The sequence below is a fragment of the Sarcophilus harrisii genome, chromosome 3 (genome assembly GCF_902635505.1).
Source record: "Sarcophilus harrisii chromosome 3, mSarHar1.11, whole genome shotgun sequence".
Taxonomy (NCBI): domain Eukaryota; kingdom Metazoa; phylum Chordata; class Mammalia; order Dasyuromorphia; family Dasyuridae; genus Sarcophilus; species Sarcophilus harrisii.
The window spans coordinates 258,571,877-258,716,055 of record NC_045428.1 but is presented as its reverse complement, the minus strand read 5'-3'; positions in this window follow the sequence as shown (position 1 = coordinate 258,716,055).

Sequence of the window (144,179 nt, the reverse complement as noted above, 5' to 3'; positions counted from 1 at the left end):
TGGGAGAACTTAGTTTAAACCATAGAAAAGAGATGTTAGTTTACCAAGGTACAGGATGAAATGGTAATATCACTTCCATAATTCCATATTAGCTATTGCTGCTGAGAGGCAAGAAAGGGTAAAAGTTGAATATTATGAATGAATGTTTCAAGTCTACATCATCGTTCAATCTTAGGGGAGGCAAAATATGTAGCCCATAGAATATTGGAAATGAAAAGATTTTAGAAATCAATTATTCCTTCCTACTAATTTTTTAGATTGATGATCTGAATCAAACTGAGATGAAAGAACTTGCCCAGTGACAGAGCAATAGCTAGAATCCATATCCCCTGAGTTCATATTTTTTTTTTTCTCCACAAGAAATGTTGAATACTTACTATGTAAGGGACATTTACAATGCATATGAAACAGTTCCTCTCCTCCAGAAGTAATAATAACAAAACAGCCAATATGAGAATATTTTAAGGTTGTGAAACATTTATTATCCATTTCATCTTTTAAACTTTACAACAAACATGTGAAACATGTATACTTAACTGAGACTTTGTAAAGTGAACTTCCAATGGAACTATAAAAAATACTTCAAATCAGTAAATATTTACTATCTACTAAATTAAAGTCATTAAAAAAGATACAAAGGTTGATAGGATAGAGATCTTATTGTCAGAAAGATGCACAGTGAAGATATTTATACAGTTATCCTACAATGTCCTCCTCAAAATACTGTCTATCAAAGGCAGTGTTAAACTGGTGCTGATACTAAATCAGAATGAGCAAAAACAGAGAAAGATAATTATAAACCAATTTCATTAATAAATATTAATGTAAAAATCCTAAATAAAACACTAGCTAGAAGAATCAAGCAATATATTATAAAAATTATACATTGTGATCAAATGGATTTTTTAATACCAGAAAGGCAAGGACGCTTTTACATAAGGAAAACTAATAACATAATTGATTACATCAATATCAAAGGCAATTAAAAATCACATGAATATATAAAAAGATGCATAAAAAGCTTCTGACAAAACTCATTCCTATTAAAAGTACTTGAAAGCATAGGAATTTTTTCCCCCTTCAAATGAAAAAAAGCAACTACCTGAAGTCATCAGCAAGTATTATTTGTAAAAGGCATGTGCTAAAAGCCTTCCCAATAAGATCCAGAATGAAATCAAGGATGATTGTTGTCTCCAATAATAGTCAACATTCCATTAAAAAAAAAAATACCAGCCAATAGCAATAAGAGAAAAAAAGAAAGTAAAGAATCAGAATAGGCAATGAAGTAATAAAAAATATCCCCTTTTGTGCAGATAATATAATAGTATACTTGGAAAATCCTAAATATGCAACTAAAAGCTAATGAAAACGATAATATTGGTGAAGTAGCAGAAATACAACAAACTCATAAATCATCAGCATTTCTATTTTTACTAATAAAACACTACGAAAAGAGATTGTAAGACATTCTATTTAAAATAACTATAGACAGAATCCCTGAAATGCCTGGAAATATGTCTACCAAAACAAAAGCAGGAACTGGATGAATATAATTATTAAACATTTTTATACAAATAAATTCAGATTTAAATATTTTGAGAAATACTGATTGTTCATAATTAGAGCCAATAAAATAAATGAAATAAAATGACAATGAAAACGAAAATTTCATCTACATTAATCCATCAAGTCTTCTGAAATAAATTATCAATAATATTTTATTGAGCAAGAAAAAGAACAATAAAATTCATCTGTGTGGAGGGCGGGAACTTTGGAGAAGTATACTTGAAATATGATGTTAACTCAGGGGAATTGATGAGATAATGGTTCTCTAGTTCACATATAATTAGATGATATAATCACTTTAGTTTGATATAATGATATAATCACTCTAGATTGACTTATACTCAGTATACTGTAATGATGTAATTGTAATAGGGCATTTAAGGGCTTAGAGAACTGGGGACAAAGTCAGACTTAGACTGAGAATAGTTGAGACTAGCAGACTGGCAGACTGCTGGAGTAGACTTTGTCAGATTATGACAGACACAGACTGTAAAGGAGACAGACTGTGAAGGAGACAATAAAGACTTTGGACTCTATTATTAGAATCCAAATTATTATTATTGTCCATCCTCATGTGACTATCCTCCTGAGACTAAGGCCCTTCTGGAGGACCTCCAGAAAGCTAGCTCAGACAGTAGACATCTAGAAGAACAAAATTCAAGAATATGAAGGAATTGATGAAAAAATATAAAGGAAGAAGGATTACTGACTAAGAAATAGAAAAGGGAACATAATAGACAAACAATACACAGTAGCAGATGGTTTTCATTTTTTTTCGTATTTAAATTCAAAATTCTTTTTTAAAGGAAGAGATGGAGATATATAGAAATATATATTCTTTAATGTCTGTGCATATTTATGTGTGTATATATATATATTACGTATATATATGTATATATATGTATATATCACTTAGCCCACATCACATTGAAATAAATTGATAAATATAGTTTACTAACAAATTATTTCAAAATATACATGATGTGTATTAAAGGAGGCATGTGTGTTTCCATTGACATGTTTACTCTTTGCCATTGAGAGGTGTATAGGGAAGTGTGTGTGTGTGTATGTGTGTGTGTGTGTGTGTGTGTGTGTATGTTTATGCTTTCCCCTAATGCTTGTAAGAGGCCTCACTCTGTCTTTTTCCTCAAATAAAACAGAATTTAATCAGCCCCATTTCCAAAACTCTGTAGGAGTCTGTCAAGAATGAAGATCAGAACCAAGTTCAGCATAACTATTCTTAAAGTTTGCTAAATTCTGCAAATGTCAGGGATTTTTTTTAATATTTAAGCATAAATTAGATTCTTTTTGAAGTTTATAATTCATCATTAAAAAAACCTGTTATATCTCTTATGTAAAATTAAATAAGATTATAAATTTGATTTAGAAAACATACATAAATATTTTATAGATAAATGTTATTAATAGATTGATTTTTTTTTTAATAAGAATCTGGATCATTTCCCATCTTAAAACACATCTCTGAATCTGTTTTATAGAATGTCATTGTTGATTCAGGCCATCTTAGATTTTTTTCAACCAGTGTGATCTTATCAGATATATTGTAGTTTCTATGATTGGAACTCTTCTCTGACACCTTCACTTAACTTGACTCTACAACATTCATTATTTCAAATATAAGACATGGAAGGATAATTTTAGTTTTACTTACAATACAAATGTAGTAGGTCTATTTTATAAAAAGCAACACAAATCATAAATTATCATCTTTATTTGGGCAATAAAGGCCAGAGAAAGTTATTTGCAACTATAGTTTAATCAGTAATAACATCTTTAACATGTCTCAGTATATGTTTATTATTATAAGAATATACCATTACGAAATTCTTTTATTACCCACAAGCAATGCTAGTAGTTTTCCAGGATATAAACTTTTGATTCCTGGAGACTAGAACACATTATGCACATCTTAATAGGACTTCATTTTCTGACTATGGTAATAATGCAGATGTGCAGTACCATTTTTTTCTGCTCCAAGCCATATAACTTTAGAAATTACAGCTGTTTCATTCTAGATAGGCTTTCAACTGACTCAAAAAATAAATTATTCCCAATTTTAATTCAGGTCTTTTTTTATTCCAGAATTTTTAATAGTGGTAATTATGTACTGTGTGAGGTAACATGAGGGAAAATATAGGAAAGAGTCATTAGTAAAAATATATCCCAACAGGCTTCTGCAAAAAAAGACAAAATTATTTTTTATCAGTTTATTTGATCAATTCAAGAAATTTTTATTTACTACTGAGTAACTAAAATTTAAATTGTTTATTAAGGTTTGCAGCACATTTTTTATATTTCTTAATTTGAAACTTATAGTTTGAATAGATTGATTATCCTTATACCCATTTTGAAGAGAAAAAAAAGGAAGGCTGAGACAGATTAAAATAATTGTCCAAGGAAAAAGAATTCCAGATATGATTCAAACTGATGTCTTCCTAATTCCTAGTTTCTCTATCCATTATTTTAAGTGTACAACATACAGGAAATACAAAATCTAATATTATATATACATGCATACATTTGTGTTCATGCATGTGATGTCCCCATTATTACAAATAATAAATCTCTTAATGTGGTCCAATATATTTAAATTCATAGTATTTAAAATTATGATTATGTAAATATATTAATAGGCTTACATTTCATAGAAATATATAGTATAAATTTGAATCATGCAACTACCCCAAAAGATTTAATATTTACACTAATTGGGAACTAGATGTACTCACATCTATAAGATCAAATATATATACACATACATTTGTGTGTATTCATATATATAAATAAATCCACATTATATATGATAAACTCATCTATTTGGAAATATGTGCATGTGTGTGTGTGTGTGTGTGTGTGTGTGTTTTCTGTGTGTGTCTGTATACACACACACATATATATATACATTAGAGTAATTTCTCTCAAGATTTCTTAGATATCAATGAGTTTTTCCCTGGTTACACTCTTCCCACAAAGAGCAGCAGTTTTTGTTTTTTTTTCTCTGCTCACATATTTACTTGATGACCTCTTTTATGTACACTTTTCAATAATTCCTTATTTGTAATGTGTTGCTTGTTTATCCCAGGAATATGACATCCTCAATTCTTATAAAGAAATGTGTATAATTGATGTTAACAAGAACATGAATGAGAAGAAAATGTAAATGCTGTCCTGTGAGGGAACAGAGGGATAAACAATGGACTGTTCATTGATGTCTGAGAAATGTTGAGTAAAATTAAGGCAGGTCAATGTTGGCAAAGTTGAAAGGACACAGATGAGAGGTACCTAAAATTCCCAGGTAGAGATAATATGTGATTTTTATTAGTGGGCTGAATACTTATAGTGATAAAATCATGGATTCAATTGAATAGTCTGATTTTCTCATTCTTACAAAATCATGATCATAGATATAGATTCTTCTAAACAAAAATGATAAGAGAATATTCAGGGTTTTAAATTTAAGTTGTTTTTTCATAGAATGTCAATTTAAAGACACATAATCACATAATTATCCAAAAGTTTATAGTATCATATGATCCTGCTGTTTATATATATATATATATATATATAATTTTTATATATATATATATGTATATATATAATTAGTTTAATGGTATTTAGTTTGATAAGGAAATATATGACTTATTTCCCCTCCTTTGATAAGATATATTCTATGATTATGGCAAAATTGACCAGACTCCTTTAAAAGATAAAAAAAAAAATTGATTATGCTGTGATTGCTAAGACAAGGTTGATGTTTACTCACTTATGATTTTTGCCATGGTGACAGGTGTCTTGATCAAGTGGGAAAAGGAAGAATTTCAAGATGATAAAGTCTTCCAGATGCTATTGTTTATGAATGAAATAAAAACTATTAGAAAGTCCATAATGATACAGAGACTCTTAAATGAGATCCATGAATGTTTAAGAGACCAAATTAACAATGTATTTAGCTTCCCCTTATCTGTGTGTGTGAGTGTGTGTCTATCTGTTTCTCTCAACAGAGTGATGTGCATGTACACATACAAATACACATACCTCCCCCCCCCAAAAAAAAATGTACTGGATGACCATCATATATATATGTATATATATCATTACATATAATTATTACATATATATATATACATACACACATACACATATATATATATACATAGACATAGATATAGACATATATATGTATATATATGAAGTAATCAATTCACACAGGCAATGAGAAAAGCTTCAAATTAGAAGAAAAAGAGTATGAAAGACTGCATTTGAAACATTGTGTTATGCTTTTATTATTGTCCTCACATGCCTAAACAAAACCAAATAACAATAATCAAAAAACCCATTATTATTTGAATATGCATTTACTCCTGGTGTGCAATATGGTAATGCATTTTTGATAAAAAGCAATATGCAAAGAAACAAAGTTTGGCAAGGGAAAGGTCAACGAAGAAATGCAGTGACTTTTAATAATGATTCTATGCAATAAAAAATGCAATGAATATCATCCAAAAATTTGGAATGGAGAGAAAGGAAGATGTGCTGGTTAGATAGAAAGAACAAAAAGTGGAAAGCTCATGGATAGCCAGAGTAATGGTGCTGTCACACATTTCCTAAATGAAGGCCTTCTCCATTTCTACTGTTACCTTTGTGGAAGAATTGTATAAGTTCCTGATGAAGAATTACACAGCATAAAAAAAAAAAAAGTCTGCATTATGATTTATACAGTTGGAAGTGATATAATCAGGTTCTGACTAGTATGAAGAATGAAGACTTTGAACTTGTCCCAAGTATTTGAATTCTCAATATTTGAAATTATAATTATATAAAATACCATCACTGATTCAGCGTAAAGGAAATAGGTAATTACTATTACTACTACTACTACTACTACCACTACCACCACCACCACTTGTACAACATTTATATAGACACTAATTATGTGCCAAATATAGTATATTGAATTCTTTAATTTTTGTCTCACATACCTGGTATATATTATTACAAGATTTGTGGCTGCTGCTAAGTCCTAAAAATTTTTAATTGCAGCTTCAGCATACTTGAATTGTTTATTTTTGTTGTTGATTTTGTTTCTTTATTTCTTTAAAACTTTCTCTTTGATCAAGGTTTTTCAAAACTTGGCAACAATCTTCCAATGTATTTTCTACAAAGGATCTTTTTGAGATGGTAATTGGTGGATTTTTTTCTATGTTTATTTTTCCCTCCGATTTATCACTCCGGGACATTTTTTTTTTGGATTATTTCTTGTATTATTATGTAAAGTTTCTTTTTCTTTTTGGTTACAGCTCTCAGTCTAATTATTCTTATATTTTTTCTCTTTTTGATCTGTTCTTCATATTTTTGTTTATGTTATATGGTGTTTCAAATTCCATTCTATTTTTCATTCTTCATATTTTGTTTTGTTATTTCTTGGTCTCATAGTGCAATTCTAATTTTCTTTCTTTCTTTTTCTTTTTGCTGAGGCAATTGGGGTTTAGTGACTTGCCTAAGGTCAAACAGCTAGGAAGTGTCTGAAATCAGATTAGAACTCAGATCCTCTTGACTTCAGGGGTGGTGCTCTATCCATCTAATTCTAATTTTCAAAGAATTATTTTCTTAGGAGTCTGTATCTCCTTTTCTAGTTGGGTAACTTTTTTCATAATTTTTATTTTTCTTGGATGGCTTTTATTTTTATTTATTTATTTTTTCATTTTTCTTCTATTTCTCTCATTTGATTTTAAAAGGCTTTTTTGAGTTTTTCTATAAATTGTTTCTGGGCAGTTAGTCATTTAATATTACTCTTTGGGGTAGAAGATACTTTTTTTTTTTTTTTACTTCATTGTCATCCTCTGAAGATGGTCCTGTCTTCCCTTTTCCCATAGTAAGTTTCTATGGTTGGGTTCTTTTTTCTTTTTCATTTTTTAAAATAAGAACTATTAATGTAAGCACTTCTAATCCTGGGGTGGGGAGGGATTGTTATCTCTGGCTTCACTTCAGCTCTTCCCTTTGACCTGGAATACTAAATCAAAAGCTCTATACTCCTCCAAGTGCCCACAGCCAACAGCAGCCCTGTCCCACTGTTTCTGCACTCCCTAGGTATACAGGTTCCTTCTTATCCAGGCCTGGGTCTCTGCGGCATAGTTGGGTCTGATGTTTTTTTATCAACAGAGGTTCGTTCAGTCTTTCCGAATTCAGACCTGATACCCTATACTATCCAGAAAGTGAAAGTTCCTGTGGATTGTGCTGAGGCTACCTACCCCAGGATTCTCTACTTGCTGTTTCTATGGTTAGTTTGGAAGTGTTTGCACTTCCCACTGGTTAAACTCTGTCCTGGGATCTTTGTTCTAGGAAGATCTATGTTCTGCCCCAAGTCTCCTTTATGTTTCACCATTCTAAATTCACTAATCTGTTCCATTTGTGTGGGCAATCTGAGGATGTTGGTATTTTTAGATCTACCCTTCCACCTTCCCAGAATCCTACTCCATAGCACTATTAATGAACACACAATTCATTTCTGCTACTTAGAAATATTTCCTTTAATATTTACCTAAAACATTATCTTTTATATAAAGCCTTTGTTGAAGACCCAACTAGCTAGCACATTCCCTCTAAAAATCACCTTTTATTTACTTTGATTATATTTATATTATAAATCTTGCTTCCCCAGTTGAACACAAGATTTTTAAGATTAGAAATTATTGTAGGTTTGTTTGTTTGGTTTTTTGTGTCTCCAGCATAATGTCTGGCACAAAGTAGATGCTTAAAATTTTATTACTTCATGAATAATAGCTCTGCTTTGTGCCAGAGAACTTTATATCGCTTTCCTACTATATTGACTGAGTTTCTAATAGGAAACATTTAATATCTTTAATGTCCAAGGTTAGAAAACTAAGAATAATGATTGAAAAAGGGAAAAAACAAAGAAATGATTACAAGTAATAGGGGATGTGCCAAGATTTAACTACTCCATACAGAAGTATATTTTGAAGGATCTTGTAGTTGAAAGATAGAGATAGGTTAGAGTGTGTATGTACAAACATACATATATGAGTGTATTTTCTATTTTTCTCTAAGAGGTAAAGTAGTAAGGATGAAAAATAAGTGGTTTTATTATCTTTAGAAACATTTTCTGGTATAATTTTCCCAGCCTACTTTTTGAAGATAATCTAACCTGTTTTAATTGGTACATGTGACTTAGGCATTGGATGTAAGTTGGGTTCATTATTCTTGAGTAATATTAGAAAACAACTTTTATCATAATCTGGAATTAATTATAATAAATAGTATTTGATATATAGTGGGTTTCCAAAGTGATCAAGAAGTTTTCAAGTATGATAACTTAAAAACACTAAGGATTTGGAGGCATCAAATAATAGTGATAATTTTCATTTCAATAAATTCCCAAGAATACAAACTACCTGGAAGGAAAATGTTTCCAAACATCTTATAATATCAGAATTTATTACCATAAAGCTGTCAAAAATTCTTACCACATCTGCCTATGTATTGTACTTCTAATTAGAGACTAAAGCCTACAGAAAATCAGAGTATTAATTCATGGGTCAACATCAAGTCTGCACTCTCATAATCTTGACTGTATTACAAAATGTCTCTCCCAAGGATATCCATACCACATTTACTGATCACCAGTTATTTTCAACAATGAGCACTAAACTAGTAACCACAAAAACAAATTACTCAGAATTAGGAAGGAAAGAAAACAATCACCCTCATGTTACATATGAGAGAGTCATCAATTCTAATTGAGTGATATTAAATTACTTAATCCTCAGTTTCACATTACCCTTCTATCCAATGAAAATGGACATAAAGTAACTATTTTAAAAATGTGCTCTGCAAATAATTTAAAATGAGTGACTTTATGTAGTTTTGAAAATTATCTGCTAGACTTCTTGACAGAAAACTAAAATGGCGGAATTGAGCAAGTGATAAACTAAGAGATCCCAACATTCCTCTCCAAACAACTTTAAAATAATCCCTCAAAATGAATTCAGGAGTAGACAAAACAATAAAAAGTCTAAGTGAGATATTATTCCAGTCCAAGACAAGTTAGGAAATTAGAAAGTAAGTTCTGCAATATTAGGAACAATACCAAGAGATCAGGAACTCTTCCTGATTAAGAGTGCAGACTAGAAGAGCAGAGACTACATCTCTCTTCCAAGTATATATCTTGGAAGTATTGAAAACTTCCAAATTTCCAGACTTAATTCTGAAATCAGCAGAATGAAGAAAAATGAAGCTTGAGAATGTGCCATTCTTCCCTAGTTCCCATGTTGGAAACTGAGTTCAATTATAATATCAAGTTTAAAATCAAGACATAAAGTAGAAAAATGAGCAAACAAATAAAACAACAACAATAAAACCTGATCATAAAAATTTACTTTGATTACAGAAAAGATCTAATCAAAACTTAAAGATAATGAAATCAAAACATTTATAAGAAAGACCTCAAAGAAAAATGTAAATTAGACATGTCAACAAAAATTACTGGAATAGCTAAAGTTGGAAGGTATTAAATAAATCAACAAAATCATCAGTATATAAATTGTTACTAGCAAAATCTAGAAGCAAGAGATAAAAAAAAATCCCATTTAAAATAACTGCAGACATTATAAAATATCTGGGAGTATACCTGTCAAAACAAACCAAGGGATAATGTGAATATAATTATAAAATAATTTTCGCATAAATAAAGACAGATTTAAATAATCTGAGAAATATTAATTGCTCATGGGCTGACTGAGCCAATAGAATAAAAATGCAAAGTCTACTTAAGTTAATTTACTAATTCAATTCCATACAAATCAAATTGACAAGAATTACTTTACAAAGTTAGAAAACATGACAAAATCATCTAGAAGAACAAAACATCAAGAATATGAAATAATCAATGAAAAATAAAAATAGAGACAGAGAAAGAAGGCATCCTAGCAGTTCTAGACTTCAAACTAAATTATAAAGTGGGAATTATGAAAACATTATTACACTGGATAAGAAATAGAAGGGTGGGACAGTAGAATAGATTAAGTACATGAAATATAGTAGGCTATATTCTAATTCTAGAGTAAGCTAATTCTAAACAAATCCAAAGATACAAGCTTTTGTAGTAATTTAACTAAAATTAATTAAAATCACAATTTAACAAAGATTGCTAGGAAAACTGGAAAGCAATTTCAAAAAACCCCAACAAACTAAGATATAAACTACCATCTCATACGTTTAACTAGATAAATGCAAAATACATAAATGATTTAGATATATAGTTTGGTATTATTAGTAAATGAGGAGCATGGGAAAATGTACCTACAAGATCTGTAGATTAGGCAAGAGGTTATAACCAAACAAGAGACAGAAAGAGCCACAAAAAATGAAATGTGTAATTTTGTATATGCAAAATTAAATAGTTTTTAAACAAACTAAAAATAGGAAACTGGAAAAAAATTACAGCAATTTTCATAAGGTCTCGAATATATTTTACAGTAATTATGATAAGGCCTAATTTCTCAAATACAAATTTTCAAAGACAAATTATTAAAAATCAGAACCATTCACCCATTGATTTGAAGTCAAAGATTTGAATAGGCAGCTTACAGAAGAATACATCAAAAATTCCAACAGTCACATGAAAAAAATATTCTAAAATATTACTTATTGGAAAAACAAAAATTTAAACAACTAGAATGCACCACCTATCTTTCAGATTGATTAACATTTCAAATAAGGGTAATGACAAATGTTAGAAAATGGAAAAATTGGGACACTAATTCACTGTTGGTAAAGTGAATTAATCCAACCATTCTTAAAAATTATTTGAAAACAAACCCAAAGAGTGATAAAATTGCATATAAAACAGCAATACTACTACTAAATTTGTATCCCAAAAAGATTAAATAAAGGGGAAAGGGATCTATTTGCACAAAAAAAAATATTTATAACAATTCTTCTTGTGGCAAAGAATCAGAAATTGAGAAGATGTTCATCAATTGGTGAATGGCTAAACAAGTAGTAGTGTGTAATTGTGATAGAATACTATTGTGCTATAAGAAATGACAGGCTATAAAAATGACAGTTTTTGAAAAGTTGGAAAGACATATAAAGTTATGGAAAGTGAAATGAGCAGAATCAGGAATTATTCTGTGCACAGTAACAATAATATTGTAAAAATGATCAACCATAAAAGACTTAGGTACTCTGATCTAGAAAATTATCTAAGACAATTCCAAAAGACCATGATGAAAAATGATGCCTATCAAGAGAAAGAGAACTGATGAACTCTGAATGCAGACTGTAACATGCTTTTAAAAAACTTTATTTTTCTTGTTTTTATTTTATTTATGTTTTCTTTTGCTTTGTGGCTAATATGAAAATGTTTTGTATGACTTCACATGTATAACTAATATCAGATTGTTTACTTTTTCAAGGAGCTGAAAGGAATTGGAAATATTAAAAGGAGGAAGGGAATTTGGAATGCAAAATTTTAAAAAAGAATGTTTAAAAATTCTTGCATGTAATTGGGAAATATATGACAATAAAAATCATTAAAGACAAATAAAATATTATCTCCTTATTTGTTTCACTCTAACTTTTTCTATCAGACTATTGGTCAGCCTATTTTTGAGGAACAAAAGAGAAGGCACTAATTTTCAAAATAAATTAAAATTAAAAGGGAAATATGAATTTTACTCAGTAATGTAATAATTTCCTGACTACAGTTTTTATGTCTGTTCTTGTACAGGCTGCTTTTTTTTAAACACATATACAAAGTCTTTATTTGATTAACCTTAACAGGTCCTGTTACAGAAGAGAGAAAATTACTGGGCAGTAAACAAAGAAAAATGAGACACATATTTGCCTAAAACAAATAACATCTCTATAATTATTTATATCATTTACCTACATTTTAGGGAGGGCTTAAGGTCATAACAATCCAGGGAATAAATGATAAGAACATTGCAATAACAATAACAATGTCAACAATAAAAATTCATAACATTTACATAAGATCTATATAAATTTATATAGTCAGGAACAGTGATAAGTACTTTCTAAATATTATCTCATTTGATCCTCACAAATACTCTGAGAGGTAGATGCTATTATTATCCCTATTTTACAATTGAGAAAATTGAGACAAAAAACTGACATGATTTGCCCAACATTGAACAATTAGTAAGTATGTGAGGATATATTTGACCTCAGATCTTCCTGACTACAGTCTTAGTCCATTACTCCACTTAGCTTGCCTCTAAGCTTTCTCTTAGACATAACTAGTCTTATCACCTTTTATTTTTACAATGTTTTATAGAAAAAAAATTTAAGAAATTTTTATTTTCCAAAAATTGCATTCTGGTATGTTCATCTAAAATGTACTTTCAGTATAGTCTACTTGACAAGTATTTTATTAAATAAATTAACCTTTCTTTTCAGAATTGCTCAACCAAGCCAAATCATAAGTCTTGTACATGATTATAGTAGAAGTGTTTTCTGGGTACCACATTTCATTTACCTTGACACATTCTCAAGAATTTGCAAAAAGAATAGTCCACACTATACCAAATTTTAGCAACAATAAAAACTTTCCTTTTTTTATTCTGAAGCCAGATGCCACTTAAATGTAAAAAAGATGATGAAAATAATTGCTTATATACAGTTCTAGAAGTAGAAAATATAATAATTCATAAGACCTAATAGATTATTTTAAAATGTGATGTTTTGCTATATATTTGGTGTTGGAGTTTTTTTTTTTGTTTTTGTTTTTGTTTTTCTTTAAGAGGGAAGTGATAGTTCCACATCTATGGTTTCATCATATTAAAAAACTCCTTTCATTTACATTGGCAATTTCTACCAATTTATAGTTTTAGGTTGTGATTTAGGGCAATGAGAGAGTAAGTGTTTTATCCATGGTCACATAACTTGTACATGTCAGAGATAAGATTTTAATCCACATCTTCCTTCTTCTAAGACCTGCTCTCCATTTACCAGGCAACTTTGTTTTTAGAGATTTTTGTATACATGTAAGTGTAGCAACTACATTTCTTTTCAGTTCCAAAAAAAGTCCATGGTGTCTCATGTTATCAGATAATGAAAAAGTCACTTAAATCTCATTAATTCACTTAATTCTCAAGAACCTCAAGCATTATTGGAGTTACATTGACTTAACCATACCAATATATAAACTATTACTTTTTATTTCAGTCTAAAGTCAATTATCTATTAACATTCCACTTATAACAATAGCCATCCAAATCCGAAAAGTAAGCCAGCTTATAAATGAAATAAAATTGTTTGGTTATTGTCTTAAAAGTGACTCTATCCCATTGAGTATCACTGTACGATCCATTTATTTTCCCTGGCATATCTCTTGTTGGATTGATTACAACTTACCTACATTTGCTTTGCTTTAGTTTTTACTTTTGCCTGACAATCTTCCTCTTCTCACATACATAAATGAATTTCTATTTTCTTCATATAAAACACAAAAATCTGCTTCCTTCAAGAATTCTTGAGTTGATGGGTATTAACACATTATTCTGGTCCAATTTTGCCTATCCAACATTTTGCAGGCTCAAACATACACATCAGGATATGACCATCTTACTAATCTTCAGATTTAGTAATGTCTTTGTTTGTTTGTTTGTTTTGTTTTGTTTTGTTTTGTTTTTGCAAATTGAGGGCAAAGACAATGTTGGGAATGTAAATGTTAAGGAATATATAATTTTGTACTTTGTTATGTAATGACTCTATTTTACAATTGTTTTAATACCTTTATTAGGACCTTAAAGATCTGCATTGAGTTTTTAACAAGGTTTACAACTATATTGACTTTCTTTTAATGATTTATTTGAAAATTTATAAAAGATTTTGTTAAGACTTAGATAAATATATTGATGATCAGGCTAGTGGTACAGAGGGGAGATTGAGACAGATGGGACACTTGAGTTCAGAAATACAAATGTTGTAGGGCTACAGTTGTAATAAGTGCAGGACAAATATTTTGAACCTCTGAGAGTGGAGGATCACCAAGCTATGGCCATACCAGCCCATGTCAGAAAAAAGAAGCAGGTTACAGTTACTGTTGTCAGTACTGGAAATGGCTCATAAGCAACTGATATATTTCCATCCTGGATGAGATAAGGACAGTCAATTTTAGTCAATAATATTTAAAAAAAAAGGAATAAATACATGTATGGCAGGTTATCTACATTAAATAGTTGATACAATCAAATAAATCCTTTGGAAATGAACCTCCAAGAATAATGAAGTTAGTGTTTAATGGCAAAAGCTCTGATGAAATTATGGTGGCAGTTCTAATAAAATTTCTCTTATTGTTTCAATTGCTATTCTTCCTTGAATGGCACTTCTGTCATTGGTTGTTCACATACCTGATGATAAAACTCCATACAGGATTAACATAAGAAATATCAAATGAACACTAAATTCAGCAAAACTTTGTGAAGTCAGATTATAATTCATTGGTTGTAATTTGGCAGAACACAATTCAGTTCCTTCCTCCTTTCCATAATAAGCACTTTTGATCCTTGAAGAAGCTACCTAAATAAATTATAATGGTCCTTTAGTCATTATGTATCAAAATTGCCAATGTACACACAAAGAGAACAAATTACACATACTTCTATGATGAGGAAAAAAAGGGTGCTTTGACATCTACATATTTTACAACTTGAAAAACATATAAATATATATATATATATATATATATATGTGTGTTAGAGGGTAAATGATTTTATTTGTTAATTATTTTATTTGTATATAACTATAATTGTTACTTCAGTAGCACCAAAAATCAAATTCTCACTACCATCACCAAGGTCCTTGGAACCATCAAATGGTGCAAAGTCAGAAATGAAAATGGCTTCATCAACAAAATTACATTTAAAATACATTGTTTATGCTTTGATTCTTTAAGAAATTATAAATTCTTTGTATTATATGGTATTTTTAAACTTCAATGTTTTGCTCACTTAGTAAATGATGAATTAAATACAAAGTACTTCAGTTAGAAAAACAAGTTTTTTTTTTTTAATCAAGAATAGAAAGATAATTTCACTTTGAAATTTTGAAGAGAGTTCCGAATTATTAGACTAGTGGGTCTCTTTTATAAAATTTCTTTCCTGTTAAGCAGGATAATTGGGGGAAAAAAGGATTATTATGATCCATAAATCCAGCTGGCACTGATGTTATTTTTGTTGTTGTTGTTGTTACACTGTGACTCTTTGTTATAAGAATAAACTTGTTTGCCAGTGTTTTTCAGAGAAAAAATATTTTATATATTGGAATTTTATACATATTAATTCTTTAATCAAATCAACTCATCTGTTTTTTAATAAAACTGAAACATAAAACACACATTTAAAATATTCCATTCTCAGCACTCTGTAGCCAGCATCTTATATGTATGTATCAATGTATCAATAGGTATATTCATATTTATATGTGATAGGCACAGGAAATGCTCCACAAGCTCTGTAACAGAAAGTGGGGATGGCAAGTTCTTTGAGATAACATTTTGACTTGACTTTTATGAAGAGAAGTAGGCATCTTTGGGTGAGATAGAGGCATGAAGTTATAAGACAGAATATGATCAACGTCATGAAGGAAGAAAAAAAATCATTAGACACAAAAAAGTCTATTTTATTGGTGAAAAGTCTTTATGAATGTCAGTAATAGAAGGCTGAAAATGTGAAATGATGTCACATTCTGGCTATTTGAAATTCATTTGATAAGGAAAGGAGAGTTAGAGAAGGCATTTGATTAGAAAAACACCAAGATTAACTACTCTTTACACTGTTAGTATTAAACACGCAGCTCATCTGCATCCATTTGCAGTTTCTTTCAAATAAGAATTTGTTCAAAAATAAACAGTCATATTACATGATATTCATAATTGGTACTGGGCTACAAGTGGATTTCCACATGTAGCTTTCTTCCCACTTGTATCCTCATAGATAACTAACTCATTTGGATTAACATTTAAGATAATGAACTACTTAACTTTAAGAAATAACTAGTAATAAGCTTTACACCCCCTAACTACTATTCTATTGTCAGAGGCAAGGACTATCTTTTTAGCCATAAAGTATTTGGAGAGAAGGAGTAGAGAAAACAAGATCCTTCTTCTAGACCAGGCCTCATAACTGTTATTGATAGGAATAAGCATTGCATTAAAGAGGCCCCTTTTTCTTGCCATACAAGCCATTCAATGACTGCTAAGGTTTAAGTCCAGCTATTCTGGGAATGACAGGTATTTCAACCCTACAGCCCCACCATTGGTGATTTTCTCCTGGAGTTTGTTTCAGTTTTATGGAGAGACTGAGGTTGATTTGCCTTCATTCTCTCCATGTCCCCTGGACTTCAAATCACGTCCACTGTATTGGTGGCTAATCCTTGACCTTTCCACAGCACTGTGAATCTCCTCTCATGAAATAGCCTACCATTCTTGAGGGTATCTTCTATAGAGTATTTCTCCCCAAGGTCCATCTCTTTTTCTCTTTAGTGAACTTCTCTTAGAGCCTTCATTTATTTTTTGAGGGACTCAGAACAATCTCCCTTCATTACCTTCCTAGTACAATTTCTAACATTCTAAATTTCAAATAATTAGGTTGCTTCATTTTTCTTCAACCCAGTTCCTATTCCTTTTCAGCTCTTTTTTATGTTATCTTTTCCCATTAGAAAATAAACCCTGCGAGGGACGTGGATTGGCTTTCTTTTTACTTGTATTTTTATACCAAACTCTTAGCACAGTACCTGTCACATATAAATAACTTCTTTCCTCTTTGTTTTTCTTCCTCAACCACAATGCTAGGAAACACATCCCCTAGAGATTCAGCTTGGCACATGTTTCTGTGGGTGCTACAACTACAGCAACTAAAGATGCAAAAATAGTTAATGCCATAAAAATTCTTGGCTCTGTTGAATGATTCAATATCAAAAACCATTATGGTTCTATCAGCAGAAATCACATGAAAGAAGCGCAATTACTATCTATTTTGTGCTGCACCTTAAAAACTATAGGAACTTTCCTTCCGACTTTCAGCTGAAATTATATATATATATATATATATATATATATATATATATATATATATATATATATATGTATAATCTGTCTCTCCTTGTTCCTAAGAGCAGGGACTATCTTAATTTTCAATGTGTACCCCTAAAACCAGCACAATGTTTTGAACATTCTAAGCACTTAAATGTTTTTCATTCACTCATTCCCTAACATAAATTAGTAAAGTATTTCTGTATCACATATCAATGACTTTTGAACTTATTTTCTCTGGAGTCATGTTATATCCCAACTTTAAGCACCAAAACCACCTAAGATGGTCATTCCAGCATTCTTAGACTGAAATTTGGTCCCAAGTATTTCAGCATGATGCACATAATGTACTTGTCTGCTGGCATGCCTCTACTTGTGGCCATCTGTCACAATAAAATTATGCTCATTTAAAATAAAAGTTTTAGAAGACCAATTGGAAGCATCTTTCACTAGATTGTCTAACAAAATGCAAAATGTAAGATGTAGTGACAAATGCCAAGACCTTTTGTTAAACTAGTTATATCTAGTCACCACAGATAACTCATAGTCACCATACCATGAATATACATAAAATGCTTTTTAAAAACTGTGTTAAAAAGGAAAAATAATGTAACTTGTTATAAAATGGCATGAGGCCAACTTTACTCCTGTAGAAGCTAACTGTAGAGTGTCCTTGAGGCAGATTTGGTAATAGATAGTGCTGGGGAGTTCCTGCTACTCTCAGGGTTTGGGGTCTCCAGAGTCTTGGGATATCTAAAGTGAGGTGGTGATGAACTCTTAGAAAAATTTTTTTCTGAAAAATGACTTTTAGGTATTTGGGGATAGTGTTCATTTACACTGTCCCATGATAATAGTTTCTAAAGGTTCATATTATAGTCTAGAAGTCAGGCAAGAGTGTAGTGGAGCTCAAATGTGGTCTTCTCTCTGAGAGAGTCATAACTGTTACTTCAGTAGCACCAAAAATTAAATTCTCACTACCACTACCAAGATCCATCGAACCATCAAATGGTACAAAGTCAGAAATGAAAATTACTTTATCAACAAAATTATATTTTAAAAAAATACATTATTATCTGCTTTACAATTGTCCCCTAATAACTACTAACTCTGTCCATCTGACCTGAAGCACAAATCTCTTATGGATTATATCTTAAAATATCAATTCATTGAAAGCAAAGATTGTCTTGTTTATCTGTTTGTAGCCCCAATGGTGGTGTAGTACTTTGAATATTTTAAATACCTAGTAAATGTTTTTTGCTGTCCTCCATTTATTTCTACCACAACAAAATTTAGTAAAATCAAAGGCATGAAAGGAACAGAGAATGTTTTCCTTTAAGTGTAGCAGTATAAAGGCCCCCTTCAATTGAATTGTTCATGTACTGGGAACTTGACAATTTCCTGAAGATTTTCTGAAAAAGCATTTCTTAATAGTAGTTATTGCTAGAATGCATTAGATGATATCATTACACATCCATTCTTTATTTCATAAGCAATGGAAATAATTGGCAATTTCAGAATAGTTTATTTAGACTACCTTTTCAATATAGTCAACTATCCTCTAATATACTATTAAAGCTTTTCTGGAGACTCCTACAAAGTGAAGTGTCCTTCAGAAGCAATAGGCTATATATATATATATATTTAAATACACTTTAACTTTTTCTGCTGGTGTTTAATAATGTTAGTTGGAAACCTTATGCCAAACATGTTAAATAAAAAGATGACCTTTTTTTTCTTATAAAAGTTAAACTAAATATTATTTTATACACTAAACTATATAGAAGTTTCATTTCACCTGGATCTGCTCAATTATAGTCTTTAATTGGCAACAATCTCTTCATATACTCTTCAAAGAGACTTATGTACTTTACTTGTTAGGAAAAAAAATTAAGAATAGGCTTATCTTAAAAATGAACTAAAATTAAAAAGCAACGAATAACTTGGAAAAATATTCTTGAGGATCAGCTTTTCTTGAGGAAGCTTTCTCTAATATATTAAAGATTAATCATTTGGTGGAGGATAAGGATAGGGAAAACTCAATGATTACTTATGATTCTATTTTTTTTAAATGCTTAAACATACACATAATAAAAAACCCAAGTATTGACTTTTAGAACTGAATTTTTTATTGAATAATTTTGTGTAATTTTTATTTATTCATATATACATACATTTATACATATATACAAAATATTTGCCATGAAATAAAAAGAGTTACCTAATAAAATGTAGAGTATTAAGGAAATACCTGACTAGCTGAAATTATATCTGATTCAAAAATATAATAGAGTTCTTGTTTGTTTGCTTGCTTTTTAGCAATGGTTCCATCTGCTTGTAAAATAAAATGTTACCAAAATAAACATTTAACTTCAATTGGGACTACTTGAATATGTAAAAACAGATCAATGTTTGTTTCTTTGTTTTTCTTAAGACATATTATGATGTTACTAAGAATCAGTTAATAGAAACATTTCTTTTTTAAAGTCAACTTCAGGAGAGTAACAAATTTGCTATGAACATTACTCCATGGAAATCATTCCATAGAGATTTACATAGGTCCCTACCACATAAATCTTCTGAAACAATTGTAAGAGACTAATAAACTTCAGATTCTGTAACTTTAGGCAGAAAAAAAAATCAAAATAATATACAATAAACAATAATTTATATTGGGTTAAGAATCTCCATCATGCATTGATCACCCTATTAAAAGCTCTATGATACAGGTTGATTTGTTTTTATTATGTAAATATATTCTCCAAGTATCATATCTGTACATTATTACATTTTCAAAAATCCTATTAAAATGTCAAAAATAAATTACCCACAATAGCATCACAAAATCTCATTACTTCTCTTTAGGTGAGATTCATTTTCACATCCTAGGAGGCATGTTTGGTAGCAAAAGTTGACATTTTTGTGACTTAACTGACTGGAAAACTATAATATATAAAATCAAAAGAAAGCTAGGAGATAAAACAAGTGCTTATATTTTGCACAGATGTTAGTAGCTTTCCACCTCCTTGGTGTCAATCATATGCATTACTTTTTTAAAAAGTAACTTATGATGATCAATTATCATCAATGATTAATCTTAATAAAAATGTGATTATTCATGTTCACTAATAAACTGGAAAAGTCTCTTAAACATATCTATATAATATGAAAAGCATTAGAATATAAATTCTTACTCTTAAATCTTTAAAGTTTAGAATTAAAAGTCATTTGGGGATTCAGTATCTCAAAATGTAAATTCTAATCCTAGCAAATAATTTAAAACAGATTATTTTGCTAGATTAAAAAATGGTTTCAAACTTTCAATAGATTTTTCTCCCAAATATATCAGAAGTCCAGTATCTACCCATTTTCAGACAAAGCTAAAAAGAGGAACTAAATATTAGTGGTCCAAACTTTATAAAAGTTTATACTTTTTTCTCTGTGTAAAAACTAATTTTCCCCCTCTTCTTGTATTGTATTTTCTTCTTAATTAGAACTTTAATAGTACCATCTATTTCCCTTTTTCTTCCCTTCTCCTCCCAAATCAAAATATTCTTGGTTAATGTAGATCTAATTTCAGCATTAAATTTTTATTCTGACAGATTCCATTTCTAACATAACTGATAAAACAAATAATTCCATTATCTTTTGCTCCTCATACTGTTTATTGAGATTGGAGCTTTTCTGATTCTGACAATATTGCATGTTTTCGTAAGGACAAACAAAACTATAAATTAAGTATATAATTCATATCAAACGCTTGTGAGAATCAGATGCATATATTTGGTTTCTCAATTTCCCTAATATTTTTTAGGGGCTTGAATCCAATAACTTTTTTTAGCTGATGTTTAATTTTTCCGTACTATTAAAATTGAAAGGAAACTATTTCTCTGGTTACACATTTCCAAGAATAAATAAAATACTAGTGAACGGTTATAAATTTATTTGCTATTTATACTTTGGTGCAATTCCAAGGATAAGAATAGAAAATTCAGGCATCTGTGAAACTTTATCCTGTGGGGGAAAACTAGCAGCTGCTTCCATTTACAACTTTAACGACCTACCCACTGATATACAACAATTTGCATGTCTGCCAGATCACCAAACATAGGTTTATGACATGAAACTTACACATACAAAAGAGAGCAGAGAAGGGGGTGTGTGGAAATAATTCAAAATCACATGGCTTATTTTTAAATATCCTCCAACTTGATTACTGCTTCTCAGACGGTACTTTTGTACCTTTCTTTGATACCCTAAATTCCCACGTTTACCACTTCTGACATTTTGGTTATTTTACTGAACACTTGTATATTTAAAGAGTCAAGCATCCTAGCTTTTTCCCTTCCCTTCTACACTCTAACCTTAGCCTCAGCTTACTTGTATTTACCCACACTTTGTCAAGCTTCTTGCCTCAGGATGATTTTACCTTCACAGTGAGAGAAGGGAAAATAAACGCAGTAATATGAACACCTATGTAGAGACTAAAAAAAAATATTCCACAAGCCAATCAAGCTCAAAAACCTTCTCCAAGTGATGTGGCCCTCTCTATCCAACTTTGCACACTGCCTGGAGGCAGGCACACTTGCGTGCCTGTTTTTGCTGGAGGACCTCGCCAACTCACAACCACACCCACATGGGGCTATGTCAACAGCCCTGCCTGGACAGCATCTGTGCGTAACCCAGCAACTTTCCCCAGCACGGTGTCAACTTCCCCGGAAAACCCACAGCAAGGGAGCCCCACGGCGGCCAAGGACATCCCCGACCCCCATACCGACCCCAGTACCTGACTCCATCGACCCCCGCCACCATAAAGGGAGACAGGATCCTACCAGAACGGATCTTGATTATATCGGTGAACTGGTCCCCAGCAGCATCTTCCTGAGACTCCTCTGGCCATCCTCGCCGAGCCATAGCGATTCTCCGACTCCAAGGAAACCTCCCCCGCTACTCCTGGCTCCCCACTGACGCCCCCACCTCCCGAAACTTTGAGATGCTGCTGCTTGGGTTGGGTTTTGTTCAGTCCGAGCTCCTGCAAAAGGCAAACTCGCCAGGGCTGAAGAGAGCCGGCGTGTCCAATGAGCGGATTTACCTCAGCCCGGCCAGGTCCATGGGGCACCGGGTGAGGGGTAGAGGAGAGCACAGAATTAGATAGGCCAGGGTTTATCTTTTTTGGATGGGGTGAATGGGTGGGGGTGGCGGGTGTTGATGTCAAAATGCCTAAACTCTCCCCTAAATGCAAGGAAACAGGTGCCGTGCACCAGACCCGAAAATAGAGCCTTGAGTCCAAGAAGGTGAAGGCGGAGCAGGGGTACAGCGTTCAATAAATCAACTAGCAAGTTGGAGACTCAGGAGACTGGCTGCTCTGTGGGCTCAGGATCAATGCAAAAACAGGAGCAATTAGGGAGCAAATTGCCAAAAGCAGTGCAAGAGATCATGAATGATTTAGATTGCAACTTAAGAGAATAATAGAAAGGACATTGCCTTTAGCCTTACAGATGACTTATTTAAAGTGAACTCACTGACTTTATTCCTTTTGCCTAGAATCCCCGGAAGGGGACTTTGACCCTATGGGAAAAAGATGCAAATTATCTTAAATAATGAGGTGATTTCATTAAGTGAGGAGCCAACCTTTCCTTCCCACCTATTCCCACTACTTAGGCTGGTGCTTCACCTTGGGTTTAAGAACTTTAAAAAAAAAAAAAAAGGAGAAGGAGGAGGAAGAGGAGGAGGAGGAAATAAAGGACAGATATGTTATTCACCATTCCAGTACCATTAGTTTCCTTTATAATCTTATCATTTTATCTATTTTATTATATACACTTTAAAATATCTTGAAGAGTTCATAGCGTTCGCTAAAGAGTTCAGCGTTCCGGTGGTCAGAGGTTTTTGCCAAAAAAAAAAAAAAAAAAAAAAAAAAAAAAAGAAAAGAAAGCAACCCAAGTTGTTTTAGAGCTGTGGTTGGTTAATTTATCTCTCAGATGACAGTCGTCAAGAAAACTTGGGCTATTCAATGCTCTTCCCCCCCAAAAAAAAGTTTAAGTACTGGTCCAGTCTCAACTATTTGTGATTGCATTGCTGCTGAAAGTGAGCATCTTATACCTCCCTCAAGAACAGAATCACCCAACATGCAAACTAGTTTGTGCTACAATTTGGCTTCATAAGAGATATGTGAAGAGCATATTACATCAATGGATAGAATAGATAGAACTGACCACTCTAGCTTGGAAGACCTGGATTAGATTCTTACCTTCAACAATTTAGAGCTGTATGAATTTAGGCAAGTTCCTTAATTTACCCTTCTAGATTAGAGGCATCAACAGAAGACATATAGTATTCTATTTGTGCAGCCAGAAGTAGATTAAAGTGTAATTGAGAAACATTTTATAAATGACAAAAACAATATCACATTTTAAAAATAAGTCAATATGTGGCTTCAGGAATCCTTGTATTAATAGTATTATTAAGGCCATTCTATTTTAGTTTCACATCACTGCTCTCTAATATTGTAAATTGGTTTGGAGTCAACCTGTATGGGTAAAGGGAATTTCCTCATAATTCCAATCCGAAGTCCAGGTCCTTAGCCCTCTATCTGTAACAGACACCTGGAGACTGCTGGCAGAAATATTCATTTATACTAAAAGCTACTTCTTCACCTATCCTCTTAACTTCCTGTCTTACCAAAAGAATAGACTGAGACCATATTCTCTGAGAGTTTTTCCCTAAGGAACAGAAACAAACAAACAAAAAAACCAAACAATTCCCACCCCCACCTCTTTTCCCCGTGGAATCTCCTTTCCACATATAGATTTCTCTTCTAATAGTTAATGTTTAAAGCTATTAATTAAGGAAATAAGTCTATACTTAGCTACATCTTTAATTTTTAATAAAATTTTTATAATTTTATTTTAATTATTTATTTTAATATAGCTAATATTTTTAACATGCAGTAGCCAGATTTTATTGATATAGACATTATTTATCCAGTAATCAAATAAACTAGTATTTATCTAGTATCTAGTATTTAACAACCATTTACAGATGAGGAATGAGATTATTGTACAGGAAACTTCTTTGTCAGGAAATTCCCTCTAACAAAGCAGCTGGCAATTTCTTTTTAACTTAAACTCTTAGAGAACTGCCTATGGTACACTGAGAACATATCTCAGAAAACAGGATTTGAATATACTACCTTGTAGTCTCTCATACCAACTATTTAGAGCTATGAAAATGACATCATATTAATATTTCCTGGCAAAACTTTAAAGTAGGCACAGGTGATTATAACAGTAGAATCGAATCATTTTCTTTCAAAAATGGGTAAAAGACAAAAGCTTTTCTAGAAGTCTTATGGGATTCCGAACTGGTGATGTTTATGTGGTTCCAATAAACAAGTGGGGAAAGTTAGTTATGAAGTGTCATATAAATATTCATGATAATATTTTCAAAATTTTGTTATAGCTTGCAAATATTATGACAGTAACATAACAGGTTTAAGATTTGTTTGAATCAATTCACCAAAATGGAATAGAAAAATTGGGTAAGCAAATTAAAGCTAATGTTTAGAATTTCTAGAGAAAAATAAACAAATTCAACTTTGTGAGCATCTATAATAGAGATTCAACAAGACCCTAAAAGTAACCAAAGATCAAGAAGATTCTCTAAGTGATGCAAACTTCATACACAGATCTGTGCATGATTAGCAAGTAGCTATTTCTTCTGTAAGGACACATTTTGTACACAGCAATACCCAATTCAGATTCTATGTCAACCAAGAGTAGTATAACTTGTGTTCTTTCTAGCAAGCAAAACAGTAGGCCTGTTGGCATCATCTCTTGAAAAAGTTTGAAAACCTAAAATTTAATCTCATCATTTATGCCAATTAAGCAGAGTTTATTCTTTTACTCTTCTGTACCATAGAAATTTCAAAGATAATGTCTACGCTGCTGCATTCTTTCATTAATAAGATAAATTCTGCTGACTTTGTGTTCTCCATTTGGAGATATTTGCAGGTATGAAGCCAAACATCACTGTAAATCATATTATGCTGCATGGTTTCAGATTACTAAGTAGGTTTATTATATGATTTGGCCAACTAGAATATGGAATAAGAGGTATGATCAATAGAAACTATGCCAGTTTATTTGATAAATAGCTCAGTACATCCTAGAATCTCTCTGATACAGTTCAAAGATGTTACATCTAAAAGTCATAAAGTAATCTTTTTTGTACCATTCAGTGTCTTATAGAATATTAGATATATATATATAATATATATAAAACAAACAAACAAAAAAACAACTTTAGTGAGTTCTAATCAAAGGCCCCTTTTCAACAGATGAGAAAACTGAGGACTCATATTGGTTATAACTTTTCCCAAGATTTCCTATAATAAAGGAAAATACTGAAATCCATTTTGGAAATATATTTTATATACTGCCTTTTCATGTAGAGGTCTCCTTTGATATTAGTGGAGAGGATCAATATCATCATGGATCAATGTGTTCATTATGTGTATCTTTCTGTGTCTCTCTGGTCTCTTTTCTTGTCTCTATCTATCTTTCTTTGTCTCTATCTCTCTCAGATGACTGCAAAAATAAAGTTAGAGGCAAATATGTTTGAAGTTTGGAAATGTATTTTCCCATAAGAATGGAATTATGTATAACTTGAAGTTGTCATCTTTCAAATTCCAGTTGCATGTTCTTCAACTTTTCTAATTGCCACATTTAATTTTTCATGAATTTGAACTTTAATGTTTTCCTATCCTCCCACATTCTTAATTTCTTCAGTTCATACTAGGTGTAAACATGTACCATTTTATGAAGAAAAATTACAGAAGATCAAGATCATTTGGGCCATGGTGAATTCATAACTAGTGACTTACAAATCCCATTCCAATTATCAGCAACCATTAAAAAACTCCAGTGGCTTAATTAAGCAAAATACCCTACAGATATTGACATTTTCTGAATGTTTTTGCTTCAGGGGTAGAAAGAAAATACAAAGGAAAGAAATCAGAAAAGTTTTGAGAAAACTGAACCACTATTATCTTTTGGATACAATCCCAATATCTGGAGGTATAAAAAGATAGGTAGATAGATACAAACACACATATGCACATAACAAAATGTTTGTGTATGTATACATATATGCATATATACAATCTCCATTGCTACCTAATTTTTTAAAAAAGAAAAGACAAAGTTAAAAACAAATTTATCTGTCATATAGATAGGCTTAATTTACAGGATTAATTTTATATTCATTATCTATAAATGTGTATGCACTTTGAGTCACTATGAATTTTTTTCCTTTTCAAAGCATTTTTGCTAGCATTCCAAGTAAACATAATTGAAATATAAAAGTAATTGAAAAAATATTCAATAGTTTTAAAATAACTTATTTTAATTCACCATGGGAACTCATCCAGAAAAGATAAAAACACATCTAGTGTATTGATCAATGACTATGTAGCACATGATATTGGCAGGATTGGGGGGCATTGGTGGAGAAACTGAATTCATCGTAAACATATCTTCCTTTCTTCATTTGTAAAAAGAAAAGGTTGGAATAGACTTCTATGATTTCCTTGTATCTCTAAATGTCAGTGGGCCTATGATTCTAAAAAGGCAAAAATAAAAGCAAAATCAACAACAACAACAAAAAACCTCACTTAACCCAGAAGGAGTTTCCTTTTAATTCTAAACTAGTACAATTTTATAAACTTTAAGGAAAGCTAGGAAACATGACAAACAATTTTAGTAATAGATACTATGTGTAAACTGAAATGTTTGGTCCATATTATTTTAGGAAATCCAGAACTAGAGGACAAATTATATGCATTACCGTTCCAATGTTTTTGGATCTCTCATTTTATCTTGGTATGTTCTCTATGATGATGCTGATTGAAAATCATCTTTTTCCTCTTCTGTAACCTTTATCCATGGTCTTTCATAAAGTCAATAAGATTGGGTCCACCCATATGCTGATTTCTTTTCTCTAATTTTTTTTGACATTTCATGCTGACTGGTTAATATCTTGGCCTGTTCTCTATCTGGATACTATTCTTTTCTGTATAAGTATTTAGAGGATCTCCGTTATGCTGCTTCTCTTCCATGATATTTGTTGGTAATATATATGAGCCTACTCCTACTCATCACACACCTCTCCATTGCTCTTTGAATAAGCTCTAACTTTAATTGTTTAGAGTCTACTTTTCCATGAGTCACAGTCATATATCATCACAAAACAATATTGATGGACCTTTACTTTGTACAGAATCTTGGAGCCATTAAAAGCTGCAGTTTTCCAAAGAGAATTCAGCAATCTTTTCTCCTTCTCCTTCTATTAAATTCTGGGACAACTCCCTGCACCCTTGCAGTACCTTTCTGATAACAACAAGGTGTCCCACTTTATAAAGTGAGACCTGGAATTAGGAAGGCAGAGTTCACATTTGGCCTCAGGTACTTAATAGCTGTGAGCTCCAAGCAAAGTACTTAAACTCTTGTCTGCCTCAGTTTCCTCATCTGGAGAACTGGAATAGCAATAGCACCTTTCCATAGTTACTATAGGGATCAAATAAGATAGTAATGGTAAAGCACTTAGTAAGTGTTAAATAAATGCTAAGCATTATTATCATTAACCAATTAGCCACTCACTTGACTTTTTTTTTCTTTTGGCCAGAAAAACAATATTATTTCATTTTTATTTTCTAAGGAGGACATTAGGCTTATCTATTATGATGGCATATGGATCTGACCTTATTTAGTAGGTTCTGACAGGTTCCAGAGCTTGAAAAAAATCAGCACATCAATAATAATATCACTACCTAAAGCAATTATCGTCTCAATTAGCAATCCCTTTTCCACTGGTAATCCCATTGTACCTGTTTTATGCCTCTCTTGATTATAGTAATCAAAAGACCAATGTTATCTCATTGTGAATCATTTTAGAAAATCTTTCATAATTTTATAATATAGAGTAAAACTTCTTGAAAGAGAAGATTAAAAGGTAGCATCTTGTGCTGAATCAAGTGGGTTTTTTGGTTTGTTTTTATAGATAAATAATAAGAAAGTGGGATCTTGCACCTTTTAGATCTTTTTTTTAATAATTGTCATTGTAAAATGATACTCTACTACAAAATATTATTTGTGAAAACCTCCCCCTTTCCTTTCAATAATTTCATCAAAGATACCCTCATTGCACATGGAATTTTCCCATACAGAATCTCATACAGATGGATAAGTAAGTAGGCATATGGTTCAGTAGTTAATATTCTCTTAGTCATTTTTTCCTGTACAAAATGTCTAAGATTTTTTTTTCCCCTCCAAGGCTTTCAGTTTCTCTCCTCTTTGGATATTTTGAAACTTATTACCTAAATACCCTCAAAATCATGTTGATTTTAGGAGAACAATTTTCTGTTTACTTCCTCAAGTCCAGTCGCTTTTCCTACCTCCTATCCCTGTATCATTTGATTCCATTCCTTGGTTTTAGTTTTTCAAGTTTTGTAATGAGTCCTAATGTTATGGCTGTACTGTTAAAAGTGATTTTTATAAAATATGAATATTTAAATTTTTAAATCAATTTGTTCTCCTCTAAGCATCATTATTAAAGTCTCAGGAATTTGTTTATTTGGGTTTTTAAATAAAACAGTAATAAATATGAATACACATACATACATATTTCTATGTCAATCTAGCTAAATCTAGAAATATATATAACTGTCTATATTTATATTCTATCTATCTATCTTATGAAAGTACAATGAGTTGCACATTAGGCTATGACAAAGAAAATGAAGATCTGTTCACAAATTATTGATATTTAAATAATTCTCATTTCTTCCCTTGCACTGACAAATCTAGATAAATCCATAAAAGTAAAATTTTATATAAGAAAGGACATTGAAAAACTTGAAAGCATTTCTCTCCTAGCTATGCTCTTGATTTACTGGACTTCGAATTCATGCTTCTATTGATTATAGAACTTTTCTTAGTTCCTGGAACTCCCTCAACATGAATTGTCTTATCATCACTTTGACCTACTCACCATGCCATATTCCTTCATCAATTCTTTCTCTCTTCTCCCATTCTGCAAAAAGCCTTCAGTTTGCAAAGGAGCTCAAGCCAACCTGCCAGTATTCTCTTCTTAGGCTCTGTTCCTTTTTGCACTTAAAAGCTAAGATACCTTCACTCTTCTCATAACCTATACCCAACTGCCTTCCATTTTTCAGCCTTCATTATATGTTGTCTTTGCCCTTAGAATGTAATCTTCTTGAGGGCAGAGGATATTTTTCATTTTGCTTCTGTTTGTATCCCTAGCTGTTAGCACAAAGCATCAATAGTAAAAACATAACAAATGCTTATATTCTTTCTTCCTTCCTTCCTTTACCTTTATTATTTAGTATCACATAATTTCAAAGAATAAAATAAACATAAGGTTTTTTAAAGGACAGCATTTTCCTTTCCAACAGAAATGAGGTTTAGATAACAACCAAATGGGGGGTTGACCAGAGACTATTCTCCTTTCTGGCAGTTAGAGAAAGGTTAGCCAGAGGTAAAGTTACTTTTTCCAGTCTTAATTCATGAAATTCTCCTTTTTTTTTTTTTTTTTTTGAGCTAGTGTCTCAGTGGAATAATGAAGTCTTAGAATAGGAGGTGGGGGCATGATGTAACTTTTAACTACTGATGACAAGTTCATTTTTCCCAGTAACTTTCTGGTTACAAAATCTGCAGGAAAGGACTTCTAGTATAGGATTAAGAAAATCTGGGAAAAGCTAACTAATAAAGTGACCTGTCTTGTCCAATTGCATTAAATTTAGATCAAGTTTCTGTATTTTTTTTAATTCCTCTTTTCTGTTATAAAAATCAGCTCTGTGAATTCGTTCTTGTGTTTAACTTCTATCTTTGCAAATAAAATCATAGATGACTCAATAATGTTGTCATCAGTTTCCTTTTTTAATTTAGATAATTAATTTTAACAATAAGGGGGGAAAAGTGAGCATGGAAGAGTCAATCAAGTGTTTGAACAAGATTGAATGGATTCTATTCAACCCCAGAGGCCAAAACCAAGTAAAGTTGCAAAGAGAAAAGTTTTCTTCTTTCCATCATGAAAACTCTAATAATGAGTATGTCCAAAGTGGAATGGGTATTTTAAAAATTATCATGCATAGGCTAGGTGAGTTTTTATAAGGACTCTATGTTAGATATAAGTTGGACTAGATGGCAACTTTAAAATTCTGTGATTATGTAATATACTTTAAAAAACAAAGCCAAAATACTGACATTGTGCTTACAATGATTAATCACATTGTTCTCTTTAATGTATCTGGTAACTTCCATTGCAACTAAAACTTTGGTAATATTGTCTTATAGCTATATGTTATAGTCTTTATAAGTATATGTTATAGTATTTCCTAGGATGTTCATAGAATTTTCAATGTGATATACACAACATGATTAACAAGCTCTGTTTTAAAAAGGAAGAAACTGAGACTCAGATCTTTTAGGTGACCAAAGAGATCCAGCAATCTAGCCTACATCATAGCTCTCTTCATCCACTTTATTTTCTGAAGGAAGATGGCTTGAAAATAAAAATAGTGCTATGGCAGTACTCAGAAAAATTTAAAAAAAGGAACTAGTTGATCAGTCAAAATCTCAGGCTTTCATAATTGTATTTATTTTCACTTTCTAAAAAGTTTTTTTTAATTTAGCACACCCATTTTTACCTATATGTATTTCCCATTTACCCAAATACTTAGTCAAAGAACCATCCTTGTAACAAAGAAAAACAGTTAAGCAAAATCAACCAACAAAGAGGTCACATGTAATATCATATGGCATATTACACAGCCATATTTGTCCTATTCTGCTGAGAATAAAAAAAATAATAATAAAGAAAAATGTTTCATTGTCAATTCTCTGGCTCAGAAGTTAAAAATAATAAGAGTTTGTTACCTTTTAATATTGTTTTCATTTTCAGTATTATAGGCATTATGTACAATGGTCCTCCTGATGCTGCTTTCTAGTTATACATAGACTAAGATTGCAGTTTATATGTCATCCCATGTTGCTCTCACTCAAATTTCAATCACATTTTATCTGTCTGTATCCAAAATATTTCTAATAAATTTACACACCCTGCCTTTCTCTTAAATTTAAAATCCATATCCAATTTTAAAAGTAAACCTAGAAGAATAAAAATTACAATGGCAATTCAGAAAGAGATATACTTGCTTAACTGATATACATAAATTTATAGACTTTTTTGAACAAGATGTGAGATGCTACAATATGTAGTGCTTCCATAATGTAAGCTCTTTTTAAATAATGTAGTATGTTAATTTATAATGTAGCTACAAAAAGAAAAAAAAAACACTTCTTTTGTGCTTAGTTATATGTATATTCTTATGGTGCTTTGTCCTAGAAATGTGGAGATCTCTATCTTGAAGTTTAGGATTAACATTTACATATTTCATATTAAATTGGAGTTTCTCTCCAAGCTGCCTTATGACTTCTCTACAATCTCAATTTAACATGCCACAGATATATTTTCATTCTGAAAGATTACTACCATCTGTTATGGGCCAGAACTTGAAACAAGGTGCTAAGTCAGTGGAATTGATAGAGACAATGGTTATTTAGCATGGTGCTTAACAGTTCTCTAGTTCAGTACATGTACTTAGTACTTACTATAGTTCTACAAGATTCACACCTTTTATAAGAGAGCATATATAAGCTAGGAGTCTCAGCCAGGATTCAGTGGGGGAGATTCAGAAGCCAGAGAAGTCAGGCAGGAGCTCAAGCTCTTGGAACCAAGGCCAGACTGAAAGGCTCTCCAGAAAGCTGCCCAGCCCCAGGAAGGAGATAATAAAGGATCTGGACTATAAGAAAGCTAACCAGGCTGCAGGAAAGGAGACAAGACTTGGAAAGAGACAATAAAGGAGACAATTTGAACTTTAACCCCTGGCTGTACTCGTGTGATGATTACTGAACTGAAACAAAGGCTGCTCCCAGAGAACCCCAAGAAAACCCCAATGAAAGAATATCATAACCAACCTAGGAATTAACATCTCAAAAGTATTTTCTTTTCCTAGATATCATCCCTCTAATTGCAAGACTCCTTCCAGAATCTCCACTTAAGGAGTACTAGGACAACCAGCATTCCTATCCTTTCCATTATGGCCTCACACTATATCACCCCTCTTTATTTGCTCTCTTTTGTATGTTGTCTTCCTCTATTAGAATGTAAGTTCCTTAAAAGAAGGGTTATCTTTCTTTTTGTTTATATTCCCAGTATTTAATAAATTTCCTGGCACTAGTAACTGCTTTTAAAAATGCTTGTTCACTGAGAAAAATTGCTGAAAACTGACTAAAATAGTAACTTTTTTATACATGAAAACAAATAATTCCAATTTACCTTGGGGGAAAAAGTATGCTTTTATGAAATGTATTTGTTACCTCTTCAGGAAGCTTTTCTAAAGGAAGAAGTAGTGAGTTGCCAGAAACTTGGATTGCTGTTAGGTTAAAAGGGAAAGGATTTCTATATATTTCCAGGGTTTTTTAGAGTATGAGAAAGTAGTAAAAGTCTCAGGGTTCTATAGTGAGATTAAGAAACTAGCCTGTAGGAAATAAATGAGAAAGAACTGAAAGAACATTAAAGATTACAAGTGCTTTTGAGTTACACATGGACTAAGATTGCAGTGATTAGTATTCTCAAAGTGTGAGCATATATGAAAGCAGGTAGAGATTATACGTAAGAGAAAGAGGGAGTTAGTGCATGCTTTGTAACTATACTGACCAGGAACTATTTTGACATATGGCCTGTAAAAGGCTATGTGTATCCATAAATCATTATAAATCATTTTCATTGTTAAACACTTTAGTCAAGTCAAAATGACTTACATGCTCTTTCTCACATATGACATTCCACCTCAATGTTTTCTAATTTTCACTAAATAAAATTCCATAAAAATCTGCCCTCCTGAAATATGAATCAAAAAGCTGTATTTTTCCCCCAGGGAACTTATAGTACTCCCTTGATATGTTTATTAGACTATCATATATTTATAGAAAATATAGGAGGCATGCATATACATATGCATATTTTAGAGGAGATCATAAGACGCTCTGCCACAATAGACATAAATGCTTATTATACCCAGACTATGATGAACATGGGAAGACAGGGTCCCTCTTGGCAAGGGACTTCTAGAGAAACTCGTTGATGCTTTCAATGTGAAAAGTAGGACATCTGAGAGCTCAATGGAGTCATAGAGAAGACCTAAAATCCTATGTCCAAAATGCACAAGGTTTCCACTGGGCCTCAGAAATGTAGATTGACCCAGGGAAATGAGAGGCAGGGCCCAGCTCCAAAACCTCAAACAAAAAACAGGTGAGTCATGATGGTAGCATTATAAGAGATAGAGAAATTACATTTAAAATAATTGTAGACAATATAAAATATTTGGGAGTCTGCCTCTCAGGATAAGGCCAGGAACTATATGGACACAACTTCAAAACACTTTTCGTACAAATAAAGTTAGATCTAAACAATTAGAAAAATATCAATTGTTCATGGGTAGTTTAAGCTATTATAATAAAAATGCCAATTACACTAAAATGAATCTACTTATTCAGTGTAATACCAATCAAATTACCAAAATATTATTAGAGGTAGAAAAATAATAAATTTTATCTGAAACAACAAAAGGTTGAGAATAGCAAGGGAATTAATTCAAAAAATGTGGAAGGTAATTGAGATGTAACAGATCTAAAACTATATTCTAAAGTAAAAGTCATCAAAATCATTTGGCACAGGTTAGGAAATAGAGTGTAGATTAGTGGTATAGGTTAGGTATAGGAGATAAAAGAGTCAATAACTATAGTAATCTATTGTTTAATAAATCAAAAGACTAGCTTCTGAGATAAAAATTTATTATTTGACAAAAACTGCTGGAAAAACTGGGAAATAGTATGGCAGAAACAAGGCATAGACAAATATCTCATATTCTATACTAAAAGAAGGTGCAAATGGGCTCATGATTTATAAATAAGGAGTGATATTATAATCACATGAGGCAAGCAAGGGATAGTTTACCTCTCAGAATTTTGGAGAAGAGCAGGGATTTATAACCAAATAAGAGATAGCAAACATTATGAAATGCAAAATGGATAATTTTGATTATGTTAAACTTAAAAAGGTTTTGCCCAAATAAAACCAAAGCATTCAAAATTAGAAAGAAAACAGAAAGATGAGAAAAAAAATTTTATAGGTTATGTGTCTGATAAAGCTTTCATTTCTAAATTATATAAAAAACTGAGTCAAACGTATGAGTACATATCATTCCCCATTTTATAAATGGTCAAAAGATATGAGCAGACAATCTTCAGATGAAGAAATTAAAGCAATCTATAGCTATATAAAAAAAAATTCAAAATCATTATTGAGTGAGAAATGCAAATGAAAACTTTAATCTATCAGATTGGCTAAGACAATAGAAAAAAATGTTGGAGGGCATATTGGGATACTGGGACACTAATGAATTGTTGCTGGAGTTGTGAACTGATCCAACCATTCTCGAGAGCAATTTAAAACTATCCCCAAAGGAGTATGAAACTGTGCGTAAGATTGATCCAGTAGTGCTACTACTGTATCTGTATCCCAGAGATTTTAAAAAAGGGTAAAGGACTCACACGTATAAAATCTTTGTAGCAACTCTTTTTCTGGTGTCATGGAATTGGAAATTGAGGGTATACCTATAAATTGGGTAATGGCTGCATAAGCTATTTTTCTGTAAGAAATAACAAGTACATCGATTTCTGAAAAGACTTACTTGAACTGTTGCTGACTGAAGTGAACACAATCAGTAGAAAATTATACAAAGCAATATAATAAGATGGTGTGATGATGGACTTGGCTCTTCTTAGCAATGCGTTGATCCAAAACAATTCTAACAGACTTATAAAAGAAAATACTATTCACATATAGAGAAAGAACTACGGAGTTTGAATGTGCATTGAAACATACTATATTAACTTTTCTTGTTGTATTCTCTTTCATAATTTTTCCCTTTTTTTCTGATTTTTTTACAACATAACTAATATGGAAATATATTGAAAATGATTATGCATATATAAGAATTGCTTGCTGTCTTGGGAAGGGAGGAGAGAAGGAGAAAAGTTTGGAAGTCAAAATTTCACAAAAATGAATGTTGAAAACTATCTTTACATGAAATTGAAAAAAAAATTTAAAAAGAATACTAAAAAAGGGGGAAAATAGTGTGTTGATGAACTCTCTCTTCTCTCCTCCTATGTGTGTATATGCGTAATTGAAATTTTGTTTTTTATATATCACTTATGTTTCCCCATGCATTTCTCCTCCCCCATCTTCCAGAGGACAAATCTACAAAAGAAATGCAGAAGAAAATTATACATTCTGTTTTAGATAAAACTTCGACAAAAACATTTTTAAAATTAATTTAGATTATTATAATTTAAGCATTTCTACTTAGAGAGAAAGGACCCAAAAAACAGAATTAAGTCACCATATAGCTATTAAATTCTTTTTCTTGGTTACAATTTATATATTCCTTAATATGTAGTTTATGTTACAATATTTTAAAGCTTGCCATACTGGATAAAGTCAGTTAAGCATAAGTTCAGCTCAGAGACATACTTACTAAATGACCTTGGGACAGGTCATTTAACATTCCTCAATCTCATTTTCTTCATATGTAAAATGGTGGTATTAAGACTGATGACCTATGATGGTTCAATATTAAGACATTATATTATTCTATTTGTTCAAATAACATTAAAGATTATGCTTTACCATCTTCTTTGTTGCTGTATTATAATGATCATAAGGCATTTTCACCTGACTTTACAACTGAAATGCTCTATATGTATTATCTTCCCCTCTTCAAATGTGAACTCTTTGAAAATATACTGCCTTAACCAGAAATTTGTATTGCCAATACTTTGCACATGATAACAGCTTAATAAGTACTTCCTTTTTTTCTCTCTCCCTTCCTCTCTTCTTTCCTCCAATTTCCCTTTACACTTCCATCCCTGCCTTCCTCCTTTCCTTCCTTCCAATCTTTTTTTTCTTTTCTTCCTGTTTTTTCTTACAATATTTTTAAATTAAAAAAAAAAATCTGAACCACAAATTAAATAAGGGGTCATTATGATATGGCACAAGGAAAGAGCACTGGATTTGGATCAGAAGACCTGGATTTAAACCTGCCATTTATTAACCACAGAATTAGTCAAGACAATTTAACTTTCTGGATTGCAGCTTCCTTTTCTATATACGAAAGGCATCAGATTAATGACCTCTTCTGTACTGAAACCTATGACACTTGAAACGTATACAACTGTGGACAATTTGAAAGTCAGAAGGAAATTCTAAATCAAAAATGGTTAATAAGATTAAGCATTGACTATTCCAACCAAGAAGTATTTTCTGTATTGGTGTGTGTATTCTATACCATATCTATTGATTTTATCACAGTACCAAAACAGGTGCTCTTTGTTGGAACCAGGTGGTTTGTCAGCCAGATAGTAATAACTTATATAAGCACAATATGGAATATGTGTCTGTATCCTTACATTACCCATAATTTGTCATTTGCTGTTTGATACTTGGAAATATTCTCTGTGTTTTTCAGAAACCAAAGGTTTATCTTGGGGATTTAAAAAAAAATTTTTTACAAGGTTATTTTTTTTTCTCAAATGCTGCTCAGCAAATAAATGGGAACTGTTTAGATAGGAAAGATTCCTTTATACATCTGTTCCTGTTTATAGCTTCCAGTTGGTAGCATGTTGAATGTTTTCAGGCTATAAACATAACTTAAGACTAATAACACTCAATTGAACTACTTACTGATGTTGAGATGTCATCATAGAGACAAATAAAAGTATCACTGACAAGGTCTGCCAGTAAGAGAACTTCAAATGCTGCAAATGGATAAAAAAAGGTGTCATTTCCAAAATATCTTACAAAGTCCTCCTTTCTCAGAATAGATTCTATGATTCAATGTATATTCCGCCCACCCAAAGGGTGGACTAATTTAGTATTTCTCTTATAAAATTATAACAAAAATTGAATTTCACTTGTCGCCTGCAAGATATAATTGAGTATTTTAAATTCAATATATTTTCTGTATTTTCCATAGCTCTTTACATTCACAAAATTACAGTAATTAATCTATGTTTATACATTCTCTGCACTAATTTAAGCTTTCTATGTCATTGATTTATAGACTCACACTATCATAGTATCCTTACTATCTTTTAAAGGGGATAGATCCAAGAGATCACACAGGCAAAAAGCAAATTCTATGGAATGCAATTCAGTATGTTCTCTTTTGTATTACTTAAAAGTGAAGCAGTACGGATAATTGGTGAATGAGGAGGGAAGATACAGGTTTATAGACTATATTGTGTTTATCATATTTATGAATCTAATTGATTTTAAAAATCAGGCTGGAAATTCCAGTTCCTTAGATAAGAACAATTTTGACAGAAAGATCACTTTTTGTGTGATATTTTTAAAAAGACATTCTGATTATCATGCCTTATTTTCTGCAAAAAGTAAGTATATTCTTGTCTGTGATCTAAGGTGTGGAAAAAAAGTTACTGGAGATATATGTACATAGCCTTCCAAAATTTTAAGCTCTATATAAAAGTTAGTTACTGATATTATTATTATTTTCATCACAGCTATTATTAACATTTAGTTCTTATCTTCATAGAGTATGATAGTAAAATAACACTATAAGTAACTATCATGTAAAATAGTTAATGATGAAAGTATCAGAAAATTTCAAGAAAAGGAACCACTCTTCATTGCTTCCTTTACCCTACAAGGAATACTGATTTTCACTACTTAAGACTTTACATTTGTGCTTCATTGTGAACAATTTAATGTACACACAAATTATTGTTTTCTATTATAATTATGTGTCCCTTTTGTTGTTATTGTTCAGTGAGATTTTTGAGCGGTATTTTGACTGTATTATTCATTGGGCTTTTTTAGTTTTTTTTGTTTTTCTTTTTGTTTTCGTTTTTTTGGCAAAGGTGTCATTTCTGTCTCCAGCTCATTTTATAGGTAAGGAACTGCAACAAAGCCAGGTAAGTCACTTATTCAGGTTTCACAGAACTAGTAAGCATCTGAAGCTGAATATGAACTCACAAAGTTCAGTCTTCTTGATTTCAGACCTCATGTCCTATCCACTGTACCACCAGTTTCCCTGACAGTTATCTATGGGTATGTCATGTTGTACTAACAGTTCCATGCATGATGATATTTTATCTAAAATTTGTATTTGTCCTCATGATTGACAAAGTGATCTGTGTGCCCAAAGAATTAAATAAATATTTGTTGAATTGAATTTGTTAAATTGAATTGAGCTTCTCATAGTCCCTATAATAAAGCTCAACACACAGTCACTAGAAATGTTTGTTGAGTCACATTTCACATTTCACAATCGACAATATCACATACTTGTATTCTCATCTTACAGTTTAAGCACATTTTCTCCAAAAGATAATCACGAAATTAACTTTGTCAAAAAGAATGAGGAACTCATTCTTTATAATCCTACCTAATGAAGGGGGAAAATTGGACAATTAATAAAAAATGAAGATTAATTTAAAATCATTATTGGGATACCAAGGAGACTAGTGGATGCAATGCTTCAAAAGTTTAAAGAAATATGTGTCACATTATATTTGCAAATGTTACCCTGGGATGACCATAAGGCCATAAATGGGATAATTTCTTAGATTACAACATCTTGAATTATTCCTATTTGCTCCAAACAACAGATTTTCTCAAGGTATGGATAATTGAGATCAATTGAAATATGCCTCTTTTATGAAGGGAAAGTCAGAAAAAGAGACAGTTATAGTAGAATGAAAGGTAAAATACAGTAGTACCAGAATCAGGCATTGGTGAAACAACTTTAAGAGCAAGAAAACATTTCTTCTTGTAAATATTGGGGTTTTTTTTTAATTATTTTAAAGCTTTATGGAAATTATTTTTGTTTTCATATGATCTTTTTTTCAACATGTATTTTTGCTGCACTTTCACCCCTTCCCCCCCCCCAACAAGAAATCCCTAGTGATATAGAATTAAAAAGGTAAAGAAAAAAAAAACACAATATAATAAAAGCTGGTCAAATTCCACCACAAACATTTATTAGCAGTGAACCTGGTCAACTCACTTATTTATTTTTTTCTCGGACTCAAAAGTCTTCATCTATAAAATGAGGATAGCAGAACTATGCAAATGGCATAATGTGTGAAATGCTTTATAAATCTCAGACTCAATTTGACAAATATCAAAACTTCAAATATCAAAGAATAATTATCAATATAGCTAGATTTATTTAGTGCTTTATTTATATAGTGCTTTGAGGCTTGCAAAGCATTGTATATAAGTTATTTCATTTGATTCTTATAGTGACTCTGTGAAGCTTAATCCCCATTTTACAAATAAAAAATATTTAATCTGTGAAAAATGTAATGATCTGTCCTGATTCACACAGTTAGCAAATGTCCAAGATTGGATTGAACTCTAGTCTTTCTAACCCCAATTTAACTGTTCTTACCCATTATACCACCTAGCTATCATAATTATTTTCACAATGAAATACTATTCATTATCTCCCTTACTATTAGTAAAAATACTAATACTACCTCTGAATCTGATAAGATATGTAGTGTTACAAACTCAGTTTCCTTTCAAGAATGGAATAGAAAATGGAGGGACTTCTTCTTATGTCTTTTAGTGTGAATATAGTTACATTATTATGAAATGAATTATAAAATATTTGCATTTTAAGTCATTAACTAATTTGGTTAAGCACTAAAATGTTATGAAGAAAGTGTCACTTTTTTGAGTTAAGAAGACCTGGTTTTAAATTCATGGAATATCCAAGATTATGCTGAAAGTGGCTCAGCCCAGCTTAAATTTTCAGTTTGAGTATTTCTATCTCAGAAACTGGAAACCACTAAAAATTAAGCGTTGGTTTATTTTATTATTATTATTTAGACATAAAACAATGCATCAGGCAGTTGGGTTGTTAAATTTCTACTAGTACTACCCTATATTGCCCTATAAGTATCACTTAATTTTGCAGAAATTTAGTAGAAACATCAAAGAATAAAGTCATTACTAAACTGGAGACCTGGAGACCATAGAATGCTGCTGATAATCTTCATCATCATCATCATCATCATAGCACCATGTTATAAAGTTTTCAAAGTATTTGAAATTATTTCATTTGAGCACGTATTTGCATTTGACCATAGGCATGCTATTCTTGTGCAACAACAGATCTCAGACAAGAAAAAAAAAAAGCAGGCAAACAAATAAATCTACAAATCCTACACATGGCTGCCTAATTGTTCTTCATGACAAAGGGATATACCATAGAACAAATTTACAGAAAGAACTTTACTTGGATACAAATCAAGTACATTTTCCCACTAAGTGTTATGGCTCAGTTTAGTAGTCTATCATGACTGAAGGAGAGATTGAGAACAACCATGAATCAGAAAAGCAGTGTGAAATGTATCAGAATAATCTTACCAGAAAATCAGCTCCCTGTGGAAAACCAAACCTTTACTACAAATGCTCATCATAGCAGACTAGTTGAAAAGTGGAGGAATGATACAGATATAATATACTGTGCCCCCATTTGTCTTTCTGCAGTAGCAGCAAACCAAAGAAAATTCACATTAGTCAAACTTCCCAAGAAAGATAAAGAGTCCTCATGTCCTATTTAGGACTTATGAGTTTGAGTCTTTTACTAGAAAGAATCAATTTAATTTAAAGCCAAAAAATTTAGTAATGAAGATGATAATAATAATTCTTGAACTTGAGACATGGTACTGGTTTTACGATGAGGATTGATTCATCATGCAAAGGCTATAGTTTTGCAGTCAATAATTCTGGGTTCAAATCCTAGTTCTACTCCTGTTGGTTTGAATATGGGTAAGTTGTACAGTGGATAGAGCACTATTAGGAGTCAGGAAGATTCATCTTCATGTGTTCAAATTCATCCTCAGAAATTACTTAATTGTTGTATAACTGTGGATATGTCACTTTAAGCTATTTGTCATAGTTCATCATATGTAAAAGGAGCTGAAGAAGGTAATGGCATATCATTTCAGTATCTCTTACAAAAAAAACCCATAGTAAGTCATAAAAAGTCAGATAAGAGTTTGTGACCACACACACACACACACACACACACACACACACATACCTACCCATGCACACACACACACAGAAGTTGCTTCATTTTTTCTGGTCCTCAGTTTTTTCATGTATAAAACATGAAAATGAAAAAGGTTGGAGGAAATGATCCTATTATAATATCATTTTGGTATAATTGCTAAGTCATAAGATTTTCTCAGAGATACATCTTCAAAAAGACACTGGCCATTGCATAAGTATAGTAATAATTTCTGAAGTCTAGAGAAGACTTTTCTGACTTCCTCTTTCTGACTTCTTGTTGCTTGAAATTTTAACAGATTAATTATTTCTGTCCTGTACCTTGCCCCCAGTTAAAATGGAAATACCTTTTTGCCAGCACTAATACTTATCTATCACTTACACCTGAATGTGAAAAAGTTTATCACTCTCTTCCTGTAAATGTTATTTTTATATAGGGGATATGAAGAGAACATGAGTAAGTGGTATGCCAAAGGGTACAGGTTAGATAAGAGCTTGAGAACACAAAAAGGAGAGGCTGGTAATTCTTAAGAAAAAAAGTTTTCTTGTTTAATAAATTTGACTAGAGGTGGTCTTACTATATTGCTTGCAAATATTTTGGAGAAAGAATATAGAAAATGATACCCAATTAAACTGAAAGAAAAATTCAGTGATTTTTTTTTCCCCCAAAGGAACATAGAAGTAGTTGGGGTCTTTGGGTTTGTCAAACACCAGATTATTAAAGTTATTGACTGTTTTATCCTTTAAACCTAACTTATTCCACTGATCAACTAGTCTATTTCTTAGCCAATACCAAATGGTTTTGGTAACTGCTGTTTTATAATATAATTTTAGATCTGGTATGGCAAGGCTACCTTCATTTGCTTTTTTTTTTTTTTTTTTTTCATTAGTTCCCTTGAAAGTCTTGACATTTTGTTCTTCCAGATGAATTTTGTTGTTATTTTTTCTAGATCATTAAAATAGTTTTTTGGGACTCTGTTTGGTATAGCACTAAATAAATAGATTAGGTTAGATAGTATTGTCATCTTTATTGTATTTGTTTGCCCTATCCAAGAGCACTTAATATTTTTCCAGTTGGTTAGATCTGACTTTATTTGTGTAGAAAGTGTTTTGTAGTTTTGTTCATATAGTTCCTGATTTTCCCTTGGCAGATAGATTTCTAAATATTTTATACTATCAGTAGTTACTTTAAATGGAATTTCTTTTTGTAATTCTAAATGTTGGATTTTGTTAGTAATATATAAGAATGCTCATGACTTATGTGGGTTTATTTTGTGTCCTGTAACTTTGCTAAAGGTATGGATTATTTTTAATAGCTTTTTAGTAGAATCTCTGGGGTTCTCCAAGTATACCATGATATCATCAGCAATATTGAATAGTAATGTTGATAGTGGGCAACCTTGTTTCACTCCTGATCTTATTGGGAATGGTTCCAGTTTATCCCCATTACATATGATGCTTACTGAAGTTTTTAAATAGAAACTACTGATTATTTTAAGGAAAAGTACATTTATTCCTATACTCTCAAGTGTTTTTAATAGGAATGGATATTGGATTTTATAAAATGTTTTTTCTGCATCTATTGAGATGATCATATGGTTTTTGTTAGTTTGGTTATTGATATAGTCAATTATAAAAATAGTATTTTTATACTATTTTTTTGTATACAAATTTGTATTTGTAATTTTTCCTAATATAGAACCAACCCTGCATTCCTGGTATAACTCCTATTTGATGATGGTGCATTATCCTAGGTTTGATTTTCTGTAGTCTTTTTGCTAATATATATATTTTTAAAGATTTTAGCAACAATATCCATTAGGGTGATTGGTCTATAATTTTATTTTTCTGTTTTTAACCTACATGGTTTAGGTATCAGTAATATTTTTATGAGATAACAGGAATTTGGTAGGACTCCTTCATTCCCTATTTTTTTTTCAAACAGTTTATATAGCATTTGAGTTAATTGTTCTTTAAATGTTTGGTAGAATTGGCATGTAAATCCATGTGGTCCTGGGGATTTTTTGCTTAGGGAGTTGATAAATAGCTTGTTCTATTTCTTTTTCTGAAATGGAACTATTTAGTCAATTTACTTCCTCTTCTGTTAATCTGGGAAGCCTATATTTTTGGAGGTGGACATCCATTTCACTTAGGTTATCAAATTTATTGGCATAAAGTTGGGCAAAGTAACTCCTTATTATTTCTCTAATTTCCTCTTCATTGATGGAAAGTTCTCCCTTTTCATTTTTAACACTAACAATTTGATTTTCCTCTTTCCTTTTTTTAATCAGATTTACCAAAGGTTTATCTATTTTATTGGTTTTTCATAAAACCAAATCTTAGTTTTATTTTAATAAATAAATTCAATAGTTTTTTTACTTTAAATTTTATTAATTTCTCCTTTTAATTTTAGAATTTCAAGTTTAGTATTTGATTGAGGGTTTTTAATTTGGTCTTTTTCTAACTTTTTAAAGTTACAAGCCCAATTCATTGATCTTTTCTTCTTTATATTATTCAAGTAAGACTCTGAAGATATAAAATTTCCCTTATTACTGCTTTGGTTGCATCCCACAAATTTTGGTATGATGTCCCATCATTGTCATTTTCTTGGGTGAAATTATTATTGTGTCTATGATTTAGTGTTTCACTAAGTTCTTTAGGATTGTTTCTTTAGGATGAAATTATTTAGTTTCCAATTACTTTTGGTCTATTTACACCTAGTTTTTTGTTGAATATAGTTGTTATTGCATCATGATCTGAAAAGAATGCATTTACTATTTCTGCCTTTCTGCATTTAATTTTAAGGTCATTATGTCCTAATAAATGGTCAATTTTTATATAAGTTCCATGAACTGCTGAGAAGAAAGTGTACTCCTTTCTGTCTCCATTCAGTTTTTTCCAAAGATCTATAGTACCTAACTTTTTCTAATATTGTATTTACCTCTTTAATTCCATTCTTATTTGTTTTGTGGTTTGATTTATGCAATTCTGAGAGTGTAAGGTTAAGATCTCCCACTATTACAGTTTTGCTGTCTATTTCTTCTTGCAACTCTCTTAACTTCTCCTTTAGGAAGTTAAATGCTATACCATTTGGTTCATATATGTTTAGTATTGATATTGCTTCATTGTCTATGCTACCCTTTAGCAAGATATAGTTTCCTTCCTTATCTCTTTTAATTAGATCAATTTTTGCTTTTGCTTGATCTGAGATCAGGATGGCTAACCCTGTTTTTTTGACTTCACCTGAAGCATAATAGATTTTGTTCCAGTTTTTTTTATCTTTACTCTGTACGCATCTCTCTGCTTTAAATGTGTTTCCTGTAAACAACATGTTGTAGGGTTCTGGCTGTTGATTCAGTCTGCTATCTGTTTTTGTTTTATGGACAAGTTCATCCCATTCACATTTACAGTAAAAATTACTAATTCTGTATTTTCTGCCATCTTATTATATCTAGATAATGCTTTTCTTTTTCTTACCCTCTTTTCCTCCCTTTCCCAGTATTAAACTTATGGGCACCACTTGCCTCACACAGCTCTCCCTCTTTAGAATCTCTCCCAACCTCTTTGAATCCCTTCCCCTTTCTTGTACCTTTCCTTTATAATTCTTTTCCTTGTCCCTTTTCCTCTCCCACTTTTTAATGAGATGAGAGAAGTTTCTCTGTAAACCAAATATGTCAATTAATTTCTCTTTGAGCCAAATCTGATGAGAGTAAGATTCACATAATGTTCCTCCCCCTCTTTAAATTCCCTCAGATATGATAGATTTCTTTTGCCTCTTCGTGGGATGTAGTTTCCCTCTTTTTATCTCTCCTTTTCCCTTTTATGATACTATTCCCTTTCCATTTCTACTTCCTTTTTTATATTATATAAATAAAATCAAATTATACATGCACTCTTTATGTATATCCATAACAGAAATACAGTTCTCAACAGTTCTTTTTACCTTTTTCTGCTTCTCTTGAGTCTTATAGTTGGACATCAAATTTTTTGTTTAGCTCTGGTTTTTTTCATTAGAAACAAACGAATTCACCTGTTTCATTAAATGTCTATCTTTTTCCCTGGAAGAAAATGGTGAGCTTAGCTGGGTAATTTATTCCTGGCTGCATTCCAAATTCTTTCCCTTTCATAATATCAGATTTCAGGCCCTTAGATCTTTTAATGTGGAAGCAGCAAGATCCTGAGTGATCCTTATTGTGGCTCCTTGATATTTGAATTTTTTTTCTGGCTGCTTGTAATATTTTTTTCTTAGTCTGGTAGTTATACAATTTAGCCACAATATTACTTAGGGTTTTTATTTTAAGGTCTTTTTCAGAAGGGGTTTGATGAATTCTTTTAATGCCTATTTTATCTCTGATTCTATTACATCTGGGCAGTTCTCTTTGATCATTTCCTGTAAAATAGTATCTAGGCTCTTTTTTTCATAATTTTCAGGAAGTCCAATAATCCTCAGATTATCTTTCCTAGATCTGTTTTCCAGGTCTATTGTTTTTCTAAGTAGATATTTAACATTTTTTCCTATGTTTTCTTTTCTTTCTTTCTTTTTTTTTTTTTTTTTTTTGGTTTTGCTTGATTGATTCTTGATGTCTCAAGTAATCATTCATGGCTATTTGTTCGGTTCTGGTTTTTAATGAGTTACTTTCTTTGTTAGTTTTTTTTTTCATTTCTTTTTGTATATGTCCAATTGAGTTTTTAAATGAGTTGCTTTGCTCTATGGAATATTTTTCCATTTCACTAATTTTTTTTCACTGTTATTTTCTTTTTCCAATTCACAAATCCTACTTTCCTGGGAGTTTTTTCACTTTTCCAATTCACACATTCTGTTTCCCTATACTCCCTGGGAGTTCTTTACCTTTTCCAATTCACATTTCAGTAAATTGTTTTCTTTGTCCACTTTATCAATTTTTTTTTTCTTTAAGTCAGTCATAAGCCTTTTCTGTACTCTCTTGCAGAGCTTCTCTTTCCTTTCCCCATTTTTCTTCTAACTCTCTTTAAAGATTTTTTTTATTTCTTCTAGGAGAGCCTTTTGTGATAGGAATCAGGTTACATCCCCCTTTGGGCTTTTGCCTGGAGACTGTCTGCTATTAGTCTCCTTGGGGATGAATACCTGCTCTCTTTCTGCATAGAAGCTGTTAATGGTTAGCATTCTCTTGGCTTTTTTACTCATTTTTTTTTAAGCCCTTAGAGTCGGCCTTCAAGGTAAGAAGGTTACCAGCTTCCTCTGCAGAGCAGGGATAAATATATGGACAATAGCTGTGCTGGAAACGGCTTCTAAGAGTGTCTGAACTGTGTGAGTGCCCTGGGAAAAGCCCCACACCAGAAGTGTCTCTGCCCTGGGTAGCACAGGCCAAGCTGCAGAAGTGCCCTGTGAAGAGGCCTGATATATAGATTAGTGACTGCCTTGGGACTAGAGGCTAAGCAGCAAAAGTGTCACTGCCCCAAGCAGAGCCCTGTTCTGGGGATTAGCAGTTTTCCTGGAAAGAGCCCCTCACAGGAAGTGTCTCTACCCTCGGGAGAACAGTCGGGCTAAGGAAGTTCTATTGCCCCAGTCAGAGCCCCCCACTATGCAGATTCAAAGCTGCCCCGGCTAAGCCCCCTACCATGCAAAAGTGTGAGCGCTCTAGGTAAAAGCCCTGTGCTGCAGAATGCAGCTGCACAGCTGTGCTGTGGTCTGTGCTGAGTCATTCACTTCTGGTTTTGGGTGGGTATAACCAGATCCTGTTAGATACTGGTGTTTTTTGGAGTACACTCTACCTTTGGCTTTAGCTTCTCTGCTGATCTACTGCTTTGCAACCAAATCAGAGCATCCAACCTGTAGTAGAGTCCTCCCTGTAAATTTTCCAGCAATGGAGACCAGCCCCACCCTGGTCTGCTCAGTATGCTAACCTCTCCTATCTCCGTACTTGCGCTGACCAGCTCCCAGCTCAGGACAAACCTTTTCTGGCAATGTTTCAGATTATTTTCAGCTGGTAAATTGTACTTCCAATCTTTGTGAATTTTATCAGTCAAGCACTATTTTTGAGGCTGAATTTGGTAATTAGTAGTGAGAGTATGAGAGGAACTTAGAATGCCATGTGTGTCTTCTCTGCCATCTTGGATCTGCCCCTTTCCCCTCCAATGGTTCTTGTGACAGCTGTTTCCAAACATCCTACAAAATCAGCAAAAAGTTCATTGGGGCCTTGCTCTATTTTTGTGAAGGCTTTCTTTTGATCTTTCTCTGGGAGGGTGCCCCAAGCTTTTGTAGCAGCAGCAGCAATTTGCTCATATGCTGCTACAAGGTACTTAATCTATGCTAAATTGTCTGCATACTTACCTTCACCTGCTAATTGGTCCAAGTGATTTGTATATTAATTCCAGTTTGCCTATTTTGTTGGGATTGTACCCTGCATAGTTCACTATACTTTGAAAGCCACAACAAGTTTTGTCCAGGTTCTAAACATGTCCTTGCTATAGATTTCCAATCACTAGGGGTTAAGATGTAGCCCCATAGAAAGGGACCTGTATGTGCACGAATGTTTGTGGCAGCCCTTTTTGTAGTGGCTAAAAACTGGAAACTGAATGGATGTCCATCAGTTGGAGAATGGTTGAATAAATTGTGGTATATGAATATTATGGAATATTACTGTTCTGTAAGAAATGACCAACAGGATAATTTCAGAAAGGCCTGGAGAGACTTACACGAACTGATGCTGAGTGAAATGAGCAGGACCAGGAGATCATTATATACTTCAACAACAATACTAGATGATGACCAGTTCTGATGGACCAAGCCATCCTCAGCAACGAGATCAACCAAATCATTTCCAATTGAGCAGTAATGAACTGAACCAGCTATGCCCAGAAAAAGAACTCTGGGAGATGACTAAAAACCATTACATTGAATTCCCAATCCCTATATTTATGCCCACCTGCATTTTTGATTTCCTTCACAAGCTAATTGTACAATATTTCAGAGTCTGATTCTTTTTGTACAGCAAAATAACGTTTTGGTCATGTATACTTATTGTGTATCTAATTTATATTTTAATATATTTAACATCTACTGGTCATCCTGCCATCTAGGGGAGGGGGTGGGGGGGTAAGAGGTGAAAAATTGGAAAAAGAGGTTTGGCAATTGTTAATGCTGTAAAGTTACCCATGCATATATCCTGTAAATAAAAGGCTATTAAAAAAAAAAAAAAAAGATGTAGCCCCATAAAGAGTGCAAGCCTTTTTCAAATCCTTAATTTTTCCCAGCTCAAAAGGAGTGTATCTTCTTCTTTGTTGATCTGAAGAGTCGAGCTCTTCAATAACGGAGTATGCATTTATTTTTAAATCAAATATATTCTGTCCTTATTTATTTATTTATTTTTGCTTTAAATAATGCCTTTTGTAATTTGTCATAGGCTGCTTCATAGGTGGTGCTGATTGTGTCACTGCCTCTTTCCCTCCTCCTTCTCCCTCCACACATGAAGAGTTAATTGAGGGAGGTAGGTCAAAAGATGGGGAATGCTCTAATCACTCCTGCTATAAAGTACCACATTCAGAATTGTACTTAACTCCATTTTTATCTGATTCTTCATCCTTTTCATCTAGTTTATCTTGATCCCCCCTCCTACTCTTTCTTCTTTTTTCTTATTTTAATATGTATAGAATTTCTGAAAGCCAGTTGTATTAAGTTATACTATACATATAAATGGCTTTTTTGGAAATTGAATCAGGTCTATTGTCATTGTAGTATTCACATCGTTGCTCTCCTACTAATTTCCACTCATCTGGATCCAATTCTTTTTTTTCCTTTGAGAACCAAGGAGATGTGTACTGTACTGTTTCTAAAAGTTCAATGATCTGCTCCCAAGTTACAATCAAACCTTTGTTTTTAATATATAGTTTAACCAAGCTTTTGACACATTTTCCTTGAAGAGGAAAAGAAGGCTGTTTTCTAAACATCTGTCCCATTTTAGCTGAAGCACTGGTTTATCCCTTTAGAAGTTTCCTTCTTATATTCACCCTAATTTCTGGGTCACAGATGAAGGTTCTTGGCCCCATGTTGGGCACCAAAATGTAATGTTCTCATTTTGGTTTTCCTGGGAGTCTCTGGAAACAGCATTCCTTTCAGTTCAGTAATCACCACAAGAGTAGTCAGGGGTTAAAGTCCAAATCCTTTTTCATCTCTTTGCCTGTTGCTGGACAGCTTTCTGGAGAGCCTTTCAGTCTGGCCTTGATCTTTGTGGGGGAAGTTCGAGTTCCTGTCACCAGGAAGATAGAAGATTGAATTGAATTTCTCCCCTTCATTCTCAGAGCTAATATTCCTGCCCCCAGTTCTTTGTCTTCTCTGCCTCTACTCTGAGGGTTTTCTGAGTCCCAGCTTATATGAACTACACTGAGTATAAAGCTATCATTATATCACCAGGAAACCATTATTTGTTGTAAGATTAAATCAATCATACTGAATGAGGCTAAACTAGATAACCATTGGAACATCAATTTCACTTAGTAAGTACCTTGTAAGAAGTTCAGAGTTCTGGCCCATAACATTCTAGAATTCGTTAAGAATACCATTATATCATCTTCAAAGAGTGATTATTTGGTTTCCTTATTACCTACCTTAATTTCTTCAATTTCTTTTTCTTCTCTTATTGTCAAAGTTAACATTTCTAACACAATATTGAATAATAATGGTGATGGGGGCAACTTTGTTTCACCCCCAATCTTATTGGCAATGGCTCTAATTTACCCCAATTACACATATTTGCTGATGTTTTTGAATAGATACTACTGATCATTATAAGGAAAACTCCATTAATCCCTACATTCTCTAGTGTTTTATATAGGAATGAGTATTGGATTTTGTTATATGATTTTTTGCATCTATTAAGATAATCATATGATGTCTGTTAGTTATTGATATATTGTATCAATTTGTATTGTTCAATTTCAATATTGTATATTGATAAACTTTTTGATATAGTTTAATCCTATAGTTTTCCTAATAAATTGAATCAGCCCTACATTCCTGGTATAAATCCTACTTGGTCATGTTCTATTACCCTGGTGATAACTTGCTGTTTTGGTATAGATATTCATTAGGGAAATTGATCTATAATTTTTTTTATCTGTTTTGACACTACATGGTTTAGGTATCAGCACCATATCTGTGTCACAAAAGGAAATTGATAGGATTCCTTCTTTCCCTATTTTCCCAAATAGTTTACATTGTATTAGTATTAATTGTTCTTTAAATATTTGCTAGAATTCTCATATAAACCCATCTGGCCCTGGAGATTTTTCTTAGGGAGTCAATTAATAGCTTGCTAAATATACCTTTAACAATGATACAATTTGAAATAGTTAAACATATTATCTTCCCATATAGGGATGAACATGTTTTAATCTTAAAAAAAAAAAAAAACAGCAAACTTTTTTTTTTTCTTTCATCTTTTTATGCTTCTCTTTACTTTTGTATTTGAAGATCATATTTTCTGTTCAACTTTGGTCTTTTCATAAAAAATAAATGAAAAACCCCTATTTTGTTGAATGTCTATCTTTTCCCCATGATAGGTAATGCTTAATTTTGCTAGATAGTTGATTCTTGGCTATAATCCAAAATTTTTTTTTTCCCTATACAACATCTTATTCCAGGCCCTTTGCTCCTTTAGAGTGGAAGCTTTTAGGTCCTAGATAATCCTGATTGTAGCTCTACACTATTTGAATTGTTTCTGGCTGCTTGCAGTATTTTCTCCTGGATACAATAATTCTGTTATTCAGCTACAATATTTCTTGAAGTTATTTTAGGGTCTCTTTTAGGAGGTGGTCGGTGCATTCTTTCAATGGTTATTTAAACCTCTGCTTCTATGACATCAGGGCAATTTTCTTGATGATTTATTGAAAAATGTTGCATGGGCTTTTTTTTTAATAGTGGTTTTCAGCTAGTCCAATAATTCTTAGATTGTTTCTCCTGGATCCATTTTCCAGGTCTGTTGTCTTTCTAATGAGGTATTTTACATTCTTTTCTATTTTTCTTTTCTTTTCTTTTCCTTTTTGGTTTTGTTTGACTGATTCTTCATGTTTCATTAAGTCATTCACTTCAATTCGTTCAATTCTAATTTTTAGTGAATTATTTTTGTCAGCTTTTTCATCTCCTATTACATTTGGCCAATTATATGTTTAAATGAGTTGTTTTGTTCATTTTGTTTTTCATTTCAGAATTTGTTTTTCAAGGTTTTTTTTGTTTGTTTGTTTGTTTGTTTGTTTTGCATTTCATCAAACTATTCATTAAGGACTGGTTTTCTTCAGGTAATTTCTGTTTCTTTTTCCAGATCTCTCATTTCCTTTCCTTTTGAGATCATTTTTGAAATCTTCCAAGAGGGCCTTGTGAAATGGACACCAATTTTTATCACTCATGGAGGCTTCATCTGGAGATGTTTTGCATTTAGTATTTCCAGGGTTTGAGATCTGTTGTTTCCTGTCTCCATAATAGCTATCTATGGTCAGAGCTTTTTGTTTGTTTGTTTGGTTGGGTTTTTTTTTGGTCATTTTTTAAGGTTATGATCTGCCCTTGGGGCAAAGGGGAGTTTGAATCAAGCTTCCTCTATCTGGGATAGTGGCTTCATGCTGCCCTAGGACTTGTGCTGCCAGCTTCCTTCTTGTGCTAGGTGAGCATAGCCAAGTCTTACATTATGCTGGGATTCAGGAGTTCACTTTTGCCTTCTGTAGATGTGTGTAGGTCTCACAGCTAATCTGATGATCCATTGGCTTCTGAATGAGGAAAGATTAGCCCATGCTGATGTATTTTGGCTACCAGCTTCCCACTATGTTCTTTCAGTGCAAGGTAGCTTCTCTGCCCTGTGTCTCCCTGTGCTGCACTATGCTGCACTGGACCTGCACTGACCTATATGCCCCAGTACCTGACCGAGAGAGACCTTTACTGAAGTTCTTCAAAAATATCTTCTGTTGGAAATTTGTAACAATCTGAATATTTGTGGATTTAGTCACACCAAAACCTGTTCAGAGTCTCAATCAAGGGCTGATTTTAGAAAGCCAGGAAGAGCTCAGATAAAAACTTGTCTATGCTCTACTATCTCAAGATTCCCAAATCTTAAGGAAGGAAATTATTGCTTAAAAACTAGATTTTAGCAAGAGGAAATCTGTGAAGTTGTAAGAGACCTATCTATGTATCATCTATCTATTGATATCTATCTACCTATATATATGAAGAATGAAATAATAGAAGAGAATGTGAGACATCTCATAAGAGAAAAAAATGATCTTTAGAATAGATCAAAAAGAGAAAAATATAAGAAGAGAACTACCTGAAAGATATTATGAAATGAAGAATTTCAATAAAATAAAACAGGGAATAATTTTAAAATTTTTCCTGAAATGTTAGAAAAATAGGGAAAAGTAGATACAGAAAACCCCTCTCTAATCACCACCTGAAAGATTTCTGAGAAAAAGCTAGAGGGGCATTATAGCCAAATTAAAAAAAAAAACTGACCAACAACAATAACAACAAAATAAAAATCCAAATCAAATATGGTGTAGCAACAATTAGAATTACAGAAGACAACAGCAGCAGCTACTGTAAAAAATTACATGTCTTGGAACATTATATATATTGAATAGCAAAAGAAATGAAACTAAGGATGAAAATATCATACCCACCAAAGTTAAGAATAATTGTGAATGAAAGTAAAAAAAAGGGATAATCAATGTATTGCCACACTTTCAAGCTTTTGTTGTAAAAAAGAAATGAACTTAATTGAAAATTCAGCATGCAAGGTCCAAGACAAATGTAAGATAGACATCAAAGATTAATTACCAGAGATTTAATAAGGTCAAATTCTCTTTATTATTATTATTATTGCTGAGGCAATTAGGATTAAGTGACTTGCCCAGAGTCACACAGCTAGGAAATGTTAACTGTCTGTGACAATATTTAAACCCAGGTCCCCCTGATTTCAGTGCTGTTGCTCTATCTACTGTGCCACCTACCTGCCCCAAATTCTCTTTATTTTTATCATGAAAATATAAATGATATGTCTAACATTATTATAAGTAATTGGGTAGTTTGAAAGAAAGATTAGAGTAGACTTGAACTGAAATGATTCTAAAAAGCAAAATAGTAATTATCTTATACAAATGAGGTGAAAGAAAAAGAAGGGGCACAGGAGGATTAGAAAGGGGTGGAGGGCTAATAGTACTGGAACCCTAGTCTCATTGAGAATAGATTAAAAAGGGGGAGAAGCCTATATATTTATAAGGTTATAAAAGTCTTCTTAATTTATAAAGAAATAAGAAGGTAGGGGGAGAGAAAATCTATGTTATTTATAAGCCATATAAATCAATATTGTTTTAGACTATTTGAATAACTAGACAATGTAAGGTAAAGTTGGACTATTTCTGTGATACAGGGACTAATGAGTTGATAGAGTTACAAAAATATGGAAAAACTTGAACTTATGACAGAAGATTTTATCCACCTTCAGAGAAACAGGAAAAACAAGCATGGTAGAATATTATGTAGATGCATATTATTGTGTGTGTGTAAATGGTTATAGATATCTATGTATATGTATGTGCATATGTTTTTGTATATGTATATACACGTGTGTATGCACATATATTTATACATATATGCACATATATACATGCATATACATACATGCATAACCCTTCTTGGGGTAGGTGGGTAGAGGAAAGGGAAAAATCTAAAAAGTGGACAATAGAACAAAAGAAAACCTTCAATGAAGCAAAGAAAAGATAGATTGTTATGAACATAGTGTGTAGTATTTTTATATAGTTTTTAATGGAAACTTATTGCTTTATAATTTGAATATTCTTTTATGTTCCATGCACATAGCAGTTTTTTCTTTTCCTATTATTCTATTTAAGTTTAAAGTAAATTAAAACTTAAATAAATTAAAATAAATTGGGCAGAAAGAAAGAAAATAATCAATAGGATCAATAGTTAATAATGGCTCACATTTATAGAGATCATTGTGCAAAGTTGGTTTTTCATAATAACTTCATAATTGTAGTGATGTCATGGCATAATAGAAAGTGAATTTAGATTTGAGAGAGATGAGTTCCACATTTTAGCCATGACACTAGTTGTGCAACTGGGCCAAATCACTTTGTTTCTAAAACCAAGCTTGGGCAACTAGGCAGCTCAGTGGTTATAATGATAGGTCTGAAGTCAGAAAAACCTGAATTCAACTCTGATGTCAAACACCAGCTTATAATTTTGGGAAAGTCATTTAACTCTATATGCCTTAGTTTCTTCATCTGTAAAATGAACTGGAAAGAAAATAGCAAACCACTTCAGTATCTTTGCCAAGGATATCCCAAATGGGATCGTGAAGAGTAGGACATAGCTAAAATGATTACACATTTTACAAAATTGTTTGTAAGTTTTGTTTTTACAAAAAACAAGCTCAAATATTTGTCATGAAGATCAAAAAGGCAAAACATAAAGTTCTTAGCTTTGAAATCTTATGTTCTAATTAGTCAGCATAGCATAGTAGGTAGACTTTAGGTCCTGACTTTAAGAAAATCTAAGTTTAAATCTGTCTTCAAACACATACTAGTTGTATAATTCTTAACGGGTAACTTTTCCTCTCAGTACCTTAGAGAATTCTCTTAGGCTCTATGTTATATAACAAGTGTAGACCTCCATTACTAGAGAGCATTTCCATTTAGGAAATGCTCTAAATCACGTTTGGCATTAAATAAATGAATTAGTGAATTAATGAATAAAAGGAAAACACATTATTATCATAGAAATGATTTACTTTCATATCATTTTATAGTTTTATTATGTTTTTGAAACAAACTTGCTTGGCTAGTTTCTTTAGAGAAGAGAATTTCAGATGAGAAAACTCCCTCTGTCAATATTGCAATTTATAGGCTTAGAGAACTTGCTGAGGCACTGAGAGGTGAAAAATTTATCCAATGACAAAACCAGAATGTGTCAGAGACAGCGTTTAAAAGCCAGTATTATTGACTCATTGGCTCACTATCTAGTATACAACTTCTCATATCGAAGGGTTATGGCACACATTTTAGAAAAGGAGAATTTAAGGCTCAGGAACATCAATTACCCAGCATGTGTCAGATGTAGGATTTGAAATCAAGTTTTATGTTTTTTAATGTAGAACCTTTTTTACCACAATCACAATGTGTTGCTGTGGTATGAAGAAGAGAACTGGAAATATATATATATATATATATATATATATATATATAACAACTTATCTGCTGCTACTCATAGTGTAAATTCCTTTTCATGTCCCTCTGTATATCTCCCACACTGATGTTCCCTTTGGTGCAAGGTCCACCTTCAGATTATGAAAAAAAAGAACACAATATAAATAAAAACAAAAGCCACAATAAGAAGAAATGAACAATAGAAAGAAAATGACAAATTCTGATATAGCTCTAAAATATATAACAGTCTCAAATACAGCTTCTTAAAGTTCAATTTTAGAAACAAAGTTCAAATACATCTGTACTGTGCATTCAATTTGAAGTATAAATCCTAACATCCATGTATCACTTAAGAGAAATAAAGGCCATAAAATATTATTTTTTGCTTCCTACCTTAATATTCCAATATTGTTCTAATAAATATTGCCTTAGGAAATGTAAAGCAAAAAATTATAATGTCACTGAGCCATGTATTAGAGAAACTTCTAGGAATAGTCTTAGGACTTATACAAATTAAGATAGTGAAATGTTGTTTTGTCTTTTTTTCTCTTAAATGTTGTTGTTTTAAAGAGTTATACAATACTGGCTAAAAGTATCATGTGGTGGTTAGAGACTGGCCTTAAGGTCAGGAATAAGTAGACTCAACTTTTATCTCTACACATATTTCCAGTAAGACAATTATATTCTAATTGTTCAAGGCAACTATTTAAATCTTCAAATTGCAGACTATTTGCTCAACAACAATTGCAGCTTCACTAAGGAATGCAAATTTCAGCACTGGGAATTACCTACTTATATAAACTTAGAGGTATAAACTCAATACAAACTAAAAATCTTCAAAACTAAAGAGTATGTTATGCCTTAGTAAAGTATCTTCCTGAGTTTATGTCTCAAAATATTCATAAACTAATTCCTAGAATTCTGGTGGTGACTAAAGTAAAGTATACTAAAGTCTACTTGTTCTATTATGTCACATAATTTGTAACCTGATCTCTGCAACTCTCTGAAATCTATCAGGTTTGCATTCTGAGATAGCTTACTAAAATCATGGATCAACAAGAGTTCACTTTGGGCAAAACAATAAGGTCAAAATTTCATACAAATCCAGCTTCTTCTAGAATCACATCAGGAGTAAGAAGAAATAAATCCAAAAGAGGAAGATGATCCAAAAACAGAGAAACAAACAAAAAAAAAGTAAACAAAGAAAAATCAAGAGGAATAAACTAAGAATACTGATAATCTCCATCAGAGATATTATAATGAGAGAAATATATGGAGAGAGAGAGAGAGAGAGATTAACAGAGACAGAGAGATAACAAATAGCTATTCCATAAAGTCCAGCTCTTCATTAATACTGTGGCGCCTTCATTTCCAATAGCCCTGTGATGAAGGGAGCCATCTGCACTCAAAGAGAGCACTATAGGGATACAGAAGGGATCACAACATAGTATTTTTATTTTTTGTTTTTGTTTGATTGCATTTTGTTTTCTTTACATCCCTTCTTCCATCCTTACATCCCTCCACCATGAAGTCATATCCCAGCAAGATTTTGGCTTTAGCATCTTGATCCCTCTATCTTTCAACTTATTTATCATTGTGGCAAAGAACAGAATCTGGGGTCATTCCAAAGAGAAAGTAAGGAAATACAGTGTTTTGGATCCCAGGTTTAATTGTCTCAAACCAAAGCTGCTTTAGGGAACAGATCTTAAGGGTGGTATCACCTGACAACTGTTTCTGTAGGTGCTACAGATCATACCTCCTTGGCAATCACAGATAATCAAAATTTAGAAAGGAAATATCTTGACATCAAAATCCTTAGTAATGTTAAATCATTTAAAACCAGTAATACATTATTTTATCATTGAAAGCAGAAACAATTTTAAAAAATGTTACATTATGACCAGTTTTAATAATATACCCTGAAGATTGTGGAAAATTTCCATTTGAAACACTTTATATATTGTATTTCTGACTAGAATGAAAGGTCCCAGAGAATAGGAACTATGGCTGATTTTCTTTTTGTATCTCTAAAGCTTAATAGTGTTGGAATCCTTACAAAGTATTAACTCATTAGAGTTGATAGAGACAATAATTATCTAATTTAGCATTGTACTTAGCAAATCCTCTAGCTCAACTCTGAATGTCTCCAGCCAGCACCAAGGTGAAAGTTGGAATGAATCTGACTCTATCTCTGAGAGTGGGCTTGTGGACTTGCTCCCAGAGTGCTCCTCTTCGACTCCTGGCAATATTCCGAATTAACTAAGTGACTGAGCCTTTTCAGCTCTTTATATATGATCTCCCAAAGGTTGACTCCTCCTCTGAGGGAGGGATTAAGGGAGGTGTGAATTCACAAAGTTAACTTTGTGAATCTCCCATACTTGTGAACTCCAATGAGTACTTAAATACATTAGTGAGCTAGAGGATTTGTTAAATACAATGCTTATCACTTTGTAAGGATTTGCTCTAATGTGTGAACCAATAAGCATTGTTATCTATTCCATTGAGTTAATACTAGGATTCTAACACCTCCCTTGAGTTATCACCTTGTTTCAAGTTCTGGCTCATAACATAATAGTGATTAACATGCTTAATAAATGTGTTTCCTTTCATCTGTTCATTTACTCTTTCAAACATTTCATATCATTTAAAGTTATTGACTGAACTACTTTGGCCTGAAGACTGAGTTCCAGATCACTGCTTTGAATCTTCCTTCCCTATTCCAGGTCTTCCTCTGATAGATGAACAACAATTCTAAATAAATGTAGAATCAAAGGAAGTTGAAAAGAAACAGGAAAGAGTGAGACCTTTGGCAACTAACATTTCCAAAGAAGCTAAATGCAGAGACAAGATGGTGGAATAAAGACAAGGACTTGCTTGAGTTTCCCCCAAACCATTTCAAATTCCTTTAAATACTATGACTCTAAAAATTTTAGAGCATCAGAATCCACAAAAAGAGTGAAAAAATTTTCCAGCTGGAGGCAACTTGGAAGGTCAACAGAAAAGGTCTGTTGCACCAGAGTGGGAGAACATCACAATGTCTGGCACCAGAAAATCAGGAGACATTGGAGCCTCTGAATCACTACAGTGGCAGCAGTGACTGTTTCCAGATCTCCCAGACCAAAGACACCAAAGATGTCTTGGAAGGGCAGAAAAGATTTATGTCACTAGGGTGAGAAGATCGTGGTCAATCAGCACACCAGGAATAGGCCTTGGAGCCTATTGATGGCTGCAGGGGCTGCAGCAGCATCTATTTCTTAAGGACTCAGCCCATAGATAATAGGAGGGTCAAACAGCAGGTCAGGAGGTCTCTTTATTAGCATTGAGGAAGGACTTTATTGCTTTGCCCATACTCACATTCAGGATGTAGTCCTAGAGTACAGTGTCAGGTCAAGGAGGAGTACTAGCACATTAGAACTTCTAGCTAGACTAGAGCATGGACCTTCCTCACAGTTCCAAAGCAGAGAAGACTGCTTGTGGTCCCTCACAGGCCAGGAAAGCAGTAAACAAACTTCTCCTTGGATTAAACTACTTGTATCAAAAATACCTTGGAAGAATGGAAAACTTACACATTCCTCAAAGAATCTCTAAAAACAGTTATGAAAATCCCTGAAACTTAAAACATTGTACCCTCCACCACGGAAACAGAGCTCTACATTAACAGAGAGTTAAAAGCCAAGTAATAAGTTGGGAAAATCAGCAAACAACAGAAAAAGATTCTGACTATAGAAAATTACTATGGTGATAAGAAAGATAAAAACATTTGGAAGAAGGTGATATCTTCTATATCCAAAGTCTCCAAGAAAAATAAAAATTGGCCTCAGGTCACTGAAGAGCTTAGAAGTTATTATGAAAATCAAATAAGAGAGGAAGAGAAAAAATTAGGAAGATAAATGAGATTGATGTAAAAAAAAAAGAACAAAAAGCAAATGAGAAGAATGCTGTAAAAATCAAAATTCAACAAATGGAAAGGGAAGTGCAAAAGTACACTGAGAAAAATAATTCCTTAAAAAATTAGTTTTGAGCAAATAGAAACTAATGAATCAATGAGAAATCAAGAAAAAATAAAACAAAACCAAAACAACAACAAAAAAAAATGTGAACTATCTCATGGGAAAAACAAATGACCAGCAAAATAGTTCCAGGAGACATCACTCAAAAGTTATTGCTCTATCTGAAAGCTATGGATCATAAAAAGGGCCTAGATAGTATATTTCAAGAAATTTTCAAAACTATCCTGATAATCTAGAACCAGAGGGTAAAATAAAAAGTGAAGAAATCCACCAATCACTTCCTGAAAAGAGATGCCAAGATGAAAACTCCCAGGAATATTATAGACAAATTATGGAACTCCTACTTCAAGGAGAAAATATGACAAGCATCCAGAGGAAATAGGTCAAGTATAGTGGCACCACAGTCAGGATAACACAAGATTTAGCAACTTCATCTTTAAAAGATTAGAGCATCTGGAATATGATATTCCAGAGGTCAAATGATGCAAGATTACAAACAAGAATCACTCCCTCAGCATAACTGAGTATAATCCTTCAGGCAAAGGGGAAGGAACTTGCAATATTCAATATGGAAAAGACTGAGGTGAGAGTGCATTGTCTCTGAATATTTTAAGAATTGTTATCTATTTTTCTCCAAATGATGAAATCTATGAATTGGTGGAAGTTATGGAAGGCTCCAGAAATGACTCCTCAACTATTAAAGCTATTCAAGAATAGGGAAAATGGCTTAAAAATCTATACATTTTCTATTATGATATATAATCTAGTAAATTAGATAACCATTCATTTTTCTCAGATACTGTAGCAGAAGGAAAACAGATTCAGTGAAAACAATATGAAAAAAAATCTTGTCCAAACACTTGACAAATAATATCTCAAAATACTTAACACAAGTATTTATATATATATATATATATATTTTTTTCATATCTTTGATGGTTCATTTGGATGAAGCTTCAAGTTTATTTTTCTGAGAAAATTAAATGTAAATTTCACTTTAATTTCACTTTGTATCTATTTTTCTTTTCTCATTCAAAGCAGAATTTTTATTCTATTTATAATGTAATAAATCAAATTTAAGTGTAACAAGTAAACAATCTGATTGACATCACAGATAAAGTGGTAGAACAGGATTAATTGAAACCATGTTGATTTCTTGTCACTTGTGACTTGAATTTTTTGTTTTATTTTTAAATTATACCACTGTGCTTCTAAGAGCTGGTAAATTTATAGGTAAAGCACTACCATTGATTTTCATTTAGTTTATAGACTGCTGTACTAAGGTTATTTTTTTTAAATTGATACCTCTGAGCACAAAAATCACATTTCAGATTGAAGTTTTTTGGACCAATCTATTACCATTTTTCATCTTTTGGATCTTTGCCTAGATTTAGAACCTAAACTTCTGTGATAATAACTTCTTGAAGTAATGTTCCTTTCTAAAAAAAAGAAATGAGCACCTAGAGGTATCTAATTTTGATCTATACTAAGTGAATCCTTGAAGGAAGTGAATTCTTGTAGTTTTGTAGTTATAAATCTTAAGGCCTCTGAATTTATTAATGAACCTAGAAACTGAAATAATTGACTCATCAGTTTAATGATATAGTTTTGTTCCTTTTATTATTCTTCTCCTTATGCTTTTGAAATTTGATGTCATGTTGGTCCATGAAGCTTACATCTTTTAGAAATATCAAAATTACTCAGATTTTGATATTTGATTAAAAATTGGAGTAGATCCAGAAGAGGGCAAACAAGATAAGTGCCTGAATTTATGCCACTTGAGGATCATTTGAAAGATCTGGAGTTATAAGCTTAGAGAAGAAAAGATTCAGGGAGAAAAAATAATTATTTTCAGTAGCTTGAAGACCTTAAAGACCACTTAAAGAGTTGCCATATGGATCACATAATAGACGTGTTCTAGTTATCCCCAGGAGGAAGAACTAAAAACACTGTGTAGAAGTTTTAAAAAGTCAAATTTTATGCAAGGGAATCCCAACACAATGTAAAAGTGGAATGGGATGCCTCAGGAAATACTGAGTTCCATCTCACTAGATATCTACAAGATCAGGCAGAAGGTGAATAGCTATTTATTGGTTATGTTGTAATAGGGCTTATTTTTTAAAAGGTGCATTGTTGCATTGTGCAACAGGTGCAAAAGGTGCAAAAGTTGAATTGAATGGCAGATAAGGTCTAATCTAATTCTGAAAGGCTGAGATTCTGTGATGTTTCCAAAATTGCTATATTTTCCTGATGTCTGCTTCAGTTATGCATTGCCATCCCATTTCCGTGATCAAATTAGACTGTATGTTACACGCTGGGTTATTTTTGTTGTTGTTGTTGCTATGGGGTGCTGTGTAGTCTATTATCTCCCTTCAAATGCTTGCCTTTAAGGCTTCCCATGGTGTATCTTCTAGAGTTTCTAAGCCATTGTTTTAAAAATATGTTTGGATCTCTTTCAGTAAATAGTTGTTAAAGTATTGTTTGTGAAAGAGCATAGCATTAGTACACTACAATCTGTGCTGCTGGAGAGCCATTTTCAGTTGCTGCATTGCTATTAACAGTCAGTGGCCTTAACAGCTTCTCAGGAAATACCATGCTTTTTACCCAGTTAGCAACCTCTGTGGGGGACTTTTTTTTTTTTTTTAAAGAAGAGGTGAATGCAACAATATTTCCATGGTTGTTATACATGGTTCCTCAAATACTAAAGATTTAAAAGAAAATTTGCATCTTTTTCTTTTCAAAAATCATTGCAACAAATTGGTACTCTTTTATTTCCAAAAAGTCCCAGAGATAAAAAAAGAAACTTCATAAAAAGAAGAAAGAAGTTAGCAGAGAAGTTCAAGTGGATTTGGTTAGCTTGCATCTTTCTCCCAAATTGTCTTTTAAATAATTAGATCAGTATTTTAAAAAAAAATCTCTCTGAGCTCCCTCCTTCTGTGAAATGAAATGAGTTAGATTCTATTCTTTAAACCTCCTTCTAGTTGTAAAGTTCTACCACATTCAGTTAATTTCAATGAAAAATTATTGAATATATTCAAAATGCCAAGCACTTGAACACAAAAATGAAAATGAAAATAGTTCCTGTCGTTATGTAATTTACATATTACTGGAAGCAGAGAGACAAGGAACAACATGTACATTGATGAATCATTTGAAGGAGAATGTTGGGCAATACTAATAACTGGAAGTATCAGGAACTATCTCATGTAGGAATTGGCATTTGGATACTGGATGGATCTAGTCATTCTATGAGACATAGTTCAGAACAAATGGTATTTTTAGGCATCTGGGACAACCTATTCATACAAACCTCAGGTAGGCATGAAATATACTTTAAATGGAATAGCAATTAACCCAGTAACCAAATATAGGGAACATAAAGAATAGCAATGTACAAAATAACTCACATAGATTACTTCCAGATAGGCAATATAGTTATCTAGAAGTTGAAACCATACTATCCTGCTAAGAACACACCTATTATTCAGGAGATTGATAACTAGTCTTCTAGAAAAGGTAAAATGAACAACTTCTATTAGATATTGAACCTATTACACCCTAAAATCTTTTGAAAGTCAGTACTTCTGTGTTCTATGGACCTTTGATTATAGCATTCCTGCATAGCTAAATCACACAAAATAATTCTAGGATTTGATTAGTTTTCTTACATATAATTTAAAATAAAAATATATTAATGTTCTATTCAGGTGTACTTAAATCAATAAAATAAAAAAATAAAATTAATACAATGAAATCAATAGAGATTACTATCATTTTAATAGGGTAAAATGATCAATGTTAAAGTGAAGAATGAAAAAATAACTTGGCTGCCTCTTTTCAGTCTTTTTTGCGTTTTCATTATGCTTTTTCAATCTCTATATAAAAATGTACCACAAGGCTTTGATTCAAAACTTTTTTTTCTTTTCTTTGTATTTTCTGTTTTTTTTTTTTTTGCTTCAATTATAACCTCTATGCAAATGATGCCAAAATATCCATCTATCTTCTTAATCTGACCAGTCTTATATCTTCAAAAATGACATTCAATGTCTTTAACTTCAGGTGTCATATGGGCATTTCCTTCAGATCTTCTCCTAGTTCTTGCTGAATGTTTGTGATCAAACCCAGCAAATCTAAATCTGAGTATATCTATTCCTTCTTATTAAATTTTTTATTCATAATATCATGTCTTTTAGAATTTACTAAGATGATTAGGAAAAAAATGAAAAGAACCTATAAACTCTAAAATATAACAGCTCTCTTTGTGGTGGCAAAAAACTGGAAACTAAAGGAATACCCATCAATCAGGGAATAATAGAGTAAGTTTTGCTATGTTTGTGATGGAATGCTACTGTGCTATAAGAAATGATGAGCTTCATGAACATGGACAGACTAGCCTAAAATAATGAAGAGTAAAATGAGAGAACCAAGAGATTGTTGTATATAGTAACAGCAATATTGTTTTAAGAATAAGATATTCTGAGTATTATAAATACCAAAACTAACTATAAAGGTCATATGAAGGAAGGTGCTATCTGTATCCAGAGAAAGAATTGATAAATAGAAATATGTATAAAGTGATTGTACCTCAGTGTGTGTGTGAGTGTGTGTGAGTGTGTGTGTGTATGTGTGTGTATGTGTGTATATGTATGTGCGATAGTAACCATGTGTAAGGCAGGGGGGATAGAGAAGAAAAAAGAAAAAATAAACAAGAAAAAATGTACCTGATAACTCATAATCTATTTTTATTTTTCCCAATAGTATTTTATTTTTCAAATACATTTAAATATAATATTCACTATTAATTTTTGTAAAACTTTGTTTCCAATTTTTTTCTCCCTACCTCTTTCATTCCCCTTTCCCTAAGACAGCAAGCATTCTGATATAGGTTAAACATAGGCTATCCTTTAAAACATATTTCCATATCTGTCATAATGTACAAGAAAAATAAAACTAAAAAAAAACAGAAAAAGAAAACAAACAAAAAGATTAAAATACTATGTTTTGACCCACATTCACTCTCCATAGTTCACTCTCTGGATGTGATCAGCATTTTCCATCCTAAATCTACTAGAATTGCCTTGAATCATCATGTTGTTGAAAAAAGCCAAGACTACCACAGTTGTTTGTCATATATTTAAAAGAAATAGTACATAGTAGATATGCACTTCCACGAGCAATCTTTCTAAAAATTATACTATGGTTTGAAAATGCTTGTTTTATTCCACAGATTGCAAATATTTTTTTTTAAAAAGATCTAAAGGGAACCAAAAAAAAAACAAAAAACATTTTCCTATTCATTTTGCAGATTAGGAAACTGAGTCTCAAAGTAATTTTAAAAGTTATCTAGGGTAATAACAGTAGTAAGTAAAAGAGGCATTATTTAATTTCAAATTCTCTGTTTTATCATTCTTCTGTCTCTTCTTCTCTGCTTCCCCCACCCCAGTTACCCCATTTATGTTTATTGAGCCTAACAGTCACCCAGGCTTACAGCCATAGTCATCTTTATCTCATCTCTTCCATGCACATTCTACTCCCTAGTCCCCCAAGATAAGTTCCTGGAGAAGAGGAACTGCTTGATTTTTTATATTTGTAACTCACATATCCTGCAAATTAAGTGACATATCAGAGGTGATTACTTGTTTATTACAAACTTGTTGCATTAATAAATTCTACATTTGGAGAGCTTTTTCTTTGCATACACATACTCACATATAAAACAAATATAGATAGTGAAATGTACATATATATACATATATGTACATTTCACTATCTATATATATATATGCATACATGTATATGTATGTATATACACATCATAAAATCTCCTTTTCTATTATTATTCATTGCTCCTATTTCTTCCTTTTGGAATAAAGTTGATAAAGTTTCATTCCGTCTTCAAATGGCAAACTATTCACTACTTTAAGATATTTATCCCTAATTTGTCTCTAGTCCATATTCAGCATCCTCAATCCCTTTATCTTGGTTCCTGTATATGTTTCCAGGCTAATTATACTGTTCCTCTTAGGTACCTTATGAGCCAACAAAAACTGAGTTGCTTAATATTCCCCAGTCTTATTCTACACTAACTTAACTCCTGGCATATGTACAGGTTCTCCCTAAACCTAGAATTAACATCTTCACCTCAGACTGTTGAAGTTCCCAAGACCTAATTCATCTGGCTTTACTCTTCTACAAATCATTGTCATTCTTGCTCTCTACAATCCCACTTAAAAAGAGAAATCTGGATATATGCCTGCTTTTATTTCTCTCTCCCTCAAATTTTCTTATTTTGCTTTCTGTATATTTTCTATTTGTCCCTCTATCATTCTATTTTCCCCTATAATCATACTTGTTGTATATATATTATATTCCTTCTCTCTTCTCATGTCAGCTACTAAGTTGCTTTTCACATTTATTTTCCATATCATAGTTTCTGAAATGTAGGTGATAAATAATTATTGAATTGAGTTGAATTTCACAGAATCATGGACTCTCAAAAATATAAATAGCCTATATTGGATGTATAATTAGAAGAACTTGATTCAAAATTAGATTATGCTTATCTGTGTGACCCTAAGTAATTTTCTCTGGGTCTCAGTTCCCTAATTTGTAAAGTGTTGAGCTAGACTTGTATATTTCTCACATCTTTCTAATCATCGTCATGCTCTATAATCCCTACTCTGTCACTGACATCAAGGACCAAGTGATATGATTTGGGAAACTGAATGCATTGTTATATTTCACTGAATCAATATGGGAAAAGAAACTACAGTTTTCTATTATCATGTGGTAAGATCTTGGGTAAAGTTGTCATTACAGACCAAGTTTAAGTCAATAACTGCTTGGAGGTTATACTTTTACCTACACATTATAATGTTGCCTTGGAGATAAAAATTAAAACTTCCTGAGTTACTAAAATACTATAATCATACCTCATAAATTATCAATTTCTCTCTAGATATATATCATATCTAACTTATCTAAAAATTTATTAACTTCTTTCTTACCTACTTTCATCTAACAGTAGCCATCTCAAAATGATTTTTTTTTATTTAATAGCCTTTTATTTACAGGATATATGCATAGATAACTTTACAACATTAACAATTGCCAAACCTCTTGTTCCAATTTTTCACCTCTTATCCCCCCACCCCCTCCCCCAGATGGCAGGATGACCAGTAGATGTTAAGTACATTAAAATATAAATTAGATACACAATAAGTATAGATGACCAAAATGTTACAAAATGATGTTCTTGATAGCAAGATGATGTGAAGAGAGAAGGGGTTGGAAAAAAAAGGAAAAAAATATACATGATAATTTTATATTTGAAAGAAATATCAACTTGTGCAAAGTAGAGTTGGAATTTCATTTGCAATCATCTTTTTTTTTAATATACTATGTTACAAGGGTATTGGGATGATGATGTTATTTGTACTAAAGCATAAGTAACAAGGAAGGGTCAATGAATTTAAAAAAAAAATGTATGGAGGAAGACAACACACAAAATATAACTGAAAAGTGAGAGGAAAAGAGAAGGTATCTGTGATAGGAGTCATTATGAATCCCAGTCCCAAAAATGCAGCCAGGTGGCAAATGAAGAATGTCTGGCTTCCTCTTTAAATGTAAGTTTGGGAAGGAATTATTTGCACTGCCCTCAAGCACTCCAAGTAGCAGAGGGTGCTAAGGATGCTGATGAGGTATCAAGGTAATTTTTGTGGGAGGGGTGATGCATGAGAGATACTATGAGCGAAGAAATAAGAAGACAGCAATAGGTCAGATATGTGGGATGAATGTGGTTGAAGATGACATCAAAGTTCTGATCCTGAGTGACAGGAAAAATAAAGGTGCTGCTGAGCTGATCACAATGCAGGTATTAACTAAAATTTAATGTAAAGTCACTTCTTTTTTGGCATTTGAGAAAGAATACTAAACCTTTTTTTCTTCTTCAAAGGAACTTTGAAGCTAGGAGTTAATTTGATTATTGATATAGTCAATTATACTAATAGTTTTCCTAATATTGAATCATCCCTGCATTCCCGGTATAACTCCTACTTGGTGATGGTATATTATCCTGGGTTTGATTTTCTGTAGTCTTTTTGCTAATATATTTTTTAAAGATTTTAGCATCAATATTTGTGAAGGTTTTCTGGAGGCAACCTTAGTCTCAGTTGAAATAAATAATTACTCCTAAATCACAGCCAGCTGGTAAAAATGCAAACGTTTATTTCTCCTTCCAAAATAGCCCGGTTAGTTGAGACCTAACTCTCTGCTTGAGCTCTAAGAGATCTTGCAGTTTTGTCCTTGGCTTCTGCCTCTGTTTTCTTCAGCCTCCAGCCAGCACCATGGTAGAAGATACAATGAATCTCTCTTGCCTCCAAGATAGGGCTTGTAGGCTTTCTTCCAGAGTCTCCATCTCCTAAGTCCCACAAGAAGAACTAAAACCCAAGCTCCAAGAGCTCCCTCTATATATGTGATCTCCCAAAGGTTAATTCCGCCTTCTGGAGGGAGAAGGATTCTGGGTTATCTCCCAGAGTGCTCTCTGGCCCTAAGGGAGGTGTGAATTCAGATCTCATACTAGCCCTGAACTCTCCCAAAGGTGTGAACTACATTGAGTACTTAGATACTTATGAGGTCTCTAAAGGTGTGAACACAAGCATTGTTCTATCAGTTCCACTTAGTACCTTGTTTCAAGTTCTGGCCCAAAATATCTCTTTCCAAGATCAAATCAATTACACTGAACCATGCCAAACCAGATAACTATTGTCTTTATCAACTCCAATGTCTTAACACTTTGTAAAGATTCCAACAAATATTCATTAGGGAGATTGGTCTATAATTTTGTTTTTCTGGCTGTGCCCTTTTAAAACTCTTCTTCATTCTTTCCCAAAACTGGATTCCAGCATTGACATCTACCCTGGCTAAACCTTTGCTTGTGATAGTGGAAAGTGCACTTACACTGGAGTCAGATATCTTCGTTTTGCAAAACTTGCTTCATTTATTGACTGTGTGATATGGACAAGTTACCACTGCCTGAACCTCAGTTTCATTATTTCTCTCTCTTTTTTTTATTATAGCCTTTTATTGACAAAACATATGCATGGGTAATTTTTCAACATTGGCCCTTGCAAAAACTTCTGTTCCAACTTTTCCCCTCCTTCCCTGCACCCCTTCCCTTAGATGGCAGGTAGTTCCATACATGTTAAATATGTTAAAGTATATGTTAAATACAATATATGTATACATATTTATCCAGTTATTTTGCTGCACAAGAAAAATCAGATTTAGAAAGAAGGTAAAAATAGCCTGGGAAGAAAAACAGAAATGCAAAAAAAAAAAAAAAAAAAAAAAAAAAAAAAAAAAAAAAAAAAAAAACAATAACAGAAAGAGTGTAAATTCTGCGTTGTGGTCCACACTCATTTCCCAGTGTTCTTTCTCTGGGTGCAGGTGGTTCTCTTCATTACTGATCAATTGGAAATGATTTGGAAATTATTGAGGATATTATTGAGGATTATTGAGGATAACCACTTCCATCAGAATTGATTCTCATATAGTATTATTATTGAAGTGTATAAGGATCTCCTGGTTCTGCTCATTTCACTTAGCATCAGTTCATGTAAGTCTCTTCAAGCCTCCCTGTATTTATCCTGGTGATCATTTCTTACAGAACAATAAAATCTCATAACATTCATATACCACAATTTACTGTGACTTTCTTCAATTGGTGGGCATCCATTCGATTTCCAGTTTCTAGCCACTACAAAAAGGGGCTGCCACAAACATTTTTGCACATAGAGTTCCCTTTCCCTTTTTTAAAATCTCCGTGGGATATAAGCCTAAAAGTAACACTGCTGGATCAAAGAATATGCACAGCTTGATAACTTTTTGAGTATAATTCCAAATTGCTCTCCAGAATTATTATAATGCATCAGTGTCCAAGTTTTTCCACATCCTCTCCAACATTTATCATTATCTTTTCCTGTCACCTTAGCCAAATTTGAGAGGTGTGTAGTGGTATCTCAGAGTTGTCTTAATTTACATTTCAATGATCAATAATAACTTGGAACACCTTTCCTATGAGTAGAAATAGTGTCAGTTTCATCTTCTGAGAATTGGCTGTGCATATCGTTTGACCGTTTATCAATTGGACAATGACTTGATGTCTTATAAATTAGAGTCAGTTCTCTATATATGTTGGATATGAGGCCTTTATGAGAACCTTTAACTAGAAAAACATTTTCCCAGTTTGTTGCTTCCCTTGTAATCTTGTTTACATTAGTTTTGTTTGTATAAAAGCTTTTTAACTTGATATAATCAAAATTTTCTATTTTGTGATCAATAATGATCTCTAATTCTTCTTTGGTCACAAATTCCTTCCTCCTTCACAGGTCTGAGAGATAAACTAACTTATGTTCTTCTAATTTACTTATAATGTCATTATTTTTGCCTAGATCATGAACCCATTTTGATCTTATCTTGGTGTAGGTGTTAAGTCTGGGTCAATACCTAGTTTCTGCCACATTAATTTCCAATTTTCCTAGCAGTTTTTGTCAAATAGTGAATTCCTATCCCAAAAGATGGAGCCTTTGGGTTTGTCATACACTAGATTGCTATAGGGATTATTTTGTCCCATAAACCTAACCTATTCCACTGATCAACTAGTCTATTTCTTAGCCAATACCAAATGGTTTTGGTGACCGCTGCTTTATAATATAGTTTTAGATCAGGTACAGCTAGGACATCTTCATTTGATTTTTTTTTCATTAGATCCCTTGAAATTCTTGACCTTTTGTTCTTCCATTGAAATAGGATCTTGGGAGTCTGATTGGTATAGCAATAAATAAATAGATTAGTTTAGGTAATATTATCATCTTTATTATGTTTGCTCAGCCTATCCAAGAACACTTGATATTTTTTCAATTGTTTAGATCTGACTTTATTTGTGTGGAAAGTGTTTTGTAGGTTTGCTCATATAGTTCTTGACTTTCCCTTGGCAGATAGATTCCTAAATATTTTATACTATTGACAGTTATTTTAAATGGAATTCCTGTTTGTATCTCTGGCTATTGGGTTTTGTTAGTGGTATATAAAAATGCTGATGATTTATGTGGACTTATTTTGTATCCTGCAACTTTGCTAAAGTTGTGCATTATTTCTAATAGCTGTTTAGTAGAATCTCATGGGTTCTCTAGGTATACCATCATATCATCTGGAAAGAGTGATAAATTGGTTTCCTCATGACCTACTCTAATTCCTTTAATTTCTTTTTCATCTCAAAACCAAAGCTAGCATTTATTTATTTTTTTTTTTGTGGGTTTGAAGCTTTTCTTTTCTTTTTTTTTTTTATTAAGATTTTTTTTTTTTTTTAAATTATAGTAACTTTTTATTGACAGAATCCATGCCAGGGTAATTTTTTTTACAACATTGTCCCTTGCACTCACTCCTGTTCCGATTTTTCCCTCCCACCCTCCACCCCCTCCCCTAGATGGCAAGCAGTCCTATATATGTTGAATATGTCCTAGTATATCCTAGATACAATATATGTGTGTAGATCCAAACAGTTTTCTTGTTGCACAGGGAGAATTGGATTCAGAAAGTAGAAATAACCCCGGAAGAAAAACAAAAATGCAAACAGTTTACATTCATTTCCCAGTGTTTTTTTCTTTGGGTGTAGCTGCTTCTGTCCATCATTGATCAATTGAAACTGAATTAGGTCTCTTTGTCAAAGAAATCCACTTCCATCAGATTACATCTTCATACAGTATCGTTGTTGATGTAAATAATGATCTCTTGGTTCTGCTCTAGTGCACTTAGCACCAGTTCATGTAATTCTCTCCAAGCTTCTCTGTATTCATCTTGCTGGTCGTTTCTTACAGAACAATAATATTCCATAACATTCATATACCACAATTTACCCAACCATTCTCCAATTGATGGGCATCCGCTCAGTTTCCAGCTTCTAGCCACTACAAAACAGGGCTGCCACAAACATTTTGGCACATATTGGTCCCTTTCCCTTCTTTAGTATCTCCTTGGGGTATAAGCCCAGTAGAAACACTGCTGGATCAAAGGGTATGCACAGTTTGATAAGTTTTTGGGCATAATTCCAGATTGCTCTCCAGAATGGTTGGATTCATTCACAGCTCCACCAACAATGTATCAGTGTCCCAGTTTTCCCACATCCCCTCCAACACTCATCATTATTTTTTCCTGTCATCTTAGCCAATCTGACAGGTGTGTAGTGGTATCTCAGAGTTGTCTTAATTTGCATTTCTCTGATTAATAATGATTTGGAACACTTTCATATGAGTGGTAATGATTTTAATTTCATCATCTGAAAATTGTCTGTTCATATCCTTTGACCATTTATCAATTGGAGAATGGCTTGATTTCTTATAAATTAGAGTCAGCTCTCTATATATTTTGGAAATGAGGCCTTTATCAGAACCTTTAACTGTGAAGATGTTTTCCCAGTTTGTTGCTTCCCTTCTAATCTTGTTTACATTAGTTTTGTTTGTACAGAAGCTTTTTAATTTGATGTAATCAAAATTTTCTATTTTGTGATCAATAATGGTCTCTAGTTCGTCTTTAGTCACAAATTTCTTCCTCTTCCACAAGCCTGAGAGATAAACTATCCTATGTTCCTCCAATTTGTTTATAATCTCGTTCTTTATGTCTAAATCATGGACCCATTTTGATCTTATCTTGGTATACGGTGTTAAGTGTGGGTCCATGCCTAATTTCTGCCATACTAATTTCCAGTTATCCCAGCAGTTTTTGTCAAATAATGAATTCTTATCCCAAAAGTGAGGATCTTTGGGTTTCTCAAACACTAAATTGCTATAGTTGACTATTCTGTCTTGTGAACCTAACCTGTTCCACTGATCAACTAATCTATTTCTTAGCCAATACCAAATGGTTTTGGTGACTGCTGCTTTATAATATAGTTTTAGATCAGGTACAGCTAGGCCACCTTCATTTGATTTTTTTTTTCATTAATTCTTTTGAGATTCTTGACCTTTTATTATTCCATATGAATTTTGTTGTTATTTTTTCTAGATCATTAAAATATTTTCTTGGAAGTCTGATTGGTATAGCACTAAATAAATAGATTAGTTTAGGGAGTATTGTCATCTTTATTATATTTGCTCGACCTATCCAGGAGCACTTGATATTTTTCCAATTGTTTAAGTCTGACTTTATTTGTGTGGAAAGTTTTTTTGTAATTTAGCTCATATAATTCCTGACTTTCCTTTGGTAGATAGATTCCCAAATATTTTATGCTGTTGACAGTTATTCTGAATGGAATTTCTCTTTGTATCTCTTGCTGTTGGATTTTGTTGGTGATGTATAAAAATGCTGAGGATTTATGGGGATTTATTTTATAACCTGCAACTTTGCTAAAGTTATGGATTATTTCTAATAGCAAAGTTAGCATTTATTATACAATATTGAATACTAATGGTGATAATAGGCAACGTTGTTTCACTCCAGAATATCAGATTCCAGGCCCTTCATTACTTTAATTTGGACACTGCTAGATCCTGAATAAACCTTATTGTGGCTCCTTGATATTTGAATTGTTTGTTTGTTTGTTTGTTTTTTCTGGCTGCTTGTAGTATTTTTAACTTGGTCTGATTGTTCTGGAATTTAGTCAAAATATTTCTTGGAGTTTTAATTTTGGGATCTCTTTCAGCAGGTGATCAATGAATTCTCTCAATGTCCATTTTATCTTCTGATTCTATGACATCTGGGCAGTTCTCTTTGATGATTTCCTGAAAAATAATGTCTAGGTTCTTTTTTTCATCATTATTTTCAGGGAGTCCAATTAGTCTTAGATTATCTCTCCTAGATCTATTTTCCAGATCTTTTGTTTTCCCAAGTACGTATTCAACATTTTTTCTACTTTTTATTTATTTTTATTTATTTATTTTTTTGCTTAACTGATTCTTGGTGTCTCCTCGAGTCATTAATTTTCTTTCATTCAATTCTGGTTTTTAATGAATTATTTTCTTCATTTACTTTTACTTTTTTTTTTTTTTTTTTTTTTTTTTTTTTTTTTTTTTTTTTTTTTTTTTTTTTTTTTTTTTTTTTTTTTTTTTTTTTTTTTTTTTTTGTAATTGTCCAATTGAGTTTTTAAATTAGTTGTTTTGTTCTTTGGGATTTTTTTTTTCCATTTTGCCAAATTTTTTTTAAGGAGTTATTTTCTTTTTCCAGTTCACAGACTCTGTTTTTCTGGGAGTTGTTTTCTTTTTCCACTCTTATCTTTTAATGAGTTACATGCCTTATCCAGACCCTCTTGCAAAGCTTCTCTTTCCTTTCCCCATTTTTCTTCTAGCTCTCTTTTAAGAGCCCTTTTTAATTTCTTGTATGAGAGCTTTATGTGGTGGGCATCATATCTACCTTTGGGTTTTCATCCAGAGAGAAACTATTTTTAGTCTCCTCAGTGTTTGAAATCTGCTCTCTTTCAGTATAAAAGCTATCTATAGTTAGAGCCCACTTTGCCTTTTTACTCATTTTTAACAGCAGCAACAATAACAAAGCTGCAGCCTGTTTTGGGGGCAATGTGGGGTTACTGAGCTTCCACAATAGACAACAGGAAGTGGCAGAAATATGGCAACAGAAGACAGTGGCTGCATTGGGATTAGTGGCTGTGCTAGCATTAGCAGTTGTCCTGAGATCATGCTAAATCCCTCCTAGTGCTGCGTGGGTGTGGCCAGGACTGGAGAGATTCTAGCACTTTGGAATTATAGTCTTTACCTCTTGTCTGCTAATCTACTAGCTTTCTGCCAGGGCAGAGTAACTGACACTCCTGTCTGAAAAGCTACAGTGGTGGAGTTCTCCCTGTAGATTTTCAGACAGGAAGACCACACCTCGCCCTGCTCCAGTCTGCTCAGAGTGAGCTATTTTCCTTGCTCTCACAGGCCTATCTGCCTGTGTCTACACGTGGTCTACCCCCATTCTATCCTTGTGTGTGAGCAAAAACAGATCTTTTCTGATGAATTTCTAGATTATCTTCTGTTGGTAATGTGTTGTACTCCCAATATTTGTGGGTTCTGCCATTCAAGCACTATTTCAAAGGCTGAGTTACATAAAAATAGTTTGAGGGTAGAGGGGAGCTCAGAGAAAAGAGTGTGTCCTCTCTGTCATCTTGGCTCCATTCCTCCATTATCTCTTAAAACCAAGAGGTTGGACTTAAAAAGGTCTGAGATGGAAAGTCTTTTATCTAAATCTGACTCTATCCTCCAGACATACTCTATCTATTGTGCCCTTTGGAACAGGGCTCAATTCTATCTTTAACATTTTTTCCATTCATCTTAGATCTATTTTTTCCACATTCCTTCCATTTTATCACATCTATGGAAATCTGATTCTCTCAAGAAAACATTATAAGACTAGTTAAAATACTGGTTACATATTATCTTTTGTGAATACCTGTTCATCTGTGAACAGTGAGCAAGAAGACATATTACTTTCTCCTCACTGCAATTTTCATGCCTCCATTCTGCCATTATCTTTACTATCTTTGAAACTGTCTCATCTATCTACATCACCATGTCCAGATCATTTTTTGTAAATATTTATTGGCTCACATTTATTTGATACCTTTTTAAGGAGGTTAATATGTGGTTTATAATTTTACTATTCATCTAACCAGTATCTTCATACTAGAGTACTTCAGTAGGGAAAGGGAAGGAAATAAGCATTTTTTAAGTAGCTACTATAATATGTCAGATACTGTGCTAAGTAGTTTGCCAATAATATCCCATTTAAAACAATTCTATCAGTTCGGTGATACTATTTCCCCATTTTTTTCCATGAGGAAACTAAAGCATATATTAAGTGACTTGCCCATGTTGACACATCTAGTAAAGTTCTCAGGCTGGCTTTGAATTCAAGTCTTCCTGAATCCAGGACCAACTATGCCATCTAACTGCTTCTATATACATATGCATACACAAGCAGCAAATATATACATATATGCATGAATATGTGTGCATACATGTCATTTATATGTTATGTATTTGCTATATGCCTTATATAGTATATACTTATATAGATATATACTAAATACATTGATATATATTTATAAACACATACACATACTTTATAAATACTCTTTCTCTCTCTCTCTCTCTTTCTCTCAATCACTCTAGTTTCTGATTTCATCAACTTCCTCAGGTCCTAAGACAGTCATCAACAAGCAGGGATTGTTAAACATTTATTCTAATTATTTTTTATAAATTTTCTATCTCCATGATCCAGAAATTACTCTCACTGATCACAATATCCTACTCTTCTATTTCTTCTTCTACCTACATATTCTTAAGTTTATTCCTTTTCACCATAAACTTCAGGCTATCTATCTTTTTTTCTCACTGCCCCACTCTGTCCTAGTCTATCAATCTTACTCTTGTCTCATTTATTTCTTTTTTCCAATCTGAACTCTACACTTAACACAAACACACACACACATACAACTGTGTATATCTATGTATATATTTTTCTACTTTAATTTTCTTATCAACTTCTTTAACCATTCACACCATAACAAAAGCCAACCCTAGTTATTATTATTATTTATTTACTGTATTCTTATTTAATTGATGTTAAACATTACTTAAGGAAATTGTAAATTTAGATGAGTTTACTATGGTAAATTTTTTTTTTTCTTTTAAAATTTTTTTTCTATTGCATTACCCTCATCACCTATTCCAAACTTTCTCCCTTATCCCAAGGCCTCTTTCTCAATCTCCCTGCCATTTTATCTGAGGAATTCACTTTCAACATTGAGGACAAAAACAGAAGGTATCACTGAAAACTCCTTTTTTTTTTTTTTTTTTTTTTCTATTTCATAAACCCTTCACTGAAATGTCTTATTTTGTTCCGCATCCTTTGGTTCAGAGATATCTAATACTTGTACTCAATCTACCTTGATCTCAATACCTCCTCTATCCTTTGAGCCTTTGAACATTCTCCTTCCACTATTCAATCATTCATTATGAACTAGATTTCCTTGATTATTAAAAGCATTCCCAGATGTTGTCAATTCTTCAAAAACTTTGACTTGATCTTTCCATCTCCCTGAAGATACCAGCATTTTTGCACAGGAAGTAGCAAAATCAGGACTTGAATAAAATTCTATGAACTTCTAATGTAGTTGTCTTTGTACCAGGTCACATAGCATCTCAGAATAATAAACTATGCCAAATTCATTCCATCAGGAAGAATTTATTATTCAGGTAATGATCCCTGAAAAATTATCTTACTACAAATGAAATTTTATTTAAACAAATCCTAAACATCCTAAATTTAAGATGAACTTCAAGTTTGTAATAACCCAATTACATAAAACAAATTGTCATGAAAACAATTTTCCTAGATGATAAAAATAAGTCATTTGCTAAGAGAATTTTTGAATAAAATTGTTGGTAAATCACATTTCATAGCAAAATTTGAAAGTTATATATTCTAAGGGGAAGTACATATATACATATATGTGTATATATGTGTGTGTGTGTATGTGTGTGTATAATCCTCAAATACAACATATCTGTCTTATTTTAATCTAGCATATTAGTTATTGGTAGTAATTAAGATTTCTAGATTCCAATAAAAGTGAACAGTTAGGTTTGAAATGATAAGAACAGATAGGACAGCAGGATACATAAAAATGTGACAGAAGGAACAGATGGTAATACAAAACTATCTCCCCAATTGGAAGGAAACTTTTCCTTTGGGAAAACCACTTTCAAGCTTATTTAAGTGCCTTTCATGTGAAATTGCATGAACAACAGAATCTGATTATAATATTCTTGAATCTAATATGGATTGAAAGGTCATTTAACTAGTACATTTCAAAGAAATTCAAAGTTGCTTCCTGGTTCTATACTTCATGCCTAGTAGTACCTTTCTGAATGTTAATTAATATTTATACATATTCTCACAATTTGTGGGGCTAGTATTTTTATTCCTTCCAATTTCCAAACTTATGAGATACTACTAAGAAAGCTTCTTTTAAGGAAGTATTCTAAGACTAGAGTTGAAATTATATTTAAGACTAACTACTCAGAAACCTGCCTACTTTTTCTGATTTTCAAACCAATTTGTGTATATTACACATGGGGTAATGTGGAATAATAATATAAATCATACTCTTATTAATATATATTTATTTTACATCACATTTGTTTAAAACCTCTACCTTAGAGTGTCTTTCATTTTGACATATGTGTGTATGTGTGTATATATATAAAATGCATGTATGTATAGATATACATGTATGCACACAAACACATATATACAAATATATTACATACAAACATACATAATTTCCTCTTTAATTGAAGTAGCATTTAATCTTTTTTATTAGTACCATAGATACAGTTTAGTTTTTGAACTATTTTCACTGTTAAATTACTGACATTATTATTTGTAATAACATTTTTACTTTTCTACATTTATCTCTAAGCTTTTTTATTTGATATTTACAAAATTATTATATATTTTCATTATGTACAATAAAAATCATATATTTGCTTTTCTTATTGAATTATCTCCATATAATTATTAGACTTAATTTATTTAATTCTATATTTCGCTCTTTAACATTACCCTTAATATTTATCTTAGATTAGCTATATTTAATAATTATGATTAGTGGAGGATTAGAAATCAATTGCTGTTATTGATTTTTAGTTATTTTTACTTATAAAATTAAGGAGTCAGAATATTTACATGCTATGTCTATGGTCTGGGCTATTACTAGTCATTTTTATTTATATTTTGCCATTGGATTTCAGTGATTTCTGGGGAAGTTTAAGGCTGACAATTTTGTGCAGCTCTTCCTCATTTAAATATGATTCACAGGCAAGTCAAGGCATCTCTTATGCTCTTCAATAATGAAGAACTAACAATAAACAAATAATAAAATCTATATGTATGTACAATCTACCTATAGCATGTTAGCATAAAGCAGTGTCTTTATCTCTTTAATATTTTTAATTTGAATTAGATTGGAATATCATCAGTGACATCTACTTTTCATGTGTAGGTAGCAGTAGGGTAAACTACTTTCTGTTTTAATCAATTTGTTTTTTTTGCTGAACAAAATGTATTTTCTATAATCAACATATTGTTTCATTCTGCTATTTAATCCATTCTGAAACTTTATTGTTGAAGAAGTAATTCCATTTACATTTTAGTGTAAACATTGTTAGGATTATGTTTTAAAATTTCCTCCCAAGTAATATATTATTCTATTTGTTAGGGAATATAAATTATCTTTCTCATTATTTCCATTATCTTCAATTTTATATATAAAAAAAAAAACACATACATTCAAGAAAATTATTTTGACTTGTACTAGTGTTACAGAAGCACATAATTTTAGAGTTGGAAGGCCATCTAATTCATCCAACAAATTAAAGATATCTCCAGTATAACACATCTTACAAATGCCCATCCATAGTTTGTGAAAACCTGCAGAAGAGCTTGAATTCACAATATTTTGAGATATACTGTCAGAGAAGTAGGAAAAGAAGCATTTATTTACTACTTTGTGCCAGATCCCATGCTAAATGCATCTAAATATTATCTTATGAAATCCTTACAGAAACCTGGGAGGGAGATTCTATTACTATCTCCATTTTACAGTTGATAAAATTGAGGCAGTTATACTGCTAATAAGTAGTTTAAGCTTAATTTGAACTGAGATATTCCCCCAACACTTTATCCCCTATTCTATCTAGACAGTTCAAATCATTTGGATTTTTTTTTATTCTGAAAGAAAGGCTAGATTTTCTTCTCTGCTCCTCTTTCTCTTCCTTCTCCTCTACTATCTGCTTTTTCTCCTCCTTCTCTTCTTCTTTCTCCTCCTCCTCCTCCTTCTTCTTCTGCTGCTTCTTCTGGTTCTTCTTTTTCTTTTGCTTCATCTCCTACATGAAACTGCAAAGCTATTATGTATAACTTGCTATTCATTTTAAGTAAAAAATAAATTGATTATGTAAATTTCTTTCTTTTTTTTGTTTTTGCTTTTTTTTTTCCTTCTCCACCCTTCCCCTGAAGAGATGGGTACTATACGTCTTTCTGTTGTTCATGATTCTGTTCTTTTGAGTCAAACCTAATCATTCTTATTCCTTTTCCACATGAATGCTCTTCAGTTACTATAAAGTATCTATTATGCTTTCTCTGAGTCTTACTTTATATAGGCTAAATAAGCACCCCTAATTCCTTCAACTGATCCTCATATGCTATGAGCATAAAACAATTTACTCAGCGAATTCCCTTACCCTAAACATTCTATGCTTATCACTGTATTTTTAAATGTGTGTTGCCTAGAATTGAATACAATTCTCCTTACGAAGTATGATGATTAGGCAATACTTAATGTGACTTCCAGCTCTCTGTTCACTGAAAGTATGCTTCCTTTAAAGCAGGCTAAAGTTAAATTGAGTTTTTTTGGACACCACATTAAACTATTAATACATATAGAAATTCTCTATTAAAACCCCCAGATCATTTTCAAAAAAAAAAAAATGTCATCCACTTATGCCTCCCTTTTTTTGCTTTATGAAACTTTTTTGAATTTCCATGTTTGACCATATATTTGCGCTTAATTAATTCAACTATATTAGATGCAATCTAGTTCTGTAATTTTTTTTTTATTTTTGAAATCAGCTAGGTTTATATCAAATTTTATTTGACTTTGTTCAAATCATAATTAAAAAAAAAAGTTAAACATCTTATGGCTCAATAGAGAAAAACACAATGTCTCTGTCTCTTTGTGTGTCTCTGTTATCTATAGCTGCATCTATAAATATATAATCACCTAAATATCTATCTATCATCACTTGGACTTTCTTTTTATTAAAGACAGGAGTTTCCCTTTGAGTTTTCATACCTCCCAACCCCCTTTTTCTTCAGCATATTTTTTTCTGAAATATATTCCTAGAACACTTTGTAATTTAGCCAATACCATATTCTGATTCTCACATTTTTAGCATCTGAGTCATTATGATTTAAGAATTATTATGAATTATTTTAAGCACTTACTTTTTTGTCTTGGAGGCTTGATTGTTGGAAGAATTCCTTTCTGTGCATGTCTCTACAAAATTTTCAAAGTCTAAAAGCATGTAAAATAACTAAATAATGCCTTTATATACCACACCATTTTTTTTTGGTTGATAATTCTTGGGTTTTGAACTATAGTTCATTTATGACCTTTGTCTCAATTTTCTATCTTATGCTCCAATTTATACAATTTTTAATTATTTTTATTATCTTTTTAAATATCACATGATCTTGACTGATGACCTTTGAAATTATGGTTTTTATGTTTTTGCAGCTTATAAAATATATTTTACTTATACTTTTGGAGTTTAATGAGTGCAAGTGAAGAAAATTCAACATTCTTTTCATTTTTGAGATCTTGAGCATTAAAATTTTTGGGGGGGAAACAGCTATTGAAGTATTTTCTAGAATAAAAACTTCAATTACTTTTGGGGAGATCAATTTCTCTGATTATTAGAAATGTAGATATTGTTGCTTCTTAACTTTTTTGTAGGTTTGCCTCTTGAATCTATTTTCCAAGTATTTTCTTTCCTGAGATTTTCTTTTCCCTCCCCAAAATTTGTCTTCATTATCTGTACTTCTCATTCCATCTGACATAAGTTGGGGTGGCTAAATTGCACAGAGGATAGAGCACCAGCCCTGGAATGAGGAGGACGATTTTACATGTCTCTTTTGGCTATGCATCTTTATTAAAAAAAAAAAAAAAAGATTTTTCTATTAGGTAAAAATATAATATTGTTTGATTTTTCCCTACTTTCTATAACCTGTTCCTTTATATCATCTTGTTATCTTATTACCATAGTGTATATTCTTGCTATTTTGAAATGCCACTTTTTAAAAGGATATATCTTAGTTTGCCTAATCATTTTTTTCCATTAATTTTGCTTCTGGTACTTTAATTGACAATTCCTCTGTAGTATTTTTTTTTTCTTTTATAGAAGCCCGGAATTTTGTCTGACAAATAGCTTTGCCGAGTATTGGTTTTTCCTTTTTTTCTCCTCTTGGTTTTGATAATCAGTTATTTTGCTTTGTTAATTTTTTGTTTTCGATGGTTTATATTTTGTATTTCATTTTCAGTAATCTGTCTTCTCTTTGTTGATTTATCTATCTATGTATGTCATGGGTATATATGTGTATATAAATACATATGTACGTATGCATATATGTATATCGATATGCTATCTTGACCGGAAAATCTAATTTGATATTTCAACAAATTTGACTTCCTTAAATTTGTAAGTAAAAAATCAGCTTCAAAACCTGCTTTATCTTTCTTCATTACAAAGGTACCATCAATCTGAATGGCACTATAAGCAAGTACTAGTATTCCCACATGCTAATTTCCCTGTGCCTTTTGCTTATGCCTCAGTATTCCCAAAATACTTAACAGGATATGATTGATGTTTCCTGTCTCAAATTGTTTGTGGGGATGTCATGGCATGGTTCTAGAATCCTTCATTGCTGACACAATATTTTTCTCCAAGCACTTTGATTACAAAATGTTTCTGATGAGCATGGATTCTGTTCAGCAGAGTTTATTGTAGATGTTTTCAAGCATTGTACTCTTTGGGACTCTTATGCACCTAATTAGTGGTACCTAGTATTATTCTGTAGATGAGGCTAATCTTCTGTTCTTCTTCAAAGGTCCTTTTGAAACCCACATTACTCCCAGAAGATGCCTCTACATGTTGCCCTCAGGCCAGGACAAACCACTAATTTTAGTTCATTCTTTACCAAGATGTAGGAAAGAAAAGAATTCTGTATTGCATCTTCCTTGTCTGGCAAAAGACAGTATTCCCAATGTTAGATAATGGTCTTCTCGCTAAAATTACTGCAGATTAGTTTTCCTCTCTAGTACATTTAGGGAGCAAAACCATATTGTCTTCAAAAGAGAAATAGTGACAACTTCAAGTCCAGTTTTGGTGATTGCACTTCTTGAACTCCTTTCTGTAGGTCTTAATCAACTTTGGGAACCAACAAAACACTTCAGTATAACACTAATTGTTTTATTTAAGGACCACAAAAATCTCTCTGAGGCAAGGAAATGGCTTTATTCAATTCAAAAATCAAGCAAGGCTGATAATTCAAGCACAGGAAGTAAAAAAGGGAGTAGGAATGGAATAAGGGCCTTTCTCTTGTCTTTGTAGCAATAATTCACTTAGGGAAAACCAAGGAGTATGAGAGAGAAGAACTTGTAGAAATATGACTTCACATGTTTTTATGTGAAAAGTACCAAAAATGTCACAATTTAACTTTGGACTTTATCTTATAATGAGGGAATCATATTGATGTGGAAAGATTCCTTTTCTTTGTTACTCCCAACCCGCCCCTAGTTAATGTAATTGCCCTTTAACTCACAAATCTTGGTCCCTTTGAATTCCAATAGAAGATCCAGGCCTGTCCCAGCCCCACCCAGATCTGAGCCAACTTTGGGACTACACCCAAAAGCCCCTCGAGCTAAATCTCCCATTATAAAAGGGACATGCTGGGACCCCCTCTTTGCAGAGGTCCCAAACATGCTAGCCATGTCAGGACCCTCTTTCCATTGGACCCTCTGTCCGGTGCCCTCATCTCTACCTTTGCCTATTTCCTTAACTATGTTTTAACCTTGCTTCCAAACCCTGTAATAAACCTCTTTTAACAATCTAGCTTTCAGGCCAATAAATGCCTTTATTAGGGACTCAAACCACTACTAGACCTCATTTACCACCCTTGCACTGAATCCAGGGGGGATTGCAGGGGGGCTCCATTTGACTCCCTGTACCCTGAACCTGCCACTAGACTCGACTAAACCCTAATCTCATTTAGGTACCCCAAATCTAGACCTCAACAATATTAACTTAAAAATGACACTTACTTTAAAGCAGTTGAATTCCTGTACTCTGGAATTTAGTATTAACTTAAATCGTACACCTGACACACCTCACTATTTTTATTATGCCTTTATATTAAGAAACCCACCAGAGCTTAATGCTCTATCCATAAAATGTCTTAGTGAGGTAAGATTTGATTTGTAGTATGAATCCTTCCAAATGTGAGTTGTTAGGGCCTGGTAGATGACAGAGCTATTTCTGAGTGACTGCCAAGCTGCTTTAGTGTTTGATATGAAAGCTTATGTAGTTGGTGGAAGAAAATATGGAATATATGTGTATGTTTATAAACATTTCATACATGCAAGCATACATGCATATATACACATATTACATATGCTTATATTCTTATGTGTGCATATCCCCAAATGGCTTATTATCTATAACTTTTTTGTATATAGACATACTTATATGTATATACATACACATACATACATACACAGTATGTACAAAAGTCACAAGATATATGGGCCAAAGGTATGACATGAGATCTGGGTTTAAATCTAACTATTTGCATATACTACTGTGACCATAGTAAGTCATTTGATCTTTCAGTGTCCCCAAGTCATTCTCAAAAGCTAGAATTTTTTCTTTCCTTGTTCCAGTATTTTCTTTTTTTCTTTTATTTAATAGCCTTTTATTTACAGGTTATATGTATGGGTAACTTTACAGCATTAACAATTGTCAAACCTCTTGTTCCAATTTTTCCCCTCTTACCCCTCACCCCCTCAGATGGCAGGATGACCAGTAGATGTTAAATATATTTAAATATAAATTAGATACACAATAAGTATACATGGCCAAACCATTATTTTGCTGTACAAAAAGAATCAGACTCTGAAATATTGTACAATTAGCTTGTGAAGGAAATCAAAAATGCAGGTGGGCATAAATATGGGGACTGGGAATTCAATGTAATGGTTTTTAGTCATCTCCCAGAGTTCTTTCTCTGGGCGTAGCTGGTTCCGTTCATTACTGCTCCATTGGAAATGATTTGGTTGATCTCATTGCTGAGGATGGCCAGGTCCATCAGAACTGGTCATCATATAGTATTGTTGTTGAAGTATATAATGATCTCCTGGTCCTGCTCATTTCACTCAACATCAGTTCATGTAAGTCTCTCCAGGCCATTCTGAAATCATCCTGTTGGTCATTTCTTACAGAACAATAATATTCCATAATATTAATATACCACAATTTATTCAGCCATTCTCCAACTGATGGGCATCCACTCAGTTTCCAGTTTCTAGCCACTACAAAGAGGGCTGCCACAAACATTCGTGCACATACAGGTCCCTTTCCCTTCCAAAAGCTAGAATTTAAAGAGATGCTAATGATATTAATTTGAACAGAAATTCCTCAGTAGAAATGAAATCATTGTCAGTATTTATTAAATATCTATTATACAGCAGACACTATTTTAGATGCTGGGGACAAAAAGAAAAGAAAAAATCAGTTCTTGATCACAAGTACCTCACAGCCTGATTAGGGGAAGAGAGGAAAGAGACAATGTGTATTGCCAATCTTGTAAAAAAAAAACAACAACAATAACAGAAAAAAAAATCCACAAAACATTTTGTGTATATACATGTGAATGTGATTATGCATATATATGTACACACATAACACACATGCATCACATATCATGCATATATACACAAATACTAGTATATATATATATGTTTCTATTTTTTGTGTATATGTATTGCCAAAGGGAATCATTAACCTGAACTGTTTTAAGTAAGAAGTACATACAAATACTATTTAGTGCCTTAAAAATGAGATAGTTTTACATCAAAAAAATTGGGAATTATAAATGCTGACAAATTTTTGGTAGATTGAAGCATGTTTTTTTTACTTCATTTTTCTTGTTTGTTTAATCTTTAATTTACTTTATTTTCAATTTATAAAATATAACAGATTTTTTTTAAAAAAGATGATTTACCTTTAAGGAATATTATAAATATCAAGTAATCAGAAAGAATTATATCATTTACAAAGGTGGTTTTTAAATATACATTTCCTTCCTTGAATGAGGAGCAAATAAAAACTGGAAAACAGTGTCTTGAGATTTGCTGCACAATTTAAGAGTCAAGATGGCAACGAGAAAAGTGTTAGATTATAAAACCCAGTGTTCAAATTTTCTTCACCATTAATGTGTGACTATGAGTAAGACACAAGTTTTGTGATCAAGTTTCTTTATCCATAAAATAAGAAGAAAAATGTATTGTAGTACTTAGATATAATGCATCTGAGGGGGTGGAGCCAAGATGGCAGAGTAAAGCCAGGACGCTGCTTGAGGTCTCCCAGTTTGCCTCAAAAAACACGTGAAAGCAAGCTTCTGAACAGAGTCTGACAGGATGAAACTACTCTCTGGCTGAAGATAGACTGGAAAAACTTTGAGAAAGATAAGTCTCATTGTAATGAAAAGGGTGTTCAACTCAGCTCAGAATAACTCTCAGAAAGCTGGTGAGAGATCTTAATTACAGCAAATCAGCAATGAAGATTGTCACCCCTGGCTCAATAAAGGATCAGATTAGTGGAACATATTAGTCAAGCAGTCTCCAGTTCCAACTCAGAAGGCAAACTTGGAAACCTGATTGTTAGAGAAGGCAAAGGTACCCCCTGCAAAAACAAGGGGTGTCTATGCTAACATCCAAGGCTCTGCACTCATACACACTCATACTCAATAAACTCAAGTGACTTCCTATCATTTCAAAAATAAAATATAAAACACTTTGGCTGGTGTTTAAACCTCTTCATAATTTCCCCTCTAGTTTTATATGTCTAAGCTTCTTCCCTGTTACAACCCACTATGTACTCTATGATTCATTGATACTGGCTTCCTTGCTTTTCCTTGATCAAGATATCTCATCTTCTAACCCCAGGTAGTTTCACTACCTATTCCCTAAGTATGAGATGTACTTTAATCATCTTCTCCAGGTTTTGCTGGCTTCATTTAAGAGCTATCATTAAGTGCTTTCTATCATTTAAGTGCTATGTTATGTCTTTTTAAAAACATAACAAAGAAATAACATTCAAGTTTTCTAGTATGTAAATTAGATAGTTAATGATATGATTTTTCAGTGTCTTTTTGTAGATCTTCATAGCTTTTTCAAACCATTTCTACCCTGGTGGTTTTTGATTCTTGTACTTAGAAATATTCTTTGATCATTGCTCCTTTCTTCTTATGACTCTATGATTATTTATAGTTAGTTAAATATTTTTGCATTTCTTGCAATATATTTGGAAGAATGCCTTAATTCATGATAGTTATAGCAAATTCTATTTTTTTTTTCATTTTAAATGTCTTGCCTGTATTTTGGTTTCTTGTTGTGTTTATGGCACAAACACAAAAATGAGATGTTAAAGGTTAGACTTGACTCAGGCCAATCAAGTGATAATTTAAATTCAATATTGTAGAAAAATGAAACACAAATATCTGACAATTGTATATATATATATGTATATATATATATATATATATATATATATATACACATATATATGTATATATATATTTGTTCATAAGAAGAAAAAGATATTAGTAAAAATATTAAGTGAAGACAGCAAGTTAATTTAACAGATTGAAGCTCCCTTGCCTCTGATTATCCATAGCTATACACTGGGCAAACATCATGGCCCAATTAGAATTCCCTGTAGATTTTTGTACTTAGTCAGCCAGAAAGCTATGCAAAAAGTCTGGGCCTTATTACACTGAGTAAATTAAATCTTTGAAAGTCTCAAGAATTTTAAGGAAAAAAAATAATAACATACAAATAACAAAACTATTCTATCTTACATAGGGCAAGGCCTTAGCATATTGCTTTCCATGAATATTTTTCAACATTCTAATATAAGCAAAACCAAGCCTTTTTATCTTCAGATTTAAGCAATTTTTCATCACCTCTTATTTCATCTAATCCAGACTAAAAAGAAAAGTATTTCTTATAATAGCCATACATTTATGTATATACATTTTCATATTGTTAAGTTCATTCAATGCTTTTTTAAGAAGTAGTTTATACTGAAAAAAATAATATGTACAATTCATTTTTAATTTGCATTGCCATTTGCCTATTTTAGTGATCACTATTTTCTGAACCTAAGTATTTCTGGAAGCTGGGGAAATTGCATTTTTAATTTATTTCAATTTAATTCACTTTCTTATGGTCTTAGAACATAAAGGAACATCTGTGTCAATCTGATCACTGCAGCCATTTTGAGTAGCAGCAGTCTGAAACCTTAACTATCTTTGACTCTACATTTGATTCTTATAGACATTTATGTCACATTATTAGATATGCTTACCTAATCAGTACTATTACCATGGTAAATTGGCTGATATTTTGACTATCTTGTCAGTTCATAATAGCTACTATGATAACTTTAGAGCATATAAATCACTATCATACATGTCCTATATGGCAATCCACTTCTTACAAAGTCACTATATACAAAGTCACGCCCGTATCTCCTATAATGATTAGTTCCTCTGAGTAGTCTTTACATAGAGGCTCCAGCCCTCCACTCAGAAGGATAGAGTCTAGTGAGGGTGCTGATGAGATATGAGTACCAAGCTTTGCATGTCCTAGCTCACACTGGGGATGAAGGAGAAAGGAAAAAAAAGCCTTTGAATAAATATGCATAATTAATCAAAATGCATCTCTGAAGTAGTCATATCTAAAAAGAAAGCTCACTTTGCAATGAGTCTTGTCTCTTTGCCAGGGTCTTTGTAGAATGCTTCATCATAAGTCAATCAATCAATAACTTTAAGGTGCTGGACCGTGTACTGAATGTTGGATTTTCAGGATCATGTTTTGTAACTACAATAATTAGTCTTTAAAAGTATTTATTTATTACAATGTGTTATTGCATTGTGTTTTTTTTTTTTTTTTTTTTTTTTTTTTCCCCTGTTCACCTAACTTGTTTGTAAAAGTCTTCTTAAGTGTCTGAGGCTAGATTTGAGCTCAAGCCCTTCTGACTTCAGGGCCAGTCCTCTATTCATCACACCATCTAGTTTCCCCTTTTCTAGTGTTTTAACAGCAAGTGCTTGTTCTAATTTTTCAGGAGCTTTTCATGAATCTATTATAATCTTATTTTGGTTGTTATTATTGATAATATGGGCTGTCATCTGGATAGTTTTTCTAATATTGGGCCAATTCTTCATTTCTGCTATGAATCCACTATTACAGTGTAAATATCTTTGTTATATATTACTGTTTTTACCAATGTTTTACTGAAAATATTTGTATTAATATTCATTAAGAATGTTGACTGAGAGATTACTTTCTTATTTTGACTCTTGAATTCAAGAATATAATTGTTTTTCAAAAGTAATTTGGCACTAAAGCTTCTGCTATTTTCATACATTTAATATATGATTAGAATTATATATCCTTTGAATTTTTAATAATATTGATAAAAATTGTAACTTTCTTGGTTTATTGTTTTGGGAGGTGCTTATTTATATATTTAATTTCTTTTTCTGAGATTGGTGTAATTACAAATCTATTTCTTCTCTTAATCTTGACATTTCATATTTTTATAAATTAATATCCATTCCATTTATCATTTTAGTTTTGTTAGCATATAATTGGGTAAAATAGCTTCTAAGTTTTTCTTTTATTTATTTTTCAATTTGCATGAATACTTATATTTCACATTCAATTCTAGTCATTTGGATCTCTTGTTTAAAAACAAAATAGATAATAGTTGTATATTTTGTTTGTTTTGGTCAAAGGGTAAATTAGTTTTATTTAATTAATCCAGATACATTGCTTTAAATATTATTAATTTTCTAATATTTTCACAATTTATATATTTGAAAATTTTAATTTAAGTTTGAAAAGTTGTTGGTTTTTTAATTTGATTTAAAAAAAAAAGCTTTTTGGACAGTTCATCAACCTGTTCATTCCCATTTTTCTTGATGTAGTGTTTAGAAAAATAAAATATCTGTAAGGAACAATTTTGTTTGCATCTCAAATATTTTGGTTTGCTATTTCATTGCTGTCATTCTCTTTAATGAAATTATTCCTTGTTTCCATAATTAGATTTTTGACTTAGGATTGTGATTTAACTTCTACTTAATTTTTCTTTATTCAGTCTGCAACTTTTTGGTTCATTTTGGTTAATAATGTTTAATGTTTTCTGAATTTGTTAATTTTGGGAGTAATTAATACATGGTCAGTTTGTATATATAGAAAATATATCTGTATTAATTGTTTTTAGGATAAAATACTAAATACTAGAGAGGGTACAAAAAACAAAAAGGCTTTCTATAAAAAAATGGCACTTGAGCAGAAATTTGAAGGAACCTAGGAATTAGATTAATAGAAATCAGGAGGGGAGGCAACAGAAAGAATGGGAAGGTGCTGATGGCAAGTGCAAAAATGTTGAAAGATGAAATGTTTATATCAGAAACAGCAAGGAGATCAGTTTGGCTAAATTACAAAATTATGGGGTATACCTGGATGATTGGAAAGATTATGGTGACTTCAACAGAAATAGAGTAGATAGAAATAGTGGGGGAAGAGATAAAGAGGTCTCTTTTGAAAATGTTGATTTTAAGTTGTGCCTAGGGTTATCAGATTTGAAATGTTCAATAAATGTGTTGTGATTGAACTTGAACTTCAGGAGAGAGGCTAAAAATGAATATTTAAACATATTAGTCATCTTCATAAAGATCATAATTAAACCATGAGAGCTAATTAGGTCATAAAGAGAAAGGAAAAAAAAAAAAGAAAAAGAAAACAGAACCCAGAAGAAATTTGTAGAGTATGTACACAGGTAAGAAACATAATATGGATTATGATGAAGAAGATTGAAAAGTGGTCTAATAGGAGGGAAAACAAGAGAATAGTGTCAGGAAAAGCCAGATATGTAGGATCATTTAGATTAAAAAAAAGAATAAAAATAACCATTTTAGATCCTACAAAAAAGTCAATTAAAATAAAGATTGAGGAAATAGTATGACATTTGGAAATTAAATGAAAGTTGCTTAATTGGGAAACAGTAATTTCATTTCAGTGTTGGAATCAAAAGTCAGGTTACAAAAGATTGAGAAGAAAATGAGAATTGAGACAGTAGAGGTCATGGGAATGAAGACTTTACATTTATGGATTTACCAATGATGCTGACTTTAGTGAGGAAAAGAGAAACATTTTTAAGAAACTTAAATAAAGGAGGAGAGAAAACATGATGTGAAACGATCTTGAGAAGATCTCAAGAATCAGCTTTCACCTATAAAGTGTAGAGAGTAAGATTGAAGAAAGAGTAATATGTTTGACATGAGGAAAGAAGAACTTTGCAACAGATGTTGTAGTCACTTTTTAAAATTCAATGGACTAAATTTAGGTGTATTAAAAATATTTTCTTGTATTGATATACACGCTATATTAATTTATTAAAAAGCAAACAATAATCCCATTCATTTGTAATGTAAGTAGTACCATTGAATGACTTCTGGTGTGTTTCAGTAGCTTAGCTTTTAAATAATTAAATTGCTAGATGATAGGAAAAAAATCTATGTTCCGTATTTGGCAACATGTGAGAAGAAATAGGGTAATGAGAAAAAGCATTGACAGTAAAAAACAAAACAAAACAAAACAAACAAACAAACAACAACAACAACAAAAAAACATTGGGTTGACCTAGTTAACAATAAGCTCTTTGATACCTCATGTTTCCAGATGCTTCCGTGATACTTCCTTTCATAGAAAGTGCATCACATTTTCTCTCCCTAAATACATATTGCCTTTTTTTTTTAACCATACTTTAGAGGAAGACCCACCTATTCCATTGTGCCCTCTTTAAATAATCTTTTGATATCTATTTATCATTCTTTTCTCTAAATCCTGTTATACTTTGGTTCTTCACATACAATATATTAAATGTCATATTTTAGAACATTAAAATACATGAAATTCCTTTCCAAATAAGTTAGGGTTCCATATTTCTTATTGCATGACACTAGTCAAATTACTTATTTTTTCATTGTTATCAACTTATTCGTAGCAAAACTTTCCTTACTTTGGAATTCCCCACATCTCATAGGGCATTCTTTTTAAATCCCAGGTCCTAATATGTCCTATTTAATAACATACATAATTATTATTGTGTTCATTGGTAATTATACATAAAGTTTAGGCATTTGGAATAAATTTCTATAGTTAAGCAATCCATTTTTAATTTGTTAGTTTTATTGTTCTCACAATCATTACCTGCATTACCTGTACTGTAAGTTTATCAAATATAGTCTTTACTATTCATCATCATTATCATGATTATATTTTTAAAAATAAACTAAGAGAAAAAAAAATCTTGGATTGTATTCCCCAATACATGCAGTTACATTCATTTCTGAATATATTTAGAGCATTAAATCTATTTCTAGTTTTCATCATTTAGAAAAGGTATTCTATTTATAAACTGAGACCATTTGAAGTTGAATAAGCAAGAAGGTAAAGGGCATCAAGATCATATTTTATTAAATTTAGATGAAGGAATTTCTCCATAATGTAGAGAAGAGAAAATTGAAGAAGTAAATAGTAAGATGTCTTCATGTATTGGAAGGAATGTCATATAAAGAGAGTTTCAATTTATTCTTGATGATTTGTTATCTGTCCTTCATTCTAAAAGATGATCAGGACATCAGAGAAGTGATGCCATGACATGCATGTAATTTTAAGTGAGGGAAGGCTATGCAAAGTCACCAGACTCACTTTTTCCTGGAGAGCCATCTGGGTTCAGTGGTAAGAGATAAATAAGGATGACTACAGATGGCCCTGGATATATGTCCTTTTCAAGTTATGCTCTTTAATAGTTCTCAGTTTGTTGAAGATAATACCTAATCAGTAATTAAGCTAGGTAAGAAATGGTACAAAGAATGGCAAGCAAAATAAACAGCAACAATAGCTATTTACATTCACTCTTAACCAATCAGTGCCCAAACAATGACCTATTTTTGATCAATAAATGAATGCTAGAGTTTGAGACATGTTCCTAGCTAGTAAACCTCAAGATATCTTGAAAGATTTCAGCAATCAAAATTTACATTCTTTTGGACAGAGTACTAAGAGGTAAGGATATGATACCCTATGTGGACAGAACTCTTGCTGGTCCTAGAAGATAGAAGCATCTATCTAAAAGATAGATACTTCAAAGAGCAGTTTTAGGTTTCACATAAGAAAAAAGACAGTAAATGGGCTACATGGAAAGTCAGTGGATCCTGCTTTTTCTTCCTTAGAAAAGAGACTAAATAACACATTTTCTGAATATATTATAATAATATATTCTTGTTGGATGATAGGTTGGACAAGGTGATCTCTGTAGTCTCTTTAAATTCTGAGATTCTCTGACCCTGTGCCCCAACTTCAACAAGGCCAATGATTAAGAAACCTGTGATAAACCTAGGTGATTCTATCCAAATAGCTCTCTTATTTACCTATTTTTTTTACTCTTCCTTTGCTTCATTTTCCATCTCTCATCTCCCAAATCAATGAGTCTTTCTTAAATATGTAGTTTGGATTCATCCTTAAAAAGGTATATATTACATTTTCCCTTGTTGTCCAGTCTCTAAATCACTAAATAAATAAAAATGAACCTCTGACTCTATACAACCAAATCAATATTAAAAGTATAATATTATATAGTAGGAAGAGCAGCATATTTACTTTTCAGTACTACTTTCAATTTATATCCAGAATAGTCAATAATATGTCTATGTTATACAATCCATGAATATCAAGAAGAAAAATCATGAAAATGATCCCAATTATCAGAACTGGAACTTAACTTGTTATAAACTATTTTTATTGATCTGATACTAGAGGAAGAGATGAAATAATTGATGTGCACAGTAGATAATTAGTGTATATAAAAAAGAGAAACAAGTAGGTAATTGATGTACATAATGTTTAATAACTGGCTGTTTGGTGGAATTGAATTGAATACTTTTCAGACAGCTAGAGAAAACACAACCATGAATAGATGGCAAAAGAAATAATTTGAAAATATTATTATGAATCATAGTTTTGAAAATGACCATTCCATGAAGTAACATGAAAAGAAATAATGGTTTTATCTAGTATCTTTAAATGAAAATAGAAGCACAGGTTCTTACTGACTCATTAGTTTTTACAAATCACTGAACTAGTATCTAATATAACAACTATTAAGAAAAATTTTGAATTAAAAGTAAAAATTAAAAACAATGTAAAAGTAGGAAAGGATCTTCTCTATTTTTTCCTTTAGATTAGAAAATAATGTTTAAAATCTGTCCATCTTCTTTGAATATTTTAAATTTATTACTTTCAAAGTTCTGAAGCAGTTTATAATTTAGCACTTGCGAAGTGTTATATGACTGAGGTTTACTGCTTCAAGGAATCATTCTTAATTGTGCAAATTAAAAAAAAAATTGAAGAACATTCAGTACTTATGGCCCATGATCAATTTTTTTTCTTTCTTTTTAATGGAAAACTGTGGTCTAAGCACACAGTGAATTCTCATATGGTTGTTGCAGATTTATGTGAAATTGGTTAAGTCATTTAAGGGAGTCAAAACTCAGAGGTTATCAGAAAAAAATGTAAGCAATAATAACCAAAGTTATGAGACACGGTAAGGTATCATTTTTCCCTTCCTTTCCCACCAAAAACAAAACAAAACAAAACAACTGCTTTAAATTTCCATCTTATTTTGATAAAGCAAACGAATCACAATTTTGTAGCTTTTTAAAATACATCATCCTAACTCTATGATAATTATGATTTCTGATAGTAGCTTGAGTTTTTGTTTTCTTTCTTTTCAATCTTTTTTTTTTTTTTTTCATCTAAGTTTGGATCAAAATGATGGCTATTTTCACATTTATTCAAAATGCCAATATTTCTATAAGACAACTTTAGCAACATCCAGGGGACAATGTCAGGTATTTTGTTCAGGTATTTGACAATTATCTTGTCTTATACAATTATTGTGTTATGCAGGAGATAATTCATTTACAACCTATCCAACTCAGGGTTTTTTTGTTTGTTTGTTTGTTTTGTTTTTCCTTCCTTTTTTAAGGTAAATAAATGATGTTGTATCAACTTTTCCTGGGTTCTTTATTTTACTATGTTTCCTTGTATGACTTCCCATCTTTCAGTATGTATTATATTTTCTCAAAATAGGATACTAAGTTTGCTACAAGGGTAAAAAATATCTCTGCATGCTAAGTTTGGAGGTAAAGAAACTATTGAAATGCATAGTCTCTGCTCTGAAACTCCTAAAATTTTGTTAAGGACAGTTGAAGAGGGCTGTCTAGTGGTTTAACACTTATTTTCAACAAACAAGGTCATTCAAGCATTTCCAAATTCTACCTGAAATACTCAGCAGAAAGAAAATTGAGGAAAGCAAATTAAATGTTAATGCGTTCCCAAAACATGAGAGCAGGAAGGTGGAGAAGGAGACACATAAAAGGGAGAAATATGTGGAGTAGTAGACACTACAAAGCTTTAAAGGGAATATTTCTTTAAAAAATAATAAAGATTATATGGTGCAAATTAAGATCTTAGAAGCATATGCTCCCAGAAATATTAAGAAACTTAGAGATCATATAGGGCTAGCCATACACAAAGCAAATTAGATATACTATTTTCTCATACTATTCTGCTCAACTATGTATTAGATCAATAAAGATAACTTTAATCTTTCTAGTCTAAAGATGGGTTATATACTGTGAATGTGATAGGCATGGAAAATGGCACTATAGTTGAAAATTGATTCTTTAGTAAATGTTTATTCATGTGCTAACTTTAGTAATTTTAGAAATGTTATATTCTAAGGTAAATTCTAAGAGGTGGAGAGATCCTGGGATATTACTTTGTGTGTGTGTGTGCAGGTGTGTGTTTGTAGTAGGAGAATTGTTGGGCAAAGAGATTCCTTCATAAAATTACAAGGGCTGAGAGGATTCTCTAAATTCCAGTAGCTTCCTCTAGAATAATTTTGTAAATACAGAACAATAAGAATATGAAAATATCTACATGCATAATTTTGAAAAGCAGCAGAATGAAGAGGATCACATCTGTACATACATTCTTTACTAGCTCTAGTTCCAATTTAAGGACAGCATTTTGATGTTGTTGTTTGTTTGTTTGTTTTTGTTTTTGTTTTGTTTTTGTTTTGTCTGTGGGAATATTATTTTAGAAGGGAAACCATTTTTATGGGATGAAACAAAGTACAGAATAAGAATAATTCCCAAAGTCCTTAACTTATAGGTGAGTTAAATAAAGTGGAGAGGTTAGTAGCTATGGAAAAAAAAAAATATTGGAAGATTTTCTGAAGCATCCTGCTTGTACTGTAAAACAAAGTTACAGTCATTGCTTTCCCATCAATATGATGACATTGTTTTAATTGGGGCTTGGAGGGGAAGCAGTGGCTGCTTGCCAGGTTTATGTGCATGCATCCAGTTGTTCCGACAGTTATAGGCCTTAAGTTGTAATGGCTGAGGGACTGGCAGCCATTCAGTCTGCCTCCTAGACACAAGTGAATATCCTACCAGACTATTTAAGACTTAATATGATAGTCATTAACAGTTAGAGAAAGGCAAAGAAATGCAGTACTTGATTAATCAGAAATGCTCAATAGATTTAATGCCTAGGAGGGGTACCTTCTTAAATCTATTTACCCTTACCAGTTTAATTTGTTTAAGTTACTGTGGTTCCCTGAAGATTCAAACCTCTGATTTTGACACAGTGAAGTCAACTAAATCTGTTATTGAAAGCACACCATTGTTCAAAGGGAAGAGAAAAAAAAATGTTTATATTCAATTTTTTCCCCAAGAAACCTTGGACCTGAAAGAGATTATTACAAAGTCCCCAACTGATTAATTGTTCTTTCCTTTTTAATTAACACTCAAAGTTTTTAGACAGAAGGAAATAATAAATTCTGTATTCTTTTGGGGACTCTCAAGTCATTCTTTCAAAGTCATCAAATAAAAATTTCTTAGTTCTATGAAACTATTCAGCAGCAACATATTAATGAGGAAAAACTTGAGAAGAGAATGGCAAATTATGACTATGTCTAAGTTTGTCTAGGGAGTTTCTTAAGAGGTTTTTATTGTATTCTTACCTTGCGGTAAACTTACATGTAAATTAGAGCAACTACTTAGACTTCAGTTTTTCTTCAGATCTGAGAGATAGTAATCATGATAAAATGGAATAATTAAGAGTCAGTCAGTTAAGTAAGACGTAGATAAAGTATTACACTCAGGTTTAAAAAATAAATCAGTACAAGGACAAGATGGAGGTATGAATTGATATGAGTTTGAAAATGATCTAAGGGTTTTAAGTGGCTACAAGATAAGTGTGAGACAAAAGTCTGATGTAGCTGCTTAAAAAAAAAGCATATTTTTGCATATCAAAAATGACATTTCATCTATATGGGAAACTAGGAAATTCCATGCATTGCTACAGAAGGGCACCTTTTCTGCCACTTAGAATCTTTCTTTGAGAGATGCCTACATTAGTTGCAGTAAAGGTGTCAAACATGCCTCTGGCAAGCTGCAGGCTGCCTGCACAATTTCCAAGTGCTCCTGAACCAACTCAAAAAGTAATTAAATAAATTTAACAAAGTAAATAAAAATAATATAAAACAGATAACATTTTGAAACTCTTCTGGTCCTTTTGCCTCTGTTCTTGACTTTTGTCTTGACACTATACTTGGATGGCTGGAGGAACCATGAGGCTAAAGAGTATATATCTCTATCTTAATCAAATCCAATTCAATGCAAATCAATACATCACTCTAATGATATCATTGGTCCTCTTTGGGATGAAAGGTGGAACAACTAAAACAAATGTTTCTGTGTGAAGTCTCTACACAAAGAGAAGGAGTTTCAGAACAGGTGTTGTAAATTATACCTTTGTCATATATTTCTTATATATGTGCCTCATTAAGATCTGAATTTTAGCTTGCTCCTCTCTACATGAATCCTATTATATTTATGTGAATTAATCAAATTTTAAAAATCATTATATTAATTGTTTTTATCATGTTATCTCAGAGTAGTAGTAGGTGTTACCTTTGGGAACCTATCCTGTGAATTTGAGTAATAGTTGGGGAATGTGCTAGTCTCCTCTTCCTCCTTCTCCTCTTTCTTCTTTTTCTCCTTTTACTTTCTCCCTCACGACATGTATTTTTTTTTAAAAGTTTGTGGACTAGACTTGTTGAATTCTAATTGTTCATTTATTTAATTCATTATTATTTTTATAATCTGGGGCAGTTTATGGTTTTTACTGTGGGAAAAATCTTTATTTAGAAAGGCCAAGGAAGCCCATTGCATCGTGGGCCATTGCCAGTTGTCTTAACTCTGATCTTGACATTGGATTTCCATGACTCTGGAGGAGAGAATGAAGCTGATGATTTTATGTAGCTTTACTTTGTTTTGTTCCAGTTCATCCAGAAGTCAAGATGTTATTGGTCCTTTTAGAGAATGAAGGACAAACAATAACATTGTTGGACACCATTGTATTAGAGGTTTAATTTAACCCAGAATCATACCCTTATGTCTTAGAAATAGCCTTGGATTCATGTTTTCCTGATTTTAAGACTTCCTATTTATTTACTATGCCACAGCTGTCTAAATGTGGACTTCTACTAGAGAAATAAAAGAACTGAGGTCATCAGAGAAGATTCTCTCTGTTCAGTGTTGATGATTTCATATACAAGGTACTACATCCATTTCTTGGTACTGTAAGTAAAAAAGGAGATTGACCCATTCACTATGGGTCAGTGGTCAATTCATTATGGGTAAACAAGTAAGGAAAGAGGTTTGAAAATAATTTCCTTATGAGGAATTATCAAAAGAATATTGGATAGTTAGCCTAAGGAAAAGAATTGGCCTCCTGACCTACTTTGTGGATTGGTATGAGAAAAGGGAATTTTATCAGCAGAAGTAATCCTAAAGGGGAGAAATTATAGGATGGCACAATTTGGTTGAATATAAAAATTACATTTTTAAGATTTTTATTTAAAATCATAAATACAAAATAGAAAAAATAGAAAAAGGAAAAAATTGTTGTATGTATACTAGAACATAAGAGAGAATTCAAAATATGTAATGATAGACTTCCTTTCAAGAAGGCATCTATTATAATAGAAGACATTGTATTCAGAACTTAAAATTTTTTCTTTGTTTCTTGATAGGTTTTCTTTTCTTTTCTACTGTGTATCTTTTACATTATTATTTGCCCTCTTTTCCTCTCCTCTCCCTGTCCATTTTTCCCAAGCAGACTATAGTTAAGCATGGATATATTTATGCATACAAATACCCACATACATTCATATATAATATATACATATACATACGCACACATATATATGTGTATGTGTCTTTATTTTCTACTATCCAGTTACTATTGATAATCCTAGACATATGCTTTACATTCCCACATATAAAACATAAACATAAACTTGAAATTAGTCTTTGATATTGGCTCTTATATATCAAATTTTCTGTTGAGTTCAGGTTTGTTTGTGACAAAATTCTAGCAATCTAACCATTCCTTGAGTATTTACTAAAAAAAAAAAAAAATAACATTATACTTAATTTTGTGGATATAATATATTTGGCTGCAACCTTACTTCTTTTGAGAGTGATATACAGTCTTCCAGTTATCTGCTGATGGGTCTTGTACAATTCCAATTGTTGCTCCAGCACATTTAAATTGATGTTGTTATTGTTATTGCTGCTGGTGGTGGTTGTTCAGCTTATAAAATTTTCTCTTTCATATGAGAGTTTCAGAATTTGGCAATAATGTCCCTGTAGGTTTTCCTTGCAGGATCTCTTTCATTGGCAATCAGTGGATTTTTTTTTTCCTTTTTATTCTGTTACTTCAGGACAATTTTCTTTAATTATTTTTTGTATTATTGTATCAGTGTTCTTTTTTCCATAATAGCTTTCAGGTAGTCCAATTATTCTTATGTTTTCTCTTCTTGATCTGTCCTACAGATCTGGTTTGGTTTTGTTTTTAATTGAGATGTTTCATATTCTCTTCTATTTTTTTCATTCTTTATATTTTGTTTTATTATTTCTTTGTCTCTTATAATTCAAAGATTTCTCCTTGTTCAATTCTAATTTTCTCTACATTGTCCAGGAGGTGAATGTTCTAGTAGTTGAGACTGAAACTGCTTCTGAACCCATCTACTCCTCGGACTACTTACCTAATTGTTTAAATAGACTAATTTGGAGCTTTGTTACACTTCACCTTGGCCAAACATCTGTCCTGGGGTCTTTCCTTTGATCTTCTCTAGTTGTCCTAGGAGGATCACTGTCCTATCCCGACTCTTCATTCATTTTTCACTGATTTGGTTTTGTTTGTGGGGAAAATCTGGAGTGCTTGGAATTTTCTGACAATTCTACCATCTTTCTAGAATTTTCCTTTCCTAAGAATTACATTTCTAAGAAATGGTGCTCTCCCAAAATGTAATTAGATGCTTTGCGAAGTACTGAGCCCATCATCACTTTAACTATGGGTCCAGATTCATCTTCTGACTTCAGATCTGATTTCATACACTTACTGGCAGTGTGAACTTGGATAAGTCAACTTTATTTTCCTGATTTCCTCATCTACAAAATGATTTGAAGAAAGAAATAGGAAAGCACTCCAGTTATCTTTACCAAGAAAATCTCATAAAAGGTTGGACATGACTGAATGGAAAAATGAAGTTGAAGGTACCTGGGTTTACTAACCTAGCTACTCCTTAAATAATCCCCCCAAATGTAGCCATTCTTTTGCATCTAGGGACTTACATGTACATGATTCTTTCAGTCTTCACTCTGTCTTTTACCTAGAAGTAAAGGAAGCCCTGTAAACCAGCAGGGAGAACAGCAGGCAAACAAAAAACCATCCAGAACAAACTGCCTTTCAGGGAAGCATCTTATTGTTTACTAAGTTGCTTTTCCTTGAACTACTCTTTTAGTTGATTTTTTTTCCCTAGGAAAGAATGGATACATCCTCTGCTTTGGAAAATTATGCTTTACAAAGTATGAAATCTGAAAGAATTTTTTATAGGTCCAGAGCCAATATCCAGGAAATAAACTGCTGCACATCTCTATTTACTCCTACCTCTCCTCTCTTTATCCCCTCAAAATGCCTCATTGAAATATCCTGTTTTTCAGTCCCTCATTCACAGTAGTTAAACTTACTGATCAAAACAAGTGTAATTAATCAAAAATTTAAACTTGTATTTGAACTAAACAGCTACAATATACATACATATATGTATCCATAATACATATCTACGTATCTATCTATGAATTAGTAAGAGAGCTTCATTTTGGTAAATGGAAAGTTGCAAAAGAGAGCAGCAATGAGGTACAGACGTGTGTGTGTGTGTGTGTGTGTGTGTGTGTGTATTACAAAATGGGACAAAATTGTATCCAACAAATAATTTGTTCCATTGCTGGAAAACTGGTTCTTCTTTCATAAACTTTTGCAACCAAAGGAGTTTATATCAAATGAGGAAAGATAGAAGTAGACTTTTGTATATTTTTAAAACTTAATGTATATTCAAATATTTTGTCACTGATAGATCTATGCACAGAAACATCATAAGTATTTTTCCTTTCAAATTAAATCTGAAAAAAATATAATTGTCAGTTAGATTAAGTATTCTAAATTTATTTATAATCATTCTGCTTAAATTAATTGAGAACTAACCCTAATTAAGCTGTGGATTTGGGATCCTTAATGTTAATTCAGCTAATTTATCAGTTGATAATTTAACTTTGAATGAGTATGTCTACCCTTTGTATTGAAAATTGTAAAACATTTTCAGAGAATTCAGGGAATAATGGATTTCCTGAATTTCCTGAATGCATAGATGAAGCAGCAGAGCCTTGAAATAGCCCAAGTATTCTAGATCTGTGATCTTGCTTGGACAATCTCATGTGCCCTTACTGACATTTAATGGAAAGTCATCCAATTTAAATTAGGGGTTCTGTTAAAACAGTAAATGCAAAATGATAATGCAGTTGAAATTCCAAATTTTATTATAGCTGAGTTCTCCCTAGAAAGCTGCTATTTCTATTGCTTCAATATTGACTTTCTAAAATTATCATTACCAATTCATCCCTAAGAAATCACAGTGATTATTCATTGTTGATAGGATTTTAGTGACTGAATTAGTGATGATAATGAAAAACAATAAAGTACTAAGTCCTAAGTTTCCAGGACAAGTCCTTGCCACATGGCCAGAAAGGTAGCTCTCTTGTTTTATGCAAGATGTTATTTAGTTGTAGAACATAAACTTTATCCACATGATGAGCTATGCCCTTTCCATCTTGAAGCAGCCACACATACCACCAAAAAAAAAACAGAAACCTCCAACTTTTGATTCCAGAAGTTCTGCTCCCAAAAAAATAGAAAAGGAGAAAATGATGGGTCACAGCCCAGGGTCTATTGTCTAGTCAAGAAATGTGGAGCAATTAAAACCTTTTGCTTCGTATTTGTCTCTAGTAAAAACCCCACTCTAAGTTATCTTCCTTGTAGACTGTTAAAATTGCTAGCTAAGCAAATTGCTAACTTAACAGACCTTCAGAGTCTAGCCTGAAACCACTGGCCTTCCCTTTGCCTAAGTAAGGAGTTTCCCAATATTTTAAATCCATTCTTGGGGCTGTTTGGGGAAGACCCAATGATTTCTTTATCCAAGGCTCATTTATCATTTAGCAAAACTGGAGGCTAATGATGGGACTTATTCAGGAGATGCCAGTGAATCAAGTCATTTTGCCATTTTCAGTGAGCCATTTCTGGTAAAGACTCCACATTTTCTGGGACAATGGGACTCTGGGAGTCAGTTATGAGGATTGGGACTGATACCTTCTTGTCAAGAATACTTTTCCATAGGGAGATCACTTAATCATGCCTGAGAAAGGCTCTCCAAGTTAAGAGGATCTCTCTGACCTGGGAGGTCCCCTTTTGCAGACATGGATTCTCTTTGAAATTATAATTGGGCTTATGAAAATAGCTTTTAGCTAGCTCTTTCACCTCAAAGTGAGGAAGAACTGTGTATGGCCTTTTTTTGAGCCACTCCCTCATCTCTGAAGGCCTTCTAGGCTTTAAGGACTAATTCTGAAATAGGGAAAGTTTTTAACTGTCAAGTCACAAAGAAAAACCTGACATATTTCTGTAAACCTGGAATTGGCCACTTTGGTTGTAGAGAAATAGTTATTTAAAGTTATGGAACTGCTAAAACATTTTAGTAGATTCTGGGGTTTTTGACACTAATCATTAAATTGCTTGGCACTAATTAACTTGATTCTTCCCTACCTCAAAAGGGAAACTCATTTGCTATGAAACTTAATAAATACGAATTGATAAGTAATAGTTATTTCTGGAATTATAGAACTGATATTTGGCTTAAAACTAAAAACCTTCTGCAAGCTTGAACCTGAGGCTCTATTAAAAGAGATCATACTTAGTTTTGGCCTACCCAATTCTTCACAGAGTGATTACCCTTCATGTCACCCAAACTGTGGCTAAAATAATCTCTCTCAAACTATCCCTTCTCCTTGTAGGCTCCTGTCAGTTCAGGATAGGAGAACTTTTGGTCAGACTAGAACAAAACCTGACCTCAGTCTGTTATTCTCTCTGCCCAATTCCTATGTCCTTTTGAACACTTTGATATATATGTTCTTGGCTACCAAAGCAACCCCTTTGCTGCTTGCAATGCAACTGTTCTCATCTACTGCCTATCAGGTTTGTTTTCCTCTAACATGATGAAAGTATTGTTTATTCTGATAGGGTTTTTTAATGTGAAATTAAGATATTCTATAGTCTGAGTTTTAGGTGATTGTACTGAATGATTTTAAAATCTGTTCCCATTATTTAAGGAGATTCTGAGAACAGTGGTCTATATCTTTATTCTTTTGAACATGATTAATACCTGAACATGTTTTGCTTTGGATTAATTATTGAGCATATTAAAATAAAATGATTTGTGTAATGTTAAATTCAAAAACCATCTACTTATATATGAAGATAAACTGGGAACTTTTTAGGATAAATCTCTTACTGTTATCAATATAGGATTATAATCAATACTTATTTATGATACATGATCCTTGAGAGCTAAATTCACCTGAAGCTTTGATTAAGGAGACATGCTATTTGAGATAAAATGTCTTGGGATTGTAGTTGATATTATTTGAAATTTTGAATTTCAGATATGATTGTTTGATGAATCATCAAGTCAGTAACCCACCATTTAAAAGGAATATGACACAAGCTACTCAGAGATATGTGATCCTGAATTGTTATAGGTGAAGGCTAGTATCTGGGCAAGAGTTGGGAAGACAACTTTGGCCTCCATGTGAAGCGAGATCTTTCTGTCTTAGTTTCCCAGTGGTGTAAGAACCCATCTGATTATTCCTGAGTCTGGTTTAAGGTGGAATTGTTAAACTGAGCTAAAGATGTTTTATCCTGACATGTATGTGCTATATGTGCTATCAGGCTGAGGCCCGGATGTGAAGACTGAGTTAGCACACTGGATACTTGAAAATCAGCCGGAGTCAGGATAAACAGAATTCCTTGGTCTTTATTCTTTGTCTGTGGGGAGCCAGCACTAATCTATAGATGATAAGGCCACATTCCTAAGATTGGTTTAACCTTGAGTAGGTAGACATCTAGGTGCCTTCTAAGCACCTCCTGGAGCTTCCTACATGACCAAAGACCCCTAGTCAACTCATCCTTTGGCGGGAATCTAATCCTTTGTCTAGCTCCCCCTTCTTCCCCCTCCCCCTGTACGAGGTTGCGCGACCCTGCTTCCTTTCCTCTTGCTATAAGTACCTGTACTATTGCACTCATTAAAGGAGAGTTTATCAGACATCCTGTCTTGTCTCCATTCTTTGCGTCCCCTGTTCCTTGCCCCTACTCTTTTCTTTCAGGGTCCACACTCCTGTCTCGTGGGTCAAGACAGTTGGCACCCAAATGTGGGGCCCAGAAGATTTTGGTGTAAGGAGTAGCCATTGCTGGATCGAACCTCTGAACAAAAAGACTGCGCAGTCCCAGAGAATTTAGAGAATAAGGTCGCCATGGGTCCACCTCCCCCAAGGAATAGAGACCTGTGGTAAGTGAGCCTTTGATACCATGGGAGAGGAAATTAGTGTACATGACAGATTTGTTAAGGGTCTCAAAGACTCATTAAGGATGCATAGAGTAAAGGTTAAGAAAAAAAGAACTTGTAAAATTTTTAAGTTTTTAGATGATGTCTGTCCATGGTTCCCGCAGGAAGGAACCATTGATGAGAAAAGGTGGAAAAGAATTGGAGATTGCCTTAATGACTATTATAGAACTTTCGGACCTGAAAGGTCCCAATCACAGCTTTCAATTATTGGAATTGCATAAATGACCTATTTGCAGCCTACCCACAGGACAGTGATGTTAACAAAGTAATTCAGGACAGTCCCTCTTTTTTTTTTTTTAATTTAATTTAATTTAATTTTTTATTTAATAGCCTTTTATTTACAGGTTATATGTATAGGTAACTTTACAGCATTGACAATTGCCAAACCTCTTGTTCCAATTTTTTTTTTTTAAATAACTTTTTATTGACAGAACCCATGCCAGGGTAATTTTTTACAACATTATCCCTTGCACTCACTTCTTTTCCGATTTTTCCCCTCCCTCCCTCCACCCTCTCCCCCAGATGGCAAGCAGTCCTATACATGTTAAATAGATTACAGTAGATCTTGGATACAATATATGTGTGCAGAGCAATATATGTGTTCTCAGGGAGAATTGGATTTAGAAGGTATAAATAACCTGGGAAAAAGAACAAAAATGCAAGCAGTTTACATTTATTTCCTAGTGTTCTTTCTTTTGGTGTAGCTGCTTCTGTCCATCCTTGATCAATTGAAACTAAGTTAGATCTTGTCTTTGTTGAAGAAATCCACTTCCATCAGAATACATCCTCATACAGTATCGTTGTTGAGGTATATAATGATTTCCTGGTTCTGCTCATTTTGCTCAGCATCAGTTCATGTAAGTCACGCCAATCCTCTCTGTATTCGTCCTGCTGGTCATTTCTTACAGAACAATAATATTCCATAACATTCATATACCACAATTTACTCAACCATTCTCCAATTGATGGGCATCCATTCATTTTCCAGCTTCTGGCCACTACAAACAGGGCTGCCACAAACATTTTGGCACATACAGGTCCCTTTCCCTTTTTTAGTATCTCTTTGGGGTATAAGCCCAGTAGAGACACTGCTGGATCAAAGGGTATGCACAATTTGATAACCAGTTCCTCTTTCTTAAAAGGTGCCCTTAAGTGCATCAATTCTAGGTTCGAATTAGGCTCACACAACAATGAAAAGGATTCTGTACCACTTACCATTCCCTTAAATAAGGTTTCAAATGACCCTCCTCCCAAAGCTGCTTAAAAAAAAAAATTGATTCGGCATTTGGGAGAGTAAGTCTATCTGGGTGCCTTTTGGGGTACCATCTGGTTCTGGTTCTGGTTATTCTGGTTCTGTTCTGGTCTGTTGCTAGCAATCTGTAGTCTCAGAATAAATACCAATGGGTTTAAAAGTTCTGAGATGGGTATTTTCTGGTACGGCAGAAAATATCCTCTGTGTATGTTATATGTTTGTTTAATGTTGTAATTGTGTGTTCTGTGTTCTGTGTGATTTGTCTGTTTTGTTGGTTGAAAAATTTTTAAGAACAACATTACAACTGTGCTTAGTAAAATGGAGCTCCACGTGTGTCTGTGTGTGTCTGTGTTAAAAGTCAGCAAGCTTGTAAGAGATAAGAATTCAGCCTCTGTGTTGCAGGCTTAGAAAATATCAAGAAGTTTGAAAAATCTTTCTCTTTCCCCCTGTCTCTGGCTGACTGCAGCAGCCTGTGAGAAAAAGGGAGAGAAGGGAAGAAATAAAATAAATAAATAAATAAAAATAGATTGAAAGGGATTTGAAAGTTTAAAAAGTAAAAAAAAAAAATGTATATTATATATAGATAGAAGAGCAGTGTGCTAACATTTAAAGAAAAGAAGTTTGAATGGAATATCTAAGCATTCTCTGTGAAGACAGAGAAAAGCATTAAACAGGTTTGGAAGTTCACAGAAGCCTCTTTGGATTCTGGAAGGGAAAAAGGGTGAAACAAACTTCTCTTTGGGGATGGAGGTCCTGGAAAACTCCCCTAGTCTGTTTGCTGATTTAAGAGCTTTGTTAAGTTTTAAGAGCAATGATTAAGGAATTTGGGAATTGGATTATTTGAAAATTTGCTTGTGATATTAAAACTTTTTTAACGGTTGTACTAATTTTGTAAGTAAATGGAATTTAGCTATTTTAAACAGACAGGAAAGTTTTTTTTTTTTTTTTTTTAATAACTTGAAACAGAACCTGCTAGAGTAATAGAGTAAAGAGCAATAAAATTCAAGCTTATCCTGGCCTGGGCAATAAAAAGCTCTGGAGATAAGATGCTAATTGCTTTGAGAAGAAATGTGGCAGAAAAAGAAAATAAAGACAAACTTTTAAAAACAGCTGTATTTAGTTTGATTCAGTTTGTTACCTTCTGAAATATATTGAATTATTTGTTAATATAAGTTATACTTTAAATCCAGCTCTGCTGGACATGTGTGGGTTTTGTGGAATTTTAAGTTATTCACTATATAGTGTGAATTTTACAGGTTTTTGAAGAAAAAAAGAAAGAGAAGGCTTGGAACTTGGTAGATTTGGGAAGAAAGTAAATAAACTGATGGGCTAAATCTTGAAAAGTATCCCCATGTAGGAAATTGAGTGGGGAACCTGAGGGAAGTTTTTTTCATAGGGGGCAGGAGTGGGGGAAGGGTGGCCATGTGGAATCCTCTCCTTCCCTCATTCCCCGTGTTCCTGCAGTTTTTTTTTCTGATCTGATTACAGCCAGTGCAGCAAACTGTGATTTTTAAGGACATGCTTACTTTTAGAGATTGAATATTTGTTTCTTTGATACATAAATATTTTCTTGGTTGATGAATATGGTCATAAATGTGATCCATACTTTGGTATGAATATTTCTAACAGTTTAATTGCTATGTTAAAAACCTTCTTGAATTCTTTTATGTGGAATTGGGTATTCTGTATAAGTTTAATTGATTGTATTGGGTCATCCTGAGGTTATTTAAAGGGCCTCTGAACATAATCATTTTTTCTTTGTCCTTTTGAAAATGTTTTTGTTATGGACAATATGCAATTTGGGATATTTTTCTATGTATTGGGTATTTTAAAAACAAAATGATTTGTATGTATAATGTTCACTTATGTAACATCTACCTAGATATGATAATTGTTCTAAGTTGTAAACTTACTGAGACAAAATTTCTTTCTGTTATTACTATAAGGTTATGGTAAATTTTTGTTTACAATTTATCAGAAATTTGATTAATGGAATTTGTTATTGGGGATAAAATTTCTTGGGCTTATAGTTAATTAGTTAATGCTATTTGGGAGTTTTAAAGCTCCACCCTCTGACAGTTACTGGGACAGTTGATTGGAATAAAACTGGGTTAAGGCTATTTTATCCTGTATGTGCTGAAGGTTGAATTTTGACTGCTTATGTTATGTTATAATTATGTTCTTGCATTTTTTCCTTCTGTAATTGATCTCTATGATCAGAGCAATGGTCAATAGAAACTGTTAATGCAATTCAATTATGTTATGCCTTCTTATTTTCAATCTGGTTATATGTAATCATTGTATCCTAAATGCTTGGGCAACTAAGTATTTAGTCTGGTCATCTGTCAAGATATTTGTGTTTTGTTTCTTTAAGGTTTCTACATGATAAGAGGACAATTAATAATGATCTGTAGGACTGCAGTCATTTGCCTGGCCTATAAAGCAAACTCATCTTTTCACACAGGAAACAATTTATTTTGGCCTCCTCATGTTTTGCAGCAGTCTGGTGAACAGTCTTTCTATCTGAGACATATCTAATTTTTCTTTGTTAGATTTGTGTTTTTGTTCCAGATTTTGGTCAAATTACAGATATTGACTTGCTTCTGGAACCTGGATCAGCTTTGATCAGCTTTGACTGTCAGCATGGCACACCCACATTTCACAGCCTGGAGCGGCAGTTTTTAAAATGAGACCATGGACTGGCATCTGTGTCCAGGCCACTGTCTTCCCTGACACTGACATCATTCCAGGGGATGAACCAGTCTCCCTCCCAATCCTTGACTACATGGGAGGCCGAAGAAAGAGGCCGTCCTTTTTGTACCATTATTCATTGGTCTTGGCATAGCAGGGACAGTAGGGTCAGCGGGCCTGGAGGTCGCTGTTCATTCCTATGCAAAACTCTCTACCAAATCATTGATGACGTCTAGGCCCTCTCCAGCACTATAAATGATCTTCAGGATCAGATCCATAGTTTAGCTAAAGTTGTCTTGCAAAACAGACAAGGCCTGGACCTCCTCACTGCAGAGCAAGGAGGGATATGTTTAGCCCTCCAAGAAGGCTGTTGCTTCTATACAAACAAATCTGGTATTGTTATGGACAAGATTAGGAGACTCCAGGAAGATTTGATTAAGTGGCGCAAAGAACTGTTTGATAATCCTCTTTGGAGTGGGCTCCATGGGATCCTCCCTTATATTCTTCCCTTACTTGGACCCTTTATTGGCTTTCTCTTACTTTTGTCTTTTGGACCCTGGGCCTTCTGGAAAATTACATCCTTGGTAAAATCCCAAATAGTGCACTGGCAAAACCCATGCACATACACTATCACCTCCTTGAGACTGGTGATGACCCCCTTGATGCTTATATGAGCAACACAAATTTTCAAAAAAAAAAACATGGAGACCTGGTTAGCCAATGACGGGTAAGATTCCTCAAGGACTAGCCAACCTAAGCCAGGAAGAGACGTTTCTGTACATCCTTCCTATGACAGATAAGGCTTCTCCCCATAGGAATAACCTAAGCCAGGCACAGGCTGGGAAATGAAAAATTCTATATTTGATTCTTTTAATAAATACAAAAAAGGGGTCCTGTGGGGAGCCAGCACTAATCTACAGGTGATAAGGCCACTTTCCTAAGATTGCTTTAACCTTGAGTAGGTAGACATCTAGGCGCCTTCTAAGCACCTCCTGGAGCTTCCTACGTGACCAAAGACCCTTAGTCAACTCATCCTTTGGCGGGAAACTAATCCTTTGTCTAGGGCCCCCCCTGTACTGAGGTTTGTGTGACCCCTGCTTCCTTTCCTCTTGCTATAAGTACCTGTACTATTGCACTCATTAAAGGAGACTTGATCAGACATCCTGTCTTGTCTCCATTCTTTGCGTCCCCTGTTCCTTACCCCTACTCTTTTCTTTCAGGGTCCACACTCCTCTCTCATGGGTCAAGACATTTGTCGAAGTGAGAGGAATGGACAGGAATCTCCACATCTCTCTTCTTCCTCTCCAGCCCAGAAGTATCTCTGGCTTGTCTTATTCTACCCTCTAATCCCTCCTACAATTCTCTGTATATACCAACAGATCAAGCCAGCACAGAATAGTGGGGTGGGCCATTTTCCAAGCATATGCTAATAGAGTATTGTCCAATGAGCAATTAGCCTTAAGTGTGCTCCAAGTGCATCTGCTCAGTTTCAGCCCATTACACCTGAAGAACAAGTTTTTGATTATAATTATGCTCTTGCTTTTTCCTCTTATAGCAAAGTTCTATAATCAGAGCAAGTGTTCAGTAGATATAAGATCTTGCAGTTTCCCATCTGAAAATATAGGTCATAAAGTGAGTATTTGACCTACTCATCTATCTGTTGTTAAATGCATATGTGTCTTTTTTCTTTTAGTATTTTGTTGTTGCTGATAAGCATTTTTATTTGTGAAAGGTTACCTACTCTAATTACTAAGGACACAAATATTTGGGGTGTGATAGGTGGCTCCAGAGTTGGAGGTACAGAACCCCAATTTGTAAGCTGAATAGGCTCATTAGACTCAAGGCCTGGTTGAAATAATTACTAACAAGATAACAAAGGCATTGCTTTTGTTATAGAAATGAGAAAGCATACAGTTATCAAGGAAAGGGCTTTTATAAGTTCCCTGGTAGAACTGATAAGTTCCAGGTAGTACCCTATAAAGTTGAGGCATACCCTTATCTTGCAGGCTAAATCCGAAAGGGACTTAGCACCCTAAAAACCTAGTTAGCTGTAAGGAGAAGAAAGCATAGTGCAATTAGGAGAGATATGGAAAACAGAAAAAGACACCACAAGGCAGGATGCTATGGTGGGTTGACCCAAAGGAGAGTGGTAGCCATGTGATGGCCTACAGGTGGTTTTATAAGGAAGGTTTGGCTTCAGGGACATTACTGGGATTTCCAGTAGAAATATAGAAGCAACTTGGAGAGCAATGTCCAGTTAGAAAGAAGTACCCCAGATAAAGGACAAGCCAGGTCCAGAGGGATTGGAGACTGAGAACCAGATGGTTGAGGAAATGTATAAAGAATTGTATGAGAAGTCTTCAAAGATTAATAAATAAAAGAGGGTTTGTGTGGAATTGAATGAAGACATTCTCATGGGTGGGAATATAGACTTAAGCTACATCTTAATTGCCACTTGAGACTTTAAAATAACAAGTAGAGCTAGAAATTGCAGATGTTTGTCCCCTCCTGTTTCCCACCACCTCTTAAGTAGCATTTAAGTACCTCTTTTAAATTCAATTTATTCTTTTGTTTCTAAGTTAGATTTCTTCAATTAGAATATAAGTCCCTGACTCCCCCAAACAATAAGAGAAAAGGTCAAGCTATTTAATCTGGTGTTTTGCACATTTTACTTTGCACTCCTTTTACTGACAAACACTTTGTCAGATGGGAGATGCCTTTTCTCTGAAGATGGTAATAAACTCCTTTATGCTTTTTTATTACTCTGAGAGTCTCTGATTTTTGTTGTGGTAGAAACTGTACCACACAACAGGATTATAATTACCCTAACCAGAAGTCCCCAGCCCATCCTCTGACCTTTTCTCCCGTTGGCTGGAAAGTTCTAATTTACTCAGAAACTAAATATGGACCCCAAAACACATTTTACCTTATTAGGTACTTAAATGCTAATGAAAATGGAAGTAGAGATCAGGAAATGTTTATCTAAGACAATCCAACACCTGTAGCTTTTATCTTTTATCTGTCTATAGCTTTTATCAGGCTTGTTACTGCAAAGTCTCAAGTCACAATTAGGATATAGGTTGAAGCCATATCCTTATGAAAGGTCTTCACTCAGTTTATTACATATACTACCACAATGTGTGGTTCAGAAATGGTGAGGGGGTCACCATTTAATAAAAAAAGCTGAAGAGATCTCTAGAAGCAAAGCAAAGTTTATTATACTTTCTTGCAAGAATCAGGCATCCTACCCTTACACAGAAAATCGAAGGGAGGAAGCACCATAGGGGGCAGGGTCAACACTTTTAATCCCTAACCCAAATACCCCCTCCCACCACTGACCTTCATCCTTATTGGCTGAGGATCTTACATTCTAAACAGGGGAGCTACCCAAGAAATTGAACTTGACCAATAAGTACATAGTTGCCCATATCTGACTGAAATAGGGAGAAGATGATGTCATGGGAGGATAGTAGGAAGGGGACTTAGGTATGTCCTTGACACAATCTTCAAAGTCCTTCAGTTCTACTCAAACTCTGAAGTAGATGAAGCCTTACTCGATTTCCACAACTGTCTTGAAAGATCTCACCTCATCTTGTTCAACAACACATAATTAAACTAAATAACCCATAAATTGAGGAGAATTTTATGCAAAATGATTTTCCCTTGTCCCCCCCAATGACAAGTGATTTATTTTTTTTCTTTATCCTCCCTCCCCCCAAGCTAAAATAATTTATAAAATAAGATTTGAAAGGAAAATTTAAGATCGTGTAAAGATCACAAGACAGAAACAGGTTAAAAAAGGTAGTCTTTTTTCTCAGTGAAGAAGGATCGGAGGTGGAAGAGACGGGATAGGAATGTGGCAGTGAGTCAAGAAGCTAGCTGACCAGCAGCCACACAACCAGCAGCTCAGAGTCTCAACCCAGCCCAACTCCCCAGCTTGTTTTTCCTCCCTCTCTCTCTGCCTCCACCACCAAAATCTCATTTCTATACAACATCAGGACTTGAAAGGTGGGCAGGGACCATTCTTTACCAATCATGTATATTAATGTATGCCAAATATCTAGCCTCATGCTTGGGACCTCAGTCTATAAACCTCACCCCAACATTTCCCTTTCTTTTATTTTGAACACTGGTCATGCCATCCCGACTCCCAGGAGGTCAGAGCCCCCAAGGGAGGGATCACAGCCTCCTTTCTCGGAAGGAGGAAAGCACAAAAGGAGGTGATACAGCCCCACCTCAGAAAAGGCGATGAAAGCACTAAAAGGAGATGATCACCCTTCCCTGACATCTCAGGAAGGGAGATAAAAGCACCAAAGGGAAATGGGGGTTGGGGGTTTTGGGCTGAAGGGTCTTTTATGCACAAACCCATCAGCATGGGAGGTATTACACAAGCACAGCAATAACCAGAGGTATTAGGGATGACCTCCCTCATGTGCAGGCTGATGTGGTTAAAAACATGTTGTACAAAGAGGGAAAGCAAACAATATAAATCAACATGGTTTTGGAAAAGATCCTGAAGTCCTGAAGGTGGGTATTAAACAACAGTCAAAAACCTTCTTCACCCAAGAGATAGTCCAAAAAATCTTTTCCATTGTTTCACATGTCAGGGAATCAATATCCCCTGACTTTTGAATCCCAAAAGTCTTTTATGTGTTAGGAATCCAATGATTCCGCAGATTTGAAGTCCCAAAGTCTTATCATTTCTCAGAAATCCAATGATTCCGAGAGTTTAAATCCATGTCTCAAGAAACCAAGTTCCTGAGGATTTTGAGTCCAGTCTCAGAAATCCAATGATTCCTGAGGTTTTTCCTTTGGCCAGAAATCCAAGATTCCTGAGGGTTTTGGGTAACAACTTTGTTTGGAGCAAACGCATCGCCCGTTTTCTGGTGAAAATTTCCACAAATTTTTGTTTTTCCCTTGTTTTGGTTGTTTTTTCTGGTGGAAAGGGTATGGTGTTGGACCCATTGATTTTTCCCCTGGGGCAAATTTTCCCGGTTAGTTTTTTTTTATTACCCACTTTTGTTTTTAAATCATTTTCAAAGATAGTGGAAGCCTATTTGGACATACCCTGGGGTTATAAACCCGGGAGCCAGTATGTTTAAAAATCAGTTAATAGTATAAAGAGTAGATTTAAGTTTTAGTTACCTGTGGTTTTTTTTTTTTGGAGTAGTGTTTAATATTCTTTTTCCTACTATTGCCTGTCCTTGAATTAAAAGGTTGCCGTGGTGTTAAAATTTATATTGTGCAAAAAGTGTAAAATGGAAGTATAAGAAATTGTTGTTTTTTGTTGGGAATAATGGAAATGTTTGTATGAAATTGTGAATCTGTCTTTTTTGGATTCAAAAGTGAATCCAAAAGGGTTTCTTACAAAATGAAAGACAAGGACCAAAAGATTTATAATGGGATCATTTGAATTTCTTTGGGTTCTCAAACCAGAGGGCCCTAGGGTGTAAGCGTGGGGAAGGCAAGCCGTACAGGTTTTATGTCCACTTCCCTTTTTTTTCCAAATTTAAACGTAAAGGAAAAGTGATGATATTTGAATGAGATGCATTTTGGAAAAAGTTTGAAAATAGTTAGAAGGTATTGTTTTAATTGGCATAAAATGGGATGGAAGGCTTTGGAATGGAATGTATAATTTTTACTGGATGTTTTCCTTGTTTGAAGTTTTTAAAATGATATATAATAGGTGAAATTTTTTTGGGGGTTTTTGCCAACCTCTGAAAGGTGAATAAATTTATTTTATGTTTCTGGATAATGTAAATAGAATATTAAATTCATTTGCTGAGGGATTGGGAGTTTCTACTCTTTTATAGTTAGATTGGGTACAAGCAAGATATTTGTTTGGATGATCCGTGAAGATTGTTTTCCTTGAAGAGGAATTTTAAAATTTTTCAAAGATCCCAAATTATGTAATAGTTGTTTTTTAATGGAGACCATGTAATTTGGAGCCATGAAAAAATTTTCCCACTTGGGATGGTTCACAACAACATTAATTTGTATTGGTATAAAAGGTGTATTTTATGGTTTTTTCAATAATTGTATGTTTCTTAGTGGCCTTTAATAAATTTCCACAAGACTGGGTAGGGGTGGTTTGATCTGGTTGTGCCAAAGGTTCACCCACTTATCCCAACTGTGTCCTTTGATGGGCTGTGGGTGCCTCTTGTGTGGAAAAATGATATTCTAAGGGTTTTATGACTTTTCAACCAATTGGAAAAGGTTCAACCTCTCAAAGCCCTTGAGCCCTTTTGTAAGCTGGCGGGTGAATTTAAAATTTCTTTAAAGTTCATATGTTTAATGATAGGTAGTCAAACCTAAACTGGTCAATCCATTGGATATCTCTTCAATTTCTGGAAAATATTAAGTGTTTAGCTTTTTGTTCTTAGAGAGTTTTGAACTTGGGCAATTTTAGGGTGTACTTCATATTCTAAATATTGAAAAGGAATTCTTTGAATTTTTTCTGGTGTTATAATTTGTAACTTAGTGTTTTTGGTCTTTGCAGACATGCCTCTAACATTTGTTCCTCAGGTGCACATCCCTTAAGTCTCCATGCCCTGTGGTGATATGGTCATTAATCTCTTCATTGTCTTCCTCCTTAATATCATGGCTAATTTGAGGAGGAGCAGAAGGAGCCAAGGTTTTTCTTTTCTTCTAGGGTTTAGGCAACTGAAATAATTTATAAATAAAATGCCCCTAAATTGAATGAGGAATATTTCTGAAATGTATGGAATTTTTCCCAACCGGGACCATTATCTCGGGACCCCTCCCCGATCCAAGGGGAGATGCATTTAATATACCTAAAATCTCCTATTTTCCCCAAGTTATAATCCCCATGTATTTTTGGGTTAATCATTTTTCCCCTCTTGGGTGGGGTTGGGGGGAGAGTTTTAAGCATTTGTCCCATTTTGCCAAAAAAAAAAAAAAAAGATTACTGGTTTATTTTTAAGAAAATAAGTTCCTTTTGTCATTAAAATCTTCACCCAAGTTCCTGGCCGGAAACTTTTCAGTCCTTGGTTCCCAAGGGCAAATGAAGATCGTGTATTTTAAGATCACGGACAGGAATTCAGGTTAGGGGAAATGTCTTTTCTCAGTGAAGAAGGTCGAGGTAAGAGAATGGATAAATGATTGAGTCAAAATTAACCGCACCAGAACCACAGCCCATTTATCTAGCCTTTCATGTCGGGACCTCAGTCATTTAGTCAAATTTCAGCCCATTAAGAAAAATTATTATTTTTAAATTTTCTTTTAGATTCCCTAACAATCAATCATTAAAGATTTTATAGTGTTGAAAGGGCATTAATTTAAGTAACATGGCTTTCAACCATTTTGAAACTAGGCTAGTTAATTTCTTTCCCTAAGGACAAGACAAGTTAGTGACAGAATACCTCCCCACACCACTTTTGAGTTTCCAGTCAGTTGTTTAATCACTCAACCAAGTGACCTCCCACACTTCTTGATGTGCTGCATTAATGCTTGTAAATGGCCACTTAGCAAGCATAAGAAGCAGAGAGAATATCTGGGGGAGTGGTGCTTATCTCTTTTCACTTACAAATCAGTTCTGCAACTGACTTTTGAGTAAAGAGAATTTTTATCAAAATAAATCTATTCTGGGCTTCATTTTTTGACCAAGTTTTTTTATCTTTTATAAAACTCAGGAATTGTCTTTCTTAGAAAACTTTCTCTTTGCCCCCTCAATGAATACAGTGCTTAAAAATATACAACTCATTCTAAGCCCTCAATGCCATCTGGCCTACAGATGTATTTTCTCAAGGGTGACACTGAAATTTTGAGTTCCACTGCACAGCCTGACCTGATCTGGTTTTTAGGTCTCCTTAAATAGAGTTTGTATACAAGACAAAACAGTACCACCTTGGGATCTATTTTTTCTCCATTAAGATTTTTCTATCCCTGAAATTAAAAATGGTAAGCACATTTTTTTCCTTTAAAACAGCCTCCTTTCCCACAAACAACAGGGCTTCTGCTACATTGATTATCAAGTGGTTTTGAATTTTTTTTCTGTTAAGATATATTTTAAATACTAAATATTTCCTATCTTACTATAATATTCTTTTTTCATTTTTTTTAAATTTTGCACTTAAATACAAAATGGGGGGGGGAGTTTTATGCATACAGCACACCATAAGAGAGAATTCAATATAAAATAATAAATTTCCATTTCAAGAAAACCTGCATCATAAATACTCCACATTGTTTTTTAAAGCTGCATAGCTTTTCTTTGCTTTCTAATTGGATTTCTTTTGTTCTCTGCTGTGTAATGTTTACTTCATGTATTTTTTTACCCTTCTCCCCTATCCTCCCCAAAAAGCTTCAATTAAATATGGATACACACATATACATATGTAGATATAAAAAAAACCCATACATATATGCATACATACACACATACTTATATCTGTAACATGATACTAATATGAATTATATTTCCCTTTCAGGAAGAAGTCCATCTGGGTACTAACAGATATAACCACTTCCAATAACTGTATCCTGTTTGTATAGAAAGATTGTGAGAATGTAACTCTTTTGTCTATCCCTCAAACCTCAGTTCACTTTTAAGCAACCCTTGTGATATTGATTAGCATATCTTTAGACAGGTCTGAGACCTGGTCTGCCAGGTGCATTCCTAGAAAGGATCTGCTTATGACAAACATCGTTGCTAAGTTCTTTTCAGATTTAGCCCACTATAAGGTTATTTTCTTTCCCTCCTCATAGTGCCTTTTCCTTTTTAGTCTGCCAAAGTCCTCTTTGGTTCCAACCTGCCAATCAATGACTTATTCCCACCTCATGGATTATTTACTTTTTCCTGGTTAATTGTGAATTCCCCTAAGAAATTTTCATTTTCCTTTATATATATGTGTGTGTGTGTGTGTGTGTGTGTGTGTGTATGTATCTATGTATATGTGTGTGCATATATATATTCTCCCAACTTTATTTCATATTTCCTACTGCTGCTGCCTATTTTACCATTTATTTTTGTCTGTAACCCCTTCTCCTAAATAAACTTTTCTTTTGACAAAGATAAAGGCTACTGTGAATTTGTTATATATTTATTTTGAACACGATATTGCTACTCTGACCTTATTAGTGCTATGCTTATTCCCTCCCCTCATCTATTTTTCTCAAAGTAGATAGATAACATCTTCCTTCATAAAACCAAATCTTCCCATCTTTGTTGGTTTGTTTATTCTAAATTAACCATTCTCCATTTCCTACAACACATCAATACTCCTTTCTGGATTCAAACAGCATCTTCTTTCATAGGTTCTTTAAGGTTAATTTGTTCATTTATAATAGAATGATATGGCTGCTCAAAGTTGTTCTTAAAATAATATTATGGTTGTTGTATACAATGTTCTCTTAGTTCTCATTTTACTCTTCATTATTTTGTGGAGGTCTCTCCATACTTTTCTAAAATCATTGAGCTTATTATTTCTTATAGCAGAGGAATATTCTATCATGAACATATAACACAATTTGCTTAGACATGCCCTAACTGATAAGCATCCCTGTAATTTCCAGTTTTTTGCTACCACAAGGAGATCTGCTATAAATATTTTGAGAACATGTAGATTTTTTTCCATTTTCCCTAAATCATACTGGGAAACAGAGCTAATAGTAGTATTGTGGGATCAAAGGTACAGGAAGTTTAGTAACTCTTTAGGTATAATTATGAATCTCTCTCCAAAACAGTTGACTCAGTTCCCAAATCCACCAATAATGAATTAATATCCTGATTTTTTCACATCCTCTCCAAATTTTGTCATTTCCCCCTTCTATTATTTTAACCAATCTTATGTGTATAATATGATATTTCAAGATTGTTTTAATTTGCATTTTTCTAATCAATAATGATTTAGAGCATTTTTCAAATGACTACAAATTGTATGTATAATTGCCTGTCAAAATTGCATATATAGTACACATAAATTCATATGACTATAAATAAATACAAGGAAGGAGTTTTTTTTTTTCTGTTAAAAAAAGCATTCTACCATACAACTGTTTAAACAAAAGAAAATGTATTAACCATTTACAATTTATCAAGTATTGTTTTACATGCTGGGATACAATACAAATACAAAAGACAAGATAGTTTTGGCCCAAGGAATTTGCATCCTAATAGGCAAGACTACACAAAAGGAGAGAGGTCCAAAAAGTTATAGGAATTGTAAATATTGCTAGAATAGAGTAGATTTTTAATCCCTTTTTCCTGCCACCTACTCAAGAAAGGAAAATTTTCAGATGAAAATTTATTTGATCTTAATTCATGGTTCCATAATTGTAGGAAAATGGAATTGAAGTTTGGGAAGAAGAAAAGACCACTTATATCTAGAGCAAGGAATTAGCAAAGAGATGGCAGGGAGTGAGAAAGAAAAGTGAAACAAACAGAGATGTAGAAGGTATTCCAAGGTAACAAAACAATTATTAATGTCTTTTTATATCATAGTCATATTGAAGCTATAACCCTTCATCCTAGCATAAGCCATGATAAATCCTCTCTTCTAAAGAAAATCAATTAAGCAAAACTAACAAAATACAGTAATACATTTAAATGTGCAATTTAATGTGCTATCCTTATTGGTGAGTCAGTGAGCTCAGACTCATCTTGGCTATAGGCTACTAGAACAGGTTTTTATCTATCTAATCCTGCTAAAATATATATGTGCATGCACATCCATTCTTCCCTTGATCTCTTGCTTTTTCACTTGTAATCAAGTTATACCTGATATTTATTTTAGAAATCACATTTTAATCAGTGTTTCTATCTTTTCACTCACCATCCTTATGACTTTCCAGACTAAAACATCATTCTTTGGCCACTACACCTTTATATGTGTTGTCTCTCTCACTTATCTAACATGTCTCACTTTCTCACATATAAGGTCCCTGAAGTCAGGGACAGTATCACTTATGTGTTTGCATACCCCAAAGTTAACAAATGTTCTTTCATTCCTCTGACATTTTTTTTAAAATTGCACTAACATACAATATTCTATGACACTGTATATAACAATTTGCTTAGTTATTCCCCAGAGGTATGGGAGGAAAGGCTCAACAGTGAAACTACAAGTGGAAATGTTAATTGGTCAAATTCTAAAAAGAATTTTGAAATTTATCACTTAAATCACTAATGTGTTTTACTTATATTTTTGTCTAGAAAAAGAAGGTATAGAGTTAAACCAGAAAATATAATATAAATGCAGTTAGGTTATGTCACATTAATATATTATATTATATAGCATATAATGTAGTATATAAATTACATAGTAATATACTATGTATATGTATATATGTATTAATCAGATATATCTAAACCCATTTAATGTAAAACTACACATATTTAATAATTCTTCATTAATTGGGAATTGCTTGAGAAAACTATGGTGTATGAATGTAATATAATGTTAAACCTAAAGAAAGATGACAAAGCCAAAGAAACATGAGAAGACTTACATGAACTTATAGTGATCAAAAACAATGATCAAAAGAATCTTAATAATGTAAAAATGAGAAACTTTGAAAAATTTAAGAATTATTTAATTGTAATGATCACTAACAATTATGATGAAGTATGTTTCAAAATTCTAGAGAACACACAATGTTTGATGTTTCATTTCTGCTGGCAGAAAGGTAATGAATTATAGGTATAGAATCAGACATTTTCAGAAATGACTCAATAATTTGTTTTATTTGACACTATTTGCTAACAAAAAGGGGAACTTTTTGGGGGGAGAGAGTATAGAAAAAAAAGTTGTAGGTGGGATAAGAGTGTAGTGACAGAAGAAAGAAAAACATTTCTCACTCTTTCTCTCTCTCTCTCTCTCTCTCTCTCTCTCTCTCTCTCTCTCTCCTACACACACACACACACACACACACACACACAATATTTCAGAAGTGAGCCAAAGGGGACATAGACAAGCAGAGAAGTTTCTGTAGTACTATATGGAATTTAATAGATTTTGAAATATCTTTCATTTTTATATAATCTGCATTTTCTCCTATGTCTCTTTTTCTTTCAGCTCTCAGAAAGTTCTCTCTTATGACAACAGTTTGTTTATTAAACAAGGAAGCAGAGGGGTGAAAAATTAGCAAAACAAATCAACACATCTAAAATATTTGTATTATTTGTAATGTTCCACATTCATGAACTTTAGGATATATCTTCTTATATCTCTTAAGGGCCAAATTTGTTCTTTATATTTTCTTACTATTTGGTTTTCATTATTTTGTATTTGAATTATTTCTTCCACTTATGTTAATTTTGTGTGTATATATATCCCCCTTCCCCTCCCCCCCCCCCTCAGGTTCTACCTCTTCTATATAAGTTCATGTGACTTTCATGGTTCTCTGTATTCATCATTTTTGGGTCTTTTCTTACAGTAATATTGCATGATATTCATGTACCATAGTTTGTTTAGTCATTCTACAGTTGATAGGCTCTTCCTTCTCAATAGCTCCCCTCCAGTTTTTGCTACCATAACAATTACTGCTATGTATCATATGCACAATCCTTAAGCCATTCTTTTTTTTCATTGACTTCTTCAAAGTACATATCTAGCAATAGACTTAAAGAGAGTTGAATAAAGGGTAGAGATAATTTAGTCACTTTATTTGCATAATTTGAAATCCTTTACAGAATGGATATAGTATTTATTACTCCATTGAAAATGCGTTAGTGTACCTTTCTACAATGCTTTCATCAAGAACTATTCTTGTCATTTTTACATATTTTGGGCATACGCCCCATATTTAAAAAAATTTTTTTTAAAAAAGAGATACAACAGAAAGTCATAATTAGATATATAATTCTTTTCTATCACTTTATATGAAAATGTTCATTTTACATTTGTTTATAAGAAAAATGCATGACAATTTGCTTTAAAAGTGTTGCTCCTAACATTTTGGTAAATATAAATCCTTTATTTAATTCTTTGAATTCCTTCTGACATTTGATCAACAGTAATATACATATCTGCACTTTTTTAATTTAATAGATCAAAAATCATTATGATTGAAATAAATTCAAATAAGTTTTAATTAATTTGAGAAGATTGGAAGAGGAATGATCTCTTAAAAAATAATCAGAGTAGAGACTAGGAATAAACCTTCTTCAGCTGTATTTCTATGTTCTCTCTTTGATTGAAAAACCTGCCCCTGCTGATGCAAGGAAGGTTAATTCCTTGACCTTTTTCAGTAGACTTAATCATCCTAAAACTCTGTAATCATCATTACAATGCATTTCGCATTTTGAAAAACAGTGACTATTTTGTTTAGAGCATTGTCCAAGACATCATAACTGAAAACAATAACAACAACAACAACAATAGTAACAACAAACTAGGCTGGTGCTTTAGCATCTTTTTGTCCCTTAAAAAAGGATGTCCTTAAAGTTTTCTTTAAGGTTAAAGTTTCTTTAAAGTTAAAGGTCATCTTGTTTTCCCAATATTCTGTCCTATGATCTTATCCAATTCCAGAGCTTCATTTATCACATTTTTTAAGATGATTCCCCAATCCCTTTCTTTATCCTCTATTTCTTCCCAGAAATTTAGTCACATTTCCCTATTCATTTTCTGGATATTTCCACCTGGATAACCTGAGAAAATGATCTCATCATTTCCTACCAAAAATCTCTCAGTCCTACAGCTTGATGGCATCACTATAGTTCCAGTTACTCAGGCTAATGACAGAGTATATACTATAACTTTTCCCTTTTCGTCACATCAAATATTCAGCCATTTTCCTAGGACTGTCTATCAGTTCTATCTCTTCATATCTCCTTATTCAGCATCTTCTCTATTTCAGGTCTTAATTATTATAATTATCTTTAAACTCTTCATGATTCTACATATATTACACTATTGCTGGACTCAGCTTCCCAATTTATTGTTATAATGATGTCATTCCTATACACATACAATTTCAGTGGCTCCAAATTATATAAAATAAAATATACACTTATAGTCCTAGTTTTCAAGAAACTATAAAGTACCTTTCTCATATAGGCTGGGATTTTCAACAGATACATTTCCTTTTTAGTCACCAGAGGGCAATTGCCTGCAGGTTCTTAGACTTCTGCCCCGACCCTTCCTTCTGAAATCATCTTTGCTTCAATGAAGTGACTTGTACATTCATTCTCTTCCAATCTAGCACCCACTGAAAATCATACTACTTCCTGCATTGTTCTAGAGCATCTAACCTTTTACACTCCTCTTTTTCATTCCTCTCTTCTCTTCCAGATAGAGGGTATGGGAAAGGAGGGATTAAATCACCATTCATTTTTCTCCCTATTTTATTTCTACCTCTCCTTGGCTGGAAGTTTATAGTTTTCAGCCTAAACTTACTTCAATGTTAGAAATGAAAGTGGTCACAGGCATTATCTAGTACAACTAGGACCCAAAAAACTTAATAACCTACAATCCTACAACTAATTAATATCAATGTTGGTGTTAGAATGTAAAGTAATGAACAATAATGAAATTTAGGAATACCAGGACAAGGGGATGTTCTAAGCATATTATTCTGACGTTCCAAGTAAGCATCTATCAAATCATAAATGAGGTAAGATCATTGAGTGATCATTCTCCCTGGCTTGTCTGGTTATTCCTTCTCCACAGGCTACCCTAGCAGTGACTTCACATTGTCCAGTATTAAATGTCTCTTTCTACCCATGTTTGGTAGTTCATAAATGGGATGTAATTCTGATCTCTCCTTTACTGATCCATATGACATTACCTTATGAAGTTGATGTGAAGGACTTTTTATGCTGTGCCCTTCTGCTAGCATTGTTACTTAGGACTTTTGTGCTGCTTCTCTTTTTAAAAATAATTTGTCACACAGTGTCATTATTGCCAATATCTTTGATAATTCCTTAAACTTTTTGTTTTGTTTTATCTAAGTGGCTTTTCAGATTGCCAATGGCTATATAACTTTGAATAAGTCATTATACCTTAGTAGATATAAATAAGATCCCAAAGATTAATGAAAGTTGCTTAATGGTGTCAGTGAATCAGAACCTAGATGCTTATATAACTTCTCCTGCCCTTTATAAAAATGAATGATATGAGAGAAAGAAAGGGAATCTGTGTGAGTAAACAAAGTATGCATGCATGCGTGTGCATACACACACACAATCTTGAGATCCTATTAGGTTTTTCTGCATCTTAATGTTAAAAATGAGTCCACATCTATAAAAATCCAGCCTATTTATTTAGTAAAGATGAACATGTTAATGAATTGTATTGCAAGGATGCACTGTCTTCCATGGATGGTTAGTATTGGGGCTTGCATGACTAAGAGTGATAAATGAGCTCTATCTACAAGATAATTCTTAGGCTATGAAATCCTTAGAAACCATGCATTAGTTTGATAAAATTTAATCTATCTTTATTTTTTTTACAAGTAAACATAACCATGAAAAGAAAATCACACCTATAGAAAAACAAAAGTGAGCACATTTTCCCCAACTAAACAAAGAAAATTAATTAATACATTTAGTTTGGCTCCACTGAAGTTATGCTATTTATACATATTTTAACTATTTCTGTGACTTCTTATTGCATATTTTTTTTTATTGTATCCTACAGTCAAAGATCTTTTTGCTGTTATTTTTCCAATGTCTTTAATAATTTAAACAGTCATTCTTTCTCAATGGAAATATTATTTTGACACTTCATTGTCACATGAAAGTAACATCTGGTTCTTAAAGATTATGCTAATAATATGCTAGTTCTGGAACAGTTTTTCAAGATGGAAAACTTAGGCACATGTAGAGGGCCAGAAGTTAACTCAGTGGAATTGATGAGATGATAGTTCTATAGTTCACATATATACTTAGTACTTAGGATGGTGATGTAATGGTTCTCTAGTTCACACATATTCAGTCTGCTGTAATGATGTAATTGTACTAAAGTGTATAAGATTTGAGAGGACTGGGAATGAGACATTCCATTTTTGACCATCCTCCTGGTGGCTCTCCTGCCTCCTGCACTCCTCCACTAAGATCAAGAATATGTCAGTCAGAGTCAGACAGACTGTGGAGGAGAGACTGAGTGGAAGAGAGTGTGAGAGTGAGTGTGCTCTAGCTCAATCTCAGACTTGAGACTCAAGAATAAAGAATTTAGATTCTTGACTATCCTCATGGTGACTATCCTGCTGAGATCAAGGGCTGTCTGAAGGACCTCCAAGAAAACTAGGATGAATGTTACATTTTGGTGCCCAAATGGGGATGTAAGCACCTATACTCAGCAGTTCGACTGTTGCAATTGTAAGTTCAGTGAAGAAGTTGCTGTGACAAGGAAATAGGGTGAGTAAATTAGTCACTTCTATTTTTTTCAGCTGAAATGAGGCAAAATAGTAAGAAAACACCCTTCCCCACCCCAAGGAAAGTGTGTAGAATGCATAGTTAGGTTAATAAAGAAGCAAGGTTTGTTGTAACTTGTGAGCAGATCATTGAACTCTTAGAATTATTAGAGTGCACATCCTCTTGGTTCTCTAAGGAAGAAAAAAAAATAGAGCCAGATAAGTGGAAATTAGTGGGAGAACAACTAATTGAACATTATAATGATAATGGTCCTGATTCAATTCCTAAGGAAACATCCCATATATACAACATAAACACAATTGGCTTTAAGGATTCCCACAAGTTTTAAAATAAGAAAAAAAGAGAAAGAGCAGGAGGAGGATGATACTGAAAAAGCAGCTGAAAAGCATGAAGAATTGGACACAAAAGGAGTTAAATATAGTGCTGATGAAATTAAGGAGTGTGGTGCTTCTCAATTAGCACCATCGATGGAGCACCTTTGTTCACCTGCTATGACCATATTACAAAAGGCATTTATTAAATCTAAAAATTAAGGACAGGATACATCTGATTTGAAAATAGAAGCATACCCTGTGAATGAAGAGCTTGACTCTTCAGGCCAAGTAAAAAGAAAATACACTCCATTTAATTTGGAAATTATCAAAGATCTGAAAAAGGCTTGCACTCTTTATGGGACTACATCTTCTTATGTTAAGATGTTATTAGAGAATTTGGTTTTTGAAGTTTTAACCCCTAATGATTGGAAATATATAGCAAGGACATGTTAGAACCTGGACTTGATGTGGCTTTCGGAGTATAGTGAATGAAGTCACATGATTCTTTGTAGATTATAAGCCCAATGAAATAGGCAACCTGCAGTTACTAACATCAGTCACCTTTGAACAACTAGCAGGTTTAGTCTTTATGCAAACAATTTAACACATATTAATTACCCTTTGACAACATATGATAAAATTGCTTGTTCCTGGGGTCTGAAGAATCTACCCCCACACCCATTGACAGCTAAGCAGGGAAAAAATCAGGAGGATGTGAAGTAGTTGCTTAAGTTGTTAGAACAAAAAGTACAAGAACTCCACCTATAGGCTGAGGAAGAGAAGAAACAAAAGATTATTTTACAAGTTAGAACAAAAATATGAGTCAGCAAAGAAACAAAAGGTTACTTTACAGCAGTTAGAACAAGAGGAAGAGAGATCAGAACCAGAGAGGTGGAAATTAATGGGAGAACAACTAACTGATTACAATGGATTAAAATTGGTTTTCAAGAATCTCAGAAGTTTTAAAAGGAGGAAAGATTTTAACTTGGGTAGGAAATATGAGGAGAAAAATAAACAGAGATTTGGTGCCTGTAGCCCCAGAGAGTATAGCACTTGGGACAGAGTTAAAGAAGTCTTTTTTTAGCATCTTACTGGTTTATTTTGCCTGTTACTGTCTAGGGGATCTGCAGGGCAAGGCTATTTGGTAGAGAAAAGAGTTAAGTATCTTAAGTGTCATGGTGAGTTGGGCAGAAAAGGAATTAGGTTGCTGAAGAGAGTAGGGTTGTGGTCATTTTCACATTCAAAGCTCGGTTTTGGTTTCAATTCTGCGTACAGTCCAGCATGCCCCCTTAGGGTATTCTCCATCTCCAGACCCTCCTCTTTCAACTCTGTTTTCATGGGCAGGGGGAGGAGGAGAAGGAGTGTGAAGGGCAATGACACCATCATCACCGCCCATAAAGCAATTTTGCTCACCCCCTATATCCTCATTACAAGAGGTGGGACTCACTCTAGGGCCCCAGGGGGGAGGGGGAACACCTGGGGCTTGATGGCAACTGTTACACTTGCAGAGTCCTTAAAAGTTCAGTGATTCAACCTCATCAGTCAGCCAAGAAGCAACCTGGTGGGGGAAGGGGATTTCAATTGGGGACAATAGAGCTGTATGCTGCTGGGACTATTGAGATATCCCCTGGAGAGCTGAAATCTGTCCTTGTCTAGCCTATAGATCCCTTGCCTGCACACACAGTGGGCTTGATCATTTCACCTCCTGAGAGTGCTTAAAAAAAAAAAAAGTGTCTATCCATAAACTGATTTGGGAAACTGAGTAATGTGTAGCTAATATCCCAGTCACTGATACAGGTAGACAATGTGTGATCTATGACCTAGGAGAAATAGTAGCATCAGGTTTACTGATACACACTCCTGAAATGCAATTTAGTGATATTTATCCAGATTTTGACTCCCAGCAACAGAATCCAGGAGTATTCTTGACTGCAGCTGTTACAGCTGATCATCTTATGCTCACTATCTATGTAAATGGCATACCATTGAAAGGGTTGGTAAACATGGGTGCAGATCATAGTCATTAGAGGTGCCAGTTGGCCCAGACATTGGCCAAAGGTTAAGGCAGACACTTATATGTCTGGGGTAGGAGGATCAATAGCAGCTGAAATTAGTGCTACCCCTTTGAGATAGAAATTTGAAAGTGAAACAGGAGTTTTTATTCCTTTTGTAGTTGAAAAAATCCCCATCAATCGGTGGGGAAGAGACATCTTACAAAGTGAAAAAATTCAGGCCTTATTAGATATAGTATAAGAGCAACTTGACCAAGAACATTTACAACCTTCTCTAAGTCCATGAAATTCCCCTGTATTTGCTATAAAAATAAAGCTGGAAAATGGAAGATGTTGACTGATTTGAGAAAAGTGAATGAACAGATGGAAACCCTGGGAACTCTTCAGCCTGGGCTTCCATCTCCTACTCATTTGCCTAGTGAATGGCCTCTTTGGGTTATAGACATTAAGGATTGTTTCTATTCTATCCCTCTGGATGGGGAGGATATGAAAAGATTTGCCTTTTCAGTGCCCAACATTAATTTAGCTGAGTCTTATAAAAAATTTGAATGGGCAGTTTTGCCACAGGGAATGAAAAAATAGCCCTACTGTGTGTCAAATGTATGTTGCTGCTGCTTCATTACTTCAGTATGTCAGTACAAAAAACATTTCCAAAAGTTATGTTGTTATATTACATGGATGATATCTTGGTGTGTGCACCTGAGCAACAAATGTTAGAAACATGTCCACAAAAGACAATAGAAACACTAAGGAACTACAATTTGCATATAGCTCCAGAAAAAAAAAATTCAAAGGCACACTCCTTTTTAATATTTAGGATATGGAGTATATCCTAAGGTTTTTACAGTACAAAAACTTTCTTTAAGTACAGAGAAGTTGAATATCTTAAATGATTTTCAGAAATTGATAAGAGATATCCAATAGACGCTTCCAGTCTTTGGCTTAACTACTTATCAATTATAACCATTATATGACATTTTAAGGGGAGACACTGCTTTGAACTCACCACACCAGCTTACGAAAGAAGCTCAAGAGGCTTTGAGAGAAGTTGAACTGGCTTTATCCAATGTGATTGAAAGGTTCACTCAAAAAGCTTTGGAAATATCAGTTTTTGCTGCTAACATTTAAACATAATAAAATGTATTGTCAATAAAAATTACTATTCTGAAGAATAATACAAAGTGTCTCCAAGCTATTGCTTGCAATAACATTTTTCTTATCCATTCCTGAGCTTAAATCCCCTTGTTTCCCAGCAGCTTCTTCCCTAGAGGAAACTACAGGAAGCTGAGAAACTTGTTATTTATATTTGCTAAACAATAGAATGTCTGACCAGTGTCTTCAGCATGATTTTCTGTTTGTGATGCTCTATGTAGGGGGATTAAGGCCCTGAATATAGAATATGCCCTGGATACACAATAACAACCCCAGTGGAATTTCAAGCAGCAACCTTCTTAAATACAATTTTTTTCTTGTTGGTTCCAGATCTTGACACTCCTCCATACAGCCTGATTCTCTAAAATTCTCTCTGCTTCTCTTGAATCTACTCTTTTTTTTCTCTACTGTGAATACCAGTATATTTAAAAATTTTTGTTACAAAGGATTGGGCTATCAATAACCCACACGATAGACTTTCTACAATCCTCTAAGGTATTTTCTTCCATAATACCCAACACCAGCATTGAATGTATGCTCCAATAGTAGGACCACAAAAGAATAGGCACAACCTCCAGGGACAAATTGTTGTACCATTCTCATTCCTATCCCCTAATAGCATCCCCTCTTCAAGCATCAACTCTCTGAGTCCCTCAGGGTTACTGCATATAGGGAACTGTCTTGCAGCTGTTAGAATGCTTAGGGAAAAAAAATCTTGTCAGACTTGTTTGGTATTTTTTGTAACAGTACATGCAAATAGAAACTATAACTCCTTGCAAATTCTTTAGACATATTCAATAAGATAGCAAATTCTTTAAATTGTTTTTAGTTATTGCTTATCTCCAAAAAGCAACATGTTGGAGACAATTTGATGAAATAGTATATTGTACTCAGGAAGATCTGGGGTCAAATCATTCCTCAAATAAGCTATTTGTGTGACTCTCACTGGGCCTCCATTTCCTCATCTATAAAATGAAGAAGTTAGACTCATTGACCTCCAAGGCCTCTTCAGGTTTAAAAAAAAAAAAAATCATTTTCTGTACTTTTGGCTTTACATTCTGGAGAAACCCCTGACTTGAAATATGCTTTCCTCCTTGGTGAATATTTATCTTTAGCCACCATTTCATAAGTGACCCCAAACATACTCACTTTATTTATAGGTCAATTTACTCTTTATACTTTATTTTTTAATCAGTCACCACCCCTGCTTTCCAGATACTTTCTATGTATTATCTTCTTCTATTAGATTTTGAACTTCATGTAGGTAGGAAAAATCATGTTTGCTTTTATTTTATCCCAAGAGCTTACCATGAGTTCGTGGAATATAGAAAATTTAATTAGCTTTAGTCTTTGTGACTATCTGTCTGTCTGTCTATTTATCTATCTATCTATCATCCTATACTCTTTCTGTTATACTCTCAAGTAATTTTAGGAGCCTGATTATAGAATCTAGAAGATTGCTGTCATGTATTCATTTAGAGTTATGACCAGAAAGAGCTTTATCCCCTCATCACTGTTTTCCATTGATATATTACAAAAACATGCTAACAGAGAATAGAGACTGTGATAACTCAAGGATAGCTTTGGTATTTAAGCATGTGTTCTTATTTCAGTAAACTTGGTAATAATTAATACTTTTAAAATGTTGCAAAATTGATGCCTTTTGTTGTATACCACAATCATATCTGAATATACCCCCCTCTCAAATTAATATACCATTTCTTGTTAGAAAAAAATTAAAAGGAAGGGAAAAAAAGCCTTTCAGAAAAAAAAAAAAGCTTCATTTTGAAAAATGACTCATATCACCTTTCCAACATTAGGTGATAGAATATTCATCAAGGATATTAGATTCAACAGAAAGTTGTACTTCTAGAGTAAGGAATAGATACATAGATGCTGTTGAGGCTAAAAATCATATGGAATTGTAAGAAAAAAACATGGCTTATTAATCAAGCATTAGAACTCTGGGAAACACTTGAAGTTCTTTTTGCACATGTAGATTCAATCAAAAAAGAAAGTCTGAAAATGAAATCAGAAAACCAAATTCTTAGTATATAGAAACTGTTATGTTTTTTTACATTATATTTTCTAGGCAATTGATAGAAAATGAAATTAAGGAATAATATTACATTTGCTTTTTTTATTGATATATAATTGTGCAAAATGATTTTCACTATGTGTGAGTATATAGGTATTCACACATATATACTATATATGTATATTACATCACATTTGTCACTTTTTGTATAGATTATGAATGCTTAAAATTATATTCCATTTCTGAATTTGTTAGATAAAAGAAATTTTGAAATTTTGTGTGGAAAAATATTAAAATACCTGATAGTATATACATCACATCCATAGCTCATTATTTCTACAATAGTGGGGCTTTATTTTTCTATTCTTCTGCTGAGCCAAACATAGATTTTTTTTTGCATTAACAGTGTTTAGCTTTGTTATATCATGCTTTCTAATTATTTGGTTGTAATATTTGATTTATTGTTTTCCTGATTTAGCTTACTTAATTTTATATCAGTTATAGTGTACTGTGATTCTCTGAGTTGCTCGTATCTATGATTTTTATTATATAATCTTATCATAATTTTTGTGAGTAACCAGGTGATCAAGTCATATTGTATTGCCATATCCGACATGATTAACATTTTGTTGGCTCAAGCCAAGCATGTTAATATCATTTGTGACCTATAGAGAATATAAGAATATTGTTACCCTCGGTGTTGCATTGGCATCTATGAAATAGTATGATTCAGAAGTTGCCAGAACATTGAGTTTATCTCCCCTTTCCTGCCTCTCCTCTCTTCTCTTCTCTTTCTTAGGGATTTTACTGGGGAGAAAACTGTTTCTACCAATGAAGACTTGGATCTTATAGTCTTAAAGAAGTGAGGAAAATGCTAAAAATTAGATGGAATTAGATTCCCTTCTATGGGAAGGTAGAAGAAATGATTGTGATAATACATCAATGTAACAAAGAATTGATTCAATAGTTTGAAATTATTGTTTTTTTTTTGTTTTTTTTTGTTAATGACACAAATTGATTCTTTCTCTGTCTGTCTGTCTGTCTTTTATTTTTCTAAATTTCCTAGTACAAAATTCCTGGTGCTTTATTTTGTAAAATGAGGAATGTGTTCGATATAATAATATCTATGTGTGTAATGTTTTTCTACGTTTAGTTTAGCTATTGGAAATATACTTAAGCTTTAGCTCTAGTGGGTATTTCATTCGATTGTATAATTACATAATCAGATTATTGTACATTTAAAACAAATTCAAAAAGAATGAAGAACTCTAATTCTGGGCTGGAAGCTAGTGATCATGAATGGTCTTGATGGGGGAACCCTGAAACTGTCCTGAATTGGGGGGGGGGGCAGGAGGTAAATGCTTGAGAAAATCCTTGAAGGGGAGAAACTCTACCTTGAACTCTTGATTTTCTATGATTTTCATCCGTAAATTAATCTTATCTTATGGTAAATTTCAAGATATATGAAGTAACACTAACCATAAATTGCATTATTCTTAAGGGGAAACCAAACTTTTATTGCAACAAGACAGGATGATTTGAATCAGACTCCATTGTTATATTTTCAATTTACACTTAATAATATTCTATCATAAAATAATACAATGTATTGGAGAGAAATTAATGTGTGCCATATTACAATATTCAAGAACCAAATTCCTTAGTGTATATGTATCCAGATTGTAAAATTTTTAAAAAGAGTTACTTAGAAATATATTTACCAATCTTTAATAAAAAAACTGTTGTCTTTATAAATTGTAACTCAAGAAGACAAAGCTAATATTCTAATACAAAATAAAATTATTAGATATACTTAGAAATACTAGAGCCTATGATAAAAGTGCACATATTTGGACCAAATCATCATTTAATTTTTCAAAGCAAATATGTGAGAAAGAAATGGAGCAGAAGAGATGAGTAAACGTGCTCATGTGCAAAATTATCAGACCCAAGTCCATAAAGTTGAAAATGATGGGTGAAAAGTAGTTGAATTAACTGTCCAAAAAATTTTACATTAAAGGGGATATTGTCCATATAACTAATAACCCTATTCAACATTCTGATTTCAAAGCCTCACAAGACTTCTTGATCTTCTTAGAAATTGTTCTGAAAATGACATTTAGTTCAATTCAACAGGTATCAAGTGCCTACTGTGTACAATAAACAGATGGTTTCTGAGCATAAAAAGATAACAAATACTATTTGCTCTAGCAGTATTTCATTCGATTGTATAATTACATAATCAGATTATTATGCATTTAAAGCAAATTCAAAAGGAATGAGGAACTCTGGACTGGAAGCTAGTGATCATGAATGGTCTTGATGGGGGAACCCTGAAACTGTCCGGAATTGGGGGGGGGGGGCAGGAGGTAAATGCGTAAATGCTTGAGAAACTCCTTGAAGGGGAGAAACTCTTCCTTGAACTCTTGAGAAGCTCTCCTCTAGGAAAGACCCGTCCCAGGGAATCAAAATAAGTAGTTTCATTTTGTTATCCTGGAGGAGACTAGCAACACCCTCTATGGATAACATCCTCTACTGATTTACAAGTTCTATTGAGTTGAAGATTAGTTCAGGACCCACTCATTCAATTGGAGATCTCCATCTGATTTCTCCAGTCAAATTACCCTTAGCCTCAGGCCAGTATCTGTCCATAAAACTAAGAACTGTCAGCAAATCTTTTATAAATCTCCTTATTGGATTAGGGCTTTGTCCACTAAGAGAATTCTTTTCTTAGTGAAAAAAGAAAAAAAAAAAGCTTCCCTTTTATCCTTTTATTGACACAGACACTTGAGTTCATTAATTCTTTTCACAAGTGCCTTCTCTCTCTCCCTCTCTCCCTTTTTTTTCTCTCTCTCTCTCCCTCCCTCCCTCTGAGTCCAATCTCATACCTCATCAGTCTCATGTAAACATGGCACTAGAATTATATTTTGTAGGAGGCTAATGCTTCAATACAGACTAGGAAAAGAAGGAGTACCTTCCAGAAATGAATGTAAATATGCAAAAAACAGAAGTAGGGCATGGGATGCCATTGAGAGGGAAGATCTAACATATCAAGTTGACTCAGAAAAAGAAATGGTTTAACATTTGGTTTTCATCTTAGGACACATTTGATCACATGTGAAAAAAATGGAAAATAAAAGCCAATTTGCAGAAGTTAGAAAAGCAGGCATCATCTTTTGGAAAATGTTACATTTTTTCTTAATGTAAAAAAATACACAAATTATATTTAAAATATATTAGTATATGTAATATTATATGGGTAATATTTATTAGTGTAATAGAATTATATCAACTTATATAAATCAGTGGGGAACTAGGCAACAGTATGAGATAAGGAATTAGGACTACCTCAGACATTTGCTAGCTTAATGTTGCTTGCTTCTGAGTCTTCATCTGTAAAATGATTTAAAGAAGGAAGAGGCAAACTGTTTCACTGTCTTTGTCAAAAAAAAAAAATCTTAAGTGGAATCACAGTCAGACATGACTGAAAAAACTGAATAACAAAAATAATAATCATTGTTTCCTACAATAGTTTATTTTAAACTCTTAATTCTTTCTTCTTGAAAAATGTAATCTGCAATAATTCTTCTCAAATCAATTAACAATCATACTTGTGAAACATTTCCCTTCTTTTTCCTCATCTTCTGTACTTCATTGCACTGAGAAATTACATTGACCATTAGATGGTAGTATATACAGAAAGCAGACTATATGGTTATATGGTATACCTCTTAGTAATGAAACACCTTCTAGTTTGGCATGTTATCTTGTAATCAATGAAATGGAATTATACATACTTTTTAGTGTGACTCTATAAGCAAATATAAATATATCTATGTTAAATATACGTGATTATTCAAAACATTAATTTCCTTACAGAATGCCAGATGTTCAAATGAATATTAAGTACATGCATAATCTTTAATTTTGGAGACCATTTAGATTGACATGGCTGATATAAACTGAAAAAAAAAAAGCTACTTCTTGAAATAAGTCAGATGAAACTAATGTACTTTGTCATCTTTAGCTTTTTCTCAAGTAGGGTATGTCATTAATATTTGTTAGAGCAATAAGGATTATAATTCTCCAGAATTAAATAGATTATTATACTCTTTAACATTTAATAAAATATTAACCATATATTATTATGCACTAATTATTTTAATATGTTAATTTAAATAACAAACTATTATACTCTTTAATATTTCAATGGATACATGATAGCATTGATTGGTCTACTAACTCAGACAATGGAGATCACAACCCATTCATTTAGTTCTTGCCCTGTGCAAACTTTTGTCTATGATTTCCCCTAAGTTTGGTGTTTGGGCGTGTGGAGATAAGTAGGAGTAGTATGAAAAAAATGCAGTGAGTTTCAACCATTCCCTTACCTCTTCCAAAAAAATTTTAAACAAATCTAGGAAATGTAAAAAAAAAAAAAAAAAAAAAAATTCTGATGGAAAAATTCAAGAGAACTCATTGTCAGTCATTTTTTCAACCCAAGGACCTAGGGTATGCATCAGAATACATACAGAATATTGTCATGATTTTTTGTATTTTTATTCAGACATATAGTTGTATCTGACACTTTGTAATTCCATTTGTATTTTGTTAGCTAAAATACTGGAGTGGTTTGTCATTTCCTTCTCTAGTTATTTTATAGATGAGAAAGCTGAATCAAACAAGGCTAAGTGACTTGCCCACAGTCACACAGCTGGTAAGTGTCTAAAGCCAAATGGCAGTTTTCTTTGTTTCAGTGTAAAGAGAGACATTTTCATGTGGAGCAGGAAGTGAATACATATAAAAGGCTATTTAACAAAAGGAAAACACAGAATTTTGCCTACTTCATATAGCTTCACTTTCCTTATTCTCTCTCCCTTCCTCCTTCCCTTTTCTCTCTCTGTCTTTATTTATCTATTCTCTTCTCATCTCCTCAACCCAATTTAAACTGGGGGGAGGGGAGGTGGCAAAAAGCTTGATTTCCCTCTCTCAATTTCAAATCTTCCCCTAATAGGTTTTTATAAAAATTATTGTACATTGCTATGTAATTTAATAGAGTATTCGAAAAGCACATACACATATACACTTGCAAAGGGATATAGTTTTCACTTGCAGATTGAGACCAATGCTTCAAAAGGGTAAGTAAATAAATACCAACCAACTAATCAGTCACAAATCTGCAATTTCATTCTGATCCTTAGGCTATTCTGGTTCTCCTGAATTTCACTTATAAGTAGTAAAAATGTCTCTCCTTTGGATATTTTCACTTTTCTGTCACTTTGTGTTCCAATAAGTAAAATTGTTCTTGTTGTCTATCCTTCCTTTTTGAAGAGGACTATAACATTAGGGCCTGAAAGTGAATTGAATTTAAGTGAGGGAGGGCTGTGCAAGGTTATCTGCCTCACCTCCCCCTCTAGTGAACTGGGTCCAGTGGCAAGATATAGACCAGGAGAACTGGAGATGTCCCTGAGTAGCGTGGGAGACCTTGGCCTTTTTAAGCTAAGGACTTTAACAGGTGTCAGTTTAATTGAGGCAATGCTTATTCAGTAATTAATGCTAGGTAAGAAATGAGGCAGAGAATGGTCTCTTCACCCAGTAGATAGACAGATAGATACATAGATAGATAGATACATACATACATATAGAGAGAGCTAGACAGACAGATATATTTCTCTCTATATATATACATGCATGTGTGTGTATATGTATACAAACACACACACACACACACGAGGAAAAAAAGAAAAGAAAATTAAAGAGCTGTGTTACTCAACTGGACACTTCCAGTTGGGTGTCCAGTGGGGAAGTTCCTACTCCTTCTAAGAGAAGCTGATGTTTGTCCTTCATTTTTGAAAAGAACCATGACATCAGATTTTTTTTTTTAAATAAGGGAAAACAACCATTCTCTGTCTCATTTCTTACCTAGCCTTAATCACTGATAATTCTCAGTTCACATATTAAAGGACCTGTTCTTTGGTTTTGCCAGAGCTAACTTTCAGAATCTTAAGCCTAAACTTGCTGATATGAAAAAAATGAGTGCAAAATTGTTCAATAATTTGAACATTCTTTAGCATTACCCTACTTTAGGAGTTGGATATTAATCAAATTTTTTTTTTTTTTCCATCCAGTGGCCACTGTTGGGTTTTCCAAATGTGTTAGGATATTGCATTTTTTTTTCTGATTTTTTTTTTCCTTTTTGATCTGATTTTCTTGTGCAGTAAGATAATTGTATAAATATGTATACATTTATTGGATTTAACATATATCTTAAACATGTTTAACATATATTGGATTAATTGTCATCTGGGGAGTGGGGAAAAAGGTGGAAGAATTTGGAATACAAATTTTTTGTAAGGGTCAATGTTGAAAATTTATCCATGCAAATGTTTTGGGAAAAAAAAAACTTAAAAAAAATTTAAAAAATCAAATGTGTTGGCATGATGGGAATAGCACTTTAACAGCCTAATATTTTAGGACTTTAACTCAGCTTAAATTTCATTATCTTCACCATTATTATTTTTTTTATTTTTTTTATTATAGCTTTTTATTTACAAGTTATATTCATGAGTAATTTTACAGCATTGACAATTGCCAAACCTTTTGTTCCAATTTTTCCCCTCCTTCCCCTCATCCCCTCCCCCTGATGGCAGGTTGACCAATACATGTTAAGTATGTTAAAGCATATATGTTTTAACAGTTATTTTGCTGTGCAAAAAGAATTAGAGTTTGAAATAGTGTACTATTAGCCTGTGAAGGAAATCAAAAATGCAGCCAGACAAAAATAGAGGGATTGGGAATTCTATGTAATGGTTCACAGTCATTTCCCAGAGTTCTTTCACTGGGTATAGCTGGTTCAGTTCATTACTGCTCTATTGGAGCTAATTTGGTTCATCTCATTACTGAAGATGGCCAGGTCCATCAGAATTGATCATCATATAGTATTGTTGAAGTATATAATGATCTCCTGGCCCTGCTCGTTTCACTCAGCATCAGTTCATGTAAGTCTCTCCAAGCCTTTCTGAAATCCTCCTGCTGGTCATTTCTTACCGAACAATAATATTCCATAATATTCATATATCACAATTTATTCAGCCATTCTCCAATTGATGGGCATCCACTCAGTTTCCAGTTTCTGGTCACTACCAAGAGACCTGCCACAAACATTTGTGCACATACAGGTCCCTTTCCCTTCTTTAAAATTTCTTTGGGATATAAGCCCAGTAGAAACACTGCTGGATCAAAGGGTATGCACAGTTTGATAACTTTTTGAGCATAGTTCCAAATCGTTCTCCAGAATGGCTGCCCTATCCTTATTCTTAATGATACATTTCAAGACCCATTTGACTTCATTCTCTAGGATGTCTGTCTCTAGATCAGGAAGATGTACCATCATGCTTATTGATAATATTAAGATCTATTTTTGGTATACTTTTGTGTATTTTTGCTACATCTTCATATTCTTTTATTACTATTAATTTCCTCCTATTTATATTTTTATACTCAATCCATTTTTACCTGAAACATTTTCTTGTTATCTCTGATTTTCTTGAATCGATCTCTAGTCTACAGTTTGCTTAAGGTTAAAAAAGTTTCATGTATAAAGGATAGAGTTCTAAGCCTTGAATCAGGAAGACCTTTGTTTAAATTTGGCTTCAGACACTTCCTAGCTGTGTGACCTTTGACAAGTCACTTAACCTTTTTTTACCTCAGTTTCCTCATCTGTAAAATAGAGGTGACTATAGAATTTATCTTATAAGCTTATTTTAAGGGACAAATTAGTAATAGTGAAGTGTTTTCAATAGTGCCTAGCAAGTAGTAAATACTACATAAAAGTTAGCTATTAAGTATTATTATTGTTGCTGTTGTTATTGTTGTTGTTGCCAATGAAAAACTCTCCAACATGATTTTATTCCATTGCAACTTCTCAAATAGACTGTCCTCTCTATTATTGCCACTCTTACCTTTAATTTCTCCCTGTCTACTGACTTCTTTCCTATTTCCTGTAATATACCTATGTCTCCTAAACACTACAAACATTAAATTAAATTTAAAAAAATCTCAGTCATTAATTTCCCAACCTTTTAAAGTCCCAACTAAAATTACACTTTCTACAAGTGGCCTTTCCAAATCCCTTTTAATGCTTTTAATTTCTTGCTAATAATTATTTCCAGTTTGATATGAAATGAGATATATATGTCCAGAATATAAATATCCTTTTTAAAGAAGGAGAAGGAAAATTACTGTGATATTTTCTAATTATTTTAAAAATATTTTCAAGAGGAGGAGAATTTTGAGAAATGATCCCTAATGAATTTTTGGGAACAGCAGCATAATGTAGTGCAATGATTGGGTTACTTTGTGTCAGAAGAGGATATAATTTAAATGATGCCTTAAACAAAGTTATCTGTAATATTTATTCACACCCCACATATTTTCATTTCCCTTTAGGTTTTCTGTAATATTCCACATATAATATAGATATAAAAGAATTGGGTTCTTTTGGGCAGTCAATACTTAAGACCATTGAAAAGATCACAAAGTTTTTCAAATTTGTGATTTGGCCAATATTCTCCTCCTATTCAATATCCAGCCTAGCTCATTATCTATCTGTTACCCCTGCCCATGTATGTTTAAATATGTGTATATTTACATATATACAGATACACATACATATATTTATCAATATTTTGTCTTGTTGCTGCTATTGTGTTTATTCAATCATGTCTAACTCTTTTTTACCCCATTTGGGATTTTCTTGGCAAAGATACTAAAGTGGTTTGCCATTTCCTGCTCCAGCTCATTTTACAAATAAGGAAACTGAGTCAAACAGGCTTAAAGGAGTTGCCTAGGGTCACATAACTATTAATGTCTGAGACCAAAATTGAATTCAGGTCTTCCTGATTACAGGTCTAGTTTTTTATCCCATAAGTGGATATATGATTACATATATTTATGTATAAAATGCATGCGTGTATTTGTTGTATAATAGGCAGACTGTGTGTGTGTGTGTATATATGTGTGCACAGTTTCAATAACTCAACAGGTTGCTTATTCATATCTATGACATAATATTGGAAATAAATGTTTTTCATTTGCTTTTTTTTTTAATAGATAAAATTATGGCCTTTATTGAGCAGCTTTCTGGAGTTTAAGTGAAATTGCTCTAATGCTTCCTGCTAATGGAAGAATTTTAGGGAAAGTTAGCCATTTATGGACTATTTTTCTTGTTTTATGAAGGACCTAGTCTTTGGTCTTGCCAAACATCTTGGTTGACATGTGTTCTTTTATGTCTTTTATATGCCTATGCTTACAGAATCATTTCACTGGTGATACAGAATGTAAAAAGCTATTGACTAACAGATTGTATAGATGGAGATTTTTCTCTTATCAGAATATAGTCTAAATCAGTATAGTTGCTGATTTAACATTTAATGTTCATTGCTCTCTGTGCTCCATATTTTTTTTTATCCAGTGTACTCAATGACTACATAAGAAGAAAAGCTCATTTAAGATATCATGGAGCAATTGTTTCTATCTACAAACTTCCTTGGGTCACAAGAATGGGCAAACTTTAGTAAAAATAAAAGAATATTAATCTTGCCACAGACCACAATGTAATTCACAGAGTAAGAGCTTAATAAATGTTTGCAGATGTTAGATGGTTATATCCTGATCATTTATATATTTACATAATTTTTTTCTTTTTGTTCCTTTTTTCTTTCCTTCCTTCCTTTTTTTTTTTTTTTTTTTTTGGGGGGGGGAATTATCGCTGCTACTCAGTACAAATGCCTGACATATAGCAGGTGCTTAAAATATGCTGGCTAAATGCTTTCCAGAAGAATAATTCTTATAAATGCCAGGTACTTGGACTATAGATTTTTGTATGACCAGTCACAATGATTTTCATTTCTTTGTCATGAAGCATAGGGAAGTATAAAGTAGAAACCATAAGAGAAAAAGCTAGACCTCATATCCTCCTTGTTTCAACAATGCATTCCATTTATTGTGGAATGCTATTATCTTTGTGTTTTTGTTAAAACATAAGTGTGATTTACCACTCTCTTTTTCATTGATCCAAAATTATGGTCCATTAGGATGCAAAGGATGTCATTTCACAGAATCTCAAGATTTTGATATGACAGATGCTTTAGGGGCTATTTAATCCAAACTATATGTTAACAAGAAGTCCTTCATTTTTTTGAATCATGGCTTCTAATTGTATCCTAATTATAAATCTAATTTTCACATCTCTGTTTCTGTCTGTCTCATTCTCTTTCTTTTTCTACAATTGACTATTTATATAGCTAGTACGAGATAGGATGATGCCATACTTATTCGCTCACTTTTAAATTCATTTTCTCACTCTATCTTTTAAAAATCAAAATTGGTTAGTACATTTCCTGTGCATCCACATTCATCTTAGATATGTCCTATATTTTCAAAATTAACCAAAATCAAAGTTCCTAGTTTCTTATTCAATATCTGTTTTTGTTCTTTAGTATTGAAATCTTTTTTTCTTGATAGTTATCTCGTTCCCATTTAAAAAATGAAATTAAAAAGAAAATAAATACATCCAGGCTAAATTAGTGCAAGTAATGAATTCTATGAAGTGATCACATGCATTTGAATTAAATCTATTTGAAGTTTTAATTATGTAAACTACGGCAATTGTTTCCAGCCCAAAGAAATTATAAAGTGCAATTCAAACTATTCAACTACTTCTCCAGAAACATTGTTTGCAGTGATTAGGGCCTAGCTGACTTTTTTATTAATCTTGTGCTGATTTCCTTTATACAACTGTGTAGTATAAGATTCTATCTAACATTTTTTTCTGAAGGCTTTGGAATCTGTTGCTCACAGATAAAAAATTTAAGTTATATTATTCCCAACTTTCTTCTATTTCTCTGTTACTTACTCTAATGTGTAACTCTAGTACTCTAGGTACTTCCCCCTAAGCTTCTCATTACTTCCACTCTAGAAACATATTCCTCTCTGTTAGTTAAAATCATATACAGAATATAGTTTCATGGTCTCTCTATCCCTTGTAAAAGATAAAATCACCATTAAGACAAATACGGGAAATTAATAGCTTCATAGTTTTTGGCAAAAAAAAAAAAAAAAAAAAAATTCTACAGATATCTGGATAATTGAAGCTCCCCATTGCCATTATGTTAGGCATCTTTGCCAAGATCATAATGTCATTTTTCTGTCCAAGTAGTTTGTATGACAAATATTGATTTTTTTTTCCTTTTTTGATCTTGATCCAAGTACTCTCCCTATTGTCATATACAGGATCATATTCTAGTCATAAATTTTATTTCAATGTCTCAATGATATTTATTAGGTCAAATTGATTTCTTAGCATTAGGCCTTCTAGATCATATTTGCTGCTTAAATACTGGGCATTTTAGTATAGAAATTTGAAACCATGTTTTCTTCCTTTTCCCTCTTTGAAGCAATGTTTTCTTTCTGATATTTTATTTTACGTGTATATTTAGGTGTTTCAGCTATTAATCTTCTTTCTTCATTCTTGTGACTATGCACAAATAATTTTGTTTCTACTATATTTGTATATTTGATTTTATTTGCAGTAGACATTTTTATTCAGAAGAATAGTAAATATGTTCTTTATATCCTTTGTTGTAAACAATCTATTTCTGAATAAGAGCCTATCATTCTTTTATTTTAAGCTACCAGAATAAATCTAAATTCCATTCTCAGACAATGATATTAAATTATTCATTTTTTAAATCAGTGTTTCTGTTCTGTATATGTTCCGTATATGTTCTGTTCTGTATATATCTCCTCTGGATAATAGTGAGGCAACCTTTTGCTCCTATGGTTTTTAGTTTCTTGCCCAACACAGTCATATTTACCAAGATGTGAAAAGTTCCTTCTTATAGTACTATTTATGTCCTCATAAATCAGAAAGAATGGATAAATAGTCACCTATTTCTAATACTTCAGTAGTGTTTCTGTTATGTCATTGACATTTGCCCAAGGAATAGAACAAACCATTTTATTGTTGTTACCAGATTCTTAAACATCTGACTCTTTACTTCCATTATTATTAGTTTTTTTTTTTTTTTTTAACTTCTCTACTGAGTGTTTCTTTATATTTTTTGTGGCTTTATTTTATCATTTCCTGAGAGATATGCAATGGCTTTCCCTGCAAAGCATCTACCTTCTTTATGTTCTTAAATATTTTCAAATTTATTTTTTAGGTTATAGGTGTATGCTTTTACTTTTTTCCTTTTCCTTTGAGTAGCATTCTTCAATTCTTCAGTCTCTTGACCCAGATTAACTTTTTCTTCTCCTCTATCAGATACTTTTAATTTAGCTGAAGCTATACTTCCATTGTTTGTATAGGACCATTCATTTGTTGCTGATAGCCCGCTATATGGAAAAATGTTGAGACTTTTCATTTTCCCTAGTAGGAGAAAAAGCAGACAATATTGGAAATGATTAATTATGGTCATTTCTCTGTACCATCTATACAAGCATATCCCTAGATAGAGAATTCTCTAGTTATTTCAATGATATAGGAAAGTCATGATGAGGAAAATAAGCAAAGTCAGTTAACATGTTCTTTGCCACTTGTATTCTTAAATAGTTAACTATAGTATAGGAAATTAAAAGAATTTTTATTTTTTTAAAAATTCAATTAATTATTTTAATGGCATATAGCCAATATTTCAGATGTAGTACTTGAATATCTATCTTTCTACCTTCATGGTCAGCTCTCCACCAATTATTATACTGCCTTTCTCACACAGTGCAATTCATTACAAAATTGTACCATTTTTTGTTATGTATTGTGATTCCAAGCATTGTTTCTGAGCTAATTTTGGGTCTTTACACTTCATCTGTTATTTTTCATTATGACATTTGTAGTCCTTAAAAAACAAAAAAAAAACAAAATACTTTTAACAACTTGACAACTACACCTCACTTCCTTTCTTTTATTACAACAGTTTGAGTCTTGATTTCAGTGGAGAAGCCATGGAATAAATCTGTCTCTCTTTGGCTCTGAAAGCTTGAACTCCCACCTTCAGTCCCCTTGTCTTCTCTGGCTCTGATTTTAGCTGAGGTTCCCAGCTTATATATTCTCTCTTTTTTTTTTTTTAATTTAATAGCCTTTTATTTACAGGATATATACATGGGTAACTTTACAGCATTAACAA